General features: G+C 38.0%; 1 protein-coding gene across 1 annotated transcript; it reads right to left on the reverse strand.

The window, feature by feature from the left end:
- Positions 1–10,617: 10,617 nt before the first annotated feature.
- LOC118625197 (sulfotransferase 1E1-like) lies at positions 10,618–117,617 on the reverse strand. Its single transcript, XM_036253835.1, has 9 exons — positions 117,496–117,617; positions 36,836–36,909; positions 32,668–32,829; positions 24,793–24,918; positions 23,582–23,679; positions 18,732–18,858; positions 17,024–17,118; positions 13,173–13,353; positions 10,618–10,778 (listed from the first exon to the last, which is right to left on the reverse strand). The coding sequence occupies exons 1-9, from the start codon at positions 117,615–117,617 to the stop codon at positions 10,666–10,668; spliced, it is 1,098 nt and encodes a 365-aa protein (XP_036109728.1). The 3' UTR covers positions 10,618–10,665.
- Positions 117,618–144,179: the final 26,562 nt, after the last annotated feature.

Raw genomic sequence — 144,179 nt, forward strand, 5'->3', positions numbered from 1 at the left:
CATGTGGGCAACACTATGAATTTTATGAATTATAAAATTTAAAAGCCATTAGAATACATTATAATGTTAAATAAATAAAAATCATGACTAAATGGGTATTTAAGAAATAAACTATTACAACTGAGTAACAGAACAACTATCATTCAGAACACCTAAAATCTAGCTAAACAGAAGTCCTATTACTGAGGATATAAAAAAAAAGGAACAGGGAGCCCTGGCTGGTTTGGCTCAGTGGTTAGAGTATCAGTCTGTAGACCAGAGTCTCGGGTTCGGTTCCCACTAAGGGCATGTACCTTGGTTGCAGTTTGTCCCTGGCCCAGTGGGGGTCGTGTGGGTGGCGACCACTTGATGTGTCTCTCTCACATTAATGTTTCTCTCTCTCTCTCTCTCTCTCTCTTCCTCCCTCTCTTCCTGAGGATAAATGCAAAAATATCCTCGGGTGAGGATAAAAAAAAAGCAAATGGAGACTGGTAGGAGTGGTGGAGATGCAGAACAGGCTGGTCCTTCACCTATGAGTGTCAGTTAAAAATTGGGAGGGATATCTCGGCTGTGGAGGGCCCCAGCTGAGGAGTGAAGGATTCCAGACCCAGGCCAGGCTGCCCAACTCAGGGTCCCAGTGATGGCTAGAGACCTCTCCATTAGTTCTGACTGTGGAAACCAGCAGGGTTTGAGGCAGAGTGAGATGGAGGACTCTGGCGTCCCAGGCATTTCTCTTAAAGGCCCGAGCACAGACTCAGCTCACTCTGAGCTTGAGTTCTGAGGCAGCAGCTTAAAAAGCACCAGAGACAGAAGGAAGAACTGAATCGTTTGGCATCAGAGTGGGAGCTAGAGGGGCAGCTTTCTCCCAGACAGAAGTGCTACCAGAGACCGTTGTTTCTTTGCTGAGCACTCCCCACACAGAGCCGTATCTGAGTTTTCATCAATCTGGATGACACTGGTCACCTGCCCCACCCAACCTGCAGGCCCACCCAAGTGTTTCCAGTTGCTTTTTCATTCAAATGGCCTTTGTTTCATGCTTTGGACTTTTCTAAATTACTTGTGCAAAGTAATTTAGTGAGAACTTAAACAGCATAAAAAGGATACAGAAACCATAAAAAAGTATCAGTCAAAAATGAAGGATACACTAACTGAATTAAAGAATAAATTACAGCCCTGGCCGGTTTGGTTCAGCGGTTAGAGCGTCGGCCTGTGGTCCTGAGAGACCCGGCTTCGGTTCCCGCTAAGGGCACGTACCTCGGTTGCAGTTTGTCCCCTGCCCTGGTCGGTCGGGTAGGTGGCAGCCACTCGATGTGTCCCTTTCACATCGATGTCTCTCTCTCTCTCTCTGTTCCTCTCTCTCCCTCCCACTCTATCTGAACAAAAAAATGGAAAAATATCCTCGGGTGAGGATAAAAAAAAAAAAAAAAAAAGAATAAATTACAGGAAATCAAAAGTAGAGTAGATGAAAAGGATAATAAAATTAGCAACTTAGCATATAATGAAGCAAAAAATACCCAATCAGGACAGCAAAAAGAATCCAAAAAAATGAGGATAGTTTAAGGAGCCCTTGGGACTACTTCAGGCGTACCAACATTCACATCATGGGGGTGCCAGAAAGAGAAGAGAGAGAGCAAGGAATTGAAAAACTACTTGACAAAACAACGATGGAAAACTTCCCCAACCTGGTGAAGGAAACAGACATACAAGTCCAAGAAGCATGGAGTCCCACACAAGATAAACTCAAAAAGGTTTACACCAAGACACATAAATATTAAAAGGTCTTCTTTAAGAAGAAGGAAAAAAGATTAAAAACATGATAATAAAATGGCAATAAAAATATATCTATCTACAATTACTTTAAATGAAAATGGATTAAAAGCCCCAATCAAAGGTCCTATGGAGGCTGAATGGATAACAAAACAAGACTCTTACATATGCTGTCTACAGAGACTCACTTCAGATGAAAAGATAAGCACAGACTAAAAGTAAAGGGTAGAAAAAAAGATTTCATGAATGTAAACAAAGCAAAACAAAAAACTAAGGTAGAAATGCTTACAACTGACAAAAATAGACTGTAAAACAAAGGCTATACTGGATGTAAGTGTGAAGGGATTAACCAAAAAACAAACAAACTCATAGACACAGAAAACAGTATGGTGATTACCAGAGGGAAAGGGAGGTGGGGGGACATTGAGGAATATAAAGGGGGGATAAATAATGATAGAAGGAGAGATGATTTGGGGTGGTGAACACATAGTATAATATACAGATGATGTATTATAGACTTGTACACCTGAAACCTACATAATTTTATTAACCAATGTCACCTCAAAAGTCAATTAAAAAATAAAATTTAAAAATAAAAAATAAAGCAAAGGCTATAACAACAGACAAAAAAGGATCCAGAAACTCCATTTCTGTGTATTTATCAATAAAAAACAAAACAAAAAGAAAAACACTAAATTGAAATGACATATACATTCTTATGTTTATTGCAGTATTACATACGATAGCTGATATATAGAAGCAACCTAATTGTCCATCAATAGATGAATCCATAAAGAAAAAGTCGTGCATATTTACAATGAAATATGATTCAACAATAAAAAAGATTGAAATATTTTTATCTGCAGCAACATGGATGGATCTAGAGGGTATAATGCTAAGTGAAATAAGTGAGACAGAGAGACAAATGTCAGATGATTTCACCTATATATGGAATCTAAAAAACAAAATAAACAAACACGCTGAGCTGAAACATACTCATCAGTACAGAAAACATTTTGACAGTTGCCAGATGCAAGAGGGATTGAGGAGATGGGTGAAAAAGAAGAAATTAGGAAATACAATATGGTAGTTACAGAATAGTTATGGGGTGTTACATAGGGAATATATTCAATAATATTATAATAACTATATATGGTCAGATGGGTTCTAAATTTATCAAGGTGAGCACTTCATAAGTTATATAAATGTCTAATCATGTGGTTGTACTCCTGAAACTAATATTAAATTGTATATCAACTTTAATTTTAAAAGAAAAAAAAAAGATAGAAATAATAATTGTTACCCTTAATGACTGAGATTCTGCTTCTCATCTCCACCACAACAAAAACTTAATATTTTTCAAGACTCTCCAGTTTTGGTATAATGCATAACTATGTTATACTTCTTTTTTAAGAAAATAGGTATTTTTACTTACTCCAGAAACTTTGATTCTGAAAAACCATACTATTAAACATGTTCAGAAATCCCTAGAGTTTTCTCTAAAGAGTAATAAAACAAAACATATTCATTTCTCCTAAGATTTGACCTTGTAGGTTATTAAAGATGTAATAATCTACTAAAGACCCATAGTGATTTTTTTATGATCTTGGGTGTCTTCTGATTTAGAGAAAGAAATCATTGGCTGTGAAAAATAAATATAGGTGGTGGCTGGCAGGACCGGAGGGAAGGTGAGTGCGTGAAAGAGTATGAGTGGACATGAAGGTGGACGACCAGACTCGTGCAGTGCAGGGACATGGAGCAGGAGGTTCCTGTGCTTGGACAGGGAGCAGCTGGCTACTGTGGTGAGCAGCTCTTCAGGGTGCTCCCCCCTGTGCCACAGGAAGGTCTCGCCATTTTGGAAGATCCCCAGTCTTTCCTGGGAGGGGGCAGTGGGAGGAGCTAGCTAGGGCCCAGCCACCTGAGCCCACCAATGCACCTGGTACCATCAGTTCAGTGGACACCTTGTGTCAACACAGACCAGTGCACAGTAGTGGAGCTGTCAAGGTGCCTGCTGCAGAAACTACAAACAGTCAGGAGCCCAGCACCATTCCCCACAGTAGCAGTCCAATCAGAGTCGAGATATACCCCCAGGAACAGAGGCTAGGAAGCAGATATTCATCCCCAGGCAACAGAAGCACAGATCAGCAGCTGAGACCCATCCCCAAAAACTACAGCAAAGGCTGAGCAGGAGCTGAGCCCCACTGGGCAGCAGCACTCCACAGCTGCCAGCGGTGGAACCTGGGGCACAGGAGCCTGTGCAACACAGTGGCCCACAAGAGTGGTGGGGAGCTGCAGCATCACACAGGCCTATGCGACACAGCTGCCCACAAGATAGGTGTGGAGCCGGGTCTCCAGAAGGGACTGAGTGATCCAGCTCCACACAGGACTTGGGGGGAACAAGGGCACCAGAGAGGCCTTTGTGACCCAGCTGCCCAAAAGATCGGCGGGGAGCCAGGTCTCAAGCGAGGCCTGTGTGACACAGCTGCCCACAGTGTGGGCAGGGAGTGTGGCTCCAGCAGGGCCTGAGCTATACAGCTACAGATGGCACCAGCAACCAGCTAGGAACACAGCTTCAGAGGGGCCCACGTGATCCAGCAGCAGCACCTACCAGGACACACCAATACCAGCCCCCAGTAATCAATCCTCCAGGATCCATAGCAAGCAAGAGGTGATATGCAACGGAACAGTCTGGGAGGCACAGTAGCCTTATTTGATATACAGTGAGCTGCCTACACATCCAAACATCCCTCACTGGGTGTAGAGCAACCAGACGGCTAAAATGGGGAGACAAGGAATCAACACCCCCCCAAAAAGAAAAAGAGGAATCACCAGAAAAAAAAACTACAGGAAATGGAAGACAGCAACTTGTCAGATAAAGAATTCAAAGTATGATTTTAAGGGTGCTCAAACAATTTGATAAGAACTACAAGCAACTTAAGAATTGTGAAGAGCTCACTGGAAACTACTTCAGCTTAAAAACAGAGGTAGAAGCTACTCATAAAGAGGTAGAAGCTATGCATAAAAATCAAGAGGCAATAAAGAATGACATAGCTGTTATGAAAAGTACCTTAGAAGAGTTCAATAGTAGCTTAGAAGCTGAAGACCGAATCAGCAACTTAGAAGACAAGGTAGAGAAAAACACCCAAATAGAGCAGCAAATGGAAAAGAAGTTTAAAAAGCAGAAGGAGAGTTTAAAAGAGCTGTGGGACAATACAAAACATAACAACATTTTCATTATAGGGGCACCAGAAGGAGAAGAATCAGAGAAAGGAATAGAGAACCTGTTTGAAGAGATAATAACAGAAAACTTTCATAACTGGTGAAGGAAAATGTCACATAAGTCCAGGAAACACATAGAGTCCCAAGCAAGATGAACCCCAGAAGACCCACAGCTAGACACATCATAATAAAAATGGCAAACATTAAACACAAAGAAAGAATCTTAAAGGAAGCAAGAGAGAGACAGAAAGTTACCTACAAGGGAGCTCCCATTAGATTGTCAGCTCATTTCTCGATAGAAATGCTGCAGGCCAGAGGGAATGGCATGAAGTGTACAAAGTAATGCAAGGCAAGGGTCTGAATCCAAGACTACTCTATCCAGCAAGGCTATCATTCAAAATTGAAGGAGAAATAAAGAGCTTCACAGATAAAAAATAGCTAAAGAAATTTACCACCACCAAACCAGCACTGCAAAAAAATGCTGAAGGGACTGTTGGAAGAAGAAGGAGAAGGAGGAGGAGAAGGAGAAGGAGAAGGAGAAGGAGAAGGAGAAGGAGAAGGAGAAGGAGAAGGAGAAGGAGAAGGAGAAGGAGAAGGAGAAGGAGAAGGAGAAGGAGAAGAAAGAGAGAGAGAGAGAGAAACACAGGCATAAAATTAAAATAGCAACTAATAACTACCTATCAATAATTACCTTAAATATAAATGGCTTAAATGCTCCAATCAAAAAACATAGGGTAGCTGATTAAATAAGAAAACACGACCTATATATATGCTGTGTACAAGATACTCACCTCAAAACAAAAGACTCATACAGAATAAAAGTAAAGGGATGGAAAAAAACTTTCCAAGCAAATGGAAACAAAAAAAAAGCTGGTGTAGCAATAATCTTATCTGACAAGATAGACTTCAAAACAAGGACCATAATTAGAGACAGGGAAGGTCAGTACATAATATTAAAAGGATCAATCCAACAAAAGGATATAACCTTGGTAAACATATACACACCAAATACAGGAGCATCAAAATATATTTAAAAACTTCTGGAAGACTTTAAGGGAGAAATCAGTAGCTACATGATCATAGTGGGTGACTTTAACACACCACGGACACCACTGGATAGATCTTCTAGACAAAAAATTAACAAGGACATAGAGTCCTTACAAGACGAACTAGATCACTTGGACTTCACTGATATTTACAGAACATTTCATCCCAAAACTGCAGAATATACATTCTTCTCAAGTGCACATGGGTCATTCTCAAAGATAGACCACATGTTAGGACACAAAGCAACTCTCTACAAATTCAAGAAGATTGAAATCGTATCAAGCATCTTCTCAGATCACAGTGGCATGAAACTAGAACTCAATTACAATAAAAACACACAAAAACATTCAAACACTTGAAGGCTAAATAGCATGTTATTAAACAACAAATGAATTACTAATGAGATCAAGGAAGAAATTAAAAACTTCCTGGAAACCAATGAAAACAAACACACAACAACACAAAATCTATGGAACACAGTGAAAGCAGTCCTGAGAGGGAAGTTTATAGTACTACAGGCTTACCTCAAGTAACAAGAGAAATTTCTAATTGACTTTCTAACCCTACAACTTAAAGAACTAGAAACTAAACAAAAAGAAAAACCCAGAGCTAGCGGGAGGAAGAAAATAGTAAAGGTCAGAGCAGAAATAAACAACATAGGGACTAAAAACACAATTCAAAAGAACAATGAAACAAAAAGCTGGTTCTTTGAAAAGATAAAAAAGATTGATGAACCTTTAGCCAGACTCACCAACAAACAAAAAGAGAGAAACCAAATGAACAAAATCAGAAACGAATGAGGAGAAGTAACAACTGACACCACAGAAATACAAAGGATCTTTGAAACATACTATGAACAATTATACACCAACAAATTGGACAATCTAGGAGAAATGGACAAATTTCTAGAAACACACAGCCTCCCAAAACTGGACCAGGAACAGACAGAAAACTTGAACAGACCAATAACAACAAAGGAAATTGAAGATTTAATTGAGAAACTACCAGCAAAAAAAAAAAAAGCCCAGGCCCGGACAGCATCACGGGGGAGTTTTACTGAACATTCAAAGAAGATCTAATACCCAGTCTCCTAAAACTATTCCAAAAAATCCAAGAAGACAGAACACTTCCAAACTAATTTTATGAGGCCAGCATAATTCTAATTCCAAAACTGGATAAAGACACTACAAAGAAAGAAAACTAAATGTCAATATCCCTGATGAATACAGATGCCAAAATCCTTCACAAGACATTAGCAAATTGAATCCAGCAATACATCAAAAAAAAATTATTCATCATGACCAAGTGGGATTCATCCCAGGAATGCAATGATGGTACAATATTTGTAAATTAATAAATGTGATACACCACATAAACAAAATGAAAGATAAAAAGCATATGATTATATCAATAGATGCTGAAAAAGTATTCAACACAATCCAGCACCCATTTCTGATAAAAATGCTCAGCAATGTGGGAATAGAGGGATCATATTTCAACATAACAAAGGCCATATATGAAAAACCTACAGCCAACATCATACTCAATGGACAAAAACTAAAAGCATTCCCCTTAAGAATGGGAACAAGACAGGGATGCCCACTTTCGGTACTCTTATTTAACATAATACTGGAAGTCTTAGCCACAGCAATTAGTCATAAAAAAAATAAATCAAGGGGAACCAAATTGGAAAGGAGGAAGTGAAACTGTCATTATTTGAAGATGACATGATATTGTACATAGAAAACCCTAAAGACTCTATCAAAAATCTACTAGACTTAATAAATGAATTTGGAAAAGTAGCAGGATACAAAATTAATGTCAAGAAATTGATGGCATTCTTATATACCAATGATGAACTCACAGAAAGAGAAATTTTTAAAAAATCTCATTTACCATTGCAGCAACAAAATTGAGATACCTAGGAATAAACGTAACCAAGGAAGTAAAGGACCTCTTCACAGAAAACTACAGGTCATTGGAAAAAAAAAAAAAAATAGAGGAAGATATACAAGAGTGGAAGCATATATCTTGTTCATGGATTGGAAGAATTAACATAATTAAAATGTCCATACTACCCAAAACAATCTATAAATTCAATGCACTCCCCATCAAAATACCAATGACATATTTCACAGAACTAGAACAAACACTCCAAAAGTTTATATGGAACCAAATAAGTGCCTGAATAGCCACAGCAATCTTGAAAAAGAAGAACAAAGTAGGAGGGATCACATTACCAGATATCAGATTATACTACAAAGCCACTGTAATCAAAACAGCCTGGTACTGGCACAAGAACAGGTATATGGAACAGTGGAACAGAACAGAGAACCCAGAAATTGACTCAAGACAATATGCTCAATTAATATTTGACAAAGGTGGCCAGAGCATACGGTGGAGTAAAGACAGCCTCTTTAATAAATGGTTTTGGAAAAATTGGACAGTTACTTGAAAAAAAATGAAGCTAGACCACCAACTTACGCCATACATGAGAATAAACTCAAAATGGACAAAAGACTTAAATGTAACTCATGAATCCATAAAAATTCTAGAAGAAAATGCAGGCAACAAAATTTCAGGCATCATATGGAGCAGAATTTTCACTGATACAACATCTAAGGCAAGAGAAACAAATGAAAAAAATGAACACAAGGAACTACATCAAACTAAAAAGTTTGTGCATAGCAAAAGAAACAACCATCCAAATGGAAAGGGAACCCCCTATATGGGAGACCATAATTGCTAATGATGCATCAGATAAGGGGTTAATTTCCAAAATGTATAGAGTGTTCATACAACTCAACAAAAGGAAGACAAAGAACCCAATTAAAAAATGGGCAGAAGACCTAACTAGACACCTTTCCAAACAGGACATACAAATGGCCAAGAGACATGAAAAAATGTTCAACGTCACTAATCATCACAGAGATGCAAATTAAAACAACTATAAGGTATCACCTCCACCATCAACAAATCATCAAACCACAAATGTTGGCAAGGGTGTGGAGAAAAGGGGACTCTAGTACACTGCTGGTGGGAATGCAGACTGGTGCAGCCACTATGAAAAACACTATGGTGTTACCTCAAAAAATTAAAAATTGAACTGCCATTTGACCCAGTGATCCCACTTCTAGGAATATATGCTAAGAAGCCTGAAACACCAGTCAGAAAGAATATATGTACCCCTATGTTTACAATAGCTAAGATCTGGAAACAGCTCAAGTGTCCATCAATAGATGAGTGGATAAAAAAGCTGTGGTTCATGTACAGAGTGGAATATTATGCAGCTGTAAGAAAGGAAGATATCTTATCCTGTGCAATGACATGGAGGGACCTGGAAAGTATTATGCTAAGCAAAACAAGCCAAGCAGAGAAAGACAAATATCACATGATTTCACTTATTTGTGGAATATAATGAACTAAACAAACTGCTGAACAAAATTGACCCAGAGACATAGAGGTGAGGTACAGACTGACAAACTTCAGAAGAGGGAGTGTTGGGGGGGAGATAAACCACAGAACTTATATGCATGTATGCATGACCAATGGACATAGACAACAAAGCTGGGGATGGGGTGGGAGGGATGGGGAGGAGGGTGTCAATTGAGGAAAAAGGACAAACATCTGTAACAAAAACAAATTAATAAAAAAATAATTTTAAAAAATGTAGTATAGGGAAAAGATCATCAATAGAATGAATAAAAATAGAAGACATAAGCCAAAACAATTATTTATATAACAAATAACAACTGTTTTTTTATTTCTTTTCTCATTTTTATTTTTAATTCTCACCCCAGGATATTTTTCCATTGATTTTAGGTAGAGTGGAAGGGAAGGAGGGAGACACATTGATTAGTTGCCTCCTACACGACTCTGACTGGGGTCAGAGATCAAACCTACAACCCAGGTACGTGCCCTTGACCAGAATCAAACCTGAGATCCTTTGGCCTGTGGGTGGACACTCTAACCACTGAGCCAAACCAGCCAGGACTGTTTTTGTTTTGTTTTGTTATATTGGCAAATACCACATTTTTTAAAACTTTGGTTTATAGAATGCAAATTTATTACATTTTATATATGATATTCAAGCATAAATGACACTCAGGAGTACTGATGGACATTTGATCAATTCAGTTATAGCCAAAATTTCATTAGATTAAAGCAAATTCAAATTAAGTCATTTTGCAGAAAGTGAAAAAAAAAATCAGGAAGGAAATAATAGGTAAAATTATGCCCCCAAAGTTATTTATTTATTTTATTTATTTATTTCACAATTTTCAAAGTTCATGTATATATTAAATATACTACTAATTGGGGGGGCATGAAAATAATTTGGAATGCTTGCATATTTTTAATGAGCTTCTAACTTAAAGTATTTATGTGTTCTTACATTATTCCCATCGATTATAGCTTTGTGTAATATTTGTAAAAAGAAGAAAAAGGAGGAGGAGGAAAAAGAGGAGAAGAAAGGCAAAATAAAAAGATTATATCAGGAAAAAATCCTTCATCTTTTATATTGAGATCTCAATAACCATGTGAACCTGACCATACCACCTTTCACATGACTCCTTCTCCAACAATCAAAAATAGGAAAAGTGGAGAAATGACTAGAAGAAAGCTTCAACCTCAGATGTGTTAGGAAAACCTTTCTTAGATCTCAGTTCGTAATTTCAGCGTAGACCCCTTCATTTGCTGCTCATAGTGTAAATCAAATTTCTCATTCAGAGCTACTGTAAAGTGATTCTTCCAGTCTCCTGTAATCCCTAGAACAAAAGAAAAAAGCAAGTATTATGTCTTTAAGCCAGAATCATGACATTTTCTAATATTCATCACTTTCATTAACACCCAAATTTTATTCCTGTAGGCCTCAATTATAATAATAAAATATATACCATAAATAATGTATATATTTGTGCTTGCAAATAAGGATTTCTTATGATTGTTAAAATAACAACAACAAAACCCAGCAAATTTCTTTCTCTGACTACTTCCTCTGATGCTACTTCATTGAACTTTTCTTCTCTAATTTCATCTGAAATGTTGGGGCTTCCTCCTAAGGTGAGATCCATGTTTTACACATGCCCAAGATATTAAATATCATTTTCATGCTGATACCCACTCAAATCCAGATTTAAACTTCCATATCCAACTGCCTATATGGTATTCCATACAAGTATATCAAATTTAACTAGTTCAAAATTAATTCATTCTATTCTCCACTAAATTGTGTTTTCTTTTCCATAACCTGATTAATGGCAACACCGGTTTTCTAAAGCATAAACTTGGAAGTTATCCAGTCAACCCTACATCTAAAATTCCTTATTTATATTCGTATTTTCTTCATACTCATTTCCTTTTCTCCATTTCCGCTGCCACTGACAGAAAGCTCCTCAGCGTTTTCCATCTGGGTTATGGCAATAGTCTAGCAGGCCCTTCTCTTTTGCTTTTCGTCACATCCAGCCCTCCTCTGGCAGAAGGAAGTCACCCTGTATTTTATTTTATTTTTTAAATATATTTTTATTGATTTTTTAGAGAGAGAAAGGGAGAGACAGAACTATCCACATGAGAGAGAAACATCGACCGACGGCTTCCTGCACACCCCCCAGTGGGAATTGAGCCCACAACCCGGACATGTGCCCTGACCAGGAATCAAACTGGGACCTCTCAGTCAATGGGATGATGCTCAGTCCACTGAACCACACCGTCCAGGCTCACCCTGTATTTTATTTAAATCAGTCAGTAGTTCACTTTTTTTTTCTTTATTGACTTTAGAAAGAGAGGAAAGGAGAGGTAGAGAGAGAGAGAAACATTGATGAGAGAGAACATTGATTGGCCACCTTCTGCATGCCCCCCAATGGGGATTTGGCCCACAACCTGGGCATGTGCCCTGACCAGGAATTGAACTGGCGACCTCTTGGTGCATGGGTCGATGCTCAACCATTGAGCCACACCAGCCGGGCAGTAGTTCACTTTTCATTTTAGCTCAAGAAGCTCTACACTTTCCTAGTGAAATAATTCAAAAGGCAAAAGATAGAAAATGTGCGTTCTTGGTAGGGTCTGAGAGTATAGCAATAAGCAGCCATACACAAGCATGACAATTAAAGTCCAGTGTTCTATTTTAAAAATATACAGGGACATAATGGGAAAAGAGAGTGAGATAATCTGAGAAATGGATCTTTAAAATATAATCTGCATGCTAACTCTCTTTTCAGGGGCTCCCTGTTTTCACCCAGTGACAGGTTCGTTATTCCCATTTAAAAAATTTCCTGGCCTTCTTGCTGACTATTTAGTTCAAAGAGTAAGATTTTCTCTATTCTGCTTCTAAATAAACAAACAAATAAAAACAGTATTTTTTTTCTCCACATATCGGTAAGACGAGATGCCCCCTACTCTGCACATGCACATGTCTTTGGATTTATAAAGTGGATATATCTCATCAGACCATGCCCCCTCTCAATAGAATGTCACCTCATTGTATTTTGATATTTTTGCCAAACAGAGCCATATTTGCTACTAAGGGCTTTGAAACTTAGTCTTTTTAAAAAACAGTTTTATGGAGGTATAATTAATGTATAAAGAACTGTACATATTAAATGTACATAACAATTTGATGAGTTTGGATATTTGCCACTTAGTCTTGAAAATGTCTGCCACTTGGTCAAGGAAAAACTGACTGATGTTCTAAGCTTGTTTCCTCATCTGAAAATGACACAACATTAGAAGCTTTCTCCTGAGTCTCTGATAAAAATGTAAACATAATTAGAATATTAAATTTATATGTTTACATAATATACATGGTGCAGCACCAAAGAGTACAGGCTTAGTAAAGGGTAGCTAGTAAAGTGTGGTCTTGGTGCTGGGGCTGAGACTGTAGTGACTGTGGTCCTTCTTAATATAACGTGCAGCACATACTAAGTAATCGACAAGTAATAGCAATTTAGTAGTGGTAGTAATAGTAGTAGTAGTAGGTAGTAGTAGTAGTGCTTTATGTCTCTGAAGACTGGTCATACAATAAAGAGAGCCCTCAAATGTGAAACAGTTCTGAAGAAAACAAGCTGAGTCCACAGGCATGAATAGGCCTCAATAGGTGTTTGCTTATAACTATTTCAACTTTGGACTTCCTATTACAATAGAGGCAAATCACGTGACCATCTCACCCTTTCTCATGAAGGGAGATATTTTTTGGTTCATGACTTCATCTGGCAGTGTTGTGTAATTGGTAGATGGATTGTTTTTCATCTCCTGGAATGAAGTGTGTTTAACAATCTTGTCCACAAGTTCCTCTGATGGCTTCCTTCCCAGAAATTGTATCAATTTTATCACCTCTCTTCTGATATCCTAGGAAGAAAAAATATTTTGAAGATCCAATTAGTAAAATGAATACATTACTGTTTGGATTAGAAAAACAGGGAGAGAGAAAAAAAAATTCCTTTTCTTCCCCCCACTGATACTGGAATAGGGTTTCTAATGCAGAAAAATACTTCTTGTAGAAGTGGTATTTTTTTAAACTCTCTAAACACAATTTTCCTCAGCTGTAAAATGGACATAAAATATACTTCACACTATATACTTTCTTATATACCATATGCAAAATATCACCTTATTACACCATATACAAAAATAAATTCAAATGCATGAATTACTTAACTGAAAGATGTGAAACTATAAAACTACTAGGAGAAAAAATAGGTAGCAAACTTTTAACATTGGTCTTAGCAATATCTTTTTGTATATATCACCTCAGGCAAGAGCAAGAAAAACAAAAATAAACAAATGGGACTACATTAAACTAAAAAGCTTCTGCACAGTGAAGGGAACCATCCACAAAATGAAAAGATAACCTACTGAATGGGAGAAGATGTGTAAATGATATATCAAATAATGGGTTAGTATCCACAATATTTAAGGAACTCATACAACTCAACATTAAAAGATGATCTGATTAGAAAATGGGCAGAGGACATGAATAGAAATTTCCTCAAAGAAGACATATAGATGGCCAACAGACATGAAAAGATACTAAACATTATTAATCATCAGGAAAATAAAATAAGAACCACAATAAGTTATCACCTCACCTATCAGAGTGATTATTATGAAAAAGTCAAAAAATAAAAAGTTTGGCAAGTATTTGTAGAAAAGGGAACCCTCATGCATTATAGTTGGGAATGTAAATTAATACAACCACTATGAAAAACATTATAGAAGTTCCTCAAAATATTAAAAAATAGAACTTCCATATGACTCATCGATTCCACTTCTAGATATTTATCTGAAGAAAATAAAAACTCTAATTCAAAAAGATGTGTGCACCCCTATGTTTCTTGCAGCATTATTTACAATAGCCAAGATATGGAAGCAACCTGAAAGTTCAATCACAAACAAATGAATAAAAATGATATATATATATATAAAGTCTTAGTAATAAAAAAGAATGAAATCTCATCATTTGCAACAACATGAAAGAACCTAGAGGGTATTATGCTAAGTAAAATAAGTCAGAGAAAGACAAATACTGCATGATTTCACTCACATGTGGAATCTAAAAGAAACAAATGAGCAAACAAAACAAAACAAAAGCAGGCTCATAGATACAGAGAACAAATGAATGGTTGGTTGCCACAGGTGAGGAGAGTAGAGGACAGGTGAAAAGGGTGAAGAGGAATAAGAGGTACAGACTTCCAGTTATAAAATAAATAAGTCGGGCCCTGGCTGGTTTGGTTCAGCAGTTAGAGCATCGGCCTGCGGTCCTGAGAGACCCGGGTTCGGTTCCCGCTAAGGGCACGTACCTCGGTTGCGGTTTCTCCCCGGCCCTGGTCGGTTGTGTGGGTGGCAGCCACTCGATGTGTTCCTTTCACATCGATGTTTCTCTCTCTCTCTGTTCCTCTCTCTCCCTCCCACTTTACCTGAACAAAAAATGGAAAAATGTCCTCGGGTGAGGATAAAAAAAAATAATAATAAAAAAATAAAATAAATAAATAAAATAAATAAGTCGGGGAGGGGGGTGTAGTATACAGCATAGGGAATATTGCCAATAATAACATTATAACTTGACACAGTAACAGATGGTTACTAGACTTATCATGATGATCATATCATAAGGAATATGTCAAATCACTATGTTGTACGCTTGAAACTAATATCATATTGTATGCCAACTACACTTTAGTAACATTTTAAAAAACAGGTACTTCAAAGATTATTAGAACACTAAATGAGATGTTTACAAAATACTTCTTGTAGTTCTCGGTGCATAGTACATGCTCAATAAATATCTATGAATATTAACATACACTCTCAAATAGTATAGTCCCCTGTGATTGATCATGTTTTGGGGTGAAAATACGCAGACAGCTTTCATTTTTCTTCTAATTTATTGGTGCAGCTAGTGAAAAGCAAAAAAATCATAAGATTAAGAAAATGTCTAAAAAGTCAAATACTCAACTTGGAACATTAGGTGGTATATATGAACCATAGCTACAAATATCCCCATCTTCATCAGTGTCATTTCTATCGTGTACCTTATTGTCCAGCTACATCACTCAGTGCAGCTATTTTCAATACCCACCATAATGCTTATGCTGGCATGTAGTTCCCCCTACATAGAATGTTCTCAAATTCTCTGGCCTATTAAACTTCAGCATATCACCTTCTTTGAGATGATTTCCCAGACTCTTTCAATTTGAGTTAGGTGACATGTATTGATTATTTAGTTATATGTATATTTAGATTGTTTCCAATGTTCATAGTTATGGAGAATGCTGCTATGAGGATTATTGTACATATAACCTAATGTACACAAGCCAGGTTTCCTCAGAATGTACGTCTACTAGTGGAATTTTTGGGTCTTCAGTTACATTCATGTTTTTACCTTTGTAGGTAGTGACAAGTTGTTTCCATAATGTTTGTATCTTTTTTGCACTACTATCAGCAGTATGTTACATCTCATGAACCCATATCCTAACATTTATTGTTGTCAGACTTTTTTCTTTTAATCTTCACCTGAGGATATTTTTCCATTAATTTTTAGATAGAGCAGAAGCGGGGTGGGGAGGGAGAAACATCGATGTGAGACAGACACATTTATTGATTGCCTCTCATATGACCTGACTGGGATCAAACCTGCAACCTAGGTACCTGCCCTTGACCGGGAATTGAACCTGTGACCCTTTGGTTCTCAGGCTGACACTCTAACTGCTGGGCCAAACCTGCCCGGGCACTCAGACTTTTAAATTGCTGTCATTCTAGTGGATATGGAATAAAATCTCATAGTGATTTTTATTTGGCATTATCCTGATTATTAATAAAGCTAGGGGTAAAAACTTGATTAAAAGGAAATTTTGAGGCCATCAGACTTATGCATATTACTGTCTGAGCATTCTCTCAACACTCTCCTTCTGAAGGTTTGGGTTGATATATGTGGGGCCTTATGCTATTCTACATATTCATTACTCTTTTTTTCTAAATAAAGTTTTCCATTTATCTCAATGTAGTAAATTCTATAGAATTAACTCAGCTCCATCTTCCACATTACTAATCTATGATTTAGCCATGTCTTATCTGTTATTTGAACATCTCTTTATTTCTAATTTTAATTTATTGGTGAGAAATTCTATTTTGCTATTTTTTCTAATCTGATTTATTAATTTTAGTACCCTCTTGCTTCTTTGTAAAATTTTAACTTATTTTATTTCTTTAAACATATTAAGCATAATTATTTTAAAGCTCTTATCTGATAATTCCAACAGCTACAGATTTGGAGACTGTTGACTCTTCTTGCCTGCTGTGATTCCTTGGTAATCACAGGTAATTTTGTGAGACTTGGGTTTAAAAATACTCATTCACAGGAGATTTTTATTTACTAACTTTAAATCTGTGCTAATGTATCTGGATAACTGTAACTTTTGGAAGTGACTACATCATTTATTTAAAGGCAGATTTTTGTATCTAGATGCCAAAAGCTAACATTTTAGAAATTACTAAATGGCCCATGTTGTCAGTTTCTCACCTCCTTCATGTCTTCATAGAAAAGAAACAGCACACGTGGATTCTTTCTCATTTCCCACCAAGATTTTGTATGTTCATACCAGGAACCATAAGGAACTAAAATTACAGGTGAAAACAGCATAAGAGCATAGTATTATTTTTCTATGGCTTGAAAATAAATGTTTAAACAATAGTAGCAACAAGTAAATACAAATGATCATGGAATGAAAACTAGTAATTTCTCTGCAACAAGGAGGCAACATATGTTGACTAATTCATACACAGAAACATTCTCAACTTTCATCATCATGACATGGTTCATGGCACAGAGAAAAGGTGAAGAAAATCCCCCTCCCATCAATTTGATTCAGAGTTTATTAGATCATTTTTGAAAGTGGTGTGTGCCTGAAATCAGATTGTTAGTAAAGGGAACTGAGTTAGTGAAACTATCAATGTTCTTATAATAAGAATTCAGCCTAGGTCTCAAATTTGCCATTTACAAACTGGCTCTGGCCAACTGAAGGCAGTAACTATGTAATTGTTTATTACATTATTGCAGTGTAGGTGATAAGAGCTATTCTCTTAGGCACCTTTAGTGTCATACTCTCTCTAAAAGAACTAGAAGATTTTGGAGATGATGTGATATGACCAAATGCTGTCTCTTTCTTTCTCTTTCCTTATCTTTTCTCACATATATCTAAGTGTTTCCCCCAATAAAAGCTGACAGGATGATATAATAATGTGTGAGTCAAAGTATTCTGCTTTGCATTAAATCATTACATATTCTTTGTTCTTTGACTTTATTGGCAATTTTTTGTTACATAAAAAGTTATATGATGATATTTGTAACAATCTTATTCAGCTGTTTTGTGGAGGTACAACTTTATCTTTCTCTGTTTTACAATATGGGGTTTGATGATCTTGAGGCAAATATTTCATTCATTATATATTAGCATACTTTTTCTCAAATATAGCAACAAATATAAAGCACACATATTCTACCTTTATTGAGTCAGTATTAGCTTTTATGGATATATAAATGGCATTGTTATCATTTTCTTACAATTTACTACTACAGGATCAGAATGGCCTTCTTTAGTTAATACTAGAATCTTCTGAACACTTTCTTCTTTAAATCTAAATACTTAGTTGCTTTAGTCTGAAATTAAATAAAAAGGCAAAATTTTCCAGAATTACTGCTCAAGTAACTCTTGTACTGTTCTTAGAAATCTAGTTGAATTATTCAGACTGTACACTGGGTAGAATGAATAAAAACTTTGTAAATATTTGGACTTATTTATAAATTCTGGCCCCATGTAACACCTGAATTTTTTCTTGGAAACATGTGGGCATTCTCTCTTCTCTCTTCCCTTCCCCATATTATTCAATAGTTATAATAACACACTGTGAAATACTTTTCTAATTAAAAAAAGACAAGAGAGAGAATTGAACATGGAGTCTCAACCTTAGAGAGAAATACTGTTACCTCCAACCAGCTATGTATGTATTTTTAGGCATTGAATTGAACTGCCCATATTCTACAATTTGTCATCCACATCTGGAAACACTAGACTTGCTCTAAAGTTCAAGGGCATCTAGAACTTTGTGTTTTAATTAAGGGTCAGGGAAGATAATAGACCAGAAAAGACAACAATAATTTTTGCTCAGAGATGCCATTTGTTTTATGTAATTTACCTTGAAAAAATTCAAAGAAAGGAAGCTGTTATTACCTTGTCCATCCATGAATTTCTCCACAAACTCTGGAAAAGATCCAGGATTTGGATGACCAGCTACCATTAGAAAGAAATAATAATAAGAAACAGCCACATCCTTGGCATTCCGGCAAAGATAGATCATCTAAGAGGGCAACATTAAATATTAAATCAGCTACAATTTTCAGATATAGTTTCATCAAGATTTAAAAAGAAAGCATTTCTGTTTTCAACTATAAACATAATACATGGTTCTTTCAGAAAGTACATAAAATTACAAAAAAGACTTCCAATAGCCTGAAGTGACAGCATCTTTTGCAGTGTTGTTCAATGTTAGTTTTCACGTTTCATGTCTATGCTGTGCTCGTTTAAGTGTCACAATTATTATAATCTGAGCCAGAAAGATGACTATCCTCAGTTTATAAGTGAAGAAACTAAACTGAAGCTGAGTTACAATACGACACTGAGAATAAATCAATGAGAGTAAATAATTTGGTAAATCAGTCAGTCAACAGTCAAGTCCTCTGTTCTTTATACTATACCACCAATCCGCATACTAAGAAAGAAAGTCCTGCCCAGCCAGTGTGGCTCAGTGGTTGAGCATTGACCCATGCACCAAGAGGTCACCGGTTCAATTCCTGGTCAGGGCACATGCCCAGGTTGTGGGTCCCATCCCCATTGGGGAATATGCAGGAGGCGGCCATTTGATGTTCTCTCTCACTGATGCTTCTATCTCCCCCTCCCTCTCCCTTCTTTTCTCTCTGTAATATCAATAAAAATAAATAAAAAATAAAATTAAAAGAAAGTCCTGTTTTTTCCTCACTCACAATCTTAAAAAACATGATCATGTTTATGAGTGTCTATATTCATATTAACTTACACCAACACCTTGTTGAGTTTCTGTTTTATATAGAGAGGAAACACAAGCAAATTAACAATCAGGAACCTTGTTTTAATTGCTAGTTCGGGCACTAAGAAGTTCTATCATATTGGCCACAGCACCAATTATTTTGAGCCTAAATTTTTATCCACTAAACAAGTGAGTTGGGTCAGGTCTCTATGGTCTCTCTTAGGTCTGATACTCAATGCTACAGAAAAAGTTCTGGGAAAAAAAAAAAAGTAACTTCACATTCCTGTGAGTTTCCACTTCTACCATAAAGCACCTGAGCAATGCCACCCAGGAAGAAAGGATGCTCTCGATTTATCCACTGTTTATAGGATGATTAGGCTCACTAATTTGTCTTACTCAAGTCATCACATTTTAAAACAATTTTAAAGACATCTCTATTTTATTCTAAGAAGTATAGATCTCAATTTTAAGATCTCACTATAAAACCTCTAATTATTACAGAAAACAAAGTAAACTTTTTTTTCTTATCCAAGCTAGTATTAGCCTCATTTTATTTACAACTCTCCCTGGATCTTTTTGCCTATTAGTCAAATGGATCTCTTTGCCACTATATCATGAATTTGCTTCAGAATTTTTACCCCTTTACTTTCTTCATACTATTACCTCTGTCCTGAAGATTATTTGTATCTCAAAACACTGTCTATATTTAAAGCTTGGCTCCAAGTCTTCCATGAAGATTTTTATTTCCCAGATTAGAGGGGGGAGGCACAAAAGTAATCTCTCTCTCCCTAAACTTCATTTTGGCAGATTCTATTTTATACCCCAAACCATTTACTGCACACGCTCTTCCTACCTTTAAGGAAAGTCTAGTTCATTCCTGAAGATCTATGACTTTCACTGTAGCTCTCTCAAGTCAAAGTTAGTTTACCACAATTTACTTGGGATCATAATTAATCTTAAAATCCTACACTTGAAAGACCCCTGTTTCTATGGTACTCGATCCATACCTGTCCCAACTGATGCCATTTATTTCATGTTAATACTATTGACTATGCAGGTTTGGGTGGGCTTTATTTTGTTTTTAAATATTTTTTACTTTCAAATTACAGTTGACATTCTATATTATATTCATTCCAGGTGTACAGCATAGTGGTTAGACATTTATATAACTTACAATGTGATCCCCGCAAAAAGTTTTGCACCCACCTGACACCATACATAGTTATTAAAAGACTGACTATATTCCCTATGCATGCTTAAATTGCCATGATTCTTTTGTAACTGCCAATTTATACTTCTTAATTCCTTCTCTTTTTTTCACCCAGGCCTTCAAACCCCCTCCCATTTGGCAGTTCATCAGGCTGACTGGCTGTGGGGACAGGTGTGAGCACATAGGACAAGCTGTTGTGTGGGGGCTGACCTCACAGAGTAGGATTTGCTTTATCAGGGCTCAGGCAACTGCCCAATCTTGCATGTGTCATTTGTGGGGTTAATGGGTGGTGCATTGGTGTGGACTAAAGCTAGTTACCAGGAATATTGGTTCAGGGGTTTCTTGGAGGGGCTTAAGTGTAGTGCAAGATCAGCTGTTGCCTGTGTCTGACCCAGGGCCACCCGGTAGGAGCTACAAAGTAATCTGCATTTGGTAGCTGCCTGTGCTGGGTTTGGAGACACCTGGGAGTGGTTAAGCTATGAGCTGAGCCTGGCTGCCACCAGTGCTAGGCTTCGGCTGCTTAGCAAAGAGGCGCAAGGCCCCTGAAACCAGCTGCTGCTTGTTTGGGGTTTGTGGACCTTTGATAGATTTTAGGAAAGTTCACAGCATGGGCCCCCACCAGCTGCCTGTGTGGATTAGCCTCTGAAAGAGGTTCAGGTTGGGCAAGTGAATTGGGAGAAGCAGGGTCTCTGGAAATCACCAGGGTGGGGTGAGATCAGTGTTAGCCAGGTTAATGGGACTCAGCTTTGGCACCCTGCAAGCTGGGTTAGGAAAGGGCTCAACAAAGGAAAATGGCACCTGCCACCAGCTGATGCCATTTCTAAGCCTGTGGTCATTCCCTTGATTTAATTAAAAAATATTTAACACCTGCCTCTTAGTATTACTCTCCATTTCAAATCCTGTTATCATCCCATGTAATGTCAATATCCTTATGCATAATCCATCTGATATTCTAGGTTCTTATGTTCATTGATCATTACCTCCATTTTACCTTAGCCAACCAATTTTATAATAAGATTGTGAATATTGTCAGTACCTCAAAAGTTTCACTTCTGAAGCCTTCTCCTGCAGCATCATGTTTTTTTTGTTTGTTTGTTTTTCTTCTTCAAGAAAGTCCTGCTGTTCCCTTCTTTCTTATCATTTATTTCAAATATACCTCCCTGCAACCACTCTGGGACCTCAAACCTATTGGCCTTAATTACCTATTATTTATTAGCCTGTTTCTTTTTTGAAATTTTTATCCCTTACAGTTTTTGGTCTACACCTCTATACACACTTTTACTAATAGTCTCAGTCCATTTGTCTTCTGATTCCCCAGTGAATCATTCTGGAAATACTCAGAACATGAATCTGTACAACTATTTTCTACTCTTTGATGATCTCTGAGATGACAAGCAGGTTTATGAGGATTAAAACCATCATAAAAGTATAGTATCTATTTCCTTTTGAAAAGTAAATCCAGTAATGTCAAGGCTACAATCCATTCTTCAAAGGAAAACAAAGTGACTTGGTCAAATACTGAAGAAATGATAATGACACATCTCCTAGAGAATATACTGAGAGAGCATTTATGTATGGAATGATTTAGTGAAATGCATGTGGTCTATCTAGGACTGCTTATAATAAAAGCAAGCAAACAAACAAAAACATTGGGATCTACAGAATTTTGGATCATGGATCTCCAGAGAAGATCAAATACACCATGTAACATTGAAGTACAAAGGGGAAGTGTTTCATGACTGTGATAAATCCCTTTTTTGCTACTAATAACAGATATAGTACTTTAATATATCATATGTGGAGTATGGGTCTAATGTGTCTTTTAAAAAGCTAGAAAGGTATTGAGGAATAGCATCAGTGGTCCAAGACTTAATGTTCTGCCTGTACTTTGGGGTTACTTACATTATTCTTTCTAAAAGCAAAACTGATCATGTTAATAATCAGCTTAATATATCTATAACTCCTCATTATCAAATAGAATCCAAATTTTTTAACTTGACTTCAATGTCTGCTGTTATCAAGTCGTCCTTCACTCATCCAGCCAAACAGGTGTTAAATCCCCCCTGGGGTTGTCTCTGGGATTATATAGACTAACCACTAAGATTCAGCAAGTATCAGTTTAGATGTTATTTGCAACAGGATGTCTTCCTTGCCCTCAAGGTCTAGGCTAGACCTCTTTTTTTACTTGACCCATGACAAAGCATTGTCTGTTTATTTGTCCCTTTACCACAGTGAACTATGTCCATTAAGACAAGGACCGCATATAACTTGTTATCTGACACATAATAGGCACTCAGTAACTAATTATTATATTTGTCTGGTTTATTCTTGTCTAGTTCATTTGTGTGCTTCACAGTACCAAGTACAAAAGTTTGCAAAAGGAGTACATTCAATACAATCAATAATAAAACAATACAAAAGTAGCTATCATTGATTGTTTATAATGTGGTAGGCACTATGTTAAGCAGTTTATTATTTCATTTAATTTACATTATTTCATTTAATCCTTATATGAGAAAGATGCTATTATTATTATTCTTTTATAGATGAGAAAGCTGAGTCTTAGAGAGTTTTACCTGGATTTTTTGTTTCCTTGTTTGTTTGTTCATTTGTTTTCAAAATCTCCTCTAGAGTTAGAATTGAAATCTAAACTCTCTGACTATACTGACTATAATCTACATTTATGAAATGTTTATAGATTCAATGAAAGAATAAAGAAACAAGTGTGTATACAACACAATTATGACTTGAACATTCTAAAATTTCTTTGAGTTGAATAAAGTATTCAGAAGACTTGACTCTGGTTACCTTACAGTTCTTTTCCCAAAATGAGGCTGGAAGAAGCTTCACTGACAAGTGAGTCTTCACAATTCTAGGAGATGCCATCTCTTTTAATTGTTTTATTCCTGATTTATAAAAGAGTGAAAGTTAGACAACTTCAAAAAGTATAAATATTTATATAAATTTTATAGATATTTTAAAAATAAAAGTAACTTTAAGATTCTATTTTTTATTAATAATTATATATATATATATACTAACTATGAAAGAATTTTAGATAGAGGAAATTATAAAGAAAAAAATATCAAATAAAATGTCACCACTTTGGAAAAATCATTATTAACATATGGATAAGCAGCTCTCTATATAAATATGTCTATATACCCAAACTCACAGCCATTTAAATACCACGGACTCACATAAAAATTTTAATATTTCCTAATTATCCTTTTTCTTCAATATATTATACTGATACTGCGATGTCAAGAAACATATGACATTCTAAAATTTTAAATTATTTTACAGTGTTATTATGTCACTTTTAAATATTATTTTGTTGACAAACATGGTGTTTCTAAGTTTTTTACAATATTAAAACAATCTGTAATGAATATTCTTTTGCATAGATCCTTAAAAAAGGATATATCCTTTGCATAGATCCTGTATGGATATTTTTTTAGTGTTTAAAGTATTATCACATTTAACCCATAAAAAGATAAATGCTTATATATTACTAGGCTGCACTGAAGGCATATAAAAACTATCCTTGCCCTGGCCGGTTTTGCTCAGTGGTTAGAGCGTTGGCCTGTGGACCAAAGAGTTGCGGGTTCAATTCCAGTGAAGGGCACATACCTTGGTTGCAGTTTTTCCCAGGCCCTGGTAGGGGTCATTTGGGAAGCAACCAGTCAATGTGTCCCTCTCACGTCATTGTTTCTCTCTCACTCTCTCTCCCTCCCTCTCACTCTGTTTGAAGATAAACAGAAAAAAAAATATCCTCGAATGAGGATTAAAATAATAAGAATAATAAGAATAATAATAGAGCTATCCTTATTCACTCTTTTATAGACACATGCAGTACTGTAAACTGTCAAGATTTTAATTAAAATTTACATGCTTTGCTATGTATAAGACATAATATTAATTGCCACTCTTGCTTACAGTCTCTTTCTTTATATAATCTACATCCACACTTTAAAATATATGTATATTATAGCTTTGAAAATCAACTTAAACATTACCATTCATCACCTCTTCTTTTCTGCATTCCAGGAAAGGTATTCGATTAAAAATGACATCTTCTTTGCACTTTTTCACATCACCCTCTTTAAAGATCATGTCAACAATTTCACTCACCCAGGTTGTACCTGTAAACATTAAACAAACCTGAGTCTCCCACTGCCCATGCTGGGCTGGTGATGGAAGAGATAAATTTACAGCTGGATGAAGTAGGATGGTACCAATGCAATATCATTTGAAAGGTATCAGAATAGCCACAGGACCCCAAAATAGCCTCGATAAATAAGAATAAATAAGGATACTTGAATAATAGATGATACACTCAAGCATGCTTTCAAACACAAACTTTAGTTTTTTATGCCTCAAATTGTTTCAATCCAGAGGATATAGACTCGATGTGTCCCTTTCACATCGATGTCTCTCTCTCTCTTTCTCCCTTCCACTCTATCTGAACAGAATATCAGAAAGTGTCCTCGGGTGAGGATTAAAAAAAAAAAAAAAAAATTCCAGAGGATATAGAAAAGAATAAATCTGGTCCTTGCCCTATGGTGATCAAAGACCCTTTGAAGACTTAGAAACAACATTCAATAATTACAACCCTTCTTTTCTCTTAAGATGTCATAATACTGGTGAGTACAAGGATTTATGGGACTGCACAAGAGAAACATTTAATTCAGTGTAACATTGCTGCTGCAACATTTCAAAGAGAAATGACTTCAAGAGAACATAATAATTGAGCTTATCCTTAACAAATTATTGACATAACTTCACCAGTTTTTCTGAGGTAGGTAGGGTTTTACCAGACACGAGAACTGTTTTTTCTTTTTCTTTTTTGCATTAAAAATTTTAATAATAAATCATGCCAGTAGAAGCTTATCAAAGGCAATGATATATCAATAAGTAATAGTTAAATTGAGTTCCTGAGAAAGAGCCTAACACATAAAAGTGTTAATCAAAGGTTCAGATACTGAAGAATCGTATAATAGTGAGGAAAGCAATTGGAAACACAGTGGAAGCTGGGTTCTCAAACTTAACTCCTTCCAGAAGGCTGTTGGAGAAGCAGTTTGTTCAAAAACCAAATCATTTATTTCCCATTAGAAATAATGTAAATTGAATTAACCTATTTCAGACCCCCAAATAATTTCCTGTTTTAACCTTTCTTACATACAGTACATGTCTAATGTACTGTCTAATCTATAAATCAACACTTTTTCTTAAATTTCTTGAACCGCCTCCTCCTGGCCTTAAAGAAATCACCTCCAGCACCCCTTTGGGGGTGTCGCATCATAACTTTTTCATGCATCACTGCATTGGAAATGCTGTCACATGCTCACTGCTTTTCATTTATCCAAATCATGGACAGTCTTTCTACCTCTTCCATGGCCTGTGATCACTGTTTGGTGAGCACTTCACACCCTTAGCAACATCAGCACTCTTCAGGCCTCTTAAGTTTTAAAATTGTGCTAATCATCCAGTTTGCCAGAAACAAAAGCAAAACCAACAACAAAAACTCCACAAACATGAAAATATTCACAGTACAATTTCTTGACATGTTAACAATAGAAGAGTTTGGTAAACTGACTCGAATTCTCTTTGTGACCTGAGAGATGCTTTGTGTTATGCTGATGTATCAGCATGAGAGGGTTATCAGGTCTAGAACTAAAGTTTTGTTAGAAAACAAAAACATTTTTTCTGGTGAATGACTTGGTGGAGAATTGAATTGCTCTAGATGGGAAACGTTTGAAATCCAAAATTTGACATAGATTGTAAAGCCTAAGTCAAAGAGTCTACCTGAAGAGATGGGTGGGAATGAGACTACAGAGGTAAGCAAGCAGCAAGATAAAATGCCTTTAGTTCATACTAAAGACTTCAAGTCGTTGTCCAAAAGTTTGAAAAGGCATTGACATACGTTAAGACAGCAAGATTATCTGGGTTGTGTTTTAGTCCTCTAGTGGCAGAGTAAAGAGAACAATGGAGTGAGGGGCCAATAAGAGAGACAAGAGACCTGGAAGAGACTGACTGTGAGACATTATCTATAAGACAAAATAGGCAAAACATTTCTATTGATTGAATATGGAAGATGAAGGAGCAAGAGGAAGTGACTCTGCAACTGCTCTCAGGTTTCCTCCTCAGACGACTGGTGTTGTGATGACATTGATCCTGACAGGGAAGAGAGTGGAGGAAAAGCTTTAGAGTCAGAGGAGCCAAAGACATATTTAGTGTTTGATGTATTTAGGTGCTAAATGGAAAAACAAGATAGAGAAGCCTGGATTGGCCATTTTAATTTCTGAAGGTGCATGATTATAAGAGTCTGGAAACATAATAAACTGTTGAGCTAACCTCAGATAAAAAAGATGTTGATTGAAAATGAAGTTTTAGAAATGGATTTATAGAGGAGCCAATTAGCTGGAAAAGACTTTGGTTTTGGTTTTTAATCCGTGAAAATTGGTAATACTTTGTCTATACAACAGTGATAATAATGACATAAGGTAAACACAATTTGTAGTCTTAAACTTTAGTTATAGTTCTATGCTTGGCTGGCGTGGCTCTGTTGGTGAGTGTTGACCCAGGCACCAAGACATCTCAGTTCAATTTCTGGTCAGGGCACGGGGCCCTGGTTATGGGCTCGATCCACAGTGCAGGATGTGCAGGAGGTGGCCAGTCAATGTTTCTCTCTTATAGATGTCTCTATCTCTCTCTCCCTCTTCCTTCCCCTCTCTCTAAAAGTTAATAAAAATATATTTTTCAAAAACTTTAGTATGGTTCTATACTTATCTATAATGTTCTAAAGTGGCAACAATACCCATTTTTCTTTCTTTTCTTCCACTATCAACCAACTTAATATTATTGGTATTTCTAGGACATTCCACCCAAAGCAGAACATTGTCAAATATACATTCAATGGCTAGACTGTATTCTAAACCACTAAACAAGGTTCAATAAATTTAAGAGGATTGTAATCATACAGAATATATTTTTTACCATAATGGAGTTGAATTAAAAATCAATAAAAAAGATATCTCAAAATTAGACAATACACTACTAAATTATATGATTGAAAAAAAATCACAAAATAATTAAATACATGTTTATGAAACTGTATAAATTATTACACCTTTATAGTTTTATACATCATATTTTACAGATAAACACATATGTACATGCACTTAAAGTTAAAAGTTTCATATGTCTTTGAGGTTATTTGAAATGAGTGGAATTGGAATAGTTGAATGTATCTGATTGAGTTGTATAGGGCAAACAGGATAACCGTGCTCTGGCTCAGAATAATGGTAAGTGCTCCATGTAAGGAATTTAATTCCCAAAGGGAACACAGTATCACAAGAACATAAATGCAGTGCATTTCATGTTACTCTTAAAGCTCTTTTATAAAGACGGTAGCCTTGAAGATAGGTAATTTATATATAGAATAAAGTCCACTGAACTCTTGGTTGTGAGCTTTCTTAGGAGATGAGGAAGAACATTCCAGCAGTAGCTCAATCAGCCCAGGGTGCGTAAAGGGGAAACCGAGGAGAAGCACTGACAAGGTCTCTGCCGCGTGGGAGACTGCCAGAAGTCAGCCTGCAGAGTAGCCTGTTCCTGCTTCTATGCTGGGTAGAGAATGTCATGAAAGAATAATAAACATATGGAACAAATTACTGGAAAAGACAATTGGAGGAAATCACAGATGAGTTCAAGGGACAGCTAGACTTGTTTCTGGAGAAAGAGAATTGATGACTATTATGAGAAAGCAGGTTTGTGTTAGTCTCTATGGGTATTTTTCTTTTGCATACCTTTTTTTTATCCTCACCTGAGGGTATTTTTGTATTTATCTTCAGATAGAACGGGAGGGAGAGAGGAGGGAAGAGAGAGAGAGAAACATCAATGTGAGAAAGACACATCGAGTGGCTGCCACCCACACAACCCCAACCGGGGCCGGGGACAAACCGCAACTGAGGTACATGCCCTCAGAGGGAACCAAACTCAGGACTCTCTGGTCCGTGGGCTGAGGCTCTAACCACTGGGAAAACTGGCCAGGGCTCTTTTGCATATTTTTTACATTTTTACTATTTTAATTTACTGTTATATTCTATGTATTTTGGAATCTCTATTTTAAGGAATATACTCCCCAAATCACACTCCTTTTCTACAATTTTTTTTTCAACTTTATCTTCTTTATGAAGCCACATAAGCTTAGGCTTGGGGCTCCAATAACTATTTCCTGAAGTTTATTTAGCAAACTTTGCTGATACTAACTGCAGCTTTTATTCACTAATGTAACCTATCTCTTACCTGTAACCACTGAGAATTCAGCTTTACCTGTTCTTTCCTCCTCATCCTCTACCTTTCCAATCATGATTATGGCCAAATCTCATAGTGTTTGACATATTATGTTGAATATTTATGATTCTTCCTAACTCTCTTTGAATCTTATCTTGAAGTCTCAAAGGATAAGAGATCTTTCTTTCTTACAGCTGTATAGTACTTCATTGTGTATATGTACCACAGCTTTTTTATCCATTCGTCTACTGATTGCCAATGATATATCCAATAAGGGGTTAATTTCCAATATATATAGAGTGCTCATACAACTCAACAAAAGAAAGACAAAGAATCCAATTAAAAAATGGGCAGAGGGACTAAACAGACACCTCTCCAAACAGGACATACAAATGGCTAAGAAACATATGAAGAAATGCTCAACATCACTAATCATCAGAGAGATGCAAATTAAAACAACAATGAGGTATCACCTCACACCTGTCAGAATGGCCGCCATCAACAAATCATCAAACAACAAGTGTTGGCAAGGGTATGGAGAAAAGGGTACTCTAGTACACTGCTGGTGGGATGCAGACTGGTGCAGCCACTATGGAAAACAATATAGTGTTACCTCAAAAAATTAAAAATTGAACTTCCATTTGACCCAATGATCCCACTTCTAGGAACACACCCTAAGAAGCCTGAAACACCAATCAGAAAGAATATATGTTCCCCCATGTTTGTAGCAGCACTATTTACAATAGCTAAGATCTGGAAACAGCCCAAATGTCTATCAGTGATCACCTTTTTAAAACTACTACCCATATGATACTATATATAGTTATTAAAATATTATTGACTATGTTCCCTATGCTTTACTTTACATCCCCATGGCTATTCGGTAACTTCCAATTTATACTTCCTTTTTTTTTTTTTTAATTATTGATTTTAGAGAGAAGAAGGGAGCGAGAGAGAGATAGAAACATCCATGTAAGAGGGAAACATTGATCAACTGCTTCCTACATGTGCCCCAACAGAGTATCAAACCCACAACCTGGGTATGTGCCCTGATTGACCACCAAACCATCCACCTTTGGTGTGGAACAATGCTCCAACCAACTGAGTCACACCAGCCAGGGCCCAATTTGTTCTCCTTAATCCCTTCACTTTTTTCACTTGTTTACCAAGCCCCTACCCATCTGGCAACCATCAAAATGTTCTCTGTATCTGATCCTGTTTCTGTTTCGCTTGCTCATTTATTTTATTTTTTATATTCCACATACAAGTGAAATCATCTGGTATTTGTCTATCTCTGTCTGACTTATTTTACTCAGCACAATACCATCCAGATTCATCCATGTAGTTGCAGATGGCAAAATTTTATTCTTTTTATGGCTGAGTCATATTCCATTGTAGATATGCACCACCTCTTCTTTATTTTTCTCTATGGACACTTAGATAGCTTCCATATCTTGGCTATTATAAATAATACTGCAATTAATATATAGATGTATATGTCTTTTCTATTCAGTGTTTTGGATTTTTTCAGATAAATACTCAGAAGTAGAATTGATGGGTCTTTCTTTGTCCTTTGTTATAGCCTCTTTTTATTTACTTATTATATTTAAAAAAATATTTTTATTCATTTTTTTAGAGAGAAAGGAAGTGGGAGAGAGAAACATCTATGTGAGAAAAATCAATTGGCTGCCTCCTGCACGCCCCCTGGGGGGGGGGGTTCAAGATCACAACCCAGGCATGTGCCCTGACCGGGAATTGAACAGGGACCTCTCAGTCCATGAGAAAACATTCAGTTCACTGAATCACACTGGCCCGGTGATAAAGCCTCTGTTTTTAAAGTCTACTTTGTCTAGTACAAGTATTTCTACTATAGCTTTGTTTACATTTTCATGAAATATCTTTTTCCATGCCTTTACTTTCATTTGGTTGCAAGGACTGGTCACAACCACCATGTAGGATCTGCTGTGCAAGGACAGAACTCATGGAGAAGAATTCATTTCAACAGGGCTCAGGTACCCATCAAATTCACCCGTTAGTGTGCCAATCATGGAAGTGGTTAGGTTTTGCTTTAGGTTGGTCTGAAGCTATCAACGTGTCCACCAGGTGTTCTGACTCTGGGGCCTCCTGGGACGTGCAGGTCAACGTCAGCCACTACCTACGCCCTGCCTGTGGCCACCTGGCATGAACTACAGAGCTATCTGCAGATGGCTGCTACTTGTACTGGGCTTGGGGGTGCCCAGGAAGGGCCAACTTGCAAACTGAGGCTGGCTGCCGCTAGTTTCTGGCCTGGGGCCATTTGGCAAGAGGTGCACCAGATGCTGCTTATTTGAGAGATCTTAAGAAAGTCAGCAGCATGAACCAAGATAGCCCTTTGTATGGAAGAGCCAGTGGAAATATCTTCAGTGGGCCCACAAACAGGATGGGGAGGAGTCTCAGGGAATCACCAGGATGGAGGATGGGGTGAATAGTGTTAGCCATGTTGAAAGAGACTCAGATATGGTGCCTGTCTGTCTGTCTGTTGGGGAACAGCTCATCAAAGCAACAATGGTCTCTGCCATCACTTTTACCTTGGAGAAAACTCTCCCTCAAGCTGTCACCCTGATGCCAGACAACCCAGTTCCTCACTGTGTGTTCAAGGCACCTTTTGAGCTGCTGCAACAGTGCTGGAGCTCAGAGCAAATGAGTCTGAGAAAAATCTCTGCACTGGCCCTTTAAGAGGAACCCCTGGGAACCTAGAAGCCCTCTGTCTTACTCAGCCACAGTCTCTGCTGGTTTTACAGTCAAAAGTTATGGGGACTTCTCTTCCTGGCATTGGGTCTCTGGGCTTGGGGGCCTGGAGTGAGGCTGGGACCCTTTACTTTCCAGGAGGGGCCTCTGCAACCAAGATAACCCCTATTTTTATTTATTTATTTTATCCTCACCCAAGGACATTTTTTTTTTCAGATAGAGTGGGAGGGGGAGAGAGAGAGAGAGAGAGAGAGAGAGAGACATCGATGTGAAAGGGACACATCGAGTGGCTGCTACCCGCAAAACCAACCAGGGCCGGGGACAAACCGCAACCGAGGTACGTGCCCAACCGGGTCTTTCTGGACCGCAGGCCGACGCTCTAACTGCTGAGCCAAACCAGCCAGGGCTATCCCCCCATTTTTAACTGCCACACGATGTGTGTGGGACCAGCCCGTTTTGTGTCTCCACCCCTCCTATCACTCTCAATGTGGCTTTTTCTTTATATCCTTAATTATACAACCTGTTCAACTATATTTTAGATGGTTCTAAATGAGGGTTGTTTTGTAGTTTAGTTGTCATTTCGATGTGATTGTGGGAGGTTCCAAGTACTACTTTTATCTACATCATCATCTTGACCAGGAGCCAACACCACCCATTTCTCAATAATGCTGCTCAAGTTGTCAGTATAGATTATGGTCTTAGAATGGAGCTAGCATATGCCCCTTTTCCTATGTCTGTATCAAAACTACTATATCTATTCTTATTTAATATGAAGAATGAGTGCGGAGAAAGTGAATAGCTTAATATTTACCATTCAAGGTGAGTCTGCCATTACTAGGAGAAAAGGGAACAAAGATATAACAGAGACTTACCAGATTTGGGATAAGTGACAATGACAGTGTCATCTGGTCTTGCCTCAAATGCCTCCACATCATCCCAATATTTGATAAAATCTTTATACATTAGAATCCCATGGACTCTGCCAAAGAATTCAGAGTCATCGCATTTGGAAGGATTCATCGTGGAGTGGTGCACTAAAAGGAAAAAAAAGTATGTTGTTCACTTTGCCCCAAATTACCCCATTTTGAGTTTTTAATACAACACCTCAGCTAGTTTTGTCCTTTTTTTTGACAATAGCCTTTCTAGACCTCTCTTGCCCAAAAAGCTGCCAGGTAGGTTGTTATACACTCATAGACTTGTAAGCACTGTAGCTTTTATTGTGCTTTTTTCCAGAGAGTTTGTATTATAACAAGAGGTTCTTGAAGGCAGTAGTTCTTTTAGTCACCTAATGTTTCCTTTAATAAAGAATTCCAATCCATAAGCATGGCACTGTAAAGAGGAATGAAAATAGTAGATACTGTAACAAATGGATTAACCCTAAGAAAGAAATATCTGATGGTAGAATTTTAGAAAGATAATTGTCCCGCAAATAAAACCAAATAATTAGACCATTGATTTATACTGGAGGCTCTTCTGGTGGTATTTTTCCCGCTACATTTCAAGGCTGAACATTACAGATGTAAACTTTCAGATGTTGCCTCCTAACTCTTCCTCACCAGTCCCTGGCACTAAATCCCATTTATTCTATCTCTGTTGTTTTCCTCTATTTTCTGTTGTTAAGGTCACTTCCCTAGTTAGGAACCTCTCCAACTGTTATTGAATATATAAAAATAGCCTTCCCATTGGCCTTCCTGTAAAAAGTTCATATATCCTCTTCCTATAACCACTAGAGAAAGGAAAATGAATGTTATTTACTTATGTTATGCCAGACTTTAAAGGCTTTATTTAAAAATCTTATTTGTAAGTAATAAGGTTCTATACAAAGTGTGCATCCTTATCAATTAGGTTGGGTTTGTCCTGCATAAGACTTCTTGAAGATGGAACCATATTTGTCTTACATAAAGAAGGATAAATACACACCCATTTGTACATACATGTAAACAAGTACATATAAATATAGTATTTTTGACACAATTGTGTAAAACATTAAACAATATAGAGAAAATGAAAATGCCTTCTTTATTCTACTCTTAAGAGATAATCACTCTTAATAGTATTATGTTTATGCTTCTAAATATTTAAATACATATTAAAATCTACACTTATATATATATTTTTGTATTACATTTTACATTTACTTATAATCTATTTTTCCACTAAACTATATAATATGAATATATTTTGGCGTTGCTACATAAATTCAGTTTTTATTCTCATAAATGAAATATAGTAGTCCACAGTGTGCACGTGACATAGATGATACAATTCTTTATTGATGGAAATTTCTGGGTTTTCCAATTCTTTTGAAACAAGTAGTACTTTAATGAATATCTTTGAGCATATGTATGTTCAGACTGATCTTTGCAGTGATAATGGAATTGTCAAAATAAAGGTTATGCACATGCAAAGTATTGATAAATAATTTTTGACAAATCACTGAAATATTGTACAAATTTGCACAATATGAAATTGCCTGTTTTCTCACATCCCCACCTGTTATAATTTTTCATAAGAATATATATGTTAAATCTGTATTTCATAAATATTTTGTAATTTTTCATATTTTTACATTTTGTAAGTTTATTGGTTATTTTAATCATTTGACCCATTTTGCCCGTAAGGATTGTTGCTTTTTTCTGATTTATAGTTACTAATTTTATATATGTATGAAATCTGTTGGTTTTTCATTTTTAATATTTTTTTATAGGATATTATTACTTATATAATCAAGTGTGTTAAATTTTTGCCTTGTAATTGGTATGGTTACCTAAATAGTTAAATATGCTTATATAATGAAAAACACATATATGTTAAAAGTTTATACATTTATATTAATTTAGATGATTAATATATTCATGGCAGAGGAAACAGTTATCAAGAATATGGGTTCTAAAGTAGATCACCTTGGTTTAGATCCTAGCTCTGCTAATTGAAAGTGTATGACCCTGGCAAATTGACTTGCTTCATTTTTTCATCTACAAATTGAGAATGATAATAATTATACTTGCCTGAAATAGTTACTGGGAATTAAATGAGGTGATACTCCTGGCAAATTATAAATGCTTAATAAGTATGAGCTGTTATTGTTATTATGCCACATCTATATGATAATGCAGAAGAACCAGGCACTTAGACTCTCTAGTAACAATACACATTACATAGTAACATCTCTGTTCAAAGCAGGGAAAATATTTGTTGTCAGAAAAATTCCCAAGAATGTAAATATAGAATTGTCTGAAGAAACTCATAGTTGATGATCTGTTTTCTACTGGAGAGGTTAAAATCTATAAATGTCCAATCTAAATTTTGTCCCTGTTTACTTGTCTAAAGTTATTTGGGACAACCCAATAAGATATTCATTTCATTTGGGGTCCAGATTGCACAACACAAGAGAGACACAATATAAGAATTTTTCTTTTGTTCGTTTTTAACCAAAGAATGGCTTAACATGTGTTTTGAAAACCAAAAACAACATTAATCATGGTTGGTCTTATTAAATATGAAAAAAAAAAAATCCCAGTCCATAAGGACAAACTCAGTTCTTTCAAAATCTCAGGTATATCAGAGGTGATCTCACCAAAATTACAATATTTTTTATTAGAATCAGTCTTGTTAATAAATCAGATTATTCCTCAAGCCTTCCCTTGCTCTCAGAAAATAGATATTTTACTAGAAGAAATGTGTATAAAAGGTATCACTTGTCCTGCCTACTAATTTGTTTATTCATGTGAACAATTTTCTTGGTGTTCTGCCAATTTTGAAAAAATTGGCTTATAGTCACTTGGGAGTAGCTGATTTATCATTAAAGAGTTGTCTGACTTTTGGCTGCCCTTTCATGATCAATTTTGGACTCAAAATTAAACTAGGTGGTATATAATAAAATACCTTTCTTTGTGGTAAAGTATTTTATATCACAGTGTATGGACACACTCTCTAGATGCTCTGTTCTTTTTAAAAAGATGTATTTCAGTTAAAAATAGTCTATTTTATTTCCTAGCTGAATATATAGATTACTATTGTCTAGTAACACCAACAAAAAGTTGTTAAAATTTTGATTCATAAATTCAATTGAATTCAGAAAGAGTTTTTTCTTCTTTTTCTCTACATTTCTTTTTTTCTGCCTCTTTTTTTTCTTCCCTTTGCTTTTTGTTTTTGTTTTTTTGGTGGTTTTTTTTTTTTTTTTTTTTTTTTTTTTTGGTCCTCCCTTTCTCCTTCCCCCAATTTGCCTTTCATTCAACAAATACTCTCTGTGTGAGTGCCCACCTACTTCATCTTCAGGCACAGTGTTAAGGGCGGGGATACCGCAGTGAGTGTATGCACAGGGCTCACCTAGTCCTCACCATCTTGGACTTACCTAGATTTAGGTAAAGTGGCTGAAAGCAAAGAATATCCTTTTGTCCATCATTCTATCCTGAGCCTCAGCACCGTGTCACAAAGTAGATGCTCAAACTACTCATTCAATTTAATTGTTAGGACAAGTCTCTCTGGGCTATCTAGGTTTTCCTAAAGATTCCTAGATAAAATAGGTTCTATCCTGCCAATGATCTGTTTCTCAGTAATTTACCAAGGACTTATATTTCTGCTATATCTGTCTGTATCTCTCACTCAGTAATAATAGTAATGTTTGCAAGGCCCATGATAGTAATACACTGCTTCTGACATATGTCACACAAGGGAACACCAGTCTAGAAGTCAGTCTTCACTCTGTTTCTGCCTTGCTTGCTTTATTTCTTTATCAGTAAAATGGAGAATGTATTTAGTGAGCAGGACTTATATACAAGGTAACTATGATACTGCTGTTTTACGTTAAAGCTCTTTAAACAAAAAAACACTACATAAATGCAAGATGTTATTTTTAATGACACACGAGTGATTTAAAAAGGCTTTAAATGCTTTACATTATTAAGTGACTAACGTATCAATAAAGACTTTATTCTTTCTATATTCCCTTTTTTAACAGCTTTGTGCTATACAGTTTGCGTCTATATTTTCTATATGTAAATCTACATATTAATACTGGTAATAATAATAAAATACAACCTGTCCAGATGATCCTGTGAAGGAAACTGGGTGATTCAGTGTAGTTTTCCTCAAATCCCCACTCAGGTTTTAAGCTGCAAAAAAAAGATGAGTTGTGCATCTGGAATGTTTCTGAGGAGCTTTTATTCCTCATGCCAGGGAAGGAGGCGGAGATTAATTTGTGGGCTTGGCTTTCTAGAGTCTGTGATGCAATGGAGTAACACAAATATAGATACATACCTGCACATGCATTCAGCCACACACAGTTATGCTCATTCATACAGAAATGTAGAAAGCCTCTGCTGTTATTTTTCATTCTTGGCTCATAATCAAATTCCTAGATTTGCCAGCAATCAGAGGGTTGGGGAGAGCGAGGGAGAGGAAGTGAAGGGGGAAGTTGAAGGAGAAGATTGGAGCAAAATATACAATAGTTTGGGAAGAAAAAGCCTCTTACTCCTGATGAATAATAAAATAGTTAAGGTTGACTTCCAAAGAACAAACTTGCTGGAGAAGTGGGAGGAGAGAAGAAAATGACTGGAAAGAAATGGGAGGGCAGCAAGGACCCTGGATCTGGAGACCTAGCTCAGTTTACTAAGACCTGTCAAAGAAGGCTTTGTAGTGCTTGATGGTGTCCTTACAAGTCAATTGAAAAATATCTTCCATTTAAAATATTTGCTTTTAGCTCTTAGGCAGCCCTGAAAATCAGAAACGGATGACAGCTAAGGAAAAAAATGTAAACATCACTCACCTTTAGATCTTATTTTAAAAATCCGACGTCTCTCTGCTATGAATCACATGCTTAATGCAAGGCTTACTATGGAATTTCCAGGTTAAATTATCCATTAACATCATTGGAATTTAGATAAGAGAATGAGAAAAATAAAAGGCCAAGGGTTTGTGGAATCTATGAATCCTACACCTTCCTTTTCATGTCTCTGTACTTACTCTGTCTTCAGTTGAGAAAATTCTTCCTTGTTACCATACCTCCACCCCTATCAATACCTCCAACTCCGTTCCAAACCTGATTAGTTCTCATTTGTTTCTCAATTTCCGTTAGATTTCACTCCCTTTGAAAGACCTTTGGTGACTCTTAGAAGACTGACTATCCCTTTGAAAGAGCTTCAAACCCTGTACTTGCTGTTAATTAGCTCTGTTCCACTGAGCTGAAGTTAAAATTTACTTGCCCAGTTTCCTTATTAAGCGATGCATTAGACTGTATATAGCTTAATAACAGGTTCTTACTCTAATTTTCCCACTGCATGGCTTCTAGAGTCTAGGGATTGAATATATACTAACTAAATAAAAGTGGCTGACATGTTCAAGAAAGATAAGAAATTAAGAGAACCGAACTTGTTAGTTATCAAAGGCATTAATATCCAGCCCTACCCAAAAACAAAAACAAAAAACAGTTAAGTGATTTCTGAGAAATAATCATTTCATGATTAAAATCAAGGTGGAGCATGAGAACCCAGGGGCTGAAGATTACATTTTATATAATTTGGTGTTACGTAGTTGGTAATTTTAATTTTTATTCTTATTTGTGTGAAATAAAATGTATTAAAACATTCAATATTCAAATATGAAAATTTAATATGGACTATAATTTTTCACCCTGTTGCAGATTAATTTATTTTTTAGCTATTAGTTTATGATTATGAGGCTTTCTTTCCTGTTTACCAAACAGATTCTTTCATCCAAAATGTCACTCTGTAGGCTCAAGCTAATCTGAACAGGTTTAATCTTCTAACCATTAATCTTTCGGTTATAAGCATCTGGCTGCAGGGATGTTACAAATGTTTTCAATTCTGTGATTCTAGTAACCACCAAAGACCAGAACACCTTTAGCCTTAGAAAATCTTATAAATGATGAGGATTCACTTACTAATAAAAACAAAACAATGGGCAAAATAGCCAGTTTAACTTTCATTCTTCTCCATGAGTAGTAAAGACAAAAATTGTTTGAGTCCTTGGTTTGACCTTTCCTCCTTTGTACTCTCAGTCCAAAAAACAAAACCAGATAAGCATTTACTATTTAAAATGTTTATCTTGATTCTTAGAATTAGGGCAGATTTACTATCATACCTACCACACTGCTGCTGTCATATTCTAAAACACTGAAAACAAATATGGGTTTGGCATGTCTGTGTGATAAAATGTTCCCAAGACAATGGTTGTTCCTTATTAGTGACAATAGAGCTTTTTCTTTTCCTTCTGTATTGCATACTTACTTCTTTTGGGTCAAGTTTCAGGATCCTAGCTCTTGTTTTATAAATGACAAAATTTCTATATTAATAATAAAATATAAGTGTCAATGTGACTGAGCACTTTTAAAATTATTGTTACTAAGAGACTTTAATTTTTTTGAGAATAGTTTTGGGTTTATAAAAATTTGAGCAGGTAGTACAAAGAGGTTTTCTTCCCTGTTCAGTTCCCCCCATTTATTAACATCTTGAGTTAGTGTGGTACATTTGCTAGAACTGAAGAACCAGTATTGATAACATTAGTATTAAATAAAGTCCATAGTTTATATCAGGGTTTACTTTTTGTATTGTATAGTTCTTTGATTATTGACAAATGTATAATATCATGCATCAACCATTATTATAGCATATAGAATAGTTTCACTTGTCTAAAAAAAAAGTCTCTTGTGCTCCACCTATTCATCCTACCTGTTGTTTATGTAAGAAACAAAACCTGTGGAGAATTTGTATAAGTTTATTTTAGCCAAACCTAAAACATATATAGGGGAACAAGATCTCAAATGCTCTGGAAAATGACAGTTTTTCAGCTTCTTTTATGCATTTGAAATCAAGGAAGGAACTAAGGAAAATTACATAGAGGTGGGAGAAAGCAAGGCAGAGATTGGATTAATTAACAAGATTATGACATGAGGGTGGTATTTCAAAGGTGTGTTAACCTAGATGCACAAAAAGAATAGATAGGGCTTGCTTAAGGCAAAGGTAAGCCTTTTAGTCAAGAAGTTATATGACTTGAGGTGTGACTACCTGCTATGACATGTCTAGTTAGGAATTTATGATCAGATCCCCTGGTGAGGTTACTTTCCACAGAACTCCTTTGGGAGGATGGGTTTTATGGAAATCTTTATTGATGATGTAAAATTAAAGGGGCTCTCCTCTAAGGTCCCATCTCTGTCCATCCCACCATGGAAAGTCCAATCTTGTCTTCAGTAGAGCCAGAATGAAGGCCACTGTCCATAGTTCCTGCTCCATGTTAAAATCCAGTCCAGCATCCTGCATGTGGAGTCCACCTGGCCATGGGTTATGTGGCTGCTAAGGCCAAATGGCTACGGAGAGAGAATGAATGCATGAGTGAGTTCGGGTCACGGAATAAGAGAGAATAAAAGAGAGGGAACTCTTTGTCTGGATATTTTATTTTATTTTATTTTATTTTTTTTTATCCTCACCCGAGGACATTTTTCCATTTTTTGTTCAGGTAGAGTGGGAGGGAGAGAGAGGAACAGAGAGAGAGAGAGTCATCGATGCGAAAGGAACACATCGAGTGGCTGCCACCCGCATGACCGACCAGGGCCGGGGACAAACTGCAACCGAGGTACATGCGGGAACCGAACCCGGGTCTCTCAGGACCGCAGGCCAACGCTCTAACCACTGAGCCAAACCGGCCAGGGCTGTCTGGATATTTTAACCAGAAGCTTCTTCAAACGAACCAATTAAGTTTCCATGATTTTGCACTTTCAGTGGGGTCCGCCCCCTAGCCAATCCATTATTCCCCAGGCTAGACTGACTGGCAAGCACCTCCCCTGCACCACCCCATACTGAGCATGTGCCTATTTTCCCTTCTTCCCGCAACAGTCCAGTACTGGATAGGGGAAGGGAGGGATGTTACTCCTATTGTCTGAATGTACTTGGCTGCTTGCAATTACAAATAAAGCTGTTATCAACATTAATGTACAGTTTTTTCTGTGGACAGAAGTTTTCACCTCATTTCGGTAAATATTTAAGAGTGTAATTGCTAGACAGTATGGTAAGATTATTGTTAAAGAACAAAATCCAATCAAGTAAATTTGAAAATCTAACTGGCTTTATTAAGTGATTCATGAAGCCCTAGCCAGTTTAGCTTAGTGCTTAGACCGTCAGCCCTCAGGTGGAAGCGTCGCAGGCTTGATTCCTGGTCAAGGGCAAATACCTTGGTTGCAGGTTCCATCCTGGCCCCCGTTGGGCTCATGCAGGAGGCAACAAATCTATGTGTCTCTCTCAATGTTTCTCTCTCTCTCTCTCTCTCTCTCTCTCTCTCTTTCTCTCTCTCTCTCTCTCTCTCTCTCTCCCCTCTCCTCTCTCTCTTCCCCCTCTCCTTTCCTCCCTTCCATTCCACCTAAAAATCAATGGAAAAATATCCTTTGAGGATTAACCACAAAGATTTAAAAAAATCATGAAAAGGGCAGCATCCCTTGTAGCAAGTACAAAGGAGCTCCTAGAAGCCATACAACATGAAAGGCTTTTATAGAGGGAAAGTGGGTAGGACAAGAAAGTTGTTAGCAAAAGTAGGAAAAAAAAAATGTTTCAGGCAAGGTTACCTTCCCTTAGGGAAAAGTGGGGTCTTACCAGGCAGATTGCCTCTGGCTTTCTTTGGGGAATGAAGAGGGCTCACATAACAGATTACTATATTAATACTAACCAGAAAATTCCAGGCTATCTTAATAAAATTAGAGAGTTGGAGAAGGTTGAAATTGCAGTTTAGTCAGGTATTAAGTGTAGGTTCAGTGTCATGAGCTGTAGCACAACTGACTCCATTTTGAGCCTGTGGTTTTCTCTTTAACAAGCCTAAAAAAGTACAACTCAACACAGTCTTCTCTTACTTATGAAAAGTCCCTGGGATTCTTATTAGAATAAAAAGATATGACCACAAACTTTTTGGTAGCAATTATTTAAGCATGTGGGTAACTTTGAAATGTCAGAAATTTTAAATGGTTTACAAAGTTCAACATCTTTGTTTAATATCAGTAAAAGAAAATTTATTGAATTCAGATTTTGGCAGTGTCAAATTTAGTGTTGTATCTTTTTATTGTCATTCCTATCAGATACATTTCTGCTATCCTGTTGGTGAGTAGCTTTAAAGCTAAAAACAGAAGTTGTTGGCCTGTAAATTATAGTGTTAATAAAAAATTAGAAATATCAAATACTTTAATAACCTTATACATTTGAAAGTAATAAACTACATGTAAAATAGACCATAAGTCATATTTTTTTTTATCACAAGAGTCTACAAAAATTAGTGTAGTGTTACTATACTTTAAAAAAATGTCACTGATAACATTGTAGAGACTTTTGAAAATTCGCACATTGTGGCTCTATTCTTTTTAGATTTATTTATTTTATGGGTAATTTTCCCCTTGAATTCAAGCAAGTATGAGCTGGCAGGAAAAGTGTTAAATCACATTTTCCTCTTATTGTTTTGATTCCTTTCCTCCTCATTGGGTGTACTTCTCCAAGATGATATCAATATGTAGGTTCTAGTTTCCTTGTTTACCCCTTCCTGAATTTTCTACTGTAAATTCTTGGCCAATTAAAATGTATTTTGAAAAGAAATATTAATAGTAAATTTATTTTATAGAAGTCGGGCTTGTTTCTGGTACCATGTTAACCTGTACCTACTCTTTCTGTACTCATCTGCAGATCAACAATGACAATAAGAAGAAGAGATGGTAAAATTTACAGAATGCCTAATATGCCACCCAGTTTATGTGTAGTTATTTGTGATCTTCACATCTGTCATATGGACATATGTCCTAGAACTCTGTTCTGAGACTTGGTCAGCAGGTGGGAGAACACCTATTGTTTTGGAATCCAGGAGGAAGAAGCAGCTTCATGGTAAAGAGAGAGTGAGAACACTTGGGCTAATCATAAACCCTTTCCAGATGGCATCGTCTTCATTTTTAAAATGATCTAGACTTTAACTGATTTGTTGACAAAAAAATAATAATCACACAGCAAATAGGCCAAAAATGATAGCACAGTGAAGTTGAGGGATGATGGCAAGTAATAGACTGGTGGATGTGTCAGGATTGGAGCACGGGGGAATTTGTGACTTTCTAAGAGTCTGGTTTTACAACGACAGCTGGAGACAGGGAAAGAAAGAGCCAAGCAAGTGGTAGAGGTGTTGCTATAAGCCTGGAGCTCAGAAGCAGGAATGATTTCCAGACACAGAATAAAAAGCAAGTCTGGTTCCTACATGAGAGGAAAAAAAGTAACCAGATGAAGATTCAGATATGGAGAAAAAAGTAAGGAACCTGGAATTAAAAGGTTTTGGTCATAAGAAACAGTCTTGTACCTGATTTGTAAAACTGCAAAATCATAGCTAAATATTGATAATGTTATTTAATGTTTCATAAGGGCTTATTTATTATATCTCAGGAACTATGTTTTGTACTTTATATAGATTATCTCTTTTCAGTCTCACAATAATTCTATGAATTCATTCTATTATCCTCACTGTAAAACAAAAGAATAGAAGCCCAGTAGGCTAAGTAAGCTGCACAAATTTACAGCCTCTAAGTGGCTGATTTGGGAGTTGAATCCAAGCTAACTAACCCAAGAGCCTATTCATGGAACCCTATGGCAAAGGACTGTAGGAGTTAAATCCTTTAATCTCTCTGAACCACCCCTAGTGTAGTCTTCATTCTTCCTCCTACCTCCTCATTCTTGACAGAATTGGCCTCAAAGCATGGGGAGATGTCACAGTTGTGGAAACCAGAAAGTTTTGGCTTGGATTTAGGAGTATTGCGATAAGGCTTCGATCAGATTCCTATTGCTGGATCTCTGTAATGCAACATAAGGAAACCTTTTTGCAGGGTGGGGTGGGGGTGGCAGGGTACTGTTTTTTAGATTTCTCCCAACCAATTTTTAGTCAGGTAATTATCAAAACTAGTGACACCTGGTGACATTTAAAAACATACTGGAGCATCCAAGATCATGGGGCGTGACCTCAGCTGCACTGGGCAAGGTCAGGCTGCAGGATGGGAGGGATGTTGCCAGCAGTGCTGGGCCCTCTGTGGACACTGGTGAACCATGCATAGCCCTGAGGGCCTTGCCTCAGTTAGCTCTGAGGTGCAAAGCCCACAGGCCGTGGCAGAAGAAATAGGGAGAAAAGCCTGGAACCGTAGCTGGCAGCACTGGAGCTCCAAGCCCGGGCCTAGGGTGGCACACTACCAGCTCATCTAAACCCTCAAGATCTATGGGACCCAGTCCTCCAAGCAAATCTCCACGCTGGCTTATAACCAGGGCGTGGTCATCCTGACCTTGTCTGGCTGTCAGAACCAACATTTCATCACCAACAACCTGGGCTAGTTTTCCCACATGGAAGGAAAAGAAAATAATGAAGAATTCTGGTAGCCACAGGGGAGAAATTGTGCCCAGGAGGCCATAATGGGACCCTGGAGCTGGTTATAGTGGATGTGAGGCATCAAATCCATGCTGCTCCAGAGGGGGTGAGAACCACAACCCCACCCACAGAGCACAGAGCACAAATGATGCTACCTTCTTCCCTCGAGAAGGAGGTTTTGGCATGGGCCTCTGCATTTGCCTATTTCTGCCAATAAACAGACAGCACTTGCAGATGATAGAGACTGGGTTCTTTTGTTCTCCTTGGTTCTGAAATCAGAATAACTCATTGAACCCCTCCAGGTGGAGCTGCAGGAATCCTGGTCCACCACTGTCACCCTGCTCAGAGGAACTGCCTTTGTACTTCCCCAATGCAGGCTATTCCTAAGTGGGAAGGGGCTGGACTTGGAGTCTGAGCCCTTCCTGAGTGGTTGTGTGGCCTTGGACAAGTCACTTTGCCCTTCTGAGCCTCTGCCTTCCTATCTCAAAAGAAGATGCTCATGTGCCCACATAACCCACACAAGGGTCATTCCTAGAGCACCCAGCTCAGAAGATCATTACTATTCCATTGGGTCCCACAAGATGGCCACCACATCAAACTAGGAGGCATAGTAGTCTTATCTGATACACACTGACCTGCCTACATGGCCCAACATACCTCATCTGGCCCCAAACACCAGACTGCTAAAATGGTGAGACAAAAAAAAAAAAAGAAAGAAAGAAAAGGAGGAATCACCAGAAAAGGAACTACATAGTATGGAAGCAAGCAGTTTGTCAGATAAAGAATTCAAAGCAATAGTTTTAAGGGTGCTCAAACAACTTAGTGATAATTAAAAGCAACTTAATGAGAATTATAAAGAGCTGAGTGGGAACTGTACCAACATAAAAAGAGAAGTAAAAGCTATGAATAATAGTCAAATGGAAATGGTGAATGACATAGCTGATACAAAAAGTACCTTGGAAGGATTCCATAGTAGATTAGAAGAAGCTGAAGGCTGAATCAGCAAATTAGAAGACAAAGTAGAAAAAGACACCCAGCCCAGCCAGTGTGGCTCAGTGGTTGAGCATCTACCCATGCACCAAGAGGTTGCTGGTTTGATTCCTGGTCAGGGCCTGATTGTGGGCCCAATCCCCAGTGGGTGGGCATGTAGGGAGCAGCCAATCAATGTTCTCTGTCGTCAATGTTTCTATCTGTCTCTCCCCTTCTCTTTCTCCCTCTCTAAAAATCAATTTAAAAGATTTTTTTAAAAAGACACCCAATTAGAGCAGCAAATGGAAAAAAATTTAAAAAGCAGGAGGAGAGTTTAAGGGAGCTTTGGGGCAATATGACACATAACAACATTCACATCATTGGGGTATTAGAACAAGAAGAATAGAAGAAAAGAATAGAGAACTTGTTTGAAGTAATGACGACAGAAAACTTCCTCTACCTGGTAAAGGAAAAAGTAACACAAGTCCAGGAAACACAGAGAGTCCCAATTAAGATGAACCCCAAAAGACCCACACACAGACACTTCATAATTAAAATGGCAAATGTTACAGATAAAAAAAAAAAATCTTAAAGATAGCAAGAGAGAAATAGCAAGTTATCTACAAGGGAGCTCCCATTAGACTGTCAGATGATTTCTCAATGGAAACACAGCAGGCCAGAAGGGAGTGGCATGAAGTATACAAACTAATGAAAAGCAAGGGTCTCAATCCAAGACAACTCTATCTAGCAAGGCTATCATTCAAAATGGAAGGTGATATTAAGAGCTTTGCCCGCAAAAAAGAAAGGCTAAAGGAATTTTCCACCACCAAACCAGCACTGCAAGAAATGCTAAAGGGACTGTTGTAAGAAGAAGAAGAAGGGAGAGAGAAAGAAGGGGAGAGAGAAGAAGAGAAAAAGAGAGAGAGAGAGGGGAACGCACGCATAAAGAATAACAATGGCAATAAATAAGTACCTATCAATAATAACCTTAAATGTAAATTGCTGAAATGCTCCAATCAAAAAACATAAGGTAGCTGATTGGATAAAAAAACATGACCCATATATATGCTGTCTACAAGAGACCCATCTCAGAACAAAAGACTCACACAGGATGAAAGTGAATGAATGAAAAATTTTTTTTTCAGGAAAATGGACACAAACAATAAAAAAGCTAGTGTAGTAATATTCATATTTGATAAGATAGATTTCAAAACAAGGGCCATAATAAGAGATAAAGAAGGTCACTACATAATATTAAAAGGATTGACCCAACAAGAGGATATAACCCTGGTAAACATATATGTACTGAAAATAAGAGCACCAAAATATATTAAGAACTTTTAGAGGACTTCAAGGAAGAGATCAACAGCAATACTATCATTTAGGGGACTTTAACACTCCACTGACACTACTGGATAAATCTTCTAGACAAAAAATTAACAAGGAAACAGACACCCTAAACAATGCACTTGACTAGATGGACTTAATTCATATTTACAGAACATTTCACCCCAAAGCTACAGTATATACATTTTTCCCAAGGGCACACAGGACATTCTCAGAGATAAACCATATGTTAGGACACAAACTAAGTCTCTACAATATTAAAAAGATTGAAATCCTACCAAGCATCTATTCAGATCACAATGACATGAAATTAGAAATTAAGTACAATAAAAACACTCAAAAACATTCAAACATATGGAGGCTAAATAGCATGTTATTAAACGATGAATGGGTTACCAATAAGATCAAGAAAGAAATCAGAAACATCCTGGGGACTAATGAAAATGAACACACAACAACGCAAAATCTATGGGACACAGTGAATGCAGTCCTGAGAGGGAAGTTCATAGCAATACAGGCCTACTTCAAGAAAAAGAAAAATTTCTAATAAACTATCTAACCCTACAACTTAAAGATTTAAAAAGAGAGCAAAAAGAAAAATCCAGAATTAGTAGAAGTAATAAAACAATAAAGATCAGAGTGGAAAGAAATGACATAGAGACCAAAAAAGATCAATACAAAAGATCGATGAAACAAAATCTTTGAAAAGGTAAACAAGATTCTTTGAAAAGATAAGTAAGATTGATTAACCTTTAGCTGGACTCACCAAGAAACAAAGAGAGAGGATCAAATTTAATAAAATCAGAAACTTAAGAGGTGAAATAACAGCTGACACCACACACATACAAAGGATTGTAAGAAAATACTATGAACAATTATATGCCAACAAATTCAACAACCTAGATGAAATGGAAAAATTCATAGAATCATGCAGTCTTCTAAAACTCAACTGTGAAGAGTCAGAAAACCTGAACAGACCAATAACAATGGAGGAAATACAAGCAATAATCAATGAACTCCCAGCAAACAGAAGACTTGGTCCACATGGATTTACTTGGGAAATTTACCAAACATTGGAAGAAGAACTAACACTTTCCTCAAATTATTCCAAAAAATTCAAGAGAAAGGAAGATTTCCAAGCTCTTTTTATGAGGCCAGCATAATCTTAATCCCAAAACCAGATAAAGACGCTACAAAAAATGAAAATTACAGACCAATATCTCTGATGAACATAGATGCCAAAATTCTCAACAAAATTTTAGCAAATCGGATCCAGCAATATATTTAAAAAATTATACACCACAACCAAGAGGGGTTTAGCCCAGGGATGTAAGGCTGGTACAATATTCACAAATCAATAAATGTGATACACCACATAAACAAAAATGAAAGATAAAAATCATATTATCATATCAAAAAATGCCAAAAAAAAGCATTAGACAAAATCCAGCATCCATTTTTAATAAAAACTCTCATATGACAAACCTACAGCCAACATCATACTCAATGGGCAAAAACTAAAAGCATTTACCTTAAGAACAGAAACAAGACAGGGGTGTCTGCTTTCACCACTCTTATTAAACATAGTACTGGAAGTCTTAGATACAGCTATCAAACAAGAAGAAAAAATAAAGGCATCCAAATTGGAAAAGAAGAAGTGAAACTGTCATTATTCACAGATGGCATGATATTATACATAGAAAACCCTAAAGACTCCATCAAAACACTAGATTTGATAAATGAATCTGGCAAAGTAGCAGGGCACAAATTTAACATCCAAAAATTGTTGGCATTTTTATATACCAATAATCAACACACAGAAAGAGAAACTTTAAAAAAAATCCCATTTACCATCACAGCAAAAAAATTAAGATACCTAGAAATAAACTTGATTAAGGAAATAAAAGACTTATTCTCAGAAAACTACACTATATTGAAAAAAGAAATAGAGGAAGATATTAAAAATTGGAAACATATACCATATTTATGGATTAGAAGAATTACATAATTAAAATGTTCATACTACCCAACACAATCTATACAGTCTGTGCAATCCCCATTAAAATACCAATGCCATGTTTCACAGATCTAGAACAAAAAGTCCAAAAGTTTATATGGAACCAAAAAGACCCTGAATAACCACAGCAATCTTGAAAAAGAAGAACAAAGTTGGAGGGATCACAATTTCGGATATCAGCTTATACTACAAAGCCCTTAAAATCAAAGCAGCCTGGTACTGGCACAAGAACAGGCATATATATCAATAAAACAGAACACAGAACTCAGAAATCGATCCAAGACATTATGCTCAATTAATATTTGACAAAGGTGGCAAGAGCATACAATGGAGTAAAGATAGCCTTTTTAATAAATGGTATTGGGAAAATTGGACAGCTACATACAAAAAAATAAAACTAGACCACCAACTTACACTATACACAAGAATAAATTCAAAATGGATAAAAGACTTAAATATAACTCATGAAACCATAAAAATTCTAGAAGAAAATGCAGGCAGCAAAATCTCAGACATTACACGTAGCAAAATTTTTACCAATACATCACCTAAGGCAAGAGAAACAAAGGAAAAAAATTAATAAATAAGACTACATCAAACTAAAAAGCTTCCACACAGCTAAAGAAACCGGCATCAAAATGAAAAGGGAACCCAATGTATGGGAGAACATAATTGCCAATGATACACTGGATAAGGGTTAGTTTCCAAAATATATAGAGTACTCATACAACTCAACAAAAGAAAGACAAAGAACCCAATTAAAATATGTACAGAGAACACAGACACCTCTCTAAACAGGACATACAAACAGCCAAGAGACATATGAAAAAATTCTCAACGTCACTAATCATCAGAGAGATGCAAATTAAAACAACTATGAGGTATCACCTCACACCTGCCAGAATGGCTGCCTTCAACAAATCATCAAACAACAAGTGCTGACGAGGGTGTGGAGAAAAGAGGACTCTAGTACACTGCTTGTGGGAATGCAGACTGGTGCAGCCACTATGGAAGACAATATGGTGTTACCTCAAAAAATTAAAAATTGAATTTCCATTTGACCCAGTGATCCCACTTCTAGGAAGAAGCCTGAAACACTTATCAAAAAGAATATATGCACCTCTATGTTCATAGCAGCACTATTTACAATTGCTAAGATCTGGAAATAGCCCAAGTGTCCATCAGTAGATGAGTGGATAAAAAAGCTGTGGTAAATTTACACAATGATATACTATGCAGCTGTAAAAAAAATGGAATCTGTCACCTTTGAGACAGCACGGAGGGACCTGGAAAGTATGCTAAGCAAAATAAGCCAATCAGAGAAAGACAAATATCACTTATTTGTGGAATATAATGAACAAAATAAGCTGATGAAATAATAGACCCAGAGACATGATGGAAGTAGGGAATAGACTGACCAACCTCAGATGGAGGGGGGTTGGAGGGTGGGAAGAGATAAATCAAATAACATATATGCATATATGCATAACCATGGACATAGACAACAATACTGTGAAGATGGGAGGGGATGGGAGCAGGGAGAGGAGTGTCAGTGGGGGGGAGGGATATCTGTAACAAAAAGAATAAGTAAATAAATTTAAAAATTAATTAATTAATAAAAATATAAAAAACAAGATGCTTATGGTGCCAGGTGTATGGATAGGAAGAGCAGACACAGGACAAGCAGAGGATAGCTCCACTGTGCCCCACAGGTTAGTCTTGATCTTGTTGATTCTGGAGGTAGGCCTGGAAGGATGGCCAATTAGTCACTGTTCTTTTTGGAGGGACCATCAGCACAGTCTGCGGGTCTCATCCCTCCGGCTAGATACAGGGAGGCCCCATAGATCCCTCCCATGCTACCTGTCCTCCCCTGGACACAAACCAGGATACTTAGAGTGGCCAAAGGTGGACTGGTCAGCCATGGTGGTGAGAGCAGTGGGAGCTGCACTGCCTGCCCTCTGACGCTGACCATGTCTTTTATTATTTACATCCTGATGCTTTGATACCTGGGTCCTGCTGACCCTGGAGGCACTGTCCCTCCCAGGGCTAGTCAGTTCCCAAAGAGAGAGTAACAGGCTCGTGAGCACAACCAGGCACAACCTCTAGGCCTAGAGCCACTGGAGTTATTTGCACCAGCGAGTCCTGGGCCTGCTGTCTTCCAGTGGAAACCACAGTACAGGCTCTTGTCCTTGTTTCCCCTCCCCTGCCTCCTGACCCACCCAGAGCCTTCCCGCGTGGCCCCATGGCCTGGCATCCCTCCTCCTCCAGGGACCTGAGAATATCACCAACTGTCTTTCCAGTAGCATTGTCTCCTGATCTGCCAGTCTCACCACACCTGAACAACAATAAAACCCACCTTTCAAATAGTAAAAAGAAAGAGGAACAAATTCATTAAATTCCTACATCATGTTCCTTATCTTTTTCTTTACTAGCTTCCTGTAGTCTGTCTCTGATAAGATCATCTAGTTAAATTTGAGTCAATTCTGAAAGGGGCAAGACATACTATCAGAATAATTTCAACCTACCTAATGGCTTCTGCCTCCATTTATAGAGACTCAGAGACATTCCTGTGTTCCATCGGCCCCGGGAATCTTTCCTAACACCAACTGGAAGAGGGGGCTGGACTCTAAGGGTAGATTCTGAAGATGTAAGGCCACAAAAAATAGTTTGCCCCTGTGCTGGTCTAGTGCAATCATGAGTTCCTCTGCTCACCACCCTGTAGTCAGGCCACTTTCTACTACTTTAGCTTTGGGGGCGGGAGAGACTTTCCTCTACCCTCAAGTTTTGTTGTTGTTTTTTGTTTTTTGTTTTTTTTTTCTGGTCTAATAATCAAATAGACATGAGACTGATTAATAAGACAAAATAAACAAATTTAATATATATGTATGCATGAGAACTCCATATACATGAAAGTCATACAGGAGACGTTCAGGGACAGAAAGTTAAATGAGGTGTGTATGTAGCATTTTGAGCTAAAGATGAGGTAAGTTTCCTTGGGAGTTTCAAAGGATCATTGCAGGATAATTAGAAGAGCAGATGTTTAGAAATGGAAAGTTTTCCAAAAAAGAAGAAATGAGAAGTTTTTCCTGCCCTGTAGGTAGGTTATAAAAAGCTATTTCTAGTGATAACTCCCATTATGGGCAAAGCTCCTAATTTAAATGATTTAAGGAAGAGGTCAAGTATCTCATGAGTTTATAGGGGCTTTATTGCTTTCAGCTCAAAATAATTCACATGCCAATATGATACATTTTGGGGAGACCTGTTCTGAACCCCTACATTTTCTCTTCTGAAACTTCTTAGGAAGTTTCACATTCCAGAAGTTGGATTGGTGACAGATTGTTTCAATATCTCATTAAATCACTCTCATTTCAGGAGGTGGTGATGCAGGTGGGCTCCCAAAGGTAAGCCTATGGTTCAAGCAGTCAGGTATTTAATGAGATTCATCTCTGTGGAAACAAAAGAAAATCAGTGGTCGATGACCGAAGCCTAAATGTCCAGTTTCTGATTTCTGAAGGCAGCCAGTCAAGAAGATTTCTGTCTCAAAGCATCTTCAGATGGAGTGAAGGCAGGCAGTGACAATCTAATGGATTCTCCTGGTTTTCAGTTTGAATGTCTTGGATGATCTTCCTGTAGCAGGCAAAAAGGGTGTTCATATATTAGCCATTGTGATGATTTCTCTGAAGTTTATATCAAGTTGCCCAACTTCAGCTTGGTCTTGGGAAAAGGGCAGTTTTAGTTCTCAATGATTCCAAGTGAAAGGGTGGGAGAAAAAATGAAAATGTTAGTTGGAAGAATCATAGCCCAATATTGGAGGAAACTAAAAAAATTTAATATACAGTCCAGTTTATAAGTAGAAAATGAGCAGCACAACCTAAAATCCATAAAATGTATATTATTTAAACATAATTTAATTTTTCTCTCTAAAATCATCCCTATTTTTAGTAGATAGCTGATTAAGATTGATTTATTTACAAAATAATCCTAATTCTAATAAACTTGGCCTGATTATTTGTACAAGTCCAACAATGATAGTAATTAACCATATAGGCTCTTTAAATCTGTTTTGCTAGAATTTTTCATGATGAATCTTCAGAATGAACATAAATAGAACTCTTGGGGCCAGAAAAGCCAAGACAAGGACTTGTCATTGGACATTGTCTGCAATACCTACAGATATAGATGAGTTTCTTTCTTTTCAAAGTCCTTCCAGAACCCTGAGGTTTCTGTTTTGCCAGAAAGTGACAGTCTTTACTCACTTGATAGGGCTGCTTGATAGGAACCTTGTAAGTTAGGTACCAGGCTGATATTTCCAAGGGTTTTTATCGGTTTCCGTAAGTCCACCTTAACTCATTAAAGCTTTCTGGTCATGTTTGAGTCTATAAATGTCTCTCAAATGTGACACTCCACTAAAAGCCTTGGTAAATACCGACTTTCTAGTTGTGCCCTGTTACAAGAAGAGATTTTTATGGAACTTATGCAAGGAACAATATTGCTGTGAAAATGAGAACACTCACTGTGAGTTTCCTCTTCTGGAGGAATTAAATAGGGAGTAAAGGACAAATGTTTCAGTTCTGTTTACAAAGGTATAATTTGCCAAATTTCTCTAAGTCATAACTAGCTTTAGTGGAAAAAAATTTTTCCCCCTTTTATCTAGAAAAAAGAAGAACCAGTAATGTTTCAAATAAAGTCATAAAAATTGTAGACATCCCCTCAGGTCATTCAGTTTTGTGCAATCAAAACTTGTTCTGCTTGAATCCAGTTTTTCTAGTAGTTCTCGCAACCTTGACTGATAAGAAGGTGATAGGGTCAGTGATAATTTCAAGAAGGATGTAAGGCTTTCCTTCAAATCTTGTGTGAGTTGTTCAGTAAAGTATGTGCCTCAATCACTAGAGATTGTGGAAAGTATGATCCAAGAGGGAAACATTGTCTAACAGTTATTTTGTTACTGTGAGGACATCAGCCTATATCAGGGAAAGACTTCAACCCGTTGGGAAAACATACATACAACAAAAATACGTTGACAATCTATACTGAGTCACAGTTGAACGTAGTCCATCCTAAATGTGCTGTGGTAGATGAAGAAATACAACAACAAAAAAATGGGGTTTTCAGGGAGCTGAGAAAAACCAAGAGGCTATGTTGGGTTTTCCACATCCTCAACTGTTTATTTAATTTAAAACCATTGTTTACCTATACAATATACTCTATACATTTATCATCATTTATCTTACAATACTTCCCATGCAATTTAACATAACAAAGACTAATTAAATTACAATTTTTCTTTCATAAGAAGAGAAAAATATTTTTAGGTGTTCCAGAGGTCTTTCTGGAATACCTCAAAGTTATCTGCAGGTCAGGACTGTATTTGTAATTTGAATTTGGGGAAGTTTGTCAAAATATATCAAAAGGTTTGGACATTTGGCTGAATAAGATCACAAGTCATTATGAAATAATATTTAATTACTCATTTAATCAAAGTGAAAAAGATTTCAAAAACAATACAAAAAGTTACATAATTGTTAGCAAAACTTTGCTCTTACTATTGAAGGGGATTTAGTGTTCTTAAGTAATGAAGAACCTGATTAAAATAACATAAAACACAAAATTATTTTGATAAAACACTGAATCTTTGCTTTCTAGGCAGAAAAACTTTTCACAGTGTCTTCTTAGTAGTGGACCAATAGTCTTAAGAAAACTTTGTCCTTTTAACAGATGAAAGAATATTACTTTTTAGTACACTATTGATATTAAAGCTTAATTTAAAATGTCTAATTCATTCAATCTTATCCAACTTGATCACACATAAAATTTCCTTTATCAAATTTCCTTTTCATAAACTTTCTACAACTTTCAGTGTCCCTTTTAGTTTATTTCTTGTTATCTTAACCAATTCAGAAATAATCAGGACAAAATTTCTTTATGTCCCTTAATGAAAACACACCTTCATACCTTTTTTAAGCCAAAACATACTCTATTTTGCTTGTATATACAGTTGTTTTTTCCATTTCTGTAGCTTCAATAACATACATTAAAATTTTTAACCATTAAAAACCTTATTTTCTAGTAAATATTGAAATTTTTCAATTCAGAGGATCTATCATCTGGCCTTGATGATTAGGATCTTGATAGCTACTCAAAGCAATCAGCCTTTTATGGCTTAACCAAAAAAGCAAGAAAAGAGCCTGAGAAAGCAGACTTTTGTTGCACAGGTGGTAAGGATGGTATAACTCTGGTTTCCCACAAAAATGTGGGTCACCTCCAACAACCAACCCACTAATTTGTGGAACAGGGCAGGCACTACTGGAATGGGTTTTTTTTAAAGAACTAACAAGTAACAAAGATTGAAACCACACAGACCTTTTATGGGCCAGAGTCCCTTGTGACAAACTTCCCTGAGACTTGGCATGGCTGAACAAAAAAGACCAATAAGGCTTTTATGGCTTAACCAAGTCTTGGAACCAGCCTATTCAACTGGCCGCCAGGTGCACCCTTGTAAGTGCACCTTCCAGATGGTGGAGACCAGAGAAAATATTCTCACTGGTCATAATGACCAAGCTCTCAGACCATATAACAAGATGAAAGGAGAGACTCTAGACAGAGAGAGAGAAAACAGAATGAATAAAACCGTGAGTACGCATACCAAATAACCAAGTCTCACTAAGTCCAAGAAACTAGTTTCACGAATATTTTCTCCTCCTAATATAGTATTAGAAAACTTAAAAAGGGGCTCTCAGCACTCTGTTTTCACTAAATTCATCAGGTAGAGATCTGGGAGACCAACTTATCAAGAATTCTTGTCTTTGCCCGCATGCTAGAGGTCTCAGGACCTTTCTCCTGCAGCACCCAGCCAGTGAGGTATCCTGCTCACTGCACCAACAGTGAGGGAGCGAGAAATTTGTCTCTACCCTCAAGGTTCTTTTGGCTGATCTAAGAATAAAATAGACATGAGACAGATATCTAAGACAAAGCAACCTAATTTAATACATGCATATGCATTGGAACCCCACATACATGAGAAAGTCAGAAACCTCGCACATATGAGAGGTTAAGGAACAGAAAGTTAAACTGTGGTATGCATGGCATTCTGAGCTAAAAATGAGGAAAACTTCCAGGAGAGATTAAAGGGTCATTGCAGGATGATAATTAGAGTAGATGTTTAGAAATTAGAAGTTTGTCCTGCTCTAGAGACAGGTCATAAAAATTTATTATGGGCAAAGGCCCTAGTTTAAATACTGAAAGAAAGAGATAAAAGTTTCTCATGAGTCTGCAAAATCTGACAGCCCTCACCTCAAAATAATCCACATGGTAAAGTAGCACATTTTGGAAGGACTTGTTCTGAACCCCTGTACAGCCACACTCTAGGAAAAGAGTTCACCTTGAATCTTAGTTTATTCCTCCACATCCTCAAATTTGAAGTAAGGTTTATAGTCTCTACTTTTCAAAGGTGAAAAAGAAGACAGAGATAAAGAAAGAAAACTGGTGGTAGATTTACGATTTGTTTATAGGAATTGTGGATCTAAAAAAAGGGGGGCTCTATGCAAAGTAACCTCACAGGGTAATCGGACTATAAATTTCTAACTGTGCAGGTCATGGTGAATAGTCATGCCCCAGGCATATAACTTTTACTTTTTTTTTTTTTTTATCCTCACCTGAGGATATGTTTATTAATTTTAGAGAGAGAGGAAGAGAGAAAGTTGGAAACATCAATGTGAGAGAGAAACATCAACCAGTTGCCTCCCATACATGTCCACACCCGGAGTTGAACCCACAACCTTTTTGGTATACAGGACAATATTCCAACCAATGGAGCCAGCAAGGGCGGCATATAACTTTTTTATTAAAAGGTTTATTTTTCCAGAAGCAAACCCTGTCCTTTGTTCCTGTTGCTAAAGACTAACTGGAACTCTAAGAAAACATAGTTAATCAGGAGGGTCTATGAAAGAAGCTAGGTCTTATGGACATTCTTGCATTAATTTCGAGAACCCTACACATGAGAACTCTACAGGAATAAATCTATGTTTATAATAAATCTCTATGGTTCTAACTTCCCCTTTCCTTATATAAGTACTTCTTTGTCTTGGCACCCAGGCTGGAGTGTGCATGAGACTTGCTGTATCTGCATGTACTTGGTTGCAACCCTTTCTTTCCCCAAATAAACTCTTTTTGGTGATTAAACACCTAGTCTATATTATTTTTCAGTAGACATTCTGGGAGCACATCCAAGATTCCAAGAGAAGAATAATCCTAAGAGCTTCAGGGCAGGTGAGCAACCAGGCGTTGGGGCCCCACACAGAGCCACTGCTTGGTCTTTGATCCAGAAGCTTATGGTGAGTCTTCTTCTAGAATTGGGCTTCTGATTTTTGCATTTTGAAGCTCTTCAAGCTTTATTCAGGAATTGTTTAGAGTTGTGGTTTTTTTTGTTTTGTTTTGTTTTTGTCATTCTTGTTGTAAAAGGCCTTGCTTGTTTGTCTCTCTGGTCTGCGAGTACTTGAATTGGCTAGTCGACTTGATTTCTTTGGAAACAGGTTGTCTTTCAAGAATAAAGCTGGATTTTGCCTAAAGATCCCTTTGAGGACAGAGCTTATTTTTACTGCAGTTAGTCGGTTTGGCCCAGTATTAGACTGTGCTGTCTATTGAGCAAAGTTTCACTTAGCACTCAGCTCAGCCCATAACTGGACTCTCCAGGAATAATTACTTTCCTAGAACTGGCTTTTAGCATTGTCCTCTGTGATCAGACTGTTCCAGAGTGAGGCTGACTGGTACCTGACCAGTAGGTTGCTCAAACTTTTGCAAATTTTCTTATATTTCTGTTCTAGAGAAAGGCCTCTAAAAATGGAATCTCAGCTGTCTAAATATTTTAAGATCTTCCCTCCGCCATCAGGGACTCCAGGCAAGTAGGTTAAAAGCCATGGGTAATTTTCATGTGCATATTTAAATGGACAGGTCTCATTGAAAGTAATTCAGAAAATTAGTGGACTCTCTAGGAACTTTTGAGATTCCCATATAAAATTGGTAAAACTGAGTGGAATGCTAATTTTGAATGGTGTTTTGAGGCTTCCAAATGAGACCAAAAAATCTGAAGTTGCCTTTTTAAAAATAAAGTTTTAAAACTAACAGATGCTACTGAAAATTTGAAAGGAGAGAAAATGGCATCTGAAACCAGTTGATTTTTCTCTGCACTGTTCTCTTACCCCTCCTCCTCTGCTCCATTATCTCAGGATCCATCTTCAGATCTGCCCTATTTTTCAATAAAGACTTTGAGCTGGCCCCTGGCTGGTTTGGCTCAGCGGTTAGAGTGTCGGCCTGTGGTCCGGGTTCGGTTCCCGCTAAGGGCATGTACCTCGGTTGCAGTTTGTCCCCGGCCCTGGTTGGTCGTGCGGGTGGCAGCCACTCAATGTGTCCCTTCACATCGATGTTTCCCTCTCTCTCTCTTCCTCTCTCTCCCTCCCACTCTATCTGTACAAAAAAATGGAAAAATGTCCTCGGGTGAGGATAAAAAAAAAAAGACTTTGAGCTGGGGTTCTTCTCCAGCTTGCACAAGCACTTCCTCCTCAGCTTCTTTGCCTCAAGCTTCACCACCTACATCATCTTGCCCTCTACTACCACCTTCTTTACCTTAGGTTTGACCTTCAGTGCCATTTTTCCTTGAATCGGAGGCAGGAAACTTAGAATAAGAAACAAAGACCTCAAACTCTACCCATCTCTTTTTCTGTCTTGGCTGGAACATTACAGATGCAACCTTCACTGACCACCTGTTCTGCCGCATCTGACTACCCAGTTTCCTATAATTGAGAGGAACAAAAAGAAAACGCTATCTGGAAAGGAGAAACAACACATCAGCAGTCACCCCACCAGCATCAAAAGCAGAGCACCACCTTATTTCCTGCCCTCCCTCTCATTGCTCACTTTTATTTTATTTATTTGTTTATTAACAAATTTTCTTTAACTTGAGAGAGAGAGAAAGGGAGAGGGAGAGAGAGAGAAACATTGTTAAGAGAGAACATTGATTGGACACCTCCCACATGCTCCCACACTGGGGATCAGGCCCACAACCTGGGCATGTGCCCTGACAGGGAATTGAACTGGCGACCTCTTAGTGCATGTGTCGATGCTCAACCACAGAGGCACACCAGCTGGACTCATTGCTCACTTTTAATAAAACCTTTCACTTAGACTCCCATCAGTGTATCTCATTTCCAAGATCACCTGTTCTCACTTCTTGAATACATCCTATTGCTCCAATAAATTGTGCTTTGCCAAGTTTTTCTGTCATGTTCTTCAATTCTTTCTTGTTGCATGACAAGAGCCTGGATGGAGTTCAGGCCTCCCTTGGCCTTGTAAAGTGCCACCCAGCCTAGTATCAGTTTTGGGGGAACCAGCCAGGGGGTCCTTTTCTATACAGCAGTGCTCTGCCACACATGCAACCAGGGATCAGCCCTTCCTGATCATGTCTCCGGAAACCCTAGTCATCTTATTTCTCTCCACCTCTCCTAGCTGGGTCTGGGTTTCTCTCTCTCTTTTTCTCCCTCTCCCACTCCCCACCCCCTCTCTTCTCTTGGACTTCCTCTCGAGTACACCTCCTTGGCAACCAAGAGCCTTAGACCTGACCCCAGAGGAGTGAGTTTTCTGCCTATGGTTGCTGGTAAGTTTGACCACATGAATTTGCTTTCTTTTACCTCTGCTTTCATAAACACACATTTCACCTGGTTTCTCTCCTCTTTTTCCGGTGACCAGACATCTACATGTTGTTTGGAACCCCCATGTACCTCAGGTTTACCTGGTCAGAGTGCAAATTGAAACTCTTACAGACTATTCTATGGTCTCATGACCATTGTGGCCTTCTCCCAGCATCCCAGACTTAAAAACTTGTCATGGTTTTATCGGCCCAAATAGAAGGGGCAGCTCCTGGCACTTCACAGACTTGCTCCCTCTGAGGGCCTTCTTTTCTCTTGAGGCCTCTCTATGCCTGGACAAGTAAACAAATCTCCACCTGGTGGGGAGACATGGGCCCAGAGTAGGAAGAACTGCACTGGTCCACCTGGAAGAGTTTGACAAAACTTATGGGTGTGGAGGGACTCCGGCCCCCTAAGTTCACATCCGCTTAGTCCACCTTCAACAAGTGATAGGTAAGGGCAGGGAGTGGGGATTCCCAGTTTAGCCCCCAGTGGGAGAACGTGTCAGATACCCAGCCTTCAGTAGTGCAACCCTTTTCTTTCTCTAGGCATTAGGGGAGAGTCCACTAGCCTGCATTCTAGCCAATGGGAAAGACTACAAATTAGACCGTTTAGAACAAAGCAAGACAAAAACCTAATTTTCTTCTAATATATCCTCTACTACAACCAGAAACTACAGAGTCCAGCCCTATGGAAAACTACCAAGAGTTGAGCCTCTTATCACCAAGCTTCACCAAGTTATATCCTCTCAGACAAGTTGCAAACAAAGATGCAGGAACCATTAGGATTCACAACCCTTTTAGGATGACAGATCTTGGACAATGCAAAATAAAAGTGGGCCAGTTCTCATAAGAACCTGGTCAGATTATAGATAAATTGTAAACTTTGACAGTGTCTTTTGACCTGACTTGGATGGACATTCACATTTTTCTATTCACCTGGTATACTCCTGGGGAAACACACAACATCTGGTGAGCAGCTCAGGGACATGCTGATGAAATGGCAGCAGCCCAACTGGACAGACAGCAGGTGGGGGCAGCAGTTGTCCCACCCCAAGATCCATCCTAGAACTAACCAGGTAGGACAGGCAGCCCTCACTAAGAGGGATTATATGACACACTGCCTTATGAGTAGCCTTATGAGTAGCATGAAAAAATGTATCATCAAGCCTGTAAATCATGGAAAAGTAAAAGAGGTAATTCAAGAAAAGGAAAAAAAGAATTCTGTTCTATTTCGAGGTAGATTGAAGCCTTTAAAAAAATGCACCAACAGATTCCAAAATGGTCGCAGGATGAATGGAAGCTACATAGACCATCTCCCAGTACCAAACTAGAATTACAACTAAAATAAAGACAAATTGTCAGGAAAAAAACAACAGAAAAGCAGCTAAAGAGGACCCATAAAACCAGGGACAGGAACAAAGGATGCAGAATCGAGCCTGGGAGGTCTTCAGAGGCAAGAAAGGGCAGGTTGGGAGCCCACGGACAGCAGCAGTTTTAGCTGTGAGAAGCTCCCTCAGGGCACTAAATTAGCTATAGCGACTCACCTTGGGCTCTGGCAGAGTGAGGGCAGACTGGACTGGAACTGTATGGGGACACTTAGGATGTGGGGAGGGCACTGGGAGGTTTTGCTGAGTCATGGCAACACAGGAAAGTGGCCATCTTGCTCGGGCAGCCCCTCCCTTGGATATTTAACCCCAACCAGCTGTGCCAGAGAAATGAAAATTGAGGCTCCTTAACAATAAGCATCTGCCCTACCCTCTGGAAATCCTCTTATACTGAACACCTGAAGGAGTTGTTCATTCAAATGAGGGCTACAACCCATTGCTCATCAAGTAACTGAGACTAATAACATCCAGGCAAAAAGCTAGAGGATAACTGAACCTTTCCTGGGTGTGCAAATCTACCCAGGAAATTAAAACTGCACAGTGGTGTTGAACGTGGGTCCTCCCACACTCATCTAAGCCCAGTAAGGGAGCCACAAACAACAGAACACCAACACCCACAGCAAAAATTTGGCAGGCTCCAAAACCCACTGAGATAGGCAAAATAGTGAAACAAAGAAACAAATCCCAAATGAAAGAACAAGAGAACTCTACTGAAGACAAGAAAAATGAAATACAGTTAAGCAACTTATTAGAGGTAGGGTTTAGAGCATTGATCGTGAGGAAGCTCAAAAGCATGAGTAAGGAGCTCAACACCATGTGTAAAAATATAGAAACATTGAAAACCAACCAAGTAGAAATAAAGAACGACATAACAGTAATAAAGAACACATTGGAAGGAATAACTAGCAGAGTAGAGGAAGCTGAGGACCAAATCAGTGAATTAGAAGACAGGGTAGAAAAAATCAACCAATCAGAAAACCAAAAGGAAAAAACAATTGCAAACATAAAAACATTTGCATCATAGGAGTTCCAGAAGAAGAAGACAATGAGCAAGGGTTAGAGAATATATTTGAACAAATAGTGACAAAAACTTCCCTAACTTGGTGAAGGAACAAGGCATTCAAGTTCCAGAAGCACAGAGAGCCCCAAATAAGAAGTACCCAAACATGCCCACACCCAGATACATAGTAATTAAAATGCCAACAACTGAAATCAAAGAGAGAATCCTAAAGGCAACAAGAAATAAGCAACAGGTTACCTACATGGGAACCCCAATAAGGCTATCATCTGACTTCTCAACAGAAACACTACAGGCCAAAAAGATAAGGCATGAAGTAATCAAGGTCATGAAAAAAAAGATCTGAATCCAAGACTACTCTATCCAGCAAGGCTATCATTCAAAATAGAAGGTCAAATAAAGAGCTTCCCAGAAAAAAAAAAAAAGGTTAAGGGAATTTATTACCACCAATTCAGCAATGCAAGAAATGTTAAAAGGACTGCTATAATTAGTAGAAGAAACAGGAAGAAAAATATAGCCACAATAATAAAAATGACAATAAATAAGTACATATCAATAATCACCTTAAATGTAAATGAATTGAATGCTCCAATAAAAAGACACAGAGTAGCTGACTGGATAAGACAGCATGACCCATATATATGTTGTCTACAAGAGACCCACCTCACAATAAAAGACTTACATAGGTTGAAAGTAAAGGGATGGAAAAAAGTTTTCCAAGAAAACAAACAAAAAAAGCTGGGGTAGCAATACTCATATCACATAAAATAGATTTCAAAATGAAGGCCATAATTAGACAAAGAAGGCCACTACATAATATTGAAAGCATCTATCCAACAGGAAGATATAACCTTTGTAAACATATATGCACCAAAATATATTAAAAATCTTCTGGAGGTCTTCAAAGGAGAAATTGATAGCAATACAATCATGGTAGGGGACTTCAACACCCTGCTGACATCACTAGATAGATTCTCTAGACAAAAAATTAACAAGGAAACAGAAGCTCTAAATGATGCACTAGATCAAATGGATTTAACAGATATCCACAGAGAATTACACCCCAAAACTACAGAATTCACATTCTTCTCAAGTGCACATGGGACATTCTCAAAGATAGACCACATGTTAAGACAAAAACTAAGGCTCTACAAGTTCAAGAAGATTGAAATCATATGAAGCATCTTCTCAGATCACAATAACATGAAACTAGAAATTAACTGCAACAAGAACATGCAAAGACATTTTAACACATGGAGGCTAAATAGCATCTTATTAAACAATGAATGGGTTACCAAGGAGATCAAGGAAGAAATTTAAAACTTCCTGGAAACCAATGAAAATGAAGACACAACAACACAAAATCGATGGGACGCAGTGAAAGCATTTCAGAGAGGGAAGTTCATGGCACTACAGGCCTACGTCAAGAAACAAGAAAAGTTTCTAATTGACTATCTAACCTCACAACTTAAAGAACTGGAAAGCAAACAGAAAGAAAACCCTAGAGCAAGTAGAAGGAAGGAAATAGTAAAGATCAGAACAGAAATAAATGACATGGAGACCAAAAAAACAATTCAAAAGATCAATGAAACAAAGAGTTGGTTTTTCAAAAAGATATACAACATTGATAGACCCTTAGTTAGACTCACCAAGAAAGAAAGAGAGAGAACCCAAAAACACAAATATAGAAATGAAAGAGGAGAAGTAACAACTGACACAACAGCAATACAAAGGATTGTTAAATAATACCATCATTATATGGCAACAAATTGGACAATCTAAGGGAAATGGACAAGTTTCTAGAAACACATAGTCTCCCAAAACTGAACCAGGAAGAGATAGAAAACCTGACCAGACCAATAACAACTTAGGAAAATGAAGATGTAATCAAGACCCTCCCAGAAAATAAAAGCACAGGCCCAGATGGCTTCATGGGGGAGTTATACCAAACATTCAAAGAATAACTAACACCCATTCTCCTCAAACTGTTCCAAAACATTTAAGAAGAAGGAAGACTTCCAAACTCATTTTATGAGGCCAGCATAATTCTAATTCCAAAACCAGATAAAGACACTACAAAGAAAGGAAACTACAAGCCAATATCCCTGATAAACATAGATGGCCAAAACAAAATACTAGCAAATCGGATCCAGCAATACATTAAAAAATTACTCACCATGCAATAAATCATCAAAAAACAAGAGTTGGCAAGGTTGTGAAAAAGGGGGGACTCTAGTACACTGCTAGTGGGAATGCAACCTGGTGCAGCCATTGTGAAAAACACTATGGTTTTACCTCAAAAAGTTAAAAATTGAAATGCCATTTGACCCAGTGATCCCACTTCTAGGAATATACCCCAAGAAACCTGAAACACCAATCAGAAAGAATATATGTTTCCCTATGTTCATAGCAGCACTTTTTACAATAGCTAAAATCTGGAAACAACCCAAGTGTCCATCAGAAGATAAATGGATAAAAAAACTGTGGTACATGTACACAATGGAATACTATGCAGATGTAACAAAGGAAGATCTCTTATCCTCTGAGATGGCATGGAAGGATCTGGAGAGTATTATGCTAAACAAAACAAGCCAAGCATACCAAGACAAATATCACATGATCTCACTTATTTGTGGAATATAATGAACTAAACAAACTGCTGAACAAAATTAACCCAGAGACATAGAGGTGTGATACAGACTGACAAGCCTAAGTGGAGGGGGGTGGGGGGAGATAAACCACAGAACTTACATGCATATAGCATGACCAATGAACATAGACAACAATTCTGGGGATGGGGATGGGGGAAAGGGGAGGAGGGTGTCAATGGGGAAAAAATGAGAAACATCTGTAACAAAAACAAATTAATTAAAAAAAAGGGAGAGAGAGGGAGACAAAAAAAAATTATTCACCATGACCAAGTGGAATTCATCCCAGGGATGCAAGGATGGTACAATATTCGCAAATCAATGAATGTGATACACCACATAAGCAAAATGAAAGATAAAAACCACATGATCATATCAATAGATGCTGAAAAAGCATTCAACAAAATACAGCCCCCATTTCTGATAAAAACACTCAGCAATGTGGGAACAGAGGGATCACATCTGACATAATAAAGGCCATATATAAAAAACCTACAGCCAACATCATATTCAATGGGAAAAACCTAATAGCATTTCCCTTAAGAGGAACAAAACAGGGATGCCCACTTTTGCCACTCTTAGTTAACATAGTACTGGAAGTCTTAGCCACAACAATCAGACATGAAGAAAAAAAAAAGGGATCCAAATTGGAAAGGAGGAAGTGAAATTGTCATTATTAGCAGATTATATGATATTATACATAGAAAACCCTAAAGACTCCATCAAAAATCTGCTGGATTTAATAAACAAATTTGGCAAGGTAGCAGGATACAAAATTAACGTCAAGAAATCGAAGGCATTCTTATACACCAATAATAGACTCAGAAAAAGAGAAACAAAAAAAATTTTATTTACCATTGCAGCAAAAAAATTAAGATACCTAGGAATAAACTTAACCAAAGAAGTAAAGGGCCTATTTGCAGGACATTGAAAAAAAGAAATTAAGATATAAAAAAGTGGAACCACATACCTTGTTCATGGATTGGAAGAATCAACATCATTGAAATGTCCGTACTACCCAAAGCAATCTATGGATTCAATGCAATCCCCATCAAAATACTGGCGATATTTCACAGAACTAGAACAAATACTTAAAAAGTTTCTATGGAACCAAAAAAGATCTTGAATAGCCACAGCAATCTTGAAAAGGAAGGACAAAGTAGGTGGGATCACAATACCGATATCAGGTTATACTACAAAGCCACTGTAATCAAAACAGGCTGGTATTGGCATGAGAACAGGCATATAGATCAATGGAACAGAACAGAGAATCCAGAAATTGACCCAAGACATTATGCTCAATTAATATTTGACAAAGGTGGTAAGAGCATACAATGGAGTAAAGACAGCCTCTTTAATAAATGGTGTTGGGAAAATTGGACAGCTACATGCAAAAAAACTGAAACTAGACCACCAACTTACACCATACAGAAGAATAAATTCAAAATGGGTAGAAGACATACAGTGGAGTAAGGACAGCCTCTTCAATAAATGGTGCTGGGAAAATTGGACGGCTACATGCAGAAAAATGAAACTAGACCATCAACTTACACCCTACACAAAAATAAACTCAAAATGGATAAAAGACTTAAATATGACTCATGAATCCATAAAAATCCTAGAAGAAACTGTAGGCAACAAAACTTCAGACATCATACCCAGCAGAATTTTCACTGATACATCACCTAAAGCAATAGAAACAAAGGAGAAAATGAACACATGGGATTACATCAAACTCAAAAGCTTCTGCACAGCGAAAGATACAATCATCAAAACGGAAAGTCTACCCACTGTATTAGAGAGCATAATTTCCAATGATAGATCAGATAAGGGGTTAATTTCCAATATATATAGAGTGCTCATACAACTCCACAAAAGGAAGACAAAGAACCCAATTAAAATATGGGCAGAGGGACTAAATAGACACCTCTCCAAACAGGACATACAAATGGCTAAGAGACATATGAAGAAATGCTCATCATCACTAATCATCAGAGAGATGCAAATTAAAATAAAAATGAGGTATCACCTCACACCTGTCAGAATGGCTGTCATCAACAAATCATCAAACAACTAGTGTTGGTGAGGGTATGGAGAAAAGGGGACTCTAGTACACTGCTGGTGGGAATGCAGACTGGTGCAGCCACTATGGAAAACAATATGGTGTTTCCTCAAAAAATTAAAATTGAACTTCCATTTGACCCAGTGATCCCACTTCCAGGAATATATTCTAAGAAGTCTGAAACACCAATCAGAAAGAATATATGTATGTACCCCTATGTTCATAGTAGCACTATTTACAGTTGCTGAGATCTGGAAACAGCCCAAGTGTCCATCAATAGATGAGTGGATAAAAAAGCTGTGGTACATATACACAGTGGAATACTATACAATTGTAAGAAAGAAAAATCTCTTATCCTTGGAGACAACATGGAGGGACCTGGAAAGTATTAAGCTAAGCGAAATAAGCCAATCAGAGAAAGACAAATACCACATGATCTCACTTATTTGTGGAATATAATGAACAAAGTGGGCTGATGAACAAAATAGACCCAGAGACATAGAAAGGAGTATGGTTCAGACTGAAAAACCTCAGAGGAGGGGGGTAGGGGGGATGGATGTGATGAACCACAGAACTTATATGCCTGTATGTATAACCAATGAACATGGACAACAATGGTGGGGAGATGGGCGGGCAGGATGAGGTGGAGGGTGTCTAGGGGGAAAAAAGGAGAAACATCTGTAACAAAAATAAATTAATAAAATTGGGGGGAAAAAAAGTGCACCAACATAGACCACTCTGCCCTTACTTGGTCAAAATTTTATTAGTCAGAATCAAGTAGAAGTTACAAAAACTTTAATTTGGTCCACAGTTACTGGATGGCTCAGTTACTGGAGACGGCCTTCAGAGTATATAGCAATCAAGACTAAACCAAGAGGGATGGAAGGATCCAATCGAAAACTACACAGGCCAAGAAGCAGGCTCAATTTGTAGTAGCTGCCATCGCCTGTGCCTTGCAGCCTCACGGTTACCCAAGGGCAATATTAAAACACCTGAGTAGGGAATGCCTGGGGCCCCCAAGGGGCTTGTTTTAAGTGCAATGAATTGGGTAATAAGAGCAGACAATGATGCCAAAAGCTAGGACCTTGGTGTCTCCTCCCCAAAAAAGAGCCTCCTGGGCCTTGCCCTCTTTATAACCAATCAGGTCACTGGAAAATGACTGTCTCCAGCTCTGAAGGGAGAGGAGTCCTGAACACATAATAGCCTTATCTGAATAAGGCTGAAGTGGCCCGAGGTTCCTGGTGACGCCACATGAAAAACATCTGGTGATTATGGAAGAATCCTGGGTGACTCTTGATGTAAAAGGTAAAAAAAAATGTTAATTTTTAATTGACACAGGAGACACCTTTCTTAACAAGACACGTGGGACAATTGATAACCTGGCTTGTACCATTACCTGGGTAGACAGAGAGCCTAAAAATTATATTCTACCCTGCTGCTCAGCTGCAGCCTTTGAGATTGCTTAGTTTATCAACAATTCTGTGTAAAGCCAGACTATCTCTCCTCATTGAGGAAGACTTTAATGATGGCCCTACGTACTAATACTCAACTTAGTTTAACCTAGAAGAATGGCCACTCCATGTTTGTTTTGATCTCTAACCAAGACTCAGCCAACCCTCAGTTAGACTTTATCCCAGCCAATATACAGTCTGCTATCAACCCAATAAATTAGCCAAGGGACTACCTGGGAGGACTACCCAGGTATCCACTGTACAAATTAAACTAAAAGAAATGGCTAGATCTCCCCACAAATGGCAATACTCTCTGAGACCAGAGGCCCATAGGGTTCTATAACACCTCATTTACAAGTTCCTTCAGCGTGGACTCATAGGTTCTTTTCAGTCCCCTTATAGCATTTCTATACTGCCTGTAAAAAGAAAATCAAGTGGAGACATTTGCGTAATTCTGAACGTACAAGCCATTATCGAGGCTGTGATCCTCATTCACCCCATTGTACCCAGTTCACATACTCTCTTATCCCAAGTGGCCCATGAGGCTAATGGGTTATGAGGTTAGATCTCAAGGATGCATTTCTTGCATCCCACTTCACCCAGAGTCAGCTTTTGTTTGCCTTTGAATTTAGGGATCCTGACACCCAAGTAACAGCTCAATATATTTGGACCGTCCTTGCCCAAGGGTTCTCAGACAGTCCTCATATCATTGGACAAGCGCTTAGAAAAACTCTCCAGGAACTAGAGCTACCGACTGGGACAATAATTCAATATGCTGATAACATTCTTATCCATAGCTCCACTAAACAGGACTCTGACCACAACACTATCTTAATCCTTAATTTTCTGGGAGAAAAAAATACCAAATGTCTCTCAATAAGGCACTGATTTCTTTCACAACAGTCAAATATTTAGGCTACCATCTAACCCAGGAATTTCTCTCTCTCTCTCTCTCTCTCTCTCTCTCTCTCTCTCTCTCTCTCTCAACAATAACAAAAAAGGCTAATCTACATCTTGCAGACACCCAGACAAAAAACAAACAAACAATTTAAAACCTTTTTTAAAAAGGCAGGTTTCTGCCAAATCTGGATCTCTTGCAGGTATCTTTTGGTCTGATAGCTAAGCCCCTTTTTGAGACAATCAATCAAAGAATCTGATTTTGAGCCATTAGTATGGAACCAGGGCTTAAGCTGAGCCTCCAGGCTCTCAAATCAGCCTTAACTGAGGCCCAAGCCCCGGGTGTCCCTGATACAGAAAAGCCATTTACTCCATATGTGGCAAAAAACAAGGGATTGCCTTAGGAATCCTAACTCAAAAGCTAGGCAGCATCCCTAGGCCAGTGTCCTCTTTCTCAAAAACAATTGGACTCTGTAGCAACTGGATGGCTGAGCTTCCTATGGCAGTAGCGGGAACTGCCTTGTTAATGGAAGAAACCACCGCGCTGACCCTAGAAGTTCAAACTCCACATCAGGTTCAAACTGTCCTTAAGCCAAAAGTATATATCATTGGCTATAGGGAGGAATACTTACTAAACACCAGGCTCTTCTCTTAGATCCCCCTGATCTCACTCTAAAAGTATGCCAAACCCTAAACCAGGTTACCCTAATTCCTAAAGTGGGCTCTGAGAACCAGGACATCTTCCCCTTCTGTGCTGCCACCATGCAACAGCTACTCTCCAGCAGACCTGACTACAATCTTGATCTAGAATAGTTCACCAGTGAAAGCAGTTTTGTTGACCAGGTTAAGAAGGAGGGCAGGCTATACAATTGTGAGTCTCTAGGAAACTGTAGAAGCTAAGCTTTTCCCTCAGGAACTTTAGCCCAAAAGGCTGAACTCGTAACTTCAACCCGAGCTCTTAATCTAGGAAAAGACAAGAGTCAACATTTACACAGATTCCAAACATGCGTTCCTTGATTTACACGCTTATGCTGCCATCTGGAAAGAGGGCTCTATTAACAGCAGAAACTCCTCTATTAAATGTGGCACAGAGATTCTGAGGCTACTGGAGGCAGTAAATCTACACCAAGAATTAGTCATGCTCCACTGTAAAAAACATCAAAAGGACCCCACTAAATAAAAGAAACTCCCTTGCCAACAGGGCTGCAAATAAGCCCTAACTACATATGCTCTTCCTCTTCCCATAAATCCACAGTATGCCCCTAACAAAAACACGTGGACAAAAAAGTAAGGTTAGTTCCTAAAGCATGAAGGATAGTGGATGAAAGATTGGAGACTGCTGCTCTCAACTAAAGACCAATGGAAAATTAGAAAATCCTTTCATGATTCTCTCCATCTAAGTCAAGATGCCACCTGTTCTTAAACATCAAAAATCTTCATTAAAAAGGCCTATCTCAAGCCATACACAAGTTACTCAGGCCTGTGCCCTTTGTTCAGATAGCAAGCCAGGGGTAAAAACTAAATCCCCTCTTCCCAAACCCATCCAGACAAGATATACCTTCCCAGGAGGAGATTGGCAAGTAGATTTTACACAAATGCCCCCTCCCAGGGTTTCTCTGATCTCCTGGTATTTATAGACATTTTTACTGGATGGTAGAAGCCTTCTCTTCTTGGACTTTAAAGACAGTTGAGGTACCCCAAAGCCTTCTTTAAGGAGATAATTCTGAAGTTTGGACAACCTAGAAGCCTCCAAAGTGGCCAAAATCACCCAACAAATAGCCCAAACCCTAGATATTAACTGACATTTACATAATTTATGGAGACCTCAGTCTTCAGAAAAGTAAAAAAATAAATAAACAAAAGCCAATCATACCTCCCCCAAATCTTACCAAAGTTATGCCAGGAGATTTCAGAGACATGGCTCTTTCTCCTGCCCATAGACCTTCTAAGGTACAGAGGTGCTCCCAAATCAAACACAAAACCAAGCCCTTTTGAGATGTTATATGGGAGGCCCTTCCTAACCTCTGACATATATTTTGACCCAGAGGTCAGAAACAACTTAAATATATCATCAGTCTAGGACAAGTGCAACAGGGTCTCCAAAACTCTGGCAATCAAATCCTTCTGTCCCAGACACATCCTCTCACACCCAGTGTATCCCCTGGGGACTGGGTCCTTTTCAAGACAAAAAGAAGACTCCCCAGAGGATTAACTTATTAACCTCAAATTGAGGGAGGGATAAAAATTCAAGTCTTAGAAACTAATTTATCACACTCCTCAAGCTTGGAGGGCCCTTATGGGGCCCAGAGATATTAAATTAATAAGGACACTTTCTCCCTCTTACAGTGGTACCGCTACAGGGAGTCCCAACCTTACTACCTGGCTAAACCACACATCACATAGAATATGTCTTCTTTTGTGAACACTTTAACACCAACATCCCAAACGGACTTTTATCTCTCTTCTGCCGGCCTTAGCCTATTCCTGCATAAACAACTCCCAATTCAGGGAAAATGCATGTTTGGTCTATTAGTGCCCACAGAAGTGGGAAAAAACTATCTACAACATAACCTCCCTGACAGGAGCCAATGCATAGGCTTAATCCTACTAGGCGTAGAAGTGGCAATTGTCATAGCCACCCCTTGGATAGGATTCACCTCCTGTGAGATACCTTACATAATCTAACTCAGGCCCTAGAAGACCTAGCTACCAAAATGCGGGAGGACCTACAGGAAATTTGAGACTCCCTAGATTCTCCAGTTAATGTATTTCTACATAATAGAGTTTCCCTAGACTACCCCCTAGCTGAACAGGAAGGCCTCTGTGCAGTCTTTAACAAAACTTGCTGCACATATGTAAACAAATAAGGTCAGATTTAACTTAATATAAAAAAATCTACAAACAGGCTATCTGGCTTCACAGATATAACCAAAAGACAGATACCAGTGTTGTTCGGAATGCTATTAAAAAGGCTCTTCTTTCTTTTGCCTTGCTCTTTCCTCTCCACTAATAGAAACATCAATGTGGGAGAGAAACTTTGAATGGCTGCCCCCCATATGTGCTCCAACCGGGCATTGAACCAGCAACTTAGGTATGTGCCTTGGTTTGAATTGAACCTACAATTATTTGGTATATAGGACCAAGCTCCAATTAACTGAGTCACTAGGCCAGGGCTAATTTCATACCTTTTGAATCTTCTTATTAAGTTTATTTCATCTAGTTCTGGCCATTTTGCTCAGCAGTTAGAGCATCAGCCCATGGACTGAAGATGGTTGTGGATTCGATTCCTGGTGAAGGGCAAGCACCTGGGATGAAGGTCCCATGCCCGGCCCCAGTCAGGGTCATGCAGGAGGCAGCAAATCAGTGTGTCTCTCTGACATCAATGTCTGTCTGTCTGTCTCTCTCTCTCGCTCTCTCTCCCCCCTCCCTCCTTCCTTTCCAGTCTATCTAAAAAAACAATGGAAAAATGTCTTCAGGTGAGGACTAACAAATATAAATAAATAAATAAATAAATAATAAAATATAAAGCAATAATTTACACACACAAAGTTTATATTATCTAGGTTACAACAGTTTCATGTAAAGATAATGACACATCAAGAATTCTAGGCCATACTTCAACATCCAGGATGTACAGAGATTGAGCTCTTAGATCAGGAAGAAAAAGGCTTTTGATCCCAGGCTAGGCAGGGTCCACACCCAATCTCAACCTGAAGCACTGAGCAGCAATGGTTTATCTTCCATTGTGATTATGTCATCAAAATTTCTCAGACGGGCCCTGGGTGCTGTGGATTAGTTGGTTGGGTACCTTTCTGTGCACTGAAAGGTTGCTAATTTGATTCTTGGTCAGGGCACATACCTGGATTGTGGGGCTGTGCAGGAGGTATCTGATTGATGTTTCTCTCTGACATCAATGTTTCTCTCTTTCTCCCTCTCCCATCCTCTCTCTCTAAAAATCAATAAAACTTTATTTTTAAAATCTCTCAGGGCGATTTATGAGGCAGGAAAATTAGAATAGGGAACAAAGTCCTTAAGCTCTGTCCCTCTCCTTTTCTGTCTTGGTTGGAATATCACAGACATGACCTTTACTGACCACCTGTTCTTCCACTTCCCCCATCCCAATGTCTTGTAACTGAAAGGACCAAAACGAAATTTCTATCTGGACAGAAAAGATAAGGATGAGTCACATCAGCTGTCACTCCACTAGCTAAAAAGCCAAGGACCACCCTGTTTCTCCCTTTTTGCCTACATTTAATAAGAACCTTTCACCCAGACCCCTCTGGTGCATCTCATTCTCTGAGGTCACCCCTTCTCACTTCTCAACTGCACCCAACTGCTTTAACAAATTTATCATGCTTTGCTAAATCCTTTGTCATGGTCTTGAATACTTTCTTGTTCTGTGACAAGAATCTGGATCAAGTTAAGGCTTCCCTTGGCCTTCCGGGGTGCTGCCTGGTATGAAATCCTCTCTTAGTTTTTCTTCCTTTGAACTTATCAGTACTTTTTAATTTAAAATTAAACCTTCTGAGGATCCTAACAGACCCCAAGTTTTATATGTCCCCTGGACTAAAGCTGAGTTACAGCCATTGTAAAGAAATTCTCTAAAGTAACTGCAGATTTTCACAAGTTTGCTGAGGAATTTCATATTATTATTCAGGACTATAAGACTGGGTTTTCTGATTTATATCAGCTAATTTATAGGTTTGTTTGTGAAGGCCAAACTTGAATGAGACTTGTCAGATGGAAACATTCCAAAAGGGACTTAGGAAAGCAAACCTCCAATTTTGGGACAAGAAGCTAGAGAACTTGCTTGAAAACCACAACTAACAGCTCAGCCAGTGTGGCTCAGTGGATTGAGCATCATCCCATGGACTGAATGGTCTCAGTTTGATTTCCAGTCAGGGCACGTGCCTGGGTTGCAGGTTCAATCCCCAGTAGAGGGTGTGGTGCAGGAGGCAGTCGATTGATGCTTCTCTCTCACATCTATATTTCTATGTCACTCTCCCTTCCTCTCTTTCTCTAAAAAAAAAAAAAAAAGAAAACTACAACAAACAATTCCTAAGGCTATTTCAAAGCCTGTTGATTGGAGCAAAATTCAGACTTGCTCACAACAGTCTGATGAATCTGTTCATGACTACTATAAAGACTTCAAGTTGTTTTTAAGAAAAAATTTGGACTTCCCTCAGATGTTTACCCCACCCCAGTAAATTTTAATTTTTTATTTGTTAATGGGCTGAATAGGAATCTTTCCCTCGAATTAAGAGAATCAGGATCGAATGGGAAACAATGTCCACCCTAAATTTGGTTAATTTGGCCAATCAGTTTGGTTGTATTCTAGATTTGCCACCTAGAAGTGAGGTGTCAAAATTTTTAATGTTCAGTATTGGCAAATGAGAAGCCCCAAGTGAAGCAAAAGACTCCAAACTGTTGCCATAACTGCAAAGAGCCTGGACACTGGAAAGGGGGTCACCATAAATTTAAACATTTCAGATGCTCTCAGCCTTCTGAGCAGCCTTCTGAGCAGCCTTCCGACCAGCCTTCCAACCAGCCTTTCAAGCTCCTCCTATTCCCCCATGATGGGACTCTGTGAACTATAAGGGCTTTTTTCCAACCCCTTCCTTTTAATCAGCTTGGAGGAACTTCACTTCAAATTGATAAGAAAGCTATTTCTATTCTCATTGACACTGGCGTTATATCTTGGTGTTTAACTCCTTGTCATAAAACAGCCCCTTCCTCAGAATAAAACAATTCAAATAGTGGGATTTCAAATAAACCTCAACAGGTTCATATCTCTGAACCTATTCCTTTTTGCTTAGACTCCTTAACAGATACACCTTGTTTTCTCTTTAGTTTTTCTGCCCCTGCCCATTTATTAGGCTAAGATTTCTTAAAGAAGCATCACACTGAAATATCCTTTTCCCAATATGGGGAAAGAATGTTAGAGCTTGAAGGTAACTGTCTGAATGGCCACTTAGGTGAATTAAATGGTCTTTGAACATCTTTTACTTGTTCCATTTTTAATGGTAAAGCAGTTGAATCTGAAAGCACTAATAAGTTGAACAAATTGCCATTTTCTTTATGGGAGAAATTTTGAACTGATATTGGCAGAACCCATAGTGTACCTTCTATTAAGATTCAAGGATCATTCAAAACCTCTTCCCAGAATTAAATGTCATATATGTAAAGAGGCCTTTCACAGTATGAAGCTCATACTAAAAGATTGCATAACTCAGGACCATGTTATTTCTTGTACCAGTCCCTGTAACATTCCTGTTTTACCTGTGATGAAGCCAAAGGAATGAGGGTAGAGGTTTATCCAGGACCTCCAAGCAATAAACCACATTGTTATTCCTTGACACCTTTTGTTCTTAACCTGAATACACTTCTAGCATCTATACCAATTGGAAGCAAATTCTTTATGGCAATAAATAGATGTCATGCATTCTTTAGTATCCCAGTTAATGAAGCTAGCCAATACAGTTTTATCTTTACCTGGGAAGGGAAACACTTTACCTAGACAGTAATGTCTCAGGATTTTACTGAAAGCTTTTCTTATTTCTTACAAATTCTGAAGATCGATTTGGATGATACCATTTTCTCTAAACTTTCCACCTTATTGCAATATACGGATGATAACTTTTTTGCTCTTCTTCTCATGTCTCCTCACAGGAATATGACCTCTGTCTATTAGAACTTTTGGCTTTAAAAAGACATAAAGTCTCTAAAGAAAAATTACAATTTGTCCAAACTCAGATTTCATAGTTGAGACATCTAATATTGGAAAAGTGACTATGTCTGACTCCACATAACTTCACAGTATCCTAAGTTTCCCAAGGTCCAAAACTAAGTGTCAACTGCAAAGTTTTCTTGGACTAGATGGCTATTGCCAAAATTGGATACCAAATTTCTCTCTTATGACAAAACCCCTTATGTTTTACTAAAGAATTACAGTCCTGATATAATTTTATGGGAAGAACAGGATGAAATTATCTTTAAAGCCTTAAAGAACAGTTTAATAAACCTATCTACTCTTAGGCATCTTAACTATCAGATTCCCTTTTTCTTTAAAAACATTTTTTTCTTGCCCTGGCCAGTTTGATTCAGCAGTTAGGGCATCGGCCTGCAGACCAGAGAGTCCTGGGTTCGGGCCCCACTAAGGGCAAGTAACTCTGTTGCAGTTTGAACCCAGCCCCAGTTGGGGTCGTGTGAGTGGCAACTACTCAATGTGTCTCTCTCACGTCGATGTTTCTCTCTCTCTCTTTCTCCCTTTCTCCCTCCTGCTCTATCTGAAAATAAATACCAAAAATAAAAATACAAAATGTCCTTGGGTGAGGATAAATAAATAAAGTTCTTTTCTTTATTGATTTGTACAGAGAGAGGAAGGGAGAGGGAGAGAGAGGTAGGAACATCAACAAGAGAGAAAGAACATCAATTGGCTGCCTCCTGCATGCCCCCAACTGGGGATTGAGCCCACAACCTGGGCATGTGCCCTGACTGGGAATTGAACCAGCGACCACTTGGTGCATGGGTCAACATTCAACCACTGAGCCATACTGGCTAGGCAGATTCCCTATTTCTTTTTGTTAATGAAAAGAAAAGGAATATGTTTGTAGTAGTCACTGAAAAACATGTTGGCCACTATAGACCCCTAGGATATTGTAGTCAGTAATTGAATCCAGTGTTTAGGATACCTCCCTTGCCTTAGACCAGTGATTTTCAACCATTTTCATCTCATGGCACACGTTAATTAATTACCAAAATTCTGTGGCACACCAAAAAATATGTGTTTTGCTGATCTGACACACACACAAAAAAATTAGGTATAATTTTGATTTACCTACACCAGACAGCTATTGTTGTATTGGTTGTTGTCATTTTTTAAATTTGATGATCTAAGGGAAAAGAGGTCAGTGCCCCTGACTAAATAGTCAGGTCTTGTATGTTTTAAACATTCTTGAGGCACATCAGTGCACCACACGGCTGCCTTAGAGCTACTGCTGGTACTTACTCAGCCACAGAGGAACTTGTTACGGGATCCCTACAACTATCTTTATACCTCATGCGGTAGAAGCTTCCCTGAACTCTCATCACATCTGACATTTTCAGTTAGTCATCTTATTTCCTATAAAATTCTTTCATTAACTGCTTCCCACTTAAATATTTCGCATTGTAATACCCTGAACCTAGCTACCCTTCCCCCTTCTGAAACTGATAAAGCACCTCATAACTGCTTGACACTGACGGATCCCTCCTTATTCCTTATGACAATTTGCAAAAGACTTTTCTAGGTAAAGCTGATTTCTTATGGTTTACAGATGGTTCATACTTTAAAAAATAAAAATGGTAAGTACTGTGCTGTTTATGCTATTATAACCCCCTGTGAAGTTGTCAAAGAAGCATCTTTGCTTTTGGTCACTTCAGTACAGCAGGTTGAATTAGATACCCTTACTCGACCTTGCATTTTAGCAAAGGTAAAAACTATCAGTGTTTATACTGACAGTAGGTATGTCTTTGGAGTAGTTCATAACTTTAGAATGTTACGAAATCAACATGGTTTTTTATTTTTTATCTTCAGTGGAGATAAAAATTAAAAATGGTCAATGTGTTCAGGAGTTTTTGATACTATACTTTTACCTGATGCGTTAGCTATTATTAAGATTCCAGGACAGCCCTAGCCGGTTTGGCTCAGCGGTTAGAGTATCGGCCTGCAGTCTAGAGAGACCCGGGTTCGGTTCCCGCTAAGGGCATGTACCTCGGTTGCAGTTTGTCCCCAGCCCTGGTTGGGTCGTGTGGGTGGCAGCCACTCGATGTGTCCCTTTCACATCGATGTTTCTCTCTCTCTCTCCCCCTCCTACTCTACCTGAACAAAAAATGGAAAAATGTCCTCGGGTGAGGACAAAAAAAAAAGATTCCAGGACATTCTAAACTTGACTCCCTAGACGCAAAAGGAAGTCATCTTCATGATATTCTGCTAAGAATGTTGCTGCCATAGTCAAAACTCTTTCATTTTCCAAAGAGCTATTTCCCCAGGTAATAACAGAAAAACTGGCCAGAGAAGCCCAACAATTGCCTTCAGAAAAAGAAAAACAAGATTGGAAATGCAATTGTTGGTTTGATAAGAAGAGAAAGCTCTGGTTCAGACCAAATAACAAATAGTCCTATTAGAAACTCTAGAAAACCGAAAAATGGCGGCGGAGTGAACGGAGCTACACAGACCATCTCCAGAACCAAACTGGAATTACAACTATAACACAGACAAATCGACGGGAATAACCAACAGAAAAGCAGCTTGGAGGACCATACAACGAGGGACACTGACTCCATCCCGGTAGGCTTGCGAAGGCGTGAGACGGGGCTGGGAGCCCACGGTTGGCAGCTCGGCAGCGGCCTTAGCTGGGAGCAGCGCCCTCGGGTCACACTCCCAGGCGGCTCCACAGCGCAGCCGGGACAGAGGCTGAAACAGCCACAGCCACTCACCTTGGGCTCCGGCAGAGGGAGGGCAGACAGGACTGGAACTGAGTCGGGACACTCAGGGTTTGGAGGGCGCTCAGAGCTTTGGCTGAGTGCAGCCACACAGGACTGTGGCCACATTGCTCCTTCCCAGAGCTCTGAGGAGAGGCAGCAGCCCCTCCCTCGGAGATCCAACCCCACCCTGTGGGCCATTGAAGTGCTAATTGAGGCTCACTAACAACCAGCATCTGCCCCACCCTCCTGAAAGCCCCTTGGCTGAGCACCAGAGGGAGTTTTTCAATCAACTGACAACCCAAAACTCATCAATTAACCTAGACTGCTAGCCTCTAGGCAAAAAGCTAGAGGATAACAGTACATTTCCTGGGCTGGCAACTTTAACCAGGAAAGTATGACTTGTCAGTGGTGTTCAACGTGGGTCCTCCCTCGCTCATCTAAACACAGGAGAGGGAGCCACAAACAGCAGAACACCAACACCCACAGGGAGAACTTGACAGGCTCCAAAGCCCACAGTGATAGCCAAAATGGTGAAACACAGAAACAGAAGCCAAATGAAAGAGCAAGACACCTCCACCGAAGATGAGATCAATGCGGAGCAATTAGGCATGTTAACAGAGCTAGAATTCAGAGCCATGATCTTGAGGAAGCTGAACAGCATGAGTAAGGACATAGAGACACTGAAAATAAGCCAATTAGAAATTAAAAACCAACAAGAAGAGATAAAAAATGACATATCCGAAATGAAAAACACATTGGAAGGTTTAAAAAGCAGAGTAGGGGAAGCTGAGGACCGGATCAGTGAATTAGAAGACAGGGTAGAAAAAATCAACCAATCAGAAAAACAAAAGGAAAAAACTATTAAAAAACAGGAAGACAGCTTAAGAGAACTATGGGACAACTGGAAACGTAATAATATTCGCATCATAGGAGTCCCCGAAGAAGAAGAAAAGGAGCAAGGGATAGAGAATATATTCAAAAAAACAGTGAGAGAAAACTGCCCTAATTTGGCGAAGGAAGAAGGCATTCAAGTTCAAGAAGCACAGAGAGTCCCAAGTAAGAAGAACCCAAACAGGCCCACACCAAGACACATAGTAATTAAAATGCCACAAATTAAAGACAAAGAGAGAATCCTAAAAGCAGCAAGAGATAAGCAACAGGTTACCTACAAAGGGAACCCCATAAGGTTCTCAGCTGACTTCTCACAAGAAACACTACAGGCCAGAAGAGAATGGCATGAAGTAATCAAAGTCATGAAAAACAAGAATCTGAATCCAAGACTACAATACCCAGCAAGGCTATCATTCAAAATAGAAGATCAAATAAAGAGCTTCCCAGACAAAAAAAAGCTAAGGGAATACATTAGCACCAAACCAGCACTGCAAGAAATGTTAAAAGGACTGCTGTAATTAGTAGTAGAAATGGGAAGAAAAATAGAACCACACTAAACAAAAATGGCAATAAATAAGTACATATCAATAATCACCTTAAACGTAAATGGATTGAAAGCTCCCATAAAGAGACACAGAGTAGCTGATTGGATAAGAAAGCATGACTTATCTATATGTTGTTTACAAGAGACCCACCTCTCAACAAAAGACTCACATAGGTTGAAAGTGAAGGGATGGAAAAAAATTTTCCAAGCAAATGGAAAGCAAAAAAAAGCTGGGGTAGCAATTCTCATATCTGATAAAATAGATTTCAAAATGAAGACCATAACTAGAGACAAAGAAGGCCACTACATAATATTGAAAGGATCTATCCAACAGGAAGATATAACCTTGATAAGCATATATGAACCCAATATAGGAGCACCAAAATATATTAAAAATCTTCTGGAGGACTTCCAAGGAGAAATCGACAACAATACAATCATATCAGGGGACTTCAACACCCCGTTGACAGCACTGGATAGATCCTCTAGGCAAAAAATTAGCAAGGAAACAGACATTCTAAATGAAGCACTAGACCAAATGGATTTAATAGATATCTACAGAGAATTACACCCCAAAACTACAGAATACACATTCTTCTCAAGTGCACATGGGACATTCTCAAAGATAGACCACATGATAGGACACAAACTAAATCTCTACAAGTTCAAGAAGATTGAAATCATATCAAGCATCTTCACAGATCACGATGGCATGAAACTGGAAATCAATTGCAACAAGAACATGCAAAGACATTTCAACACATGGAGGCTAAATAGCATGTTATTAAACAATGAATGGGTCACCGAGGAGATCAAGGAAGAAATTAAAAACTTCCTGGAAACCAATGAAAATGAACACACAACAACACAAAATCTATGGGATGCAGCGAAAGCAGTTCTGAGAGGGAAGTTCATAGCACTACAGGCCTACCTCAAAAAACAAGAAAAATTTCTAGTTGACTGTCTAACCTCACAACTTAAAGAATTAGAAAGCAAACAAAAAGAAAACCCCAGAGCAAGTAGAAGGAAGGAAATAGTAAAGATCAGAGCAGAAATCAATGACATAGAGACCAAAAAAACAATTCAAAGGATCAATGAAACAAAGAGCTGGTTTTTCGAAAAGATAAAAAAGATTGATGGACCCTTAGCTAGACTCACCAAGAAACAAAGAGAGAGAACCCAAATACACAAAATCAGAAATGAAAGAGGAGAAGTAACAACCAACACTACGGAAATACAAAAGATCGTTAACAACTACTATGAACAACTATATGGCAACAAATTCGACAATCTAAGCGAAATGGACAAATTTCTAGAAACACACAGTCTCCCAAAACTATTCCCGGAAGAGATAGAAAACTTGAACAGACCAATAACAACTAAGGAAATTGAAGAGGTAATCAAGACTCTCCCAGCAAACAAAAGCCCAGGCCCAGATGGTTTCACGGGGGAGTTTTACCGAACATTCAAAAAAGAACTAACACCCATTCTCCTCAAACTATTTCAAAAAATTCAAGAAGAAGGAAGACTTCCAAACACGTTCTATGAGGCCAGCATAATTCTAATTCCAAAACCAGAAAAAGACACTACGAAGAAAGAAAACTACAGGCCAATATCCCTGATGAACATAGACGCCAAAATCCTGAACAAAATATTAGCAAATCGGATCCAGAAATACATCAAAAAAATTATTCACCATGACCAAGTGGGATTCATTCCAGGGATGCAAGGCTGGTACAATATTCGCAAATCAATAAACGTGATACACCACATCAACAAAATGAAGAATAAAAACCACATGATCATATCAATAGATGCTGAAAAAGCATTCGACAAAATCCAGCATCCATTTTTGATAAAAACGCTCAGCAATGTGGGAATAGAGGGATCATTTCTCGACATAATAAAGGCCATATATGAAAGACCTACAGCCAACATCATACTCAATGGACAGAAACTAAAAACATTTCCATTAAGAACAGGAACAAGACAGGGATGTCCACTTTCACCACTCTTATTTAACATTGTACTGGAAGTCTTAGCCACAGCAATCAGACATGAAGAAAAAATAAAAGGGATCGAAATTGGAAAGGAGGAAGTGAAACTGTCATTATTTGCAGATGACATGATATTATACATAGAAAACCCTAAAGACTCCATCAAAAATCTATTAGACTTAATAAATGAATTTGGCAAAGTAGCAGGATACAAAATCAACGTCAAGAAATCGACGGCATTCTTGTACATCAATGATGAACTCACAGAAAGAGAAACTGAAAAAACAATCCCATTTACCATCGCTCCAAAAAAATTATGATACCTAGGAATAAACTTAACCAAAGAAGTAAAGGACCTATTTGCAGAAAACTACAGATCATTGAAAAAAGAAATAGAGGAAGATATAAAAAAGTGGAAGCACATACCCTGTTCATGGATTGGAAGAATTAACATAATTAAAATGTCCATACTACCCAAAGCAATCTATAGATTCAATGCAATCCCCATCAAAATACCAACGACATATTTCATAGAACTAGAACAAATACTTCAAAAGTTCATATGGAACCAAAAAAGACCCCGAATAGCCACAGCAATCTTGAAAAAGAAGAGCAAAGTAGGTGGGATCACAATACCAGATATCAGGTTATACTACAAAGCGACTGTAACCAAAACAGCCTGGTACTGGCACAAGAACAGGCATATAGACCAGTGGAACAGAACTGAAAACCCAGAAATGGACCCAAGGCAATACGCTCAATTAATATTTGACAAAGGTGGCAAGAGCATACAGTGGAATAAAGACAGCCTCTTTAATAAATGGTGTTGGGAAAATTGGACAGCTACATGCAAAAAAAATGAAACTAGACCATCAACTTACACCATACACAAAAATAAACTCAAAATGGATAAAAGACTTAAATGTGACCTGTGAATCCATCAAAATTCTAGAAGAAAATGTAGGCAACAAAATTTCTGACATCATACAGAGCAGAATTTTCACTGATACATCACCTAAGGCAACAGAAATAAAGGAGAAAATGAACACATGGGACTACATCAAACTCAAAAGCTTCTGCACAGCAAAAGAAACAATCATCAAAATGGAAAGGCAACCCACTGTATTGGAGAACATCATTGCCAATGATGTATCAGATAAGGGGTTAATTTCCAATATATATAGAGTGCTCATACAACTCAACAAAAGGAAGACAAAGAACCCAATTAAAAAATGAGCAGAGGAGCTGAATAGACACCTGTCCAAACAGGACATACAAATGGCCAAGAGACATATGAAGAAATGCTCAACATCACTAATCATCAAAGAGATGCAAATTAAAACAACAATGAGGTATTACCTCACACCTGTCAGAATGGCCGCCATCAACAAATCATCAAACAACAAGTGTTGGCGAGGGTGTGGAGAAAAGGGGACTCTAATACACTGCTGGTGGGAATGCAGACTGGTGCAACCGCTATGGAAAACAATATGGTGCTACCTCAAAAAATTAAAAATTGAACTTCCATTTGACCCAGTGATCCCACTGCTGGGAGTATACCCTAAGAAGCCTGAAACACCAATCAGGAAGAATATATGTACCCCCATGTTCATAGCAGCACTATTTACAATAGCTAAGATCTGGAAACAGCCCAAGTGTCCACCAGTAGATGAATGGATAAAAAAGCTGTGGTACATATACACTATGGAGTACTATGCAGCGGTAAGAAAGAAAGATCTCTTATCCTTTGAGATGACATGGAGGGACCTGGAAAGTATTTTCCTAAGTGAAAGAAGCCAAGCAGAAAAAGACAAATACCACATGATCTCACTTATATATGGAATATAATGAACATAACAGTCTGAGGAATACAGTAGACACAGACACATGGAAGTAGGGCACAGACTGACATCCCTCAGAAGAGGGGATGGGGGGTGGGGGGGTGGGAAGAGATAAACCACAGAACTTATATGCATGTATGCATGACCAATGGACATGGACAACTAAGCCGGGGAAAGGGTGGAGGGTGGGGTGGGGTGGGGGTGCCAATGGGGTAAAAAGGTAAAATATCTGTAACAAAAAAATAAAAATAAAAAAATTCATAATAACAAAAAAAAAAGAAACTCTAAAATTTTCACTCCTGACTACTATACGTGCATTAAACCAGTGGTCCACTGACAACATGGTAGCATTTATAAATCAGTACTGGTGGGAGATATTAACAAGCAAAAAATACCTGCCTTAAGTATCTCACCTGTCCAAAGGACAACTAAGGGAAGCCTATTTGCACCGCCCTTAGACATTTAAATTTTCTAATGAACAATTTGAGGTTTGGCAAGAAGATTTTATGTTTAATATATTTTTATTGATTTTTTTAGAGAGAGAGGAAGGGAAAGAGAAGTAGAAACATTGATGTGAGACAAAAACATCAATCTGCACACCCTATACTGGGGATCAAGCCTGCAACCCAGGCATGTGCCCTGACTGGGAATCACACAGGGACCTCTCAGTATATGGGATGATGCTCAATGCACTGAGCCACACCGGCTGGGCTGGCAAGTAGATTTTATATAGCTTGCCTCATCTCATGGATATAAATATGTTTTAGTCATCATATGTATGCTTTCTTACTGGACTGAAGTTTTCCCTTATAGACAAGCTAATGTTTCCATAGTGGTTAAAGCCCTGTTAGAGGAGATTATTTTTACTTAGGAAACTCTTCTTGAACTTCACAGAGATCAAGGAACACATTTTACTGGTAAAGTGCTACAACAAATCTGTGCTATTTGGCCCATTCTGCAACATTTTCACTGTTTACCATCCTCAATCATCAGGTTTATTTGGATATACTAAAGGCATTATTATAATTTAATTGGCAAAATTTGCAGAAACTCTTCAAATACCTTGGCCAAAAACCTTTCTATTAGTCACTTTAAAATTCAAGTTTACTCCTTTTAAGACTCATAAGCTTTCACTTTTTGAGATAATTACCAGATGCCCTGTGCATTTGGCTTTTACTTCTGTTGTTCCACAGTTGATAACAACTTCAATATTGCAAAGGCTTGGTTGCTTCTGTTGGAAAAAATCATGATTTGGGAGAACAATTTTTTTTTTATAGTGTACTCCAAAGAAATGAAAAACTCCAAATCCACACTCTACAACCTAGAGATTTTGCTTACTGGAAAAGACACCTTCAGACTTGTTGGAAGGGACCTTATCAGGTAATGTTTACTAACCCTTATGTTGCTAAACTCCAGGGAATAGATTCTTGTATACACACTTGTATCACACTAAAGAAGAAACCAAACACTGATTGGAACTGACTACATTCAGGCTGTTAGTTTAAATTTCACTTCTGGGAGACTCTAAAACTGCAATTAGATGAGGTTTTAAGTCTTGGTGGGGTTTAACAAATAGGAGGCCTTTTGTTTCTTTTTAACACTATACAGAGTGTGAAAGTTCAGGGCTGTTATTTGCGGAGAATTGTATGGTAACAATTCAATATCTAGAACTAAGAACATGAGCCCTGGCCCGTTTGGCTCAGCAGTTAGAGCAAAAGCCTGTGTCCAGAGAGACCTGGGTTCAGTTCCTGCTAAGGGCACACACCTCAGTTGCAGTTTGTCCCCGGCCCTGATTGGGTCGTGTGGGTGGCAGCCACTCAATGTGTACCTTTCACGTCGATGTTTCTCTCTCTCTCTCTTTTCCTCTCTCTCCCTCCTGCTCTATCTGAATAAAAAATAAAAAAATATGTCCTTGGGTGAAGATAAAAAAAAAAAAGAACTAAGAACATGAAAATATCAAGGTCAGATTCATGGTTTAGAGGAGCGTTGACACAGACAATTACATGGAAAGGGTCCTTTCTAGATTGTAATATTGTAATGTTAAAATAAAATCTGGAGTTAGTAAGAAAGGATTTTATTAGAAAAAATTATTTGTAAAATGGCAGGGGATGAGGGTGGAGAAAAGAGGTAGTACAATAGAAAAAACACTCAGATCATAAGATCACCAAGTATCTTAAGAGTTAAATAACATAAATACTGCATAACCTTACTTATATGTAAAATCTAAAAATTCAAACATGTAGAAGCAGAGAATGGGCTAGAGGGTAGGGGAAAACGGAGAGATGTTGGTCAAAAGTAGAAACTTTTACTTATAAGATAAATTATGGGATCTAATGTATAGCATGCTGACTATAATTAATAATACTGTATTATGTATTTAAAGTTTGCTAACAGAGTAGATCTTTAGTGTTCTCATCATAAAACAAAAAAAGATACCCATGTGAAGTGATAGCCATTTTTTATTAGCTTGGTTGTGATAATCATTTCACAATAAATAGTTAAAGCAAATTATCACATTATACACCTTAAATATACACAATTTTTTTTGTCATTTCTACCTCAATAAAGCTGGGTTGAAGGGAGAAGACAGACAAAGATGTTTTTCTTTCTTACAAAGAAGTCAATCAAGTGAGAAAGAACCATGCATGGAGAAGTGAACTGAAAGAGTGACATGATGAAATAAAAGATAAAAGAATATTTGACCCTTGGGCCAGCCTATTCTCAGGATGGCATCGAAGCCATCACAATAGTCTGGTTATTATTTAGAAAAAAATAAAGGGAAGATGAGCTAATTTAATACTCTAGGTCTATTCCCCACTAATCAGTGGGGGAAGGGAGTTTAGACACATGCCCAGTAAGGTCTGAGTGATGTGGGAGGTGCCTACCTGTCCATCATACCTGGGAGTGAGTCAGTGCCAGAATAGGCATGGCCACTGCAAGAGTGAGAAACTGGAATATTTAATCTTCTCAATCTCTCTCTCTCTCTCTCTCTCTCTCTCTCTCTCTCTCTCTCTCTCTCTCTCTCTCTCCTTGCACTGGACTGCTTGTAGCGCTCTCATCCCCTGCATTCCCCCCATATGGCTCACAGCCGTGTAGGACACCCACAAAGGACTGATGGACTAAAGCTAGCCTGATGCCTGTACTGGACCAGCTGCAATATGGAGAAAAATCTCTGGACTCTGGCCTTATTTGTAGCCTTGCTAAATCCACAACTGCCCTTCTTCCAGGATGGGACTGAGAGAAATGAGATGCTACAACCCCAGAAATATAACTCTACACCAATAAAAACCATTCATTTTTCTGGTTGGTGTGGCTCAGTGACTGAGCGTCGACCCATGCACCAAGAGGTCGCCAGTTCGATTCCCAGTCAGGGCACAGGCCCAGGTTGTGGACATGATCCCCAGTGCAGGGTGTGCAGGAGGCGGCCAATTGATGTTCTCTTTCATTGATGTTTCTCTCTCTCTCTTCCTCTCACTTCTGCTCTCTGTAAAATCAAAAAAGGAAAAAAAAATTCCTTCTCCCATGGGGGTTTCTGAGTATGCTTATTCCAATTGCACCCCAAGAACCTCCTACTCACTGGTCTTGGAGGGATCTGGCCTGCTCATCCCTCTGGTAACAGTATGCTAAGGAGAGGTTGTTTATAGATTCAGGCTGAGGGTAAGACAAAGTTCAGGGCCCTGTGGGTAGGAAGAAAATTTTAAACCAAAGTTTAGTTAACAAGTATTTTGATTCCATTGATCCATGAGACAGGCAGTTCAGCTAATCATTTATAAGGCAAAGAATGGGAGTCTGTAGGTTCTGTATTTGCCTTTGTCACTTGTAAACAAGGAGCCATCCATGAATCTTAATAAGTCATATCAAGAAAGGTGTTTATTTGTAGTAAGGTCATTTTTATTTTTATTTTTTAAATATTTTTTTATTGACTTTAGAGAAAGAAGAATGAAGAGGGAGAGAGAGAAAGAAACATTGATGAGAGAGAACATCTATTGGCTGCCTCCTACATGCCCCCCAATGAGGATTAGGACCACAACCTGGGCATGTGCCCTGACCGGGAATCGAACAGGTCAACACTCAACCACTGAGCCACACCAGTTGTAAGGTCATTTTTAGAACACAGAATGCTGAAACAATATCTTTAATCTTTATTGTTTTCCAGGAACACAGGCTTCAGGTAAAATTCAATGTTGTCAGAAATGTCACAAAATTGTAAACACATTGAGATGAAGAATCAAATGTTGTTATTTGTTCCCCTTGAAGTTCACAATGCCTTCCATAGATATCGTGGGGGAAATGGAAGAATTCCCTCTTCCCTCCACTGGTTCTTTTGGCTAGTTGAATAATCAAATTGACATGAAACAAACTGACAAGAGAAAATCAAATTTAATTTTGTGCACATAGGAACCCCCCATATATGAGAGAGTCAGAGCCCCTCCATACATTAGAGGTTCAAAGAAAAAAAGGGAAACAAAGGATATATTGCATTCTGAGCTAGGGGTGAGGTAAGGTATGTTGGGGCTTTAAAGGGGAGGAAGATTACTGCAGGATAAAAAGGAGAGCAGATGTTCAGTAATTAGTAGTTTGCTTTGCCACATAGGTCAAAAAGTTTATATCTAATAATTTCTTAACATGTGCACTATCACTAATTTAATTTTTTCTAGATAGTTGAGTGGAGTCAGAAGTTTCTCTGGAGCCCACAGGACTTCCATTGCCTTTAGCACAAAATAACCCAAATAACATAGGGTTACATGTTGCTGTGACTTGCTCTGAATCTCTGTAATACCAAACAACACAGCATAATGAATGAGAATAAACTTGATAGTGAGGCAGTCTGCTGTGTTTTAAAGGGAAACTACATTTTCTATCCTGAAGCTGCCTTTTGGAATATTAATTTTAAGCTGCTTATTAAAAAACAAATGACTCAGAAAGAACTTTGACCTTTCCCACATTCCTGCCCAAGAGATTCAGACAGAGATAGAGAAACCTACTGTAAGGACATGTTAGAATGTCAATGTCACCTTGGCCTAAATTGAATTAAATATTGAGAATAAAGGGCTCCAGGAAGGAAGACTTGGAGCCTGTTAGCCGGATACCCACTGTGTCCCACTGTTTCTGAGTCCATTAGCAAGACTTTTTTTCCCTTTGTTTTTCCCTCTCTCTCACTAGCTGTAAATGGCCCGTTCTCATTTCTGCAGTTTAAGCCTTCATCCACCACCTTTTCTCCTTTGCCAGAAATGTCTTGTATACCCAATATTACCTCACTGTCTTTGGAATTTTCTTTCTTATGTAAATTTCTCATGGGCATGTATTAAAATTTTTGATTTTCTCCTGTTAATCTGCCTTTGTTAATTGGATTATTAGCTCAGCTAGAATTTAGAAGGTGGGAGAAAAAGTATTAATGTTGTCATAGCCCCCATAATTGTAAACTGAGCAATGCAGGGTAATTAGTTTAATCACTATCTCTTAATATGAAAGATACAGTAGGAGTGAAAAAAATGCTTTTTTCCTCTTTTTGTTGAACGAACTCAAAAAGAGTCTGGAGGAATTATCAGTCCTGCATTCTTAGTCCTATGATTAGTTATGGATGTTCATCAGTCATCCGTCAGGCAGTCAGGTTGATGGATGTGAGGTGGTCCGGAAGACGATGCCAGGAGATCTGGTCAGATCCCAGTGGTCTGAATAAGGACAGCAAGTGGATTTATCTGTGAGCTCCTTAGGAAGTGATCCAATGGCCTAGATATGTGCATCCTTTAAGGGATAATTAAAGGGTTACCTGTATGTCCTGATGCAGAACTGGAAGTTCAAAAAAGTTAAAGTTCCCAGACTAGTTAAAACAAGAATGAAGTCTTTCCTCATGCCTCAACCTTCATAATGTTAATAATTTTAGCAGCTTACTTTAAATGATTCCATTTTCTATATTCCCTATCTTCACCTTCTAGGTTCATTGGCTGGTCAAACAATTAAAATGATATAAAACAGATTAGCAGGAGAAAAACAAAAGTATAATAACATGTACACCTCCCATATATATGAGAGATACCCAGGGAAACTGAGTAACTCCCCAAAAGAACCAAAGCCATCACCTTAAATACCACCTTCAGCCAAGGACAAAAAAAGATGTGGGGGATGAGGAGTTAGTTATGGGAGGTCACCAGGAAAAACACAATAAACAAGTGTATAGTTGTTATGCATGTTTTTCAGTGACTTCTTCATTGAAAATGGAGATTTCTTTTATACATTTAAATGTCTCTTACAAAAGAGTAACTTACTTAGTTTTCAAAGCTTTTCTGTTGACTGCAGTTTCTAAAAAAATAAGCAGCCCAAAATAATCCTTATGCCAAAGATACACATTTTGGAGAGGCAAATACCCCTCCCCTACAATAACTCTTATCTACTTTTACTATGTGGAATGGGACAAATACTAAAATTTTTACAAACATGTTTTGTAAATGTAAAAAACACACATCATTTAATATGTGTGAAATGAACATTGGCTGAATAAATGAGTGAGCACAGAAGTACAAGAAGACAGCAAGAGCTCCATGTTCTTTCTTTCCTAGTTTGTTAGAACATACTGCTTTCTCTGCCCTGTGCTTGCCTGCACATCTTGCTCAAGTAGGAAAGAACAAACTATGTCTGACTTGCCAGAGATAGTAACTTGGACTACTCTGTTGTCCAGTACTTACCAAAAGCCTGGTTGTAACAAGCAATATTTATGGAGAGTTGTTTGAAAGGAGTGAATTCTGTTTCTCTGAATATTTAAAATGTTACACTTGGATTGAACAAGACCATCAAAGAGTAATGTACTTAACGATACTATTGTAATTAGCTAGTTATTAATTATAGAAAAGAATCAAAAGGGAGGCCAGGCATTATAAGATGGCCATTTGGACAGCTTTGTCAGGAAACTGCAATGTCACACTCCGCAGGGAACCACTGGGTCATTCCCCGCAGGTCACTGGGGAAAGCGGTACAACGAAAAGGAAAATGGGCGCATGCGCAATGAGTCAGCATGACACACGGAAAGTGCCTGTCAGTCAAGCCCGGGAACCATGGATTGGTTAGAGCAGGGAGGGCCACTGCAAGCCCGTGAAAATTTGTGACTACATAATCCTGCAGACAAAGGAGTTCACTCTCTCTCGGCTCTTTGGTTCCTTCGGCTTTGTTTCTGTCCGTGTTCTCTCCATAGCCACATGGCCCACAGACATATGGACCCCACATACAAAGGACTGATGGACGGCATCTGGGAACACAATTTAAGCTATCCTGGTGCTGTATTGGATTGTCCCAACGTGGGATGGAAACTCTGGGGAACGGCTTTGAATTGAGCTCTGCTGAAAGCAAATTGGGACTTCTTCCTTGGCCGGACAAAGAGAAATGGGACCTTGAAAACGCAGGGGTGTCATTCCACAGAAATAAAGCTCTCTATACTATCTCATCCTCCCATGTGAGTCTCAGAGAATTTCTTTCCTTGGGATATCGCATGAAGCCCACTCCCACTAGCAACCATGGATAGATGTGGAGATCTTTTCACCAATAACACTTAGACTGAATTATTTTATCTCCTCATAAGAATATTTCCAAAGAACTAAGCCTCCATACAGGAGCATGATGGAAAGGTTTCAAGTTTCAATTTTAGACGTAAGGCAGATCTGAATTTAAATCTAAATTCTGTTGCTTAATCGCTGTTAGCTTGAAAACTTGATGTAAATTTTGTTTAGTTAAAAATAAAAGGTGAAGTGAGAGGCAACAGTGTTTATTTGAAATAAATAAGAATTGTGATTTTGAGAAGCACTGATTCAGGCAGAAACCCAAATAGTATTTCATTTCTCAACCTTCCTAATGCCGCGACCCATTAATACAGTTCCTCATGTTGTGGTGATCCCAACCATAAAATTATTTTCATTGCTACTTCATAACTGTAATTTTGCTACTGTTATGCCTTAGGCAACCCCTGTGAAAGAGTCATTCGACCTCAAAGGGGTCGCGACCCACAGGTTGAGAACCTGTGATTAAACCGCTGGTTAAAACAAGGGGTTTTTGTGAGGAAAGGAGGGAAATAATTACATGAATAGAAAAAAAGGTATTCATATTGTTAATTAGCCAAGGAAGTAATTTCTATAGGTACAAATAAGCTATTAATTCTTTAGCGATATATGCTAGTATTAATTCTAAAGAATACAGTTGGCCCTCATTTATCGCGGTTAGTCAGTTCCAGACTCCACTGCGATACATGAATTTCCACGAAGTATATTCTTTATTCATGTACCTCGCCACTTCGCGCCTCCACGTTCGCAGCTTCACTCTACCGCAGTTTTTCCAAATACTATACTGTACTACACTATACTGCACTACACTGTAGTGTACACTAGACTACACTACACTACACTAGAAAAAACCCTATAGAATGAAGCCGGGAAAGTCAAAGCGCGAAGTGGCGAGGGATGACTGTATCTTTGTCAGAATGTCTATGTGTGGGAGAAAAATTTTTTCTCTGTTCCAGGTTCTTTCACCAATCTAAAAATTAAATCAACATGAGACAGATTAACAAAAGAAAATAACCAAATATAATTACATATGCACATATGAAAACCCCTATACCTGAGAGACTCAAAGACAGAAAGGTAAAAATGAGGTATGTATGACATTCTGAGTTAAGGATGAGATAAGGCACCTTAGGACTTCAGAGGGAAAGAAGATTATTTGCTGTACCATATGCAGAACAGGTAGTCAGTGATTGGAAGTTTGCCCTGCCCTCTAAATAGGTCATAAAAAGGTATCTCTGATGATAACTCTTATTATGGTCAAGGCCCCAATATAAATATTTTAAGGGAAAAGTAAAAGTTTCTCTTGAGCCCTGGCCAGTTTGGCTCAGCGGTTGAGCGTCAGCCTGCGGACCAGAGAGTCCTGGGTTCAGTTCCCGCTAGGGGCACGTACCACTAAAAAAAACAAAAACAACAACAACAAAAAAAGTTTCTCTTGAGCCCACAGGGTTTTAATTGCCTTCAGCTAAAAATAATCCATGTGCCAAAGAAGTACATACTGGGGAGCGGAGGCCTGTTCGAAACCCCTACCCCTGCTCTTTTGTTAGTTTAACAGTTGTTTGGAATACAATGTTGGTTTGACCCAGTCCTAAGACTATTTTGCTCAGTTCAAATATTCCAAAAATTTGAGGAGTAAGACACGCAAGGCAGTTCCTCTGGGATGGCAGCTCCGACTATATTGAAATGGCTCTGTATATATTACTTTTCACATTTTGGGGCTTTATCTATTAGTAGGGTTCACATAATTACTTATTTACATAGGGTTTCTAGAATAGTATATATTGAAAAAGATTATCACAACATCTGGAAGTAAGAAACCTCTGTTAGGGTATGTTTCCGGAACAATGTTCTGAACTCTACAGGATTCAAACCTTGACAGTTAATCATATATAGGTCATCCTTTTCCTTTGGCCACAGATGGTCAAGGAGGAAGTAGACATTTTCACAGGTAGGACTAATCAGATTATCAGTGAAAATATAAACCTGTAGGTTCTAGGTCATTTGAGGTTGTTCTCTTGAACATGCAAGTCAATTAGGGCAAAAGAGTACCCAAATTCCATTTGCTCTGTGACTTGAGGAGCAGGGGCAGCTACGCAATGAGAGGGGAAAGGACAGATGTGAGAAAAAGATAATTTCCTGGGAGCTTTTCTCTTTGGTCTTCAGTACCTTTCTGAAGGCTATACCCTTATGGATCCTGTCCTCAGGATCCAAAAGTACCCTCACTGGAACATTGTGTGTAGTTTCAGAAGCAGTATAATTATGTAATAAATTTTTTCATTTATTTATTGTCTTTCTGTTTTTAGAATGTAAAAGCTATATATTTATGTAACCTACACTTATTTATTTATTTATTGTCTTTCTGCTTTTAGAATGTAAAATTGAATGTTGAATCAGAATAGATTAAATGTAAAGGAGAGACTATATGTATAATCCATGCATATATTAAAGGAATGCATTTTATTGATAAAACCAGCATTGGCATATCATGTGCTACCTTAATAATTACTTTAAATGAAAATCTCTATCACTATATTAAAATATTCTTTCAATAGCTTGATTTGTCCTCATCCATCTTCATTTCATCAACACAAACAACCCTCAGTTGAAAACTATCTCATTGCAAAAGTCAATTTATAATCACTAAAAAATTGGATTGTTGCCCGGCAAGAATATAATTCTACTCAAGTGGGTTTGACTGAAGATAATTTAATGAAGATATTATTTTTAAATACTCAGGCAAAATTAAGTGATAACGAGTTATAATTAGGCACCCAGACATGTGCTTTAGTAGAATGCTATAACCTCTTGGCCTAAAGGGACAGAAAGAAAGGGTGGTAGAACCCAATGAGAGCTGGAGAAGGAACCACCTCACAGGAGCTTTTAAGCATGCTATTTTTGTTGACTTTTCTATATGACCTTCTTTAGATTCAACTTGTCTAATAAAATATGAAGCAAACATTGTATTGTTATTATTTTTGTTTTGTTAACTAAGGAAGAATTATTGAATGTATGAGTTTCCTTTATACTATGTAAAATTACTCTTCTATAGGTTTCATAATTTTTTCATATGTCTTAAATGATTTCAGCAATATGAGCAGGGGTAGTTTATTTTTGTTGCTGTTATTGTTGTTCTTGCTATTCCTGTTTCTTTGTTGTGTTTCTTTATCTCTTCTACCAGTGGTTCCATGATTAATTGCAAGTTTTTACACTATAGTTGCATTTCAGAGTGAGATTTTCATTTTCAGACAAGATCATGGTTACTATGCAGTCACCAGAATTTCTCTTTTTACCATTCATCTCTTAACTTCTTCATGATCAGGCCAATTTTAACTTAAGCAAATAAGTTGACACCAAACATCATAAGTATTTTCCCCATATTTTTATTTTAATTTAAAAAGGCACACATAGTCATTGTGTTGGTGGCAGCAAGAGCAACACCAGGTATTAGACCAGTGGGGTCAGATTGGACCTTGATTCAGCAACCTTGGTACTTGAGCTCTGGCTAAGAAAGAATTCAGAGCTAAGGCTCAAAATATAAGAGAAAACATATTTAGTAAGTCACAGAGGTTGAAGAAGTGAGCAGTAGAAGGAATGGATTCAGAAGATAATGTGCCTTGGGGGAAAGGGGAGGGGGGAGGAAGAGGAGGTACAGGAGTGCTCTGGGGCTGGGGGGAGGGGGAGCACACTTCATCCTTTGTCCTAGAAGCTTTTAAGGTTTGAGATCTCAGGGGAGATCCCAAAAGAGGATCTCAATTCATCAACTTTTGAGGTGAGTTTTTTCAGGGCCCTGGTCTCCACTGATTGGTTGGTGCCAGAGCAGGGTATCATGAGTCAATGCAGCTGATGCTGAGGTCAGCTGTGGCATCACTTGTCTGGTTTTACTGCTTTTCTGGACCTGGAGCTGAAATACAACTGAGACCTACATGTCATCTCTAGGGAGAAAAGGTCGGGGGGGTCTTAACCGTGTGACCAATGATATGCTAGGGGAGGAAATGTTGCCCTTCAGGTAAGGTCCTAGTTTTCCCAGTTCTGCTCAGTGCTAAGCATCTGGGGCTTTTCTCCCTGGTGACCTTTTGTACCTGGCCCATGGTCCTCGCTCTGCCAACCACAACTATACAAAAAACAAAAACAAAACAAAACAAAAAAATACAAACCAAAAATATTGTAATAGATTAAGTAAAAAGCAGAAGTCTTTTACACTTTCTAGAAATAATCACTCAATTAATTTTTATTCTTTTGTGATATATACATTTTCAAAGTCATTATAGAAAAAGGGTATATTAATAAGTAAATAAACTTTTATTTTCCTTTCAAACTTTTTGTATTTAGGCTCTTGTTTAAATCTCACTATCTGAAAGAATTTGAATAAAACATATGCAAAGTCAATAGCAAAAGAAAAGGCCACCTATTAATTATATAAATATCAGCTCTTTGAGAATAAAACTATATATTTTCATTATTTGATTTTTAATCCATATAATGCATGTCTTTATAAAGAACTATAATAATTTACTGTTGAAGAGTTTGTGCCATATGATCAACCCCAGAAGTTTCTGAGGCACTATGCTAGTGTTAAAGAAAAAGTTATTTATGAGACTTGTTAAAGATGGCAAGTAAGCCTGACTTTGTTCAGAACTATTGCAATGGGAATAGGAATTACTACAATGAGGTTTGGCTATAGAGGAAAAAGCCTGGGTTCAGCTCCTAATACAGCAAGGAAAGATGGTGGTTTATAGCTAAGGAACAGATCGGAGGTGGAGAAATGTGGAGTCAATGGATGAACTATTATTAAGAGGGTAGAGTGCAATTCTTTGCTAAACTGACCTAATAAGATTCTTGCTGACGGTCAACCAGGGTAATTAGATAGTATCTTGTTACCGGTGAGATGATGAGAACTCAGTTCTTGTTTTCTTGAAGGAAAGATATCAATCAGGAGACAAAGTGTAGCAAAGCAAGCGAGAAATATTGACTGCAGCAAAAATATATTTAGGACAGTGAAACAAGGAAGCACACTGAAAATGCAACAGAAGAGACTAAGTTGGCTGCTTTGGTTCACTGGGAAGTCAGAGGAAAGGGAACCTTGGAGACAGGTTAAGGGGTTAGCCTAGGTCAGGCTGCTACTGCCCATTGCTCCCCTGGTTGCAAGTCTTGTAGAGTCCCTTGGAGTTTAGAAGATACATGCCGATGGAGAAGGAGAGGGGAAAGGAAATGGTATGGGCATGTTTCCTGGAGGGAGAGCACCCTGGGACCTTTGTTTTCAGTGGTTATAAAGGCTGGGTGTTTAGAGGTCTTAGGGGAGGATCAATAGAAATTTCATCAGCTTTATGCTGATGTACCAAAATGAGATTTATTATCTTAGTTTGTCTGTCCTTGGGTGTGGTTGTCAAATGGCATTAATTGGATTTTTGCTGTTTGTCTCCCTGAGTAGGGTGATTTAAGCTGTTTACACTCTGGTGGGGGAGAAGTGCCAACCATTTACTCTTAAATGTCCTTGGTTTAGGGAACATAGGATTTACTAGGTGGTTGCAAACTGCTGTTTAACCATCTGTCTTAGTTTCCCTATTCCCCATTGCCCTGGAATTTTCCTAGCTTCTTACTATTCTATAACAATCTGGGGGATGATAGGGCATGAGGGATTTGGTCATATACTGAGAGTGATCAGATATTGAGCATGGAAGATTCCAGCTAAAATAATTTAACAGGATTCTTGCCAAAACTAGACTCTACAAGCCCTGAGAAAAAGGCCAAGATCAGGTCAATTCAGGCAGATGCCTCAGAGGAACCTGACTAAAGTTTGGTCAAGGAAAGGATCCTTGTCATTGGTCGTACAGGATCATGCTGCACTCTCGTGCCACATATCAATATGTTCTGCTAGCTTGACAAGGCAACATTATTTCATGTTTGGATTTCTGGCTTGTCAATGTAAGAAACATTCAAACCTGTGAAGATTTTGTAAGTTTATTTGAGCCAAACTGTCAACAAATGCTGGAAAGCAAAACCTCAATAGAATGGCAGTTGTGTACCTTAATTTATACATTACAATCAAAAGAGAAGACCAAGTGGGTTACATAAAATTCATTGGTGATAGATTAGGGAGGTGGGAGAAAGCAAAATGGGAAAATCTCTGGGAATGGATAAAAAGTAAAATGATTGACATATCCTTCTCTACATAAGTGAGTCCAGGATAGTTAACAGTCAACAATTAACATGATAGTCCATTGTGGCTCAATGGATTGAGTGTTATTCCATGGACTGACAGGTCCCAGTTTGATTCTAGTTCAGGGCACATGCCTGAGTTGTGGGCTGGATTTCCAGTAGGGGGTGTGCATGAGGCAGAGGCAGCCAACTGATGTTTCTCACATTAATGTTTCTCTCTTTCTCTCTCTCTCTCTCTCTCTCTCTCTCTTCCTATCTCTTTTTTAAAAATCAATTTAAAAAAAAATTCAAAATAAAAAAATTAACATGATGATAATAACAATGAGGGGATTTGTGGTTTCTGCCCTGATGCATAGGTTGTGCTGTGAGGGGTCTGGAAAAAAGAAAGTTACCCCACATTCCAAAGGCATGTTATTTTAGATGCAAAAAAGGGAAACGCAATAGGCTCAATTATGGTGAAAATGGACCTTTGTCAGGGTAGATGCCAACCTAGGACATGACTACCTACTATAAACTGCTTTTAGTTAAAATGTTTAAATTCCAACCCATCTTTTGGAGTTACTTTATGTCTTTGTTTGCAAGGCTGTTACACAGGCCTTCCCTGAGTTTGTCAGATTAACATGTGGAATGCAATAAATATGAAATTCATCAGAAAGTTTAAAGTAGTCTTGTTCATTTTCTTTGGTCTTCTTAAATTGTGTGTGTATGAATAAATTGTAGTCTCATTTTTCGATGCAATTCAAATAGTTATTTAAAAACTAATTCAAGAAATAATTCCTTAGCATCAACTAAGTACCAGACATTAAGTTAGTCATTGTACACACATTGTTTGATCAGAGGTAAATCTTACTTTCAAGAAATTCACACTATAATAACACTACCAGAAGTGTCATTAAACATGATGATAAAGTACAAAGAAACTACAGAGAAGAAGAAGAATGTCTTCACTCTCTCCATTGATAAGTTTCAGAGAAAATGTATTTTATTTACTACGTCATCTCCACTAGTTCTTGAACCTGTGGACAAAAGGGGCCACATACTAAACCTGATAAGCTCAGAGGAGGCCTGTGTGGTAGCCCAATAATTTACAAATATCACCACTATCAGAGATTTCCACTAACATGTTTCTCTCCCTGCCCATCCAGCATGGTTCAGTGGATTGAGCACTGTCCCATGCACCAGGAGATCACTGATTTGATTCCTAGTCAGGGCACATGTTCAGGTTGTGGGCTTAATCCCTAGTAGGGGGCATGCAGAAGGCAGCCAATCAATGTTTCTCTGTCATCAATGTTTCTATCTCTACCACTCCCTTCCTTTTCTCCTAAAAATTAATTTAAAAAAAAAAAAAAAAAACATTTAAAAATAAAAAAAAAAAATTAAATAATTTTTTTTCTTCCATAAATATACTCACCACAAGTACATGCATTTTCCACTGGACTTTGTGCTTTAATTTATTAATGCTCCGCCAAGGGGGCAAACCCTATGCACAGTTCACTTTCTTTAATCCTGTAGTTATTCCTTTTCCTTCCAGTCTCACAGGCCATTAGAGCAGAAGTTAAATGGCCTGAATGGTAACAAAAGACTATTAGAAAAAGACAATATTTGAGCTAAGTTTTAAAGGACAACTCAGATTTCTCAAATGGCAAAGAAGGTGATAAGTAACATTCTAATTAGAAAGAAGAGCAGACACATGACATCTACTTAGTACTAGAAAATAATGATGTGCATATATTGAAAAAAGTTTATCTCTGGGATATTTTTGAGTGACAAAAACTGAGGGGGGATTCATAGTGTGATCACTTAATTCAGAAATTTACAAAAAACATATGTTTCTTTTTGTTTTGTTTTGTTTTTAATCCTCATCTGAGGACATAGAGTAAGAGAGGGAGAGAAGAAACATTGATGTGAGAGAGAAATATCCATCAGTTAGTTGCCTTCCATACATGCCTCAGTTGGGGATTGAACCTGTAACCCAGGGATGTGTCCTGATTGGGAATCAAACTGTCAACCTTTTGCTGCACAGGACAAAGCTCAGCTACCTGAGCCATTCCAGCCAGGCTATATATATATTTCTTAACATATGTATATGTATCTTAGTATACATGCAAACAAATGTTTGCAAATTGATCTAAAAGAATTTCAAAAAATTATGTGAAACAGACTAGCAACAAATAGTGACTACTGTACCTAATGGTTTAAATATATACAATGTGATAATATAGAATTGTGTGTATGTGTGTTTATTATTTGGAAAATCAAAAACAACTTGTAGAAAAGAAAGAATATAGATATTTAGTAGAAACAAAGAGCATAGACAAATGATTAGGATGACAGGACTGTAGAGAAAATATTTTTATATGGGTAAGGCTTTCTGAACAAATAAATCTGCAATCTAGGTTAACAAACAAGGCTTGAAAGTTAAAAGATGACTGGATTGAAATGTACTCTCCCTTGGAAGTGTGTGTTTACATTTTAAAGGGGAATAAAATCAGGAATGCAAAAATTTTTCCTGGGTTTGCAAAGCTGGAGTCATTTGGCCTATACCCTCCTTAATCCACCCCTCTACCCCGCAGAAATCCTTTGTATTCCAAAATAAAAGAATCCTGAAATCCCCTCTTTTATTATTTCTCAGTTATAATTTGTTTAGGGTGATTAGGCTTCTCTTTCTTTCTCAGGACCAGAGGAGGGCAACAGGAAAATAAACTCCCAAGTTTACATTTTGTGGTTCCTCGCCCGTTGTGCAAAACCACTTGCAGGTTTGTCCATCTGGCTCTTATCACGTTGCTTCAGGAGAAAGGCAAGGCTAAAGAACAAAGGGGAGCTAGTAAGGTTATCATTGTAGTTAACAATACCTCTGATTTCTACTCTAAAAATTGTGTGTTTATGTTCAGATAATATGAACAAATGCAGGTAGTAAAAACATGCCATAGCACCAATATTCAATTCCATTCAGACTAATATTTGTGCTTTCGATGTAAGAAACATCCAAACCTGTAGAGAATTTTTCTGAGTTTATTTGAGCCAAATTTACAAAAGCCTGGAAGCAAAATCTCAGTGGATTTGATAGAAGAAGTAAACTGACATTTTAGAAAAAGCAAGTTCCCAGGAGATAACTACACCCTTTTGCCTCCTAGAGATAACCAGACTTTTTGCTTCCTGCTTCTGTAAACTGCTTACTGCTCTTGCATCTAAAGAATGTCGGCCCAGCCTGCTATAAAGCTAGGCACGCCCTGCAGCTCGGGGGCCCAGAATTTGGAGACTGCCTCCCCTGGGTCTGCATGTGTAAATAAAGGAACCTCTTTCGCTTCCTCTGGTGTTCTGAGTCTTTTCCGTAACAGATTGAGCAAATGATCTGGAAAGTGGCAGTTTTACCACTTATTTCATACAATAGAATCAAAGGGGAAGATGCAAAGAGGTTACATAAAATTCACTGGTGATAAATAAAGGAGGCAAGAGAAAGCAAAGCAGGAGTGGGGAGGGGAATCTATATGATTGGATAACAAGTAAAATAAACACCCTGCCAGTGTGGCTCAGTGGTTGGGCATCAACCCATGCAGCAAGATGTCACCGGTTCAATTCTTGATCAGGGCACACACTCAGGTTTCAGGCTCAATCCCCAGTAGAGGGCATGCAGGAGGCAGCCAGTTGATGTTCTTTCTCATCAATGTTTCTATCTTCCTCTCTCTCTCAAATCAATAAGAAGAAAAATATAGATATATATTTTAAAGTAAAACAAATAGACACATACTTCTTTTACATAGGTGGGTATAGGATAGTGAACAGTTAATAATTAACATATTAACAATAACAATGAGAGACTCTGTGGTCTCCAGCTGTGGTGGAAGATTGTGCCCTAAGAGATCTGTAAAAAGGTAATTATTCAGACATTCCAAAGGTATGTTGTTGTAGATGCCAAAAGACAATAGACAAGCTCAGTTGAGGTCAAAATTGACCTTTATCAAGAAAAATACTGGGCTAGGACAAGACTACTTGCCATGACTTGCATTTAGCTAGAAAATTTTAATTTCAGATTATTCTATGTGTTTACTTTAGGTCTCTGAATTTGTAATCTGTGCTGTGCAGGTCTCCCCTGAGCTTGTCAGGTTTAGTATGTGGAGCATACTTTTTTTTTCTTTATTGATTTTAGAGAGTAAGGAAGGGAGAAGGAGAGAGAGAGATAGAAACATTGATGAGAGAGAACATCGATTGGCCGCCTTCTGCATGCCCTTTACTGGGGATTGGGCCCACAACCTGAGCTTGTGCCCTGACCGGGAATTGAACCGGCAACCTCTTGGTGCATAGGTCGACATTCAACCACTGAGCCACACCGGCTGGGCATGTGGACTCTTTTTTGTCCACACTTCCCAATTTTGGTCATAAATCAATCCAAAGGATGCACTGATGACCAAACTTTTGGTTGGATAATGTGGTCTCATGGTACTAGGAAGTCTCCTTTCTAGGAAGTCTTGGTGTCAGCATTTGTCTTGCTGAACAATGGACCACTGGGGATGAGGCAAGACCTTAACCTTGGATGAAAGTCAACACCGAATGTTTCTGAAAAGTGAAAAGCAGGTAATAGGGGGGCAGTAAGGTCTTATGGGCCTTCATTAAGAGAAACACTCTGAGTCATTTGTGACCTATAAGCTATCATGATTCAGGTTTTGCCGTCTGTCTCACTTCTCTGTGTTTTGCATCTAGTATAACATTTGTGTAAAGACAGAAGACAGGACTTTCCTCTTTTATTATAATTTTTCCACAATTTATGAGAAGTACCTGGTAATTAAACACTGAGATTGCTGGTGTCTACAACTTCAAAGAGCCTTTCTACAACTGACAGGGGCAGGAAAGAATATTAGAATTCATAAAAAATATTAGAAGAGTAAGACAACTAATTATAGTGGGACACTAGCCATAGTCAGAAAAGTGTTCATCAATGTTTACAATGTTGGTCATAATTGCTTTGTTCTGATTGAGGAAAAGCCCACTTTGACCTGGCTGGAAGGTGTCTGCCTCAGGAGTTTGCCTCTGGAATGTTATCCATTCTCTTAATCTGAGGACAAGTGAGACTACATGACGTCATGGAAAGATTAACAACTTGATTATCAGAGCACTGGACACATGACTGTGACTCACTGATGACCAACTCACTGATGGCCCACATTCCGTCCCTACTTTTTCTCAAGCATATTTTATAAAGAAGATATGATAAGAATCCCCCTAGGATATCTGCCCTTTACTCCCCAAAGCCCCCAATTAAAGACCAACTCACTCTTTCTGGTTGGCCCAGTGCCACCTGGCACTCTGCCCTTCTCTATCTTTGGGGAAAGACAAATAAAAATTGCTTGCTCCCTTTTCTCTCTTTTCTCGTTGTGAATTCTTTCACAAGCCTGAGTCACTAGCCTAAACAAAACCTTAACAATTTGCTTATAGCTTTAGGTCACACCATACATCTCTTCAGTTTTCATAATCTGACCATGAGATGAGTTCCCACTTACTATGGTCCATCTACCTCCCTTTGGAAGCACTGAAGTGTCATTTATTATTAATCTGATTTCCACTAATTGTACAATTGGAAGCTATAACTATAAGTTTATTCAAAGACAAGGCTGTAAGAACACAATGTTGGCCCTGGCCGGTTTGGCTCAGCAGTTAGAGCGTCGGCCTGCGGTCCAGAGAGACCCGGGTTTGGTTCCCGCTAAGGGCACGTACCTCGGTTGCAGTTTGTCCCCGGCCCTGGTCGGTCGTGCGGGTGGCAGCCACTCGATGTGATCCTTTCACGTCGATGTTTCTTTCTCTCTCTCTGTTCCTCTCTCTCCCTCCCACTCTACCTGAACAAAAATGTCCTCGGGTGAGGATAAAAAAAAAAAAAAAAGAACACAATGTTGTAAATTACAATTACCATCTAAATATTTCAGAGGCCAGGAGGAAAATAAGAGTTTCATAAGTAAATGTCCTGAGCCTCTGAAGCAGTTAAAAAGGGCCATAATTTTATAACCACTTGAACTTCTATCTGAATTAATATAGTTAGCAGTCCTTGTTGGGTTAGGAGGTAAGCACATTCCCATATGTTTTTATTCTTCTTAGCTTCTCTTTTTACTCATCCAGAAATAACCACTTACTTTTAACTACTTATTTTAACTTTTTCTTAAAACACACATTCCTTTCCTTTCTTTGCAAAGGCATTCCTTCTAAATTTCCAAAACTAAACCATTAAAAGCGTATTATTGACAATACAAATGTTTTCTTATATGCCTTCAGCAATTATTAACAGTAGCGCTATTCAAACAATGCTTGAAAAAGGTCTGAAGAACATGTATAATTGTTATTATGATTAATATTATTAGCAGACAGGTAAAGACAATCAAATAAAGTTTAACATCACTTTTTAGGTTTATAGGCTTTGTTGATGTCATAGGGTAGCTGTCTGTCTCTGATGTTGGCAGTTTTTTATCCTCAAGAAGTCTTTGATATACACTGTAGGTAGAGGCAAATGTCAGAGACAGGGGCAGAGGTCCATTTGCAGTAAGGCAGTAAGACATTTGATAAAGTCCATTCTAACAATGTTGGAGAGAGTCTTCAATTAACCTCTTTTCCAACAGACAATGTCACAAGAATGAATATTACTAATATATCAGTTTCTATAAGTTTGTTTATAAGTTCCTGATAATAATGTGGAATATCTTTTTCTACAAGGTTGATTTATATGTCCTTTCATCTACATGCAGAGGATGAGCAGTGACTATTTAATAAAAAAAAAAAAGCTATGTGTTTACCAAAAGAACTAGATTTTAAGTTGAGGACTACTATAAAAAATAGCTTTTAGTCAAGGGAAATTAAAAGATTCTGAAAACTTACCTACTTGAGTTTTAATTGTACCATTTGTATATTCTACCAATTCAGAGTACTAAGGTGAGAGGCCCAATAAAAGTACCATAGAACAGGCCAAATATTACAAGTCAGTTGCATTATTTGCCCAGTGAAGTTCCCTCAGTCACTATAACTTGGATGACATTACCTGATTGGGAATTAATTTTTTTCCTTTATTGATTTGAGAGAGAGAGAGACAGAGAGAGAGAGAGAGGAAGGAAGAAGAAGAGAGAGATAGAAACACTGATGAGAAAGAACATTGATTAGCCACCTCCTGTATGCCCCCCACTGCGGATCAGGCCCACAACCTGGCCTTGTGCCCGGACCACGAATCGAACCAGTGGCTTCTTGGTGCATGGGTCAATGCTCAACCACTATGCCAGTGGCTGAGCAGAAATTAATTTTTTAAAATAACAATTTACCTACCATTTAGTCTGTTGCTCTCCTGCAAGGTAATGCCTTAACCCAGTAAAACAGAAACAGAAAACATACAAATCATAACTAACACATATTTGTATTCTTAAGATAGTGGCATTGGGATAAAATCAAATCGCCATACCTCAAATGGATCTAAAGAAAGTGAGAAATGTTCTCAGGACTCTTGGGATAATTTTCCAGTGTTATATTTAGACAAATAGAACATCTGCTACACACTTCATGAGCTAAAGTAGGATACGTTTTCCAGTAATATTATTTACTCTATGAAATCGTTTTTTTAGGACCTCAATATGTTAGCTCAAGTACATGTTAAAATATAGGTAATTGAGTCCCTATAACTAAAATTGGTTTCTGATTGGGAACATATCTTTTTGTCTGGATCAAAGTCTCTCCTTTTTTGTTATCCTCTTCTATTGTTCTGCAGCTGTCCATTGAAACTATAAAAGAAAGTCTGTATGATTCAATAGGAAGTAAGAAGCATTCTCAGGTCTAGATAATTAATGCTGCCTGCCTAGCTGAAGCATCAGCTGAATGACTTCCTGTTGCTTTCATGGTGGCAGTTTTAGAATGTTCTGGAATTTTGATAACTACCAATTGTTTCAATTTCTGTATGACATCTAATAATTCTTCAACCCATTTTCTATTCTTAATGGGCTTCCCTGAGAAAGTTGAGAAGCCTCTACAACATTTTAGAGTTGTGAGTTACACCAATAGCATAGCTATTAGTGCATATATTGACTATTTGATCTTTGGCCAATAAACAAGCCTAAGTTAGAACAATTAATTCAGCTTATTGGGCAGAACATATTCAGGTAAATAAAAACCTTCAATTATGTCCACCATGGAAGTTAATGCATATCCAGCTTGGTAATGTCCCTGTTTATCTTTCAAAGAACTATCTGTAAACAAAATTAAGTCAGCATTATTACTAGGAATTTTCTGTACATTATTCTTAGGAACTAGATGGTGATCAGTAAGCAAATTGCAATCATGGATGTATTTATTGTGCAAAAAAGGTAGCAAAGTTGCTGGGTTAAAACTAATACATTGAGTAATATTAGGTGTAGAAAGCAAGAACCAGTTGACTGACAGAAGTGTTGAGTGTGATGATAATTCAGTGGAGATTTAACAGAATGAGGAACATAAATAAAGGAGAGTCCATAACTATCTTTATTGTTTGCTTGCATAACATATCTATAGCAGAGATGGCTGTCCTACAGAGAAGGAGCCCTTTGGCTACTGATTCTAATGGCTGACTATAATGTCCTCTAGGTCTATGATAATTTCAATGTTTTTGAGCTCTAAAGTATTTCCTATATTTTTATGTTAGAAAGTTTATAATTAAGATGTTTTAGAGAGGGAGCTGTAGCTAATTTTTTAGAGATTATACATCTTTTTTCTCCTCTGGGTTCCACTGAATTAGATCAGGTCATTTTGATTAAAATAATTTTTTTTTTCTTTATTGATTTTAGAGAGAGGAGAAGGGAGAGGGAGAGGGAGAGAGATGGAAACATTGATGAGAGAGAACATTAACTGGCTGCAAATCACCAACTGGGGATTTGGCCCACAATCTGGGCATGTGCCCTGATCGGGAATCAAACTGGAGACCTCTTGGTGCATAGGTCGATGATCACCACTGAGCCTCACCGGCTGGGGTCAATTTGATTTTAATAAGACGTATAGAGGCTGGGCCACTAATAAAAATTTGTGGAATCCAGTTGTGACAGTGTCCTATCAGAACCAGAAAATTTCTAGCTGGGTTATTTTGTTTTTAGAAAAGAAAAGTACTTTATGCTTCTGAGTCTCTCAGGGTTAATTAGTAGCCCATCTTTAGATATTAGATAAACAAGGTATTTTTACCTGAGGTAAACAGAATCGAAGCTTTTCCTTTGACAGTTTATGTCCCTTTATGGCTAGCTGTTGCAATAGGTAAATTGTTGGGACTCTAATATGCCATAGAGCATAAAAGTAAAGAATTAAATTAGAGTGAACTATCTACAATATTCAACACCATTCAAATCAGTTTTTAGTATCCAAGACAAATAGGTGGGACTCTCTGTATATCCCTGAGGAATTACTGTCCAAGTAAATTTGTAATCTTCCTAAGTAAAAGCAAAAATGGATTTCTGTTTCTCTCTCTCTTGCGCTCTCTCTCTTTTTTTACAGAAATGCTAAGAAAAAGCACACATATATTTATTATTGAAAAATACTGATAGTCCACAGAAATAGCTGCTAATAGGTTATGTGGATTTAAAACTACTGAATATTTATAGCTATGAAAGTCTGTACAAATCTTTATCCTTTCTCTTATTTGTTTGTTTTTCTGGAACGATAGCAGAATTACAGGGACTTGTTCATGGAATTAAGCCCCTTTATAAAAATAATCTTATATATTGGACTCAATTCCAGTTTGTGCATAAAGGATATTGGTGACTTGAAAAGGCCTGAAGTTGTATTGGAATATCCTGTAACAAATGTTTAGTCTCAATATCAATTTCCTCTTGTGAAGCTTCTTTTAAAATCATTATTTTCCAAATTTGTTCAGTATCCAATTTACTTAGTTCTAAATACATTTCACCCTTCTAGAGAAAGTATATGTGTTATTGGTTTTCAAGAAAATCTCACCCTTTCAGGTGAATTGAGGCAGATTTGATTAGCAAAAATTTATATTTCCTTGTAATATTACAAGTTGGATGGAAACAGATTCTGATTTAAAAACAGACATTGGTTGGTTAGATATCCCTATCATTTGTACAGATGCTTTACTCTGACCAAGAAGGCAACTTAGTTAAACATGGTTAAAAATAGATAAAGTAGCCCCAGTATCTACAAGGGCCTTAGTAATTTCCCCTTTTATGGTCATTTTAATTTCTCCTAAATTAATAGTAAGGAGAAGAGAAAATGTCCTCTCATAGTCCTTGGAGCAACCTTATGTTTGCTTCTGTAACTTTTCTCTTTCTAAAACCTATTTCAGTTTTCTATAATCTTTCTTAAGGTGACCTGGCTTTCTACAATAAGAACAGACTCCTCTATAAGAGTTTTCCAGAGAACTTTATTTAGTAATTCTGTTGTTTTTCTTCCAGAAACTAGTGGGTATATTAATTGCAATAGGTCCAAATAGCCAGGACCATGTTGTAATAATTAAATTAAATTTCTCTATGAACCCATCAGGGTCCCAGAGAAAGTCAGGGAATTCTTTTAGGTAGATTCCTTAATTCTATTCTAGTCCAGGGAATGTAAACAATTGCTGGTTTCTTTCTGCCTGAGACTGGGCTTTCCCTGATGAGAACTGCTAAAATTCCTGGATTATCTTTGTCTGAATTTCTATCCTCATTTTTCTCTTGGTCAGTAGGAAGTGGTAGTGAGGAGATATAGAGGAGATAGAAGTAGAAGTAAGCAGCCATTCCAAAATGGCAGCAGAGTGAATAGAAGCTACACAGACCAACTTCCAGGAACAAACTATAATTACAACAAAAATAAAGAAAAATCATCAGAAAAAAGCAACAGAAAAGCAGCTGGAGAGGATCATATATCCAGGGACAGGAAACAAGGACACTGAATCGAGCCTGGTAGGTCTGCAAAGGCACAAGAGGGTGGGCTGGGAGCCCGCAGACAACAGCTGTTTAAGCTGTGAGCAGTTCTCTCAGGGTTAAAATCCCAAGCCAGCTCCACAGGGTAGAGGGCCAGGACACAGCATTAAATTAGCTACAGCTACTCACCTTGGGCTCTGGCAGAGGGAGGGCAGATTGCACTAGAAATCTGTGGAGACACTCAGGATTTGGAGGGCACTCAGAGTTTTTGCTGAGTTGCAGCCACACAGGACGGTGGCCATCTTACTCATTCCCAGGGCTCTGGGGAGAGGTGGCAGCCCCTCCATCAAAAATTTAACCCCACCCAGCTGGGCCAGAGAAATGCAAATTGAGGATTATTAACAACCAGCATCTGCCCCAACCTCTGGAAACCATCTTACACTGAACATCTGAGGGAGTTTTTCATTCAAATGAGGGCTACAACCCGAGGCTCATCAAGTATCTGAGACTAATAACCCCCAGGCAAAAAGATCAAGGATAACTGAACCTTTCCTGGGCTTGCAAATCTACCCAGGAAAGTAAGTCTTGACAGTGGTATTGAACGTGGGTCCTCCCACACTCATCCAAACCCAGTAGAGGGAGCCACAAACAGCAGAACACCAACACCCACAGCAAAAATTTGGCAGGCTCCAAAACCCACTGAGATAGCCAAAATGGGGAAACAAAGGAACAAATCCCAAATGAAAAAAAACAAGAAAACTCTACTGAAGATGAGATAATGAAATGCAGTTAAGCAAGTTATCAGAGGTAGAGTTCAGAGCTGTGATCTTGAGGAAGCTCAAGAGCACGAATCAAGACATAAATACCATGAGTAAAGATACAGAAACATTGAAAACCAACCAAGTGGAAATGAAAAACCAAGAAGAAATGAAAAATGACATAGCAGAAATAAAGAACACATTGGAAGGAATAACTAGCAGAGTAGAGGAAGCTGAGAACCAGATCAGTGAATTAGAAGACAGGGAAGAAGAAAATCAACCAATCAGAAAACCAAAAGGATAAAACAATGAAAAAACAGGAAGACAGCTTAAGAGAATTGTGGGACAACTGGAAATGTAGTAACATTCACATCATAGGGTTTCCAGAAAAAGAAGATAATAAGCAAGGGTTAGAGAATATATTTAAAGAAATAGTGACAGAACACTTTCCTAACTTGGTTAAGAAAGAAGGCATTCAAATTTAAAAGCACAGAGAGCCCCAAGTAAGGAGAACCCAAACAGGCCCACACCCAGATACATAGTAATTAAAATGCCAACAACTAAAGACAAAGAGAGAATCCTAAAGGCAGCAAGAGATATGTAACAGGTTACCTACAAGGGAACCCTCATAAAGCTATTATCTGACTTCTCAACAGAAGAAAATGCATTAAGTAATCAAGGTCATGAAAAACAAGGATCTGAATCCAAGACTACTCTACCCAGCAAGGCTATCATTCAAAATAGAAGGTCAAATAAAGAACTTCCCAGACAAAAAAAGGCTAAGGGAATACATTAGCACCAAAGCAGCACTGCAAGAAATGTTAAAAGGACTGCTGTAATTAGTAGAAATAGAAAGAAAAATATAACCACAATAAACCAAAATAGCAATAAATAACTACATATCAATAATAACATAAAACATAAATGGAATAAATGCTCCGATCAAAAGACACACAATAGCTGATTGGATAAGAAAGCATGACTCATATATATGTTGTTTACAGGACACCCACCTCACAACAAAAACTCACATAGGTTGAAAGTAAAAGGATATAAAAAAATCTTCCAAGCAAACAGAAAGAAAAAAAAAGCTGGGATAGCAATACTCATATCTGATAAAATAGAATTCAAAATGAAGGCCATAACTAGAGACAAAGAAGGCCACTACATAATATTGAAAGGATCTATCCAACAGGAAGATATAACCTTGGTAAACATATATGCACCCAATATAGGAGTACCAAAATATATTTAAAATCTTCTGGAGGACTTCAAAGGAATAATCGATAGCAATACAATCATAGCAGGGGACTTCAACACCCCGCTGACATCACTGGATAGATCCTCTAGACAAAAATTAACAAGGAAACAGAGACTCTAAATGAAGCACTAGATCAAATAGATTTAATAGATATCTACAGAGAATTACACACCAACACTGCAGAATTCACATTCTTCTCAAGTGCACATGGGACATTCTCAAAGATAGGCCACATGTTAAGGCACAAACTAAGTCTCTACAAGTTCAAGAAGATTGAAATCATATAAGCATCTTCTCAGATCACAATGGCATGAAACTAGAAATCTATTGCAACAAGAACATGCAAAGACATTTTAACACATGAAGGCTAAATAGAATCTTATTAAACAATGAATGGGTTACTGAGAAGATCAAGGAAGAAACTAAAAACTTCATGGAAACTAATGAAAATGAACACACAACAACACAACATCTATGGGATGCAGCAAAAGTACTTCTGAGAGGGAAGTTCATAGCACTACAGGCCGATGTGAAGAAACAAGAAAAATTTCTAATTGACTATCTAACCTCACAACTTAAAGAATTAGAAAGCAAACAAAAAGAAAACCCTAGAGCAAGTAGAAGGAAGGAAATAGTAAAGATCAGAGAAGAAATAAATGACATAGAATCCAAAAAAACAATTCAAAGGATCAATGAAACAAAGAGTTGGTTCTTTGAAAGATAAACATGATTGATAGACCCTTAGCTAGACTCACCAAGAAAGAAATAGAGAGAACACAAAAACACAAATATAGAAATGAAAGAGGAGAAGTAACAACTGACACCGCGGAAATACAAAGGATCGTTAACAAATACGTACTATGAACAATTATATGGCAACAAATTAGACAATCTAGGTAAAATGGACAAATTTCTAGAAACACACAGTCTCCCAAAACTGGACCGGGAAGAGATAGAAAACTTGAACAGACCAATAACAACTAAGAAAATTGAAGATGTAATCAAGACTCTCCCAGCAAACAAAAGCCCAGGCCTTGCTTCATGGTGGAGTTTTACCAAACATTCAAAGAAGAACTAACACCCATTCTCCTCAAACTATTTCAAAAAATTCAAGAAGAAGGAAGACTTCCAAACTCGTTTTATGAGGCCAACATAACTCTAATTCCAAAACCAGAAAAAGACACTACAAAGAAAGAAAACTACAGGCCAATATTCCTCATGAACATAGATGCCAAAATCCTAAACAAAATATTAGCGAATTGGATTCAACAATACATTAGAAATATTACTCACCATGAAAGTGGGATTCATCCCAGAGATGCAAGGCTGGTACACTATTCGCAAATCAATAAATATGATACACCATATAAACAAAATTAAAGATAAAAACTATATGATCGTATCAATAGATTCTGAAAAAGCGTTCAAAAAAATCCAGCACCCATTTCTAATAAAAACGCTCAGCAATGTGGAAATAGAGAGATCATATCTCAACATAATAAAGGCCATGCGTGAAAAACCTACAGCTAACATCATACTCAATGGGCAAAAACCAAAAGCATTTCCCTTAAGAACAGGAACAATTTAGGGATGCCCAATTTCACCACTTTTATTTAACAAAGTACTGGAAATCTTAGCCACAGCAATCAGACATGAAGAAAAAATAAAAGGGATTCAAATTGGAAAGGAGGAAGTGAAACTGTCATTATTTGCAGATGACATGATAGTATATACAGAAAACCCTACAGACACCATTAAAAATCTGCTAGATTTAATAAACAAATTTGGCAAGGTAGTAGGATACAAAATTAACATAAAAAAATTGACGGTGTCCTGGTCTGTTTGGCTCAGCGGTTAGAGCATCAGCCTGCAGTCTAGAGAGACCCAGGTTTGGTTCCGGCAAAGGGTACGTACCTCGGTTGCAGTTTGTCCCCAGCCCTGGTTGGGTCAGGACCGTGAGGGAGGCAGCCACTGAATGTGTCTCTTTTGCATCGATGTTTCTCTCTCTCTCTCTTCCTCTCTCTCTCTCCCACTCTGTCTGAACAAAAAATGGACAAATGTCCTCCAGTGAAGATTAAAAAAAAAAAAATCGACAGCATTCTTATATACCAATAATAAACTCACAGAAAGAGAAACTAAAAAAGCAATCCCATTTACCATTGCAGCAAAAAAATTAAGATACCTAAGAATAAACTTAACCAAAGATGTAAGGACCTATTTGTAGAAAACTACAGCACATTGAAAAAGGAAATAGAGGAAGATATAACAAAGTGGAAGCACTTACCTTGTTCATGGATTGGAAAAATTAACATCATTAAAATGTCCATATTACCCAAAGCAATCTATAGATTCAATGGAATCCCCATCAAAATACCAAAAACATATTTCACAGAACTATAACATATACTTCAAAAGTTCATATGGAACCAAAAAAGACCCCCAAATAGCCACAGCAATCTTAAAAATAAAAAAGGACAAAGTAGGTGGGATCACAATACCAGACATCGGGTTATACTACAAAGCTACTGTAATCAAAACAGCCTGGTACTGGCACAAGAACAGGCATATAGATCAATGGAATAGAACAAAGAACCCAGAAATTGACCCAAAACATTATGCTCAATTAATATTTGACAAAGGTGGCAAGAGTATACAATGGAGTAAAGACAACCTCTTTAATAAATGGTGTTGGGAAAATTGGACAACTACATGTAAAAAAAAAAAAAAAGAAACTAGACCATTAACTTACATCACACACAAGAATAAACTCAAAATAGATAGACTTAAATGTGACTTGTGAATCCATAAAAATCCTAGAAGAAAATGTAAGCAACAAAATTTCAGACATCATACGCAGCTGAATTTTCACTGATACATCACCTAAGGCAACATCAACAAAGGAAAAAAGGAACATATGGGACTACATCAAACTCTAAAGCTTCTGCATAGCAAAAGAAACAACCATCAAAATGAAAAGGGAACCCACTGTATGGGAGAGCTTAATCGCCAGTGATACATCAGATAAGGGGCTAATTTCCAAAATATATAGAGTACTCATACAACTCAACAAAAGGAAGACAATGAACCCAATTAAAAAATGGGTAGAGGACCTAAATAGACACCTCTCCAAACAGGACATACAAAGGGCCAAGAGACATATGAAGAAATGCTCAACATCACTAATCATCAGAAAAGTGTAAATTAGAACAATGGTCAGGTATCACCTCACAGCTGCCAGAATGGCTGCCATTTACAAATCATCAAACAACAATTGTTGTCGAGGTTGTGGAGAAAAGGGGACTCTAGTACACTGCTGGTGGGAATGCAGAGTGATACAGCCACTATGGAAATCAGTATGGTGTTTCCTTAAAAAATTATAAATTGAATTGTAATTTGATCCAGTGATCCCACTTCTATGAATATATCCTAAGAAACCTGTAACACCAATCAGAAAGAATATATGTATCCTTACATTCATAGCAGTTCTATTTACAGCCCAAGTGTCCATCAATAGATGAGTGGACAAATAAGCAGTGGTACATATACACAATGGAATACTGTGCAGCTGTAAGAAAAAAAGATCTCTTATCCTTTGGGACAACATGGAGGGACCTCGAAAGTATTATGCTATGTGAAATAAGTCAATCAGAGAAAGAGAAATACCACATGACCTCACTTATTTGTGGAATATAATGAACAATGTGGCCTGATGAATGAAATAGACTCAGAGACATCGAATGGATTATGGTTCAGACTGACAAACCTCAGAGTAGGGGGGCGGGGGCAATGGATGAGATGAACCGAAGAACTTATATGCATGTATGCATAACCAATGGACATAGACAACAATGTTCGAGGGGTGTGGGGGGTGGGGCGGCATGGGGAGGAGGGTGCCTGGGGGGAAAAAGAAGAAACATCTGTAACAAAAATAAATTAATAAAAATTGGAGAGGAAAGAAAATAAATAAACACAAAAAGAAAGAAAAAGAAGGAAGAAGGGAGAGGAGGAACGTCTGGACAAGGAAGCTCAGAATGCACAGGATACAGTACAGGAGCTGTAGAAGAGCGAAAAATGTGGTGTTGGCCTTTAGTAGCTTTAGAATCCTTCCTTATTTCAGACACAGTCTCTAGAGTTTCTTATTAACTTCTTATAGGTACAATTTCCCATATTAATTTTAGTTTTATTTTGAGATCTTCAGAGTCTGAACAAAATTTCTAGGAATATTGTGTTGTGGATTGAAGTTTGCTGCTTATGAGTTGAGCTTAAAAGGGTTGTCACCTCCTGGGTAATTTCAAACCCTTTTTCGTGTCTCAGTTTCTTGCCCTGGCTGTCTAGTACAGCTGTAAGAACAGGGAGCGATAGGTAACCAACCTTCATGTGTGTCCCTGGATGAGTCAATTATTTAATTACAATTGAGTTGGAATTTCCTATGGAGTTCCTGCACATCTAAGGTATACCCTCTGACACCTCCACAAAGATATGTAGTCTCCTAAGACTACCTGAGATTCAAGTAAAAAGAGGATATGCCCTTTATCTTTGGAGCTGAAGAAGTTCGGGCTCTCATTTATCTAGTTCAATGTTCTGTTCATACTCTCAGATAGCAATTCCAATTGAAAAGCCAAAGTTAAAAACCAGCATACATTTTTTTCCTCCTGTTCTGTCTTAGCCTGAGTTATCTCAACCCTTACCCTTTAGCTCCACATCGAGAATTAAAAAAAACAAAACAAAAACAAAAACAGTTGAAAAAAAGCCAGGGCTTCTTACTTGAAAACAGAGAGGTCTGACATTCCAAGGGAAACTCACCAAATTTTACCTGATGCAAAATGAGAAGCCAGTGGGGTATATGGGCTCCTGATAGTACCTAGCATGATTTTGAGTCTGCAAGGTGGTCCTGGGAAAATTTCCTTGGAATACTGCCACAATACTCCAAATGTCAGCAAAAGAAACTTCCAAACCTGTAGAGAACGTTTTTAAAAGTGATTTTAGAGAGAAAGGAAAGGAGAGGGAGAGATAGAAACATCGATGAGAGAGAACATTGATTGGCCACCTCCTGCATGCCCCTCACTGGGGTTTTGGCCCACAACCTGGGCATGTGCCTTGACCAGGAATCGAACTGGTGACTTCTTGGTGTATAGGTCGATGCTCAACCACTGAGCCACACCGGCTGGGCTAGAGAACTTTTGTGAGTTTATTTTAGCCAAACTGACAACAACTGCCTGAATGCAAAATGTCAATGGATTGAGAAAAGACTCTGGAAAATGGCAGTTTTACCACTTATTTTATACATCAGAATCAAAAAGACATAAGAGGGTAACATAAAATTCATTGGTGATAGACCGAGGATAGTAAAACTAGGAAATCTCTGTGACTGAATAAAAAGTAAAACAAATAGACACATACTTATTTTATACTGCAGGGAATAGTATAGTTAAAAGCTGGCAATTTATAGGATAACAATAATAATGAGGGCTCTGTGGTCCCCAGCTGAGGGTAATGGAAAAAGGAAATTACCCTGCCATTCTAAAGGTATTTTATTGTGCAAAAAGACAATAGACAGGTTCAGTTAGGATAAAGATGGACTATTATCAAGAATAATACTAGCCTATGACGTGACTACCTGCCATGATTTGCTTTTAGTTAGAAGGTTTTAATTTCAGATGATCCTATGTGGTTACTTTAGGTCTCTGAGTTTGTAAGGCCACCATGCAGGCCTCCCCTGAGCTTGCCAATTTTAGTAGGTGGTCACTTTTTTTTACACGGTGGCAAGGTTGAAGCTGACTGTTTCCCTTTTTTTTTTTTAAATTTAATAATTTTTAGAACTCAGATTGAAAGATACTGTTATTACTTTATTCATTTCACACTTATCTATTTAGAGCTTAGAATCCACAATACAATAGAAGATAAGAACAAGCCTAAATCTTCACAATATGTTAGGTAAAACGTCTGAGCCAGTGGGAGATCATATCCACAACACAAGGCCAATGTAGAGCAAAATGGCTTTATTGCATGTGCCTGAGTATAGGCGGACTGAGCCAAAAAGGGTTCAGCCCTGAATAACAGTCAGGGTGTAGGTTATATACTCTACTTTTAGCTTCCAGCAGTTCCTGCTGATGTACTCTGCCTGGCCCATTGTCCACTTTGCATTTGGACTTGTCTGGTATCTCGTCTGGCATCTGCTGGGTTATCCATTGCCTTGTGGATAATCCAGATAATCCTTATCCATACGCCACAAAAGGCTGAGCAAAGGTCATGCAAGCAACATGTTTTTCACAGTTTCCACCTTTTGCAAGCTTTTACCTTTACCCTTTAAACTGTTACTAGCCCTTTTATTAGGCAGACAATATACAGAATAAATAAGTGAAACATCTAGCATGCCAAATATCATTAATTTCTAAAACTAAAGCAGGATGATAGAGTGGGAGTAGTTTGTTTTAAATATGGTGGCCAATGGCTAGTGTGGCTCAGTGGTTGAGTGTCAACCCATGCATCAATAGGTCACCAGTTTAATTCCCAGTCAGAACACATGCCTAGACTGTGGACCCGATCACCAGTGCGGGGCATGCAGGAGGCGGCCAATCGATGTTCTCTCTCATCAATGTTTCTCTCTTCCTCTCTCTTCCTCTTTTTCTCTAAACATCAATAAAGAAAAAAGAAATAATAAATAAATAAAATGAATATGGTGGCCAAGAAAGTTCTTTTCAAGGAGGTAGCATTTGAACTGAGATCTGAGTAAGATAAGTGAGTGAATTATGGAGGCTAAAAAAATATTAATACTTTTTTCCTCCCACCTTCTAAGTTTTTCTAGCTGGGTTAATCGAATTAATCAGAGAAAATAAAAGTTTTAATACACGGGCATGGGAAATTCACATAAGCATAAAAATGCCAACATTGGGTATTGTGAAAACTAAAAAATATTAATATTTTTTCTCCCACCTTCTAAGTTCTTCTGGCTGGGCCAATAAAAAAATTAATAGAGAAAGATTAACATGTGAAAATCAAAGGTTAATAAATGCTGATAAAAAATTCACATAGACATGATAAATTCATTAAAATTGCAAAGACAGTGAAGCAGCATTGGATATATAAGACATTTTGGACAAAGGAGAAAAGGTGGAGAAACAGGATAATAGATTTCAGAAGTGAGAATGGGTGATTTACAGGTAGATGAGGAAGTGCTGAAAATCCATACTAGGTGACTTGGCAGAAAAGTCCTTGCTAGGTGACTCAAAAACAAAGGGACACAGGGGTTCTCTAGCTAACAATCACCTGCCTGAAGCCCTCTCGTTTACCATACTTAATTGAAATTAGGCCAAAACAGAATCTTAAGATATTTTTCCTGAAGCTGGTTTCTGTCTGAATATCTTGGGCTGGAAAGGAAAGAGGGTCAGAGTTTCTTGCTGTTTTTTTTTTCTTAATAAAAAGTATAAAATCAATATGTCCCCCCAAAACAGCATCAGGGTAGCAGAATTTTGGTATCTTGGATGCCAGGTGGTGCCCAGGAAGGTCAAGGGAGACCTCAAACTGATGTAGGTTCTTATCACAGAAAAATCTCCTGGAGACTCACGATTGCATAGTCTGCCCTCCTCTTCTCTGAACAACAGAACTGCTTTCACGGGTGAACTGCTCTGCATTGGGATTGTCAAAGGCTATGTCAAAACCAGGTTTCCTGGAGAAGAGCTGTTCCATGGTAGCAACACAGGAATGCAACATATCTCAGTTCTCAGGACCCACTTCAGAAATTAGGGTAAAGGGGTTTAGGGTTTGGTATGCTTGAGCTCAGGAGAAGCTAAGAGAAGGTCCTGGTATTTAGTAAGTATTTCTCCCCTTAGCCAGTGAAATGTACCTTTGGCTTAAGGACAGTTTGAACCTGATGCCGAGTTTGGACGTCTAACAGTTGGCCTAGGGTCAGCTCAGTGGCTTCTTCCATTAACAAAGCAGTTCCCACTACTGCCTGTAGGAAGCTCAGCCATCCAGTTGCCACAGAGTCTAATTGTTTTCAGAAGTAAAGCACTGGCGTAGGGACGCTTGCCTACCTTTGGGGATAGGATTCCGAAGGCAATCTCTTGTTTTTCTGCTACACATACAATAAACAGTTTTTTCAGGTCAAGGAGGCCCAAGGTTGGGACCTCAGTTAAGGACAATTTCAGGGCCTTGAAGGTTTGCTTTAAGCCCTGGTTTTATTCTATGTCTCAGCATCAAGTCCTTTGATTGCCTCATAAAGGGGCTTTGCTACCAGCTCAAACCCAGGGATCCAGACTTGACAGAAAACTGCCATTTTTTAAAAAAAAGATTTTTAATTCTTATTTGTCTGGGGGTTGGCAAGATTTAGAATACCTTTTTTTTTTTTTTTTTTTTTTGTTCGAGAGAAAGAGAGAGAGTGAGATTCCTGGTTTAGATGGTAGCCTAAATATTTGACCATTGAGGAAGAAATCTGAGCCTTGTTGAGAGATATTTGTTTTGTATTTTTTTTCTCCCAGAAAATTAAGGACCAAGATAGTGTTGTGGTCAGAGTCCTGTTTGGTGGGGCTATGGATCAGAAGATCATCAACATATTGAAATGTTTTCATGCAGTAGCTCTGGTTCCCAGAGACTTTTTCCAACTGCTTGTCCAAAGATATGAGGACTGTCTGGAAACTCCTGAGGAAGGGTGGTCCAAATACATCGAGCTGCATGGGTGTCAGGATCCATCCATTCAAAGGCAAACGGAAGCTGGCTAACTATCCGGGTGAAGTGGGATATAATAAAATGCATTTTTTGAGATCTAGCACTGTAAACTATTTGGCTTTATGGGGCAGTTGGGATAAGAGAGTATATGGATTGGCTACAATGGGGTGAATGGAAATCACACTTCATCACTGGCTTGTAAATTCAGAATCATACAAATCTCTCCATTTTTTTTTTTAATTTTTATTACAGACAGTTTAGGAGTGTTATAAGGGAAATGACAAGAACCTATGAGTCCATGCTGAAGAAAATTGTGAATGAGATGTTTTAGTCCTCCATGGGCCTCGGGTCTCAGAGTATATTGCCATTTATGGGGATATCTAGCCATTTCTTTTAGTTTAATTTGTACAGTGGATACCTGGGTGGCCTTCCTAGGTAGTCCCTTGGCCCAGATTATTGGGTTGACAGCAGACTGTATATTGGCTGGGATGAAGTCTAACTGAAGGTTGGGTGAGTCATGGTTAGAGACCAAGACAAATATGGAGTTGCCATTTCTCTGGGTTAAACCAGAGAAATGGGCCATCATTAAATTCCTCTCCACTGAGGGAGAAGGACATTCTGGCATTACCCAGAATTGTTGAGAATCTAAACAGTCTTGGAGGTGGCAGCGAAGAGGTTGAATAAAAATTTTTTTTTTTAGACTGCCCATCTACCCAGGTAATGGTCCAAGCCAAGGATGTCAAGAGTCTTGTGTGTTTTGTTAGGATGGAGAAGGGGACTCCTGTGTCAATTTAAACAATTAACTTTTTTTACTTGTTGTGTCAAGAGTCATCCAGGGTTTTTCTGTAGTCACCAGATGTTTTTCATTTGGGGCCAGTAGGAACCCTGGGTTCTTTCAGCCTTATTCAGATAAATTATGTGTTCAGAAGTCCCCCCCCACACACCCCCTTCAGAGCTGGAGACAGTCCTTTTTCCAATGACCTGATTGGTTGTAGAGAGAGCAAGGCCCAGAAGCCTCTTTCTTGGGGAGGGGACACAAACATCCTGGTTTTTGGAGACATTGTCTGCTCTAATTACCCAACGCATAGCACTTAAAGCAAGCCCCTTGGGGGCCCCCCCCCAGGCATTCCCTACTCAGGTGTTTTAATGTTCTGCTTGGGTAACCTTGAGGCTGCAAGGCACAGACAATGGTAACTACTACCAATTGAGCCTGGTGCTTGGCCTGTCTAGTTTTCGATTGGGCTCTTTCATCCCTCTCGGTTTAGTCTCAATTGTTAAACACTCTGAAGACCGTTTCCTGTAACTAAGGCATCAAGGTCTGTGGACCAAATTGAAGTGTTTGTAACTTCTGCCTGATATCTGAATAATAAAATGTTGAGTAAGGCTTATCCCTCAAGGGCAGAGTGGTCTATGTTGGGGCACTTTTTAAAGGCCTCAGTCTACTTTGAAATAGAGCAGAATTTTTTTTCCCTTTTCTTGAGTTACTTCTTTTACTTTTCCGTGATTTACAGGCTTGATGACACATTGACACATTTTTTCATGCTACTCATAAGGCAGTATGTCATATGATCCCTCTTAGTGAGGGCTGCCTCTCCCACCTAGGAGTTCCAGGCTGGATCTTGGGGTGGGACAACTGTAGTCCCCACCTGGTGTCTGTCCAGTTGGGCTGCTGCCATTCTATCAGCATGTCCCTGAGCTGCTCACTACATGTTGTATGTTTTCTCATTAGTACACCAGGTACATAGGAAAATCTGAATGTCCATCCAAGACAGGTCAAAAGACATTATCAAAGGCTAAAATTCATCTACCAACTAGTGTCTTCTGAGAACTAGCCCATTTTTATTTTACATTGCCCAATGTCTGTCATCCTAAAAGGGACATGAGCTCTAATGGTTCCTGCATCTCTGTTTGCAACTTGTCTGAGAGGACAGAACTTTTTTTTTTTTTTTAAATTAATTTTTGTTACAGATGTTTCTCCTTTTCCCCCACTGATTCCCTCCTCCCCCTCCCTCCCCACCCTGTCCCCAGCTTTGTTGTCCATGTCCATTGTTCATGCATACATGCATATAAGTTCTGTGGTTTATCTATCCTCCACCACCCCCTCTTCTGGGAATTGTCAGTCTGTACCCCACTTCCACGTCTCTGGGACTACCCCATTCCTCAGACTGTTATGTTCATTATATTCCACAAATAAGTGAGATCATATGATACTTGTCTTTCTCTGTTTGGCTTGTTTCACTTAGGATGATATTTTCCAGTTCCCTCCATGTAGTCTCAAAGGATAAGAGATCTTTCTTTCTTACAGCTGCGTAGTACTCCATTGTGTATATGTACCACAGCTTTTTTATGCATTTGTCTACTGATGGACACTTGGGCTGTTTCTAGATCTTAACTATTGTAAATTGTGCTGCTACAGACATGGGGGTACATATATTCTTTCTGATTGGTGTTTCAGGCCTCTTAGGGTATATTGAGAGGACATAAATTGATGGGGCTGGATGAGAAGAGGCACAACTCCTAGTATGTCCCATTGGGTTGGGCTCTATAGTTTCTAATGGTAGTAGAGGATATAGTGGTGCATAAGGAAGAGATATAGAAGGAGGACTTATAGGCAGGGTGGAAGATGCTAGAGGAGGTGTCCCGGGGAAATCTTGATATGGGCAGAGGCCTGGTCCCTGGTCTTCATGTTCCTCTGGATTATCTATTGGGCATGATTGAGGAGATGACAAAAGAGGATCATCTAGGATGTCTGTATTCCTCTAAAGAGGACTAGAAAAAGTAGCATAGTCATAGCAGATCTGATATGAACCTCTTTCTCTGGGTCTTGGTATAGGGCCATGAAAGCTTGTGTGTAAGAGATTTTTATTTTTTCTGACATTCGCATAAGTGATCTAATTTCAGGATAGTATTGTAATTTAAGGTCCCATTTTCAGACCATGTTTCCCCATTTCTAATTTATATTGGGCCATGTCATACTATAGAAAAAAATGAGGGTTTTATTTTGTTTTGTTGTGTTTTAAGTGGTCTAATTTGAAGTCCTTCCAGTTAGCTAGAATGTGGCCTAGCAGACTTTCTCATAATGCCTAGAGAAAGAAAAGGGGTGTGCTGTGCAGGCTAGGCATCCCAACCGGTCCTCCAATTAGGGTGTGAACTGAAAATCTGCCTGCTCATTGAGGGCCAGCTAAGGCGTTCTGAATTTAGGGGGTCGAGCATCCCACATTCCCATAAGTTTGGCTGGCCTGTTTCAGGTGGCTCCAGCACTGACCAGTGAGGTTCCTCCTATCATTGACCCATAGTTTTCCATCTGGTGAGGATTTATTTACTTTTCCAGGCATGGGGAAGTCTGCTAGTGGAAGGGAGACCCTCAGAGAAAGCAGATTTGTGCTGTCCAAGGTTCTGCCCCTTGTTTTGGGGCTGGTAAATTCCATGGCCAATTATTAAGTCTGGGATGCAGGGGGCAGGCCACTATAGTCAGGAGACCATATAATAGTCTGTAAGAGTTTTAATTTGCACTCAGACCAGGTAAAACTGATTCACCTGGGGATTCTGAAGAAAGTGTGGATGTCTAGTCCCAGAAAAAAGGAGAGAAATCCAATAAGCATGTGTTTATTAAAAACAGAGGAGAAGCAAGGCAAATCCATGTGGTCAAACTTACCAGCAATTGGGGGGAGAAAATGTACTCTTTGAAGTTTCAAGTTTGGGTCTCAGGCTTTTTGTGGCATAGGAGGGGAACTTGAGAAGAGAGATTCCTGGCCGATTCCCCAAAAACTGATGATAGCCAACACCCTAGAAGGCCAAGGGAGTCCTCAACCCAATCCATTTCCTTGTCATAGAACAAGAAGGAATTCAAACACATAACAGAAAGGTATTTTAAAGCACATACATTTATTAAAACAATAAGATGCACTCAAGAAATGAGAGCCTGTGGCCTCAGTGAATGAGACATCTCAATGGAGTCTGGGTGGAACGTTTCTACTAAACATGGGCATGGTAGGGAATAGGGTGGTCTTTTGCATTGGATGCTGGTGCGGTGACTGCCAACACAGCTCATTTTTGTTTCTCCTCTACAGATAGTGATTTATTTTTAGTTTTCCCAGTTACAGGAAATTAAGGATGGGGAAGTGTGGGAACAGGTGGTCAGTGATGGTCCTAACTGTGCTCTTTCAGCTATGGTGGAGTAGGGGTGAAGAAAACTTGAGACCTTTGTTTTCTATTCTAACTTTCCTCCCTCACCTTCAGTATATAAGACATTTTTGGACAAAGGGAAAAAGTAAGGGAATGGGGTCCTAGATTTCAGAAGTGAGAATGAACAATTTACAAGCATTAGACTGCAGTGGTTCCCAACCTTCCTAATGCCACGACCCTTTAATACAGTTCCCCATGTTGTATATGGGCATATCTGCATGTGGGCGGGCCCACCTGGAGACGGATAGAGGAGCAGTGTCTCGGGGTTCCTAAGACCATTGGAAATATGTGTTTTCTGATGGTCTTAGGTGACCCCTGTGAAAGGGTCGTTTGACACCCAAAGGTTGAAAACTGCTGTATTAGAGGAAAGCAAAATATATTTGACAGAAAAATTCTTGTTTTGCATCTCAGAAATAATGGAGCACAGAGGGTATCTAGCTAACCGGCTTGTAGCCTTCCCATTTGGGTGAAGATTCTTAAGGTTGTTAAGCCAAAGCTTTCTTCTTGTAGCAGGTTTCTCTGTCTCAATCTCTTAGGTAGGTATCAGGAAAGAGTCAAAGATTCTTTCTGAGTCTTGTTTTTCTAATAAACAGCTTAAAATCAATACCCACCCCCACTCCCCCCCCCCCAAAAAAAAAACCCAACAACTTTAGGGTGGCAAAACTTTGCTTCTCTTCAGAACCATAAATTTGGGAAAGAGCATTCCAGAGAAGAAGTCATAGTGAGTTCAAATGGACCAAGTCAAGGGCATGTCCAGTATGTTTGGGGAACAGCAAGGAGGGCAGTATGGATGGAGCAGAAAAGTCAGCAAAAAGAAGGAGGTAAGCTAAGAAAGATGGGGAGCCGGATCACAGGGGTTTTCAGGCCACTGTATCTTTGGGCTCTTCTGGGTGGACTCAACACACAGATCTGAGCAAAGGACTTCGAGATCTGCATTCTATTTTGAAAGATTCATCCTGGCAACTGGGTTGAAAATAAAGGTGAAGTTGGAAGTGTGGGTGGGAGTAGAAACAAAAAGAATAGCTAGAAGCTTTTGTAACTATCCAAGCCAAGTTGACTTGAACAGAAATTAACGTGATGGATTTGGTGAGAAGTGGTCATAGGGCCAACAGGATTTAAGAATGATAAGTGAGAGAATATAGAGGATGATTCCAAGTTTTTTAGGCTGAGCAAGTTAAAGAATTTTTATTTGGAATTTACTGACTTGGGAAACAAGTGTTAGGGAGGGGAGGATAGTTCCGGTTTAGACTCTAATTTTAAGATGCCAATGAGACATCTATGTGGAGATGTGTAGTAGATGTTTGATTTTTAGAGGAGAATTTCTATATGAAGATAACACCACACTACATAGATAGCTTATTAAATGCTTCATGAAATGCAACTTTCACTCAGTTCTTTGCTCAAATATCACTTTCATAGGCATTGTTAAATCTTTTTTTTTTTTTTTTTTATCCTCACCCGAGGATATTTTTCCATTTTTTGTACAGATAGAGTGGGAGGGAGAGAGGAAGGGAGAGAGAGAGAGAGAAACATCGACGTGAAGGGACACATCGAGTGGCTGCCACCCGCACGACCAACCAGGGCTGGGGACAAACTGCAACCGAAGTACGTGCCCTTAGCGGGAACCGAACCCGGGTCTCTCCGGACCGCAGGCCGACACTCTAACTGCTGAGCCAAACTGGCCAGGGCCTTAAATCATTTTTATATCAAATGGTAATTTTGTTATGGTAATTCATAGAATTTATCTTCATATGGCATTTGTATACATATGTTTTATTCTTTTGCTCTCTCTCCCACCATCACAATAAATATACAAGCTTCACAAAAGCAGGACATTTATTAGTCATTGCAGTTTCCCCATTCATTGCCTGGCACATAATAGTTACTCAATAAATACTTTTAAAACTGTTTATTTTTGCCTATTTATAAGTAAGAAGGTTAAGAACCTGGGGGTTTTATTAAAAAGAGGGAACTTTCATAAAGTATTCTGAGCGACAAAGTTATATAGACTGCAAAAGAGTTTCCTAATATTTATTGTTCCTACTTTTTGTGGACATTTAGAAGACTACAGTTTTTAGCCACATTGGAGTTAAAAGGGCTCAAATGACTTTCGCTCTCAAGGGACTATAAATCTGCACACACAGTCAAATAAGCCAAGGATCCCTAGTTCAAGGACCATGGGAACCGATCACTTACATAATATCACGGATGATGCAAATGATGAGATCATGGGCAGCTTAGTCAAGTTGGCCAAGCAAGTGCCAATCAGCTACTGTGCCGTGGAAAAGAAAGCACTCCAGGGCAAACTAGAAATCTTTGATGGACCCTGAAGAGCTACCTGATTCCAGAAGAAGCCACTTGACGTGATCAGCACCTTGAAGATGTAGCTGTGACACTCATGTTTGTGGAGTGGAAGTTAGATAAAACTTAAAGACAATTTTATAAACTTGGAAATTGTACATTTGCTGATTTTTCTTTATGAGTTGTTAAGAAACAAACAAAAAAAAGACTTATATGTATTTGGGCCAAAATTCAGTGTTCTATACTTTAATCTACAAGTTGTCTCTAAGTGAAAGCAGATAAAATCAATAGCTTTTGAAACATACTAAAAGAATGCTTGTCTAGATTCTAAAAAATGGCGGCACAGTGAATGGAGCTACACAGACCATCTGCCAGGACCAAACTGGATTTACAACGAAAATAAAGGCAAATCTTCAGGAAGGGGCAACTGAAAGACACCTTGGAGGACCACATAACCAGGGACACCGACTCAATCCGGGTAGGCTTGCGAGGACGCGAGAGGGGGACGGGAGTCCACGGTCCGCAGCGGCCAGGGTGGGGACCAGGGGGCTCAGCGGGAAGTTGCTGCTGCCGCCTCGTCTGCGACCCCGCCTGAGTCCTGCGAACTCTGCTGTCTGCTAAGCCCTCAGCTGGTGCCGCACGGACTTGCGGGGACCAGGGGACTCTGCTGGAAGCTACTGTCCCCTCCGCAGTGTCCCGCTACTGCAGCTTAGTCCTGGGGTTTCTGCTGAGTGCAACCCCCTCAGCTGGTGCCACAGCCGTGGCCGCCCTTGGCTGGAAGCAGTGCCCTCGGGTTAAAAGTCCCAGGCGGCTCCACGACGCAGAGTCTGGACAGAGGCTAAACTGGCAGCAGCCACTCACCTTGGGCTCCGGCAGAGAGAAGGCAGACTGGACTGGAACTGTGTGGGGACACTCGAGTTTTGGAGGGTGCTAAGAGCTTTCGCTGAGTGCAGCCACACAGGACCATGATTATTTTACTCCTGCCCAGGGCCCTGGGGAGAGGCAGAGGCCCCTCCCTCAGAGATTCAACCCCAACTAGTGGCCATTGAAATGCTAATTGAGGCCCATTAACAACCAGCAGCTGCCCCACCCTAAGAAATCCTCTTACAATGAGCACCTGAGGGAGTTTTTCAGGCAACTCAGAAAACAAGGGTCTTCAGGTGACCTCTACTAATAGCCTCCAGGCAAAAAAAGCTGGAGGATAACTACCATTCCCTGGGCTACCAACACTAACCAGAAAACCTAAGACTTGACGGTGGTGTTTAAAGTGGGTCCTCCCTAGCTCATCCAAACCCAGGAAAGGGAGCCACAAACAGCAGAACACCAATACCCACAGGGAAAATTTGGCAGACTCCAAAGCCCACTGCGATAGCCAAAATGGTGAAAAACAGAAACAAAAGCCAAATGAAAGAACATGAGACCTCTAAGGAAGATGAGATAAATGAGGTGCAGTTAAGCAAGTTAACAGAACTAGAATTTAGAGACATGATGTTGAGGAAGCTCAACAGCATGTGTAAGGACATGAGCACCATGAGTAAGGACATGAGCACCATGAGTAAAGACATAGATGTTGAAAATCAACCAGATGGAAATTAAAAACCAACAGGAAGAAAGGAGGAATGATATATCAGAAATGAAAAGCACATTGGAAGGTCTAAAAAGCAGAGTAGGGGAAGCTGAGGACCAGATCAGTGAATTAGAAGACAGGCTAGAAAAAATCAACCAATGAGAAAACCAAAAGGAAAAATGATTAAAAAACAGGAAGACAACTTAAGAGAATTGTGCAACAACTGGAAACAGAATAATATTTGCATCATAGGAGTCCCTGAAGAAGAAGAAAATAAGCAAGGGTTAGAGAATATATTGAAAAAAATAGTGACAGAAAACTTCTCTAATTTAGTGAAGGAAGAAGGCATTCAAGTTCCAGAAGCACAGAGATCCCCAAGTAAGAAGAACCCAAACAGGCCCACACCAAGACACATAGTAATCAAACTACCAAAAATTAAAGACAAAGAGAGAATCCTAAAAGCAGCAAGAGATAAGCAACAGGTTACCTACAAAGGAAGCCCCATAAGGCTCTCAGTTGACTTCTCACAAGAAACACTACAGGCCAGAAGGGAGTGGCATGAAGTAATCAAGGTCATGAAAAAGAAGGACCTGAATCCAAGACTACTCTACCCAGCAAGTCTATCATTCAAAATAGAAGGTCGAATAAAGAGCTTCCCAGACAAAAAAAAAAAAAGGCATTAGCACCAAACCAGCATTGCAAGAAATGTTAAAAGGACTGCTGTAATTACCAGGAGAAATGCGAAGAAAAATGGAACCACACTAAACAAAAATGGCAATAAATTAGTACAAATCAATAATCACCTTAAATGTAAATGGACTGAATTCTCCCATAAAAAGACACAGAGTAGCTGATTGGATAAGAAAGCATGACTCATCTATATTTTTTTACAAGAGACCCACCTCACAACAAAAGACTCACATAGACTGAAAGTGAAGGGATGGAAAAAAATCTTCCGAGCAAAAGGAAAAGAAAAAAAGCTGGGGTAGCAATAGTCATATCTGATAAAATAGATTTCAGAATGAAGGCCATAATTAGAGACAAAGAAGGCCACTACATAATATTGAAAGGATCTATCCAACAGGAAGATATAACCTTGATTAACATATATGCACCCAATATAGGAGCACCAAAATATATTAAAAATCTTCTGGAGGACTTCAAAGGAGAAATCGATAGCAATACAATCATAGCAGGAGACTTCAACACCCCGCTGACATCACTGGATAGATCCTCTAGACAAAAAATTAGTAAGGAAACAGAGACTCCAAATGAAGCAGTAGACCAAATGGTTTTAATAGATATCTACACAGGTTTACACCCCAAAACTACAGAATTTATATTCTTCTCAAGTGCACATGGGACATTCTCAAAGATAGACCACATGTTAAGGCACAAACTAAGTCTCTACAAGTTCAAGAAGATTGAAATCATATCAAGCATTTTCTCAGATCACAATGGCATGAAACTAGAAATCAATTGCAAGAAGAACATACAAAGACATTTGAACACATGGAAGCTAAATAACATGTTATTAAACAATAAATGGGTCACCGAGTAGATCAAGGAAGAAATAAAAAATTTCCTGGAAACCAATGAAAATGAAGACACAACAACACAAAATCTATGGGATGCAGCAAAAGTAGTTCTGAGAGAGAAGTTCATAGCACTACAGGCCTACTTCAAAAAAAAACAAGAAAAATCTCTAATAGACTATCTAACCTCACAACTTAAAGAACTAGAGAGCAAACAGAAAGAAAACCCTAGAGCAAGTAGAAGGAAGGAAATAGTAAAGATCAGAGCAGAAATAAATGACATAGAGACCAAAAAAACAATTCAAAGGATCAATAAAACAAAGATCTGGTTTTCGAAAAGATAAACATGATTGATGGACCCTTAGTTAGACTCACCAAGAAAGAAAGAGAGAGAACCCAAATACACAAAATTAGAAATGAAAGAGGAGAGATAACAACTGACACCACAGAAATACAAAAGATCATTAACAACTACTATAAACAATTATATGGCGACAAATTCGACACTCTAAGCGAAATGGACAAATTTGTAGAAACACATAGTCTCCCAAAACTGAACCAGGGAGAGATAGAAAACTTGAACAGACCGATAACAACAGAAGAAATTGAAGATGTAATCAAGACTCTCCCAGCAAACAAAAGCCCAGGCCCGGATGGCTTCACGGGGGAGTTTTACCGAACATTCAAAGAAGAACTAATACCCATTCTCCTCAAACTATTTCAAAAAATTCAAGAGAAGGAAAACTTCCAAACTAATTTATGAAGCCAGCATAATTGTAATTCCAAAACCAGAAAAAGACACAACAAAGAAAGAAAACTACAGGCCAATATCCCTGATGTACATAGATGCCAAAATCCTGAACAAAATACTAGCAAATTGAATCGAGCAATACACCAAAAAAAAATTATCCACCATGACAAAGTGGGATTCATTCCAGGGATGCAAGGCTGGTACAATATTCGCAAATCCATAAAGGTGATACACCACATAAATAAAATGAAGAATAAAAATCACATGATAATATCAATAGATGCTGAAATAGCATTCCACAAAATCCAGCATCCATTTCTGATAAAAACGCTCAGCAGTGTGGGTATAGAGGGATCATATCTAGACATAATAAAGGCCATATATGAAAGACCTACAGCCAACATCATACTCAATGGGCAAAAACTAAAAGCATTTCTCTTAAGAACAAGAACAAGGCAAGGATGCCCACTTTTGCCACTCCTATTTAACATAGTACTGGAAGTCTTAGCCACAGCAATCAGACAGGAAGAAAAAATAAAAGGGATCCAAATTGGAAAGGAGGAAGTGAAATTGTCATTATTTGCAGATGACATGATACTATACATAGAAAACCCCAAAGACTCCATCAAAAGTTTACTAGACTTAATAAATGAATTTGGCAAAGTAGCAGGATACAAAATTAACGTCAAGAAATCGATGGCATTCTTATACACCAATGATAAACTCACAGAAATTGAAACTAAGAAAACAATCCCATTTACCATTGTGGCAAAAAAATTAAGATACCTAGGAATAAACTTAACCAAAGAAATAAAGGACCTATTCACAGAAAACTACAGGCCATTGAAAAAAGAAATAGGGGAAGATATAAAAAAGTGGAAGCACATACCCTGTTCATGGATTGGGAGAATTAACATCATTAAAATGTCCATATTACCCAAAGCAATCTATAGATTCAATGCAATCCCCATCAAAATACCAACGGAATACTTCACAGAATTAGAACAATTATTTCAAAAGTTCATATGGAACCAAAAAAGGCCTCGAATAGCCACAGCAATGTTGAAAAAGAAGAACAAAGTAGGAGGGATCACATTACCAGATTTCAGGTTATACTACAAAGCCACTGTAATCAAAACAGCCTGGTACTGGCACAAGAACAAGCATATAGACCAGTGGAACAGAACAGAGAACCCAGAAATGGACCCAAGGCAATATGCTCAATTAATACTTGACAAAGGTGGCATGAGCATACAGTAGAGTAAGGACAGCCTCTTTAATAAACGGTGCTGGGAAAATTGGACAGCTACTTGCAGAAAAATGAAACTAGACCATCAACTTACACCCTACACGAGAATAAACTCAAAATGGATAAAAGACTTAAATGTAACTCATGAATCCATAAAAATCCTAGAAGAAACTGTAGGCAACAAAATTTCAGACATCATACGCAGCAGAATTTTTACTGACACATCACCTAAGGCAATAGAAACAAAGGAGAAAATGAACACATGGGACTACATCAAACTCAAAAGCTTCTGCACAGCGAAAGGTACAATCATCAAAACGGAAACACTACCCACTGTAATGGAGAGCATAACTGCCAATGATATATCAGATAAGGGGTTAATTTCCAATACATATAGAGTGCTCATACAACTCCACAAAAGGAAGACAAAGAATTCAATTAAAAAATGGGCAGAGGAACTAAATAGACACCTCTCTAAACAGGACATACAAATGGCTAAGAAACATATGAAGAAATGCTCAACATCACTAATCATCAGAGAGATGCAAATTAAAACAACAATGAGGTATCATCTCACACCTGTCAGAATGGCCACCATCAACAAATCATCAAACAACAAGTATTGGCGAGGGTGTGGAGAAAAGGGGACTCTAGTGCACTGCTGGTGGGAATGCAGACTGGTGCAGCCACTATAGAAAACAATATGGTGTTACCTCAAAAAATTAAAAATTGAACTTCCATTTGACCCAGTGATCCCACTTCTAGGAATATACCCTAAGAAGCCTAAAACACCAATCAGAAAGAATATATGTACCCCCATGTTTGTAGCAGCACTCTTTATAATAGCTAAGATCTGGAAATAGCCCAAGTGTCCATCAGTAGATGAATGGATAAAAAAGCAGTGGTACATATACACAATGGAGTACTATGCAGCTATAAGAAAGACCTCTTATCCTTAGAGACTACATGGAGGAACCTAGATAGTATCATCCTAAGTGAAACAAGCCAAACAGAGAAAGACAAGTTTCATATGATCTCACTTATTTGTGGAATGTAATGAACATAACAGTCTGAGGAATGGGGTAGTCCCAGAGACGCGGAAGTGGGGTACAGACTGACAATCCCCTAAAGAGGGGGATGGTGGGGAAGAAATAAACCACAGAACTTATATGTATGTATGCATGAACAGTGGACATGAACAACAAACTGGGGAAAAGGCAGGGAGGGCGGGGGAGGGGGGAATCAGTGGGGGAAAAAGGAGAATCACCTGTAGCAAAAATTAATTAATAAAAAAAAAGAATGCTTGTCTAGTTTTTTTCTTGATCAGTCTCAACATAAGTTTCTCAATTTTATTACTCTTACATGTGATTAAGTTATGACTTATTAGTTCTACTTTATTAATTTCTGCTCTTATTGTGTCAGTGTTTTCCTTATTTCTAAATGTAATGCTATATCTCAACAGGGATCTCCTCCAAAAAGCATTAAGGAATTCATCAAACCTTTTGGCTTTTCCAAAATAGGAATTGTGGAAGCTTTGCATCACATAAAAGTGGAGTTCAAAAGCCATGTATTTAAGTTCTGGGAAATACATATATAGAGATAAAATTATCCTGGATGAAGAGATTGCTTCATAAATATTTATTTTTCTGAAACATTTATGAGTCCCACATTTAGTGATGTTTTAAGGTTCATGTTATCTTTTAGATTTTTAGATTACATAAATGTTCATTCCATTTCTTATATTAGTACCATATTTATATGTGCTATACTGTAGAATATCTTGCATTTTAAATTTTATTAGTGTGGCACTTCATTATTGTGTATTTATTGCTATACTCTATACTTAATGAAATAATCTCCAATTCTTTAAATGATTTAAAATAATTATAATGTAGTACAGTTAATTTTAATTTTATTATTTGAAATCATGCCTATGCTTTGATCATTAATTTGTGAGCCAACCAATCTATTTCAAGTTATTTGAAAACTTTAATGTGCATATGAATCATTGGGGATCTTATTAAAATGCAGATACTACTAAATTTAGCAGACCTGGAAGGGGGGTGGGCTGAGATTCTGTATTTCTGACAAGCTCCTAATAATGTTAGATTATGGATGGTACTTTAAACAAAAAGGGTTTAAAGAGAAGATTCTAAATCATATATTCAAATCTTCTAAATTCTGAGTGAGTTAACATATTTTCAAAAAATGAATTCTAAAGAATCACAAACTCACCTGGCTGTTGTGACTCAGTGGTTGAGCATCGACCCATGCACCAGGAGGTCACTGGTTTGATTCCCAGTCAGGGACATGCCCAGGTTGTGGGCCTGATCCCCAGTGCGGGGCATATAGGAGGCGGCCAGTCGATGTTCTCTCACATCAATGTTTCCATCTCTTTCTCCCTCTCTCTTTCTCTCTCTTTAAAACCAATAAAGAAAAAAAAAAAAAAGGAATCACAAACTCTCTTCAAATATAAAAAAGAAAGTAAGCTTTATAATTGGCAAAAACAGGCCTGAATATTAAGATATGAAAAAAATTCTCAAATATCCATTCAGAATTTTAGTGTAGATGTTTTCAACATAAACTATGTCAAACATTTAATTTTGAGCCACAGTGTAATGTTTCTTTTAATCTTCTGATATTCTTATTAGAAAAAATAAAAATCATTTAAACAATTTGCTTATTTATTAGTAATGTCTTCCTTTCCTCCCTCATTCTGAGTGCCAGAGCTCAAGACCACCTTCAATCACTCTTAAGAATGCATTGCAGTTTTAAAAGTACTGAATATGACTAAAGTTAAGGATTGCTTTGTGTATAAAGGTAAATGCAAAATGTTATTAACATTGTTTTCTAATTTCTTCTTCTACCAATAATAATACCTGGTATTAAGCAATCCTTCTTAGTACTGCTACATTTTCTGTGGCACAAATGCCACATATTAGAACTCACCTTTTCTCATAAATGGGAAACTTTACAGTCCAGTGCAAAGGAATCTGGTGCTGTATAATTTTTTTTGGTGGAATGTCTTTCACCAACTTGAATAAAATGTTGTGAATAATTGTATTTATAATTTTGCTTGAAAGTTCTTTTTCTGTAAATTGCATGGATTTTTACAATTATGCTTTGGATCTATAGGAAAAAAAAAGACATAAAAGCCTGACTTATAAGGGATTCAATAAACTAAGAACTTCATTGTGTTTTTTATGGTAAATCACTTTACAAGAATGATTATTAAATTGCTCAGCTGTAGAATAGGATCACCAACTTTTTTCCACCCCTACTGTCTCATTCCTCATCATCCACCAAAGAAACTTGTATAAATTCTACATGTATAAGAACCCACCCACCCACAAAAAGAATACATGGAAAAGTTTGTTTTGGCTAAGGACTCTTAAAGGAAAACAGCATCAATCTTGGAGTCAGGGCCTTGGGAAGAGGCCCACTGGTCACAGAATCCTGTGAATATACAATGAAGGAGCATAGTGCAGCTGGTTTCAATTTCCTTTGGAGGATATGACCTGTTGGCCTGTGTTTGTAGAACTCGAATTCCTTGAACATCTGATTAAACTTTAATGTGTAATGTATGTTTACTTCCTAAAACCTCTTTCCTATTGCTGTATGTTTAATTATCTTCAAACAATTGACTGTAAAAATGGAAGAGCTACCACTTCCCTAGATAATTTTGCATTAGCTCCTAGCTTCAAATCCCACTGTTCCACAAAGTAGCATACATTAAATTCAGTTCCTAATGTTACTTTTGGAAAATACTCTGCATATTCCTGTTTGCTTCTCTCTCATTTTAAGGATTATCATCACCTCTTAGATATCATCATAGTGCAGGAAAAATACATCACAATCATTCTTCCTCCTGTAGTCATTTACATAGTCAAGTTAGGCACACTAGCACACTAAAAAGAAAAACAAAATAACTTAAATACCGTTTTTAGCCTGATTGCCTCAGTGTCTATTTTACTTCAAGTTTTTATAAGAATACTTAAGGAGCCGGGCCAGTGTGGCTTAGTGGACTGAGCTTCATTCCATGGACCTAGAGGTCTCGGTTGGATTCCGGTCAGGGTGCATGCCCAGGTTTTGGGCTTGATCCCCAATAGGGGGCATGCAGGAAGTAGCCAATTGATGTTCTCTCTCACTTCGATGTTTCTATTTTTCTCCCCATTCTTCTCTCTTTAAAAAAATCAATAAAAACACATTTAAAAAAAAAAAGAATACTTAAAGAATATTTTATAAACCATTTCATGCTTAACAAATAATCCATGATACTTTAATTTAACTTCACTTCTCCTAGCACTATAATTTACTCTATAATCAATAAATAAATTAATTACTGAATATAAAGGTGAATTATATAAATATTTTGCTATATGCAAGAATATAAAATAAAAAAGGAAATAAAGAACTTGGGGAGTTATAAAATAAAACATTCAAAAGCTTTTGTGGAAAAACAAAATGCCAAAAACCTTGAAATAGTCTTGAAAAATGGGTAGAACCTTGACAGGTTAAGAATAGTAGAATGGCAAGTACAGCCAAAGCAAACAGTATGAACAAATGTTGAAATAAAAATAGCAAGGGCATTTTTATAGAATAGTAATTAATACAATATGATAGAATACAAAATACTAAATAGGAGGTTTGAAAGATTAAGTGGAGGTTTGTTGAGAATGGCCTTGTTTGCCTGAATAAGGATATTTTACTTAATTTTATAGATAGCTATCTGTATTTACTACAGAAGACTGAGGTCAGAAAAGTAGAGAAAAGACATATTCTGCACTTAGAACATATCAAAAGAAGGAAAAGAAACAAGGATTAGGATAATTTTGGATAGCATAAGAATATGGAATATATTTAAATCAATATGTGGACATGTAAAATATGGGACAACAGTGCTTCATTAAAAAAGGGGGGGGGGTGTTACTGAAGAGAAGATGAGAAGATGTCTTAGTTTTATTTCAAGCTAGCTCAGAAAAATACCAAGATTCTAATTGCTCCAACTGATCTCAATACATTGACTATATATGTACTTCTTTTTCTCCTGCTCAATTAGAACTCAATCCAAGATCACATGATCTTAAATATCATAATGAAGGGACCAAAATTCTGCCACCCTGAAGCTGCTTTTGGAGATATTGATTTTAAGCTGTTTATTAAGAAAGACTCAGCATGAACCTTTAACCATTTCCCCTTTCTTGCCCAAAAGATTCAGAGAAAAGAGATCTTCGGATGTTCGACTTATCTAAATTCAGTTAAGTATGGTAAATAAGAGGGCTTCCTATGTCCCTTTGAGTTTGAGTTGCCAACTGTGTAGAACAAGAGCAGAGAAAAATGTTCAGACACATTTGACAATCCAAAATGGATTGTCAGTCACAAGGAGTATGGCAAGTCTGAGGTAATAGGGTGTAATGGGAACATTCTTGGGAGGAAACTGAAATGCCCCAAACCACAAATTTGGACACGTGGATAAGGACTCCATCTGGACACCGATATGAGAGGGACCCCTCTCATTGTGAGCTATAAGAACTCAAAGCTCCAATCATTCCTTGCCTGAGCTTAGCTGTACCACAGGTCACTATCAGAGCTCTGCCAAATTTCCACGTTCCACGGGAGGTGCCACTGTAACCGCCTGGCTTGAGACCAACACCCACCTCTCCATCTGTGGACAATCCCCGTAACAATGACTGGGACTTTGCACTGGACATTTATTCTGCTTGCTTCCACTGAATAAGCTTCCTCTCTCTATTGTAACCTGCTTATGAGTCTATTGGATTTTAGGGGAGGGTCTTCCCTAATAAATCTGGCATTGTGGAAAGACAAACATGTGTGAGTGACTACTTTAGGGATGTTCCCTTGCACACAACACCTAGCAAGGATTTTCCTGCCATGTGTGTTCAGCTCTTTCTCAACTACCTTTAAATTGTCCATTCTCATTTTTGAAATGTAATACCTGTTCTCACCCTCCTCCTTTGTTGAAAAATGTCTTATCTGCCCAATGTTGCCTCACTGTCTTTGAAATTTTCATGAAATTATCTTGCCTATGAGAATTATCCTTATGCATGTATTAAACTTTTTTATGTCCTGTTAATCTGTCTCTGTTAATCGGTTATTAGCACAGCCTAGCAGACCTTAGGAGGTGGGAGGAAGAATATTAATAATTTTACAGTCCACGCAATTTGGCCAGCCATGTAGAAAAAAAAGCCATGTCTAGTGTCTAGTACACTGCTAACTCCCTGGCGTGCTGCAGATGAGAGATCATGGATGTCTAACCACAGTCGGTGGAGGTGGTGAGCATTTTACCCTGTCAGCTTTTCAGATATGTCTGTGGGGCTAGGTGGAAATTGAAAGTGATAAGTTCTTTCTCTCTTCTAAATTTAGATTGGCAGAAGAAAATATTTGTGAAACTAGCTTCTTAAGCCTAGTGATGTTATCAGTGGGGTCCACCTGTTATTAGTGAAAGTGGAATTCTTGCAATGTCACACGCAAAGGAATTTTCTGAGACTCGATGGGAAAATGAGTGATGTTTATTTGTATGGATTTAAACCTCTGGGTTTCCAAGGCCCAATCTCCCTCCATCCCACCATAAAAAAAAGTCTACCTGTGTCTTCAGCAGATCTAGGAATAATGCCACTGCCCAAAGTGTCCATTCCATTTTATAGCACAGTCCAGGCCAGCATCTGGCTATCTTAGCTTGAATTCCCAGTTGCAGTGCATTGTGTGTGGGGTCCACATGGCCATGGGCCATGCAGCTGCTAAGGCCACATGACTGTGGAGGCACACGGGTGAGTGCAAGTCACAGAGCAAGTGAGAAACGGGACTGCAAGAGGAGCATCAGAGAGTTCTTTGGGGATTACAACTGAGAGTTTATACAATTAACTCCTCAGGATTTCACTGCTTGCAGTGGTTCTGCCCCTCTAGCCAATTATCTTTGTTCCCAGGTTAGACTGACAGGCAAGCACATTCTCTATGTTACCCTCACTTCACTGTTCATCACCCATCTCCCTCTTTGTTGAACCACTTCCCCCAGTGATCTGCAGGGAATGGACCAGTAGTTCCCTGTGGAGTGGAGTTGCAGCTTCCTGGTGAAGCTGCCCAGGTGACTATGCTTATAATGTCTGGCATCCCCTTTGCTTTTTTCCTATTATTAATATTAATAACTAATTATGATTATAACAATGACTCAGGTTTTTAAATTATTTTATTTCTAATTGTCCTTTTTCTCAGAAAGATGTTATTTTGTCCTTCTATATCTATGTCTTTTATGTCATTGTGTCATAAGAAGGAAATACCATAGGGACAGGCATAGACTTACTTAAGCCTGTGGTTCTAGCCAGCCTCACAGGCTGGGTAGTTAGGTGGTTCTCTACAGACCATCGTCTACCCAGACAAATGTTGCTGTGAGTCTTTACACAAAAACCAGATGAGGTTCTTTTCTTTAGACTTGTCCTATATCTGTGGACAAAAAGGGGCCACATATTAAACCTGACAAGCTCAGAGAAGGCTTGCATGGTGGCCTTACAAACTCAGAGACCTAAAGTAACTGAGGAGATAAAGGCAGGTTAGGCAGTAAGGGTTGGGACCATGGGAAGGGAAGGTTGAGACACAGGGGAAGTTTGAAATAACTTGGGGCTCAGCACATATTCAGGCAACCCAATACACAGCATATCTGGAGGTTTATTTGGATTCTACAGATCTCAAAATAAGTCTAAAAGCAGCATGGAAAATTCTGCCCCCAAGGCCAGAAAGTTCCAACCCCCATTTATAGAAATGCAAATTAGAAGCTTCTGGAAGATCAATTACACAGCAACTCCCCCCCTGCCCCTCCACACACAAAAAGCTGGTTTCATGAAAGAGGGGTAACAGCAATTGTATCCATTTCTTTCTCTGGGAGCCTAAAGGGTTTACAAAGGAATTTTATTTACAGTTAAAGAAGATAGTGCTGGTGATTCAGACCTATTCCAATTAATATAGCTACTGGTTTCAGGGAGCAAGGCAGCAGGATTTCTGAATGAGTTCTTCTGTGAAACTATAGAGTGTATTCCTATTGCAGAAACCAGGTCACCTTAAAAAGGGTTATAGGAAACCAAGGTTGGATTTGAGGAAGAAACCAAAAGCAAGCATAAGATTGCTCTAAAGTTGTTTCCCCTCCTCCTCACTAATAGTCTAGGAGAAGTTGAGATTATCATAAAATGGAAAGCCACTAAGGCCCCTATAGATGACCTAGGGCTGAACCCAGTCAGACGTGAAACATAAGTTTTAAAATGTATGGATGTTGCTAAGGCAGAATTCCTTACAAGGGCCAATCAGAGGCTAGCAAAGTATATATCTACCCGTAGACAACAGAGACCCACCAGCAACCCACTTTGGTCCCCTTCCCACTGCAGGAAATCTATCTTTCAAATAAACTTTTCATTCTCTTACCTTTGGTCCATGAATCCATTCCTCCATTTTGCAAGACAACAAACCCAAATACCACCGCTTGGTTTCATAACCACATAGGATGATCTGAAATTAAAACTTTCTAACTAAAAGCAGGTCATGGCGTGCAGTCATGTCCTTGGCTAGAATGGTCCCTGACAAAAATCAGTCTTTACCTTTGTTGAGCTTATCCGTTGTCTATTTGCATCTACCATAACATACCTTTGGAATGTAAAGGTAAATTCCCTTTTTCCAGACCCCTGTGGGTACAGCCACAGCACCATGGCAGAGACTACAAATCCCCTGATTGTTATTGTTATCATGTTAATTATTGACTGTTAATTATCCTGAACCCACCTTTGTAAAAGAAGTAGGTGTCTACCATTTTACTTTTCACCCAATCCCAGCAGTTTCCCCACTTAGCTTTCTCCTGCCTCCCTAATCTATCACCAAAGGATTTCATGTAACCCATTTACACCTCCTCTTTTGCTTATAATGTATAAAATAAAGTACAAAACTCCCATTTTCCAGAGCATTTTCTCAATCCATTTAGGTTTTTCTTCCCAGCAATTGTCATCATTTTGACCCAAATACATTCATAAAAATTCTTTACAAGTTTGAATGTTTCTTATGTTGACATATCTATCCTAAGAGCTTGGCTCATGACTGTTGAAAATATTTTCTCTGCTTTCCACCATCTGGAAGGTACACTTACTGGGATGCACCAAGTGGCCTGTCAAATAGAATGGGGTTCCAAGTGCCTCTTTGTCCAGCTGTGCCATCTCTTAAGGGAGTTTGTTAAAAAGGGACCCGAACGCATAAAAGTTCTTTGCATCTAAACCTCATTACTTGATAGAGCTGAAAAAATCCCATTCCAGTAGTGTCTGCCAGGTGCCACAAATTAGTGAGTTTCTGACTGGAGGCATCAGATGTTTTGTGGGAGACCAGATGTACCATATACACCCCACCATTCTAATCACCTGTGTAATGAAGCTTTGTGCTTTCTCTGACTTTCTTTTGGAGTAAACATTCAGATCTATGAAGGATACACCTTTGCACTCTCTTTGTAGAGTTCTGTTTGCTTCTTTGGTTAAGCTATAAAAGGCTTGTAGGTTAAATAGCTATAAAATCCTATGGTCACTGGCCCAGTGATAGATATTTTGAAATAGAAAAACTTCTAAATTGAAAAATTTTAGAGAATGCTCATATTTGTATAATATCTAGCCATTAAGACACCTTCAATAAGATAGTAGGACAGAAATTACAACAAAATTTAAAGTCTACTCAGACCCCTTTCTATTTACCTTCAGATATTTGCAGATATTATTTAAAAATTAGGATATTGAAAGTACAATTGTCCTACACTTAAGAAAAAAATTAGATACACAGAAATACAACTTAAGACTTTTTGAATTTGCTATTTAGCAATTTGGGCCTTACAGATACTAATTAGGTCAATTAACAAAATAAAAATTTTTTAAAGGGCAAAAGGGAATGTTAGAGATTTCCTAACAAGGTGGAAACTAAAATGTTGTTGAGATATAAGATTTATGAAAACTGGTATATTTGAACAGCTTTAGAAGTATTTAATAGCCCGGCCGGTGTGGTTCAGTGGTTGAGTATCGACCAATGAACCAAGCGGTCGCAGGTTTGATTCCCCAACAGGGCACATGCCTAGGTTGTGGGCCTGATCCCCTGCGGGAGGCATGCAGGAAGCAGTCAATTGATGTTTCTATATCTCTCTCTCCCTCTTCTTTCCTTTCTCTCCAAAATCAATAAAGAAAAAAAAAGTATTTAATAACTTGATCAGAAATTTGGCAATATTAGAAGTTGATTTTTTAAAGTCTGATAGGTATATTTTGAAAGTCTCAATGGGTTGTCCTGCTGGGTAATCAGAAATGTAAACACAGCCTGAGGCTCAGGCTGAGGTAACTGAAGGAAAAATGCCCTATACTTTTAAAAGCACAAGTGACTAAGTCTGCTTGTCTGACATCCCCACTTCTACAGCCTCTTTAAAAATTATAAAGGAAAAATAAAAAATCTTGTGTCTTTTCTATAATCTTTAGTAATTTTGTTTATGTGTATGATCTGTTTGATATCTTTGTTTATAGATGCATATATGCTATGATGTTTTCTGCCTCCAGAGGGCATTACTAGGTTGTAATATTTGATTGGCTTGAAGGAATGAAGCGCTTATATAAATTAAGAAATATAATAGAATCTCATTCAAGTGCTTTTCGGGATCAAATGATCTAGAAAAATATTTGATATTAAAGCTGGGTTAGGTTTGGTTTGATTACATAGACATGTCTTTTATGAGACTGACGTGCTACCTACTACACTAACGAGGCACCTTAGACATGTCTTTTAGAGTTATTGATATTGAATGGTATTTTGTTTTAGCTGGCTTTATAAAATAAGTTTATGTTATCTATGTTACTAAATTTGTCAAGAAATAGCTTGGGCAATGATTAACTTTGAAACCTCATAGAGTTGCTAAGAACTAATAAGTACCACTAAAATGAAAGGTTTTTGGTAAAACCATTTAGTAATAACTATGTTATATAATATTCATATATATATATATATATATCCCTAAATATAGTTTCCCACATTCTTTTGGTAACTTGAAACCTTAGAGTTTTACTATGTAATAAAAATGATCGACTATCCAGATACTTTGAAATAATATAAAATTCTAAAACATTAATAGATTCATCTAAGTTTATCTACTGTTGGCTTCTCATTACAGAGAAACTAAAAGATAAATTTGGATCTGTTAATAAATATAGTTTGTACTTCATTAAAAATATATTTCTTGGAAAATAATGAAAGAACTTGTTTCTAAAACTTATAAAATATATTCATAAATTTGCCAGTCTAAAGAATGCTAATTGCTTACTTTTTAGTTGCCACTAGAAACAGGTATGTAAGGGTTAAGAATTCTAAATAAGTTGAAAAGAAATTATGTTTTTGGTAATGGAAGATATAAGGTATAAAGATACATTTTTGAGGAAATTAAAGCAGTGGTTTGTTCCAGAAGCTGGTTATTTCTGAATTAATAAGAGGCAAACTATAAGGGATAAAAAAAGCTGTAGAAGGTTTGTGAAGAAAAATTTTAAGAAGGAAATTTTATATATGGTTAAGCTAAATAATAAGTATAATTAAGTAAATTAATTTAAATATCAAAAGTAAACTGATGTAAAACTAGAGTTTAGTTCTTTTTCAGTTTGTTAAAAGGAGAAAGTTTTTCTGTATTCTTCTCCAAATAAGATATAAAAAATATTCTACCTTGAAAGCAATGATTTATTAAAATAGTTCTGTGTCATATTGTCTTCATTAGGTCCTTAACTACTTAAGAAAACAATTTTCTCAATCCTCAGAACTAAAGTTTTGCTAGCTTTTATTTATGTTTGATAACTTTTATTGTCTCTTTGGGTAAATGAATAATTTAATATTGTTTTATAATGAGATATAATTTGGTCAATTTACCCGGCAAACGTCCTAGGATTTAAATTTTAGAAGGAGATTTTTTTCTTTTCTTAATCTGGAAATGGCTTTGGGTTATTCCAATGGAGTACTGAAATACCTAAAATATTTGCTCCCTTTTCTCCTTATAAAAGGGGAAATTTAATCTAATTAGGCTTATTTGACATGCTTGAATTACATAGAAAGTTTTGTCAAATAAAAAAAAAATAGTCTGTTGTATTTGTATACATATCTAAAGATTATATAAAAATCTTCAAGAGTCTCCAATGTTCTGATATAATTTTATTTATAATTCTAATTGTTAAGTTAGAATGTTATGTTACAGAAAATTAAAGTAATTTGTCAATTGCAGATCTATAAGCATGTCATTTTAAGTGTTGTCATTTACAAACAGTCATTGACTGATGCTGTCACAAATGTTTTCATCTTCAGGAAGATTCATGAATAGAACTTTGACTTGTAAAATACGATTTTCTGAGAATAAATTTGCAGAGCAAAGCTTTGAACTCCTGAATATTTGAGACACTCTAAGGAATAACTGGATTCATTGAAATATTGGCAAATGATCAAGATAAACAAAAATTTATTATATGAAACAGAATGATCTAAGGATATAATTTTTTAATAATTTTTGTTCAAAATGCCACTGATTATTATTTTTCAGATATAAGAAATCTTTTTGTGTTTTTAGAGCAATTTGGTAATTAATAGCTTTGTAAGCAATATTGAAACACTGATAATTTTTTTCCTACCTGATCCCTTCAGAATTTTGAAATTTTTAATAATGAATATTATTATTTTTATAGCAGTCTGACTGTTTGCATAAACGGAATAAGAATCTGTTCTCTTTATAATAGCATACCATTAGAAACTGGTTTTATTAACCAAGACTTTGACTAGAGTGGCATAGACTCTGGATCTCACCAGAAAACTTGAAGGAATTAACATTAACTTTGGAGGCAGATAAAAGCCCATTAGAAAAACAGCCTGATTCCTTGGTTATACAGTTCACAGTGTTCTTTCCAGGTAAGGAACAAAGGTCGCTTCCTGGGAGATGGTAAAGAAAGAATCTCAAGGTATTTTTGAAGACTTCAAGCATAAGGAATTCACCAAAAATCCACAGGTATTGCACATGAAGTCTGGTGACTAAAAGGCTTGGCTTCTTAACCCTGAGAAGCTAATTAAAGTTCAGTCTGGAGATTCCTTGTGAAATCTCAACAAATTAGATTTAAGGGCGCCTTTATGATCAATTGCTATTCTTTTTTTTTTTATTATTATTATTTCTTAATTAATTAATTAATTTTTGTTACAGATATTTCTGCCCCTCCACCCCAAATCAATTGTTATTCTTGTTGTGTTTATACAAACAACCTGGCCAAATTTATTGAAACTAAGACATATGCAGTAAATAGTCTTAATTTGACTCTGAGAAAAATGAGGATGATTTTAGGGAGAAAATTTGTGTTTCAATAGAAACTATAATAGACAGTTGTGGATATTAGATTCTAGTTCGGTTAATTGTCTTAGCATCTTATTTTTCACCTGTGGACTGGACTGTTTCTTAAATTTTTCTAGTTTTCTTACATATTTGGCTAAAACCTTCTAAAATAATGTTTTATTGTTCTCCCATTCTTTGACTTGGAATGATTGAAAATGAAAACCGCTTTTTTTCCGAGCTTCGCAATTACAAATTGTAGCAAAGGACATGCCATAAACTTGAGAAATTGCCACAACAGCTCACACTTTAACAGTCTCAATGACTGCTGTGTGTAAGCCATGCAGAATTTTTCTGAGCACCTGATGACATCACCAGAGACATTCAACTGCAGACCAGAAATATATATATCAGATTGTCACTTTCTGCCTTTTTTCTGGCAAAATAAACTTTGAACCTTACATTTAGAAATCTTTTTGACAGCCTTATAGACTCAGAAAGTCATTTATAATTTGCTCTGATAATTAACCTTTGTTTTTCTTCTGTTTTCATAAACATACCCCTTATTAAATACCTGATTGCTTGCTTACACGATATAGGCCTCATTTTGGAAGCCCACCTGATACCAAAGGGGCAAGTTTCCAGGGG

Source organism: Molossus molossus, unplaced genomic scaffold (assembly GCF_014108415.1).
Source record: "Molossus molossus isolate mMolMol1 unplaced genomic scaffold, mMolMol1.p scaffold_m16_p_1, whole genome shotgun sequence".
Classification (NCBI taxonomy): domain Eukaryota; kingdom Metazoa; phylum Chordata; class Mammalia; order Chiroptera; family Molossidae; genus Molossus; species Molossus molossus.

Bases quoted from the DNA above. Each gene is read 5' to 3' on its own strand.
- LOC118625197 (XM_036253835.1), bottom strand. From the start codon at position 117,617: ATGGAACAGCTCTTCTCCAGGAAACCTGGTTTTGACATAGCCTTTGAC. The intron at 17,119-18,731 runs GTAATAACAGCT...CTGTAATTTTAG, and splicing joins GAAATTCATGGATGGACAAG to TTCCTTATGGTTCCTGGTAT. The intron at 10,779-13,172 runs GTGAGATGGTCA...CTTTTGTTCTAG, and splicing joins ATCTCCCTTCATGAGAAAGG to GGATTACAGGAGACTGGAAG.